The following is a 143,987-nucleotide window of genomic DNA, read 5'->3' as shown; positions in this document are numbered from 1 at the left end:
TATTCATTTAAGTTGTTTCATCTCTTGTTTTGCACTAGGAGGATGCCGTGTCTGGTCTTCGGGGGTTGCGTGGCCCTAAGGTAGGTCACTGTGGGAGATTCTGTTTAAAGTTTTCAATTTTGCGCTTGTGAAGTTTATCTGTAAAAGAACGTCCCCAGAGTTCATATCAGTCATATTTCCCTATGCTGTGCTTTGTCTTTTAGTCCACATTTTTTATGGTGTGATAAGAAATGTGAATAATTAAAGGAACGTTTGGGGTTGAACTCTTCAACTGCATCATGTCAATTACCACAGAAAATCATTTTGACTTATTCCCAAAGTTTAAAACAAAGCTAAATTTGTATAATACAGTTTTCAAACTGAGTCAAAGTTGTCTGTGATAATAGAGCTTAACTTGAATTAAGCCCTGAACATTTGTTTAAGCCCGTTACACGCTGTCATAAATGATTTGCTTATGCAGAAAGCTTATTTTACTGCTGTGTAAGCATCTGTTTGCAAGGGTTAGATTTTAAATATATTGCTACGTACTGACAGAAGATGTTCATGATGTTGCTATGGCAACATATATTTTAAACCACAATACTTATTCAGCCAAGCCGTATTGTATAAACTGTGTTTTGTGAATTTAGTTTGGCTGAATTAACTTTTTTGCTCTCTACCAGGGTGAGCGAGGGGTTCCTGGAGTACCTGGAGATGCTGGAGAGAAAGGAGAACCTGGTATTGGAATCACTGGACCCCCCGTAAGTACCTGTTCAAGAATTTTAACTTCACAAACACTTAGATTGTCTTCCAGTTCACACAAAACAGAACATTCTGTCATTTACTCACTGTCATATTGTTCCAAACGTTCTTTCGTGGAACTCAAAAGATGAAATTTCAGTCTGTTCCACAAACAAAAATATGGTACAGCTTCAAAAGAGCGTACAAGTCAAATGAACAACTGTTATGGTACTTTGTGTCAGAATCGGAGCTTGACAATAGCTTCATTCTGTTCCACTGAGTCACACAGGTTTACAGTGACAATGACTTTTCACACAGAAATACACAGTCTGCATTATAATTTCGTCGTCCCACATACTTCCCTCAGACACAAAGTTCACACTATATTAAAGCATTCTGTGTAGCTTTAGATTTTACCATTTAGTGTTTTTTGCATTTCAGACTGAAAACAATCAAATGTGTGGAAGCCTGTTTCCACCACAGAATTAAAAAAATCTTCTTTTTTTTTCTCGCATTTTGGACTTTTATTCCAGCAGTTTTGAGTTTGCATTTCAGTTTTTCTTAGACTTTTTTCTAAGAACTGTGAGTTTATTGTGAGATATAAACTAGTCTTTAGTCTTTTTCTTCCTTAGAACTGGACTTTTATAACTCACAATTGTGAGTTTATATCTTAAAATTCTGCCTTTTTCTCACAGTTGTAAGAAAAAAAGTTGCAGTTCTGAGAAATAAAGTCAGAATTGCTATATGTAAACTCTCAATTCTCACAATTATTTTTCTGGCTTATATCTTATATCACACAATTGGCAAGTTAATATCTCACAGTTCTATAAACTTGCAAAATAAACTTTTTTTATGTAATAGTAGAAACGGGCTTCCATAAAAATGCCTGCAGTTATTAATTGAAATTTATTTATTTATTTGTTTATTTATTTATTTTCGCTAGGGTCTGATGGGATCTAAAGGGGAACCAGGAATTCAGGTAAAGAATACATTAACATCCAAAAATCAACAATTGCATATAGACCAAGCATGTAAATAAGATATCATTGTGCACATTGATATTTCATATTTTTCCAGATGTTAAACAACTTAACACATAGATTGAATCTAGATTGTTTCGAAAATGTTGAAGCAAGTGAATTCACATGATGGTGTTATTTTCACAGGGTCCTCGTGGACCTCAAGGAGCAGTTGGAACGCCAGGAATTATGGTGAGAAATGCTTTTCAGTCCAAATTTGTCAAATGGTGAAAAATCAAGATATATACACTAATATATGTGTGAAATAGTTTATATATAGAATTCTGAAATACCTTTAAACACATTTTATTCATATATGTGTTTGTCTTAATCTGAAAGGGACCTCCAGGCCCACAAGGCAGACAAGGACCCCCTGGGCCCCCTGGAGAACCGGTTTGTAACTTTTTTTTCAGCATGGTGATATTTATGGATCCGCATTTCCGCCACTGAATAAAGAATAAAAAAAAAAAGGTAATTGCGACTGAATCTCACAATTCAGATTTTTTTTTTCTCGCAATTGCGTGATATAAACAATTTCGAGTTATAAAGGCAGAATTGCAGGATATAAATTTGCAATTACGAGGGAGAACCTCAGAATAATGATATTTATACTCGCAATTCTGAGGGGGAAAAAAAGATACATATTGTGAGATATAAACTTGCATTTGTGAGTTATAATGTCCAAGACTGATATTTTCTCTGTTATTATGATATTAATAACTCACAATTACATGTTAGAAAGTCAGAAATGTGAGATACACTCGCAATTTGGAGAAAAAGTTCAGAATTGCAAGTTTATATCACGCAGTTCTGAATTTGTTCCTCAGAATTGAGTTTAAATCTTGTATTTCTGAGTATTTTTTTTCTGCAATTGCAAGTTTATATAATGCAATTCTGAGAAAAAGAAAAATTGCAAGTTTATATCTCACAATTCTAATGGCAAGGTAAGTCACAATTACCTTTTTTATTCAGTGGCGGAAATGTGCTTCCATAGATATTGCATTTTTCTGAACATTCTTAGAAACATAAAGTTAATATCCAGTAACACACAATGTGTGCAGCTCTTTTATTTTTTTCTGCTAATGAAAATAGTAGGATTACGATATTGAAGAAGCACTCCATGGGGAATGAAATAAATGTTTGTGTTTGTATTGCGTCTCATTTTCTAATGTTGTATCTAATGCTGCTCTAAATGGTTCTTTTTCAGACAGCACTACCTATTGTTGGAGACATGGGGACATTACTAAAGGTACAGTACTGTTTCATCCAGCTCTCTGTCCTCCTGTGCACTTCTTTCTGCTGCAGTCTAGTGGATGCTAACCTTAATAGTACGAATTATAATGAACAGTAAAAAAATAAATAAAAGATGCTGAATTTACAGCTCGGTCTCAAAAAGTTTTCTTTGAGATGCATATCAGCAAGACTTTTGCAGACTTTGAAACCTGACATCTCAAACCGAAGGTGTTTAAAAAATCTATTTAAAACTCAGTTCCCTTCAGACAGATTGTGTGTGGATCTTAAGACAGATCTTACCCCATGTAACCTAGAGGAAGCATTTTTTCCTCTATTAAATCGGAAGATTTCAAAAGCATTGCTTTAACTATTATACACAATATTTTTGCAACAAAACACAAATGACAGAATATAGCCAGAGGGTATATAAAGCCCAATTTTATCAGAAATTGCTGTGAAGAACTTTTGAAGGCTGTTATAAATTATTTCATTGTCTGCTCTATTGCACTTAGAAAAAGAAACATTTTTTTTACTTTCAAGTACGTTCTATTCTGTCTTCCTCCTCCACTGCTCTTTATGTTTCTGTTTGGAAATCATACTTTCATCTCTATGTGAGTGAAGAAACTTCTGACAAGATAAATGCCCATTTGCTCAAATACTGATGCAGTGAGGTTCTTAGGACTGAACTGTCAACCACAACAACACACTCTGCTACTTACAGTAGCTTATGTACTGTACTTGGTGTGACTTCATACACACAAAAAATGCATCACTTAAATATCAAAAAACAAGCAAGTTCATAACTGATATAAATATATAAATCAGTATGTGTGTGTATATATATATATATATATATATATACATATATTTATTCATACCCCTGGCAAATTCTGTCACTTTTATTCAACCAGCAATTTTTTTGACCGGAAATGACACAGGCTTCTCCCAAAAGATAATAAGACATTGCACAAGAGACATCATTGTGGAAAAAAAATATTACTCATCTTTTATTTACATTTGAACAAAAAAGTGGCATGTCCAAAATTATTCATATCCTTCCCAATAATCAATAGAAAAGCCTTTATTGGCTATTACAGCAATCAAACACTTCCTATAATTGCTGACCAGCTTTTTGCATGTCTCCACTGGTATTTTTGCCTATTCATCTTTAGAGATGAGCTCCAACTCTTTTAGGTTAAAGGGTCTCCTTGCCATCACCCTGATCTGTAGCTCCCTGCACAGATTCTCAATTAGATTTAAGTCAGTTTTTTCACCTGTTGAGTTGATTAAAACAGCTGTTCCCAATGAATCATGGTAATTAGGATGCTTTAGAACAGCTTGGACTATTTGGAATTGTACAGAACTTTGAATTTCCTCATAGACTGTGACTGTTTGCAAAGGGTTTGAATAATTTTGGGCATGCCATTTTTGTTCAAATGTAAATAAAAGCTGAGAAATATTTTTTTCCACAATGATGCCTCGTGTACATTGTCTTATTATCTTTTGGGAGAAGCCTGTGTCATTTCCGGTCAAAAAAAAACTTGCTGGTTGAATAAAAGTAACTAAGTCAGAATTTGCCAGGGGTATGAATAATTTCAGGCTTGACTATATATATATATATGTCAGTACAGCTTGTCGAACAAAGCTATTCTGTGACTTGTATGATTTGAGAAAAAGCCATATGGACTGCTTTTACAATGTAATTTATTTGATTTTACATTTTTAATTTTGCAGTATAAATTACTATTCATGGTTCATGGAACAGAGCAGCTCTGATGTTCTAACATCTAACAAAATTGTAATTGTCGGGTGAAATATTCTTTGAAATAAATTAATGTTATTTAATGAAGCTCACAGTTTTATGTCGAAATCTAAAAATCTCAGGTCAGCTGTTGTGCCTGTTAAAACTCTTTTTGAATTTGTGTACAAATTTCCTCTTTTCTCCGCAAATGTTAAACCTCCCCTGCTTTATCGGTCACATGCAATTTGCTAATTGTCAGTCTTACACAAAGACCGCAAATATAAATGTGGTTCCTTTGCCCTGCACTTATTGAGCAGGTCGGACTAATGCACTTGCAAATTGCTACCTTCAGAGACATGCCGGTGCTGGGTACGAAAGATGCATCCAATGTGAAATGTCAACGCAATCCTTGCGACCCATTACGGTAAACCATTGATTACGCTTCATGGGTATACAGTTTCACTCTTAAAGAGAAGAAGGAAAAAAGGTTGCTTACTTAGCCCCCGAGTTTCAAAACCTCTTTTGAGAGCACCTTCGCTTCTGCTTTTCCTGTTTCTCTCGGTATCAGTGAGCAAATGTATTGAGGTGAATGCATCAGGCTGGCAAGGTTAAAATCTGGGAAAAAAAGGCTTTGGGAAAAAAAAATGTACTTCCCTAATGCATGCCTTTTATCAAGTTTTCTGCCTGTGAGTTGTTTGTATCCCTGGGTTTGACCTTTAGCATTTTTAGCAGTGTGCAAAGCTAGATTGCCACGCCATATGTGTCTCTGCAAGCTGGTAAAAGCATATATCCAGATGGGCAAACATGAATCTTACACAGGTGCAATAAAGGTCAGTTAGAAGCAGATAAACCTTTGTAGAGCTCATGAACGCAAATAAGGACGCTGGAGTTTGTTTGGTGTTTTTCTACAGTAAGACTGAGGTAAACAGTAAAATAGAATTTATTCCTTCAATGCAAAGCTGAATTTTTAGTATCATTACTCAAGTCTTCATTGTCACATGATCCTTTTGAAATCATTCTAATATGCTGATTTATTATTAATGTTAAAAGTTTTTTCAGGATTCTTTGATTAATAAAATGTTAAAAAATAAACAGTAATTATTTAAAATGGAAATCTTTTGTAACAGTATACAATAGCGTTCAAAGTTGGGGTCAGTAAATTTTTTTCTTCTTTCTTTGTTTGAAAGATATTAATACTTTTATTTAAGTTAAGTTGATAAAAAGTGATAGTAAAAACTTTGGTGTTAGAAATATTGTTAGAAAAGATTTCTATTTCGAATAAATGCTGTTTTTTTTTATTTATTTTTTTTTATTCAGGATCCAAAAAATATCAAGCACCACAACTGTTTCCAACACTGATAATAAATTGGCATATTAGCATGATTTCTAAAGGATCATGTGACACTGAAGACTAGAGTTATGGCTGATGAAAATTCAGCTTTGCATCACAGAAATAAATGTTTTAATGTATATTAAAATAGAAAACTTATTTTAAATTGCAATAATATTACATAATATGCATAATATTACTTTTCTCTGTATTTTTTTTATTAAATCAATGCAACTTTTTTGATGAGCATAAGAGACTTAACACTAAAAATCTTACTAATCTCAATCAGCAGTGTAATCATAGAAATATCACTTCTCAAAATGACAAAATGTCATTCATGTCAAGGTATAAGTTGAATCATCTATGAATTTTTAAACCTTTTCGAATTAAAATCTAAAGATTAAAGGGGAAAATGTTAACATGCACAATACCATTTAAAGGTCCCATATCGTCAAAATCAAAATTTCCTGGCTTTTTTCATGATAACTAAGGTCTAGGGGCTATCTAACTACCATATGAGTTTCAAAACAGTCAATCCACAGTAAACTGCACACAGCCTGCTTAAAGTAGCTGTTCATTTTCACGAGCAGCTGTGACTTCCGTAACAATGTGACGTCCGATCGACTCAAGTCACCGCCTTCAGTCACAAACCAACGTCCCACCCTCCTTTTGTCAAACCCCCAGACAACAACGCATCCATTCCATTGAGCAACAACAACAGGAAAACAAGTGGAGAAAACCCTGTTCAGTCGATAGATGTCAAGCTACGATCATTACACAGGCTTCAGAACAACGTTAATATAAGAGACCAGCGGCACGTCAACTTCAGCCTCTTTCACACAGCGATTCCGGTAAATACACGGATAATGTGTCCCACGATTTGTTCCGGAATTGTTTAATTTGGTTCATTCACAGTTGTTTTCCGGGATCTGTGCGTGCTTTACACACAAACCATAAAGACGTGACGTTTGGATGTGAGATGTAATGCGACGCGTACGTTTCACTAAACTGAAACTAACCTGAACAAACTGTGCTTCAGCGCTGATAGTGAGGAGCTGACTCTGCCTGATGATCGCTGCTTCATTCCACTTTGCATGTAACGTTATTTTTCGTTGTGAAGAGTCGCTTGATAACGTGCATCATTACTACAACACTGCCTTTAGGTTCTGGCTTTGGTTCGTAATTTTCCAGAATCAGCGCGCATTGTGAAAGGGGCTTTACTAAAGCAACAGTTATGTAGCCTACTGCATTCGGTGTTTGTAAAAGAAAAAACATTAATGATCATTCTAAAATATCCTGTTGAGTATCAGCTCTCTCTATTGCTCTGAGCTCGCTTACGCTTACAGCATACATGACCGTAGTTACCTGTGATTGGCCTGGTTGTGCGTCACTCAGAAAACAACAGGCCAATCAGAAGAGAGGCTCATGAATATTAATTAGATGGGCCAAAATCGACCTGTTTTTGACAGAGCTCCTAAAAAAGGAGCTGTAAAAATATATTGAGATGGATTTTGGCACTTATACCGCAAATATATATTCTTAAGGACATCAACAAATAAAATAAACCTCCAGAAATGTGTACGATATGGGACCTTTAAGATCTTTATTAAAAATGGAAATAATATGCAACAAATTAAAGGACTTTTATATTCAGCGAAGTAGTTTTTATGTATTTTATATTATTATTTCCTGCATTCTGAGGCTTTAGTCCACAAAAAATATTTCTGTGTTACCATTTTGCCTAATTGTAATAATTTTTTAGATCAGTAATTTACTATGCTTTATACATTGGCAAATCACTCACTATGTAACGGAGTGACAGCGGACGGATCCATACGCAAAGCTTTATTTATAGGGTAAGACACAAGAGTAAACCAGGGACAGAAGAGGGTCGATCAATGACGAACCTAATCCAGTGGGACATGGCGAATGGGTAATCCAGACAGACAGTAGTAGATCCTACGAGGGGCAAACAGAGTCTGAAATGGCAAGACGAAGGGTAATCCAAAACAGGCAAGAGATCCAGGGCAGGCAGAAAAACAGACAGGACAAGATAAACCAGGCAGGGAATCAAGACAGACTAGAACAAGACTAACTGGACTCAGTGCAATAGATGATGGGAAATGTAGTCCAGGGTGACATGCAACAATTTGTGTAGTGTGAGAGTCAATATAATGACAATGCAACATTTGGTGGCAAGCGGACGGAAAGCCATGGACCAGATTTGTGACACACTATGATATGCATTTAAAATAAAACTAATTTTACATTACCTAATTTTTTTGTTTGATATGCTTTGGTTGTTTCCGCACGCAAGAAAATGTATTTTTTCTCATTTGCATCATTTAATCACAGGTAGCTGTATATGATAGGTCCTTTTTGAATATGTGGACCTAAAAAAAAGGCTTAATTTTCAGATGTGTTGCACCTTGAGCCTATCTGAACAGAAGGAGAAAGAGATTAAAAGAGAGAAAGTTGGTTATCTGCACCTTACATTGTGTATGTGTGTGATTTTGGCAGAACGCCTGCAGTGTGTGTCAGACAAGAGTACCAGGATTGCCAGGGCAGAAAGGAGAAAAAGGTTCCCTTGGAGCTCCAGGTATCCCAGGAATGGATGGAGAAAAGGTAAAAATGACTGCAAACACATTTAATCTCCTCCCTAATTAATATTCTGTTCATCCACCTGAGATTCTCTAGCACTGATTGCTGTCATCTTTTCTGGCTGATGCAATGAATGATTTGATTACGAATAGCACTGTTGTAGGCACAAATACACAAGACGTTTCTGCAGTCCAGTTATTTGATATGCCTTGCTACATGACAGTTTTTAAGATTAGCTATACAAGAGCTTCAACAAATATTAAAAATGTATGCATGGCGCTGTATTGAATAAAAACAAAATCTCCAAATGAATCAGCATTTGCAAACAATGATGCTTGACATTTTCTCTGGACTAATTTTACTTTTTTGGGCCGCAATTACAAGAACTTGTTTTGAATGTTTTACTTTGCAATACTATATGACCTTGTCTTCTTGTTCTTTAATTAATTTTGCTTTGTTTATTTAACGTGATAACATTCATACCAAAAATGAAAATAACCCCATTATTTACTTACCCTCAAGCCATCCTACGTGTGTATAATTGTCTTCTTTCAGACGGATACAATCTGAGTTATAATAAAAAATGTACAGCTCCTCCCAGCTTTATAATTGCAGTGAATGGGTGCTGAGATTTTGAAGTGCAAAAAAGTGCATCCATCCATAATAAAAAGTACTCCACATGACTTCACATGGTTAATAAAGGCTTTCTGAAGTGAATCGATGCATTTGTGTAAGAAAAATATCCATATTTAAAACTTTACAAACCATAATCTGTAGCTTCCGCTAACAGTTTGCATCTTAACTCAGACGGTTTTCTTTACAAACCAGAGTTTTGTACTTCTAATTTGTGACTGGTGTTTTGTTTTGTATGACAGTACAAAGAAAGTTTTACATATGGATATTTTTCTTACACAAACACATCGATGCACTTTAGAAGGCCTTTATTAACCACCCGGAGCTGTGTGGAGCACTTTTTATGATGGATGGATTCAGTTTATTGGACTTCAAAATCTCAACACCCATTCACTTTCATTAAAAAGCTTGCAAGAGCCAGGACATTTTTTTATATATATATATATATATATATATATATATATATATAACTCTTAATGGATTTCTCTGAAAGAAGAAAGCTATACACTTACGATGACTTGAGGATGAGTAAATCATGAGGTAATTAAAATGTTTGGCTATCTCTTTAACTGTGGCCTAAGTGTTCAAATACTTTCCTGGGCCACTGTATATTCTTGTGTCTGTCCTGTTGATTTGGCTCCTTATGTTCTATGTTGGCTTTGACAGGGGGATCAGGGTCTTCGGGGCCCAGCTGGTAATCCTGGAAAAGAGGGTCCGAAGGTAAGCTGCCCTAAATCAGAGATTAGAGAAAAGAATCGTGTGATTGGCAGACACATAAGCCCCAGATATATCCACAGTCTTCCCTTTAGCTATAATGCCTGGAAGTACATTTCCTCTGTTACAACAAGGCAAATATATTACAAATGGTGCAACAATTACAGGGAAAATGGTTTGCATACTGTACAGTGGGAGATTCAGTGACAGGCAAGAATTGAGGCCAGAGATACGCATTAATAATGTATGAGAGCATTCTTAGAGAGAAACTGAATCAAGAGAGTGTACTTTCTGTCTCAACGATTGTTCATCTGTCTCGTCGTAATATAGGGAGTGAAGGGCGAGAGAGGCTTTCCTGGTCCAATGGGAGACAAGGGTGATGAGGTGAGTTATCAGAATTACACGGTGCAATGCGACAAAACTAAACTGATCCTGTTACTGGAGTTGCCTGATGCGTCATAGTCGAGTTCTATTCTGCTGCTCTAGACACTTTATTTTCTAGACTGTGTGTCTGAAGTGGTTTCATTTGTTTGAGCAGATTGCTGTTTGCATAGGTATTTAAATAAACGTCTGGTGTTTATATAATCAGTTTATGCCCAAAATTTTGCATTTGAAACCATGCTAACATTGTGTAGAAATATATTTGCTTCTCTAAGACCGTTGGACCAATGGATTTTCATTTAAAATAAAGTTTTTCATTTTGTTGTTGTTGAAATTGATTGCTCACAGTTTGTCGGTCTTTATCATACAATTCAATCAGTGATTACTATAATATGTATTTGTTTATTTATTTATTGTGCTCACTGTGATCTGATGTTTTCTTTTCCCAGGGGTCCCCAGGTGTGCCAGGATTGCCTGGATCCACAGGCCGTATGGGTCCACAGGTGAGAATCTTCCAACAAAAATAAATGCTATCGTGATTTTGGAACTATATGACGGCATTGTTATTCTTTTTCCCCCCATCCAGGGACTTATTGGTAGACCAGGACCTGTTGGGCCCCTAGGACCAAAGGGAGAACGGGTAAGCATAATCAAGTGATCATTTCCGCAAGATTTTAAAATAGTTAAAACACCATATAATTGGAGTGCTTTGAAATAGTGAATAATTTTGCGAAGCATATGCAGTGTATCATCTTTAATTCCAAATCAAAAATCCAAAAGTAAATCAAAAGATTCACAAACCCACTCCGAAGTTCCAATCTGAATCAAAACATATACAAACCCACTCCACTGCTTTAGTGAAAACACTCCATTAATATGACGAGCTGCACCTCCAAATGCATGTTGGATGAAATGTGATATTGTAGTCACTGGATATTGGTAGGGACATGTTCCTAGTATCCCTACTAAATTCTACATCCTTGGCTTTATATAATTTTTAATCTTTAAAGTGGTTAATTTTGTATTCCACTTAAAGTAAATAAGATTTAGATTATTTAAGGTTAAAGTTTTTTTCGATTATTTATTTTAAAAAAAGAACAATATAAAATTAATGTTTATCATTTTCCAAGTTATGTTTAAATATACAGTTAAATAGAATTTCAGAGTGGGATAAAAACAAAATGTAAGGCATATAATTCTTTGACCCATCTGCATCTGTATGAGTCACACACACTGCCTGATAAATGGCTGGAGCAATGCTCTCACAAACGGTTAGCGGGAGATAGTGAATATGCCGCTCGATGTGTTCGACGAGCTGGTGGTGTGCCCTGCAGTGTGCAGATATGCACTAGAAAGGCAATAGAGGCATTTTTCATCGGTTTTCATCAGCTGGTTGGCTCCACTGAGAGCCAACCCAATAGAGCCAAGGGGCACAGAGTCTTTCCTCAAAACTTCCGAAAGCTCTATCTGAAACCTGTTATTATTCACACCATTTGCTAACACTGCAGTGTGGCGTTGGCCCTGACTCTCAATGCAATCACATACTTTGTTTGGAGAGGCAGTTTGTGTTATGCATGTAAAGAAATGAAATGTCTTTTTGTTCCAGGGCAGCGAAGGACCGCAAGGCAGCCCCGGACCTCCTGGACCTCCTGTAAGTTCTGAATTAAAGTGTGCATTTTCTATGCCACTAGGAATGGCAAACATAATTGGTTTCCATAACTCTTCCAGCTGTCTGTCATTGATCACCAAATAGATAGCTCTGCCCCAACCTAGCATCACATGGTTGGACTTTTGAAAACACTAAATAATGTTGCAACAGTATGGTTTAATCGTAGTTATCTCTGCATATGATGAAATAGGGGAAAATATATTAGGGCTGGGTTCAAGATATAGTTTTTTTTTTTTTTTCAATTTTAATCAATTACATTTTTACGAAATGATACTGATTCTTAAATCGATTGATCAACGAAGTTGAGCACTCGTTCTGGGCGTCAAGTGCAGAACCTGACTTCGAAAAACAGATGCATGAGGTTGCAGAAGTAGAAGGTCAGCTTGTCAGTGCTCAGACCATACGCCGCACACTGCAACAAGTCGGTTTGCATAGGCGTTGTCCCAGAAGAAAGCGTCATCTGAAGCTAGCTCAGAAGAAAGCCTGCAAACAGTTTGCTGAAGACAACCTGTCCAAGAGCATGAATTACTGGAACCATGTCCTGTGGTCTGATTAGATTGAAGCATGGTGGGGTAGCATCATGGTCTGGTACTGGGGAGCTGCAGTTCATTGAGGGATACATGGATTCCATTATATATTGTGCATTCTGAAGCAGAGCATGATGCCTTCCAAGAAACTAGGTTGAATGGCAGTTTTCCAACATAATAACGATCCCAAACACACCACCAAGATGACAACTGCCTTGCTGAGGAGGCTGAAGGGGATGGGGTGGCCAAGTATGTCTCCAGACCTGAAACCTATTAAGCACCTGTGGGGCATCCTCAAGCATAAGATGGAGAAGCACCATGTGTCTAATGTCCAGCAGCTCCGTAAGGAGAGGAAGAGGATCCCAGCAACAACCTGTGCAGCTCTGGTCAATTCCATGCCCAGAATGATTAAGGCAGTGCCAGATAACAATGGTGCTAACACAATATATTGACACTTTGGACAAGTTCACTTACAGTGTATTCACTTTAGTTGCCAGCTATTTTGACAGTAATGGCTGTATGTTGAGTAATTTTCAGGGGACAATAAATCAGTACTGCTATACACGCTGCACATTGACTACTCCAAAATGTCCGAGTTTCATTTCTATAGTATTGTCCCTTGAGAAGATATACTAAAATGGTTGCTGAAATGTGAGGGGTGTACTCACTTTTGTGACATACTGTATATATAGACACACACACATTGTATGTGTTCCCAACAAATTTTATACAATTAACCCTATAAACCAACTTGATCAAAACTGAAAAACCTGTTGCACCCAAACTTCTTCATGCCTTGTCTGATTAATAGTTCATATTTTTTTTGTAAGTAAATTGCTTTTTAGTATAATTCTAAAAATGTCCCCCTTCAGATGGTAGCATACATGAAATCTTTAGTATTTTTATAATCTAAGCATAGGTTGTTTTGACTTTATCCAATAAGCAACCGAACAACAAGCTAAAAACCTTGTAAACTTGTTCTTTTCAGGGTGCCCCATATGCAGAGGGCAATGGGATGAGCAGTCTCTATAAGCTTCAGGTAAAACGTTCACCTGATACCAAAATGCAAAAATTTAAATATGAAGTTGTATTGGTTATAGTGTTCATATATCAAACTGTAATAATTCTTTGTATTATTTCCAGAATGGAGCAGCTAATACTGGTCAACCTGGACCACCAGGACCCCAGGTATGTGTCTTTTTTTTATTACCTCTCACATAAAATAAATATTTCTTTGAACATAATTTTTTAATGAAGTTTAAATGTCAATACACAAAGAAGCTACATGGATCTAGGAATCTGTATTCGGAATGGCTGCTGATTTCAAGAGTTTTACACAGCATGAATTGAAGGACAGATCACGGTCACACAGACTTGAATCTGAAACTCAGACAATGACAGTAGCCCAAAGGGAGAAAGGCAAAACAAACCCGTCACACATAGTCAACAAAGTAGCTGCTTGTAAAGAAGAGGTAATTGAAATGCAGTGCTTTAACAGGGAAAAAAAAAGAAAGGAATACATATAAAAGAGCCTTTCTGCTTTAGCGGAATCATCCGATTAGCTTATCAACGCAGCGACACGCACACTTATCTAGTCTCTATGTAATGTGTCCTTCCTCTCCATGAAGAACAAGAGTGTATTTCCTCCTGGGCCATCTTTACCAGACCGCCCAAAACTCTGAAAAATGCTAAACCCTTATCAGCAGGTCTGAAAGAGGACACTCTCCAATCTCCCTCCTCACTGCGATAGACTCAAGAAGCTGCTTACAAGTCCCTCAGGGTGCTTTGTTTCGGTTTATCCTCAGCTGAACCCGTTCTAAGTGGAAAGTGACACCTCCTGTTGACGTGCCGCTCAACAGCTGGAGGAGACCACACTTAGACAAAGCACACTTAAACTTTGATTGAACTTGATTTGAACAATGAAGTGGCTTGTGATTGGGAAAACGTGTGATGTGACAAGGTTGTGTCTGCATGCAGAGATGTAGAGTCATGATAGATTAGCTCACTGGTGTGCTAAAGGGTACAATTAGCTTTTAAATGTAATATTCAATCTTGTTTGATTGGGGGGAATAAGGTAAATTGAAGGCACTCTTGGCTGTCATCTCAAAAAGTGGCTCAAATTGCCTCAATTCACTTTAGTGTTTTTATTTTATGTCTAATGCAGCTCTGTTTAGGCTGTGTTGCAGAACCTAGCATGCTTTATCACTATCTACGGTCTACAAAAGCAGCATTCTAAGCATTATTGAACTTCACAAGTGAATGATTTTGAAACTCTACATACAGTAGGCATAAACAGTCATTCACACATGATGCCTTAAAGTGATAGTTCACCCAAAAATAAAAATTCTGTCATTAATTACTCACCCTTGTGTCTTTCCAAACCTGTGAGACCTTCGTTCATCTTCGGAACACAAATTAAGATATTTTTGATGAAATCAGAGAGCTTTGAACATCCATAGACAGCAAGGGTCCTACCATGTTCAAGGTCCAGTAAGGTACCAAGAACATAGACAAAATAATGAGTGTGCTGAAAATCACACAATGTTTTTATAGTACAATGACGATGGGATTTTTGGTTTCTCCATTCATAACCCCTTTAAAAATCATATTTAATTTGCTGAATTTGAATTGAGGTACTGTATTTAAATAAATGAGGTAGCAAATGCAAATTCAGAATTCAAGTTGCAATTTGATTTAATTTGTTAATGTGCATCCTCTTTTTCAACAAATAATTTTTGAATGCATAACCAAACTGAAATAGTTACAGTTAATGAAGCCTTTGCATTACATGCATAACTGTAGTCTAATTTTCAGTGGAATTACAAATGAATATAAACAAAATTCAGTTTTTAAGTACAGCTTTTAGTAATGCATTATATAGTTTATTATGAACAATTAATACATGAAATACAATAATAAAAGTTATTTTTCACACCTTTTCTACTTAAAGCTACACCTAAAAACACATATACACTACCAGTCAAAAGTTTTTGAACAGTAAAAATTTTGAAGAAGTCTCTTCTGCTCACAAACCCTGCATTTATACAGCAAAAACAGTCAAATGTTGACCTTTTTTATTATTTAAAATAACTGTTTTCTATATGAATATATTTTACATTGTAATTTATTCCTGATTTCAAAGCTGAATTTTTAGCATCATTACTCCAGTCACATGATCCTTCAGAAATCATTCTAATATTCTGATATGCTGCTTAAAAACATTTATTACTATTATTATATTGGAAACAGTTAAATAGAATTTGTTTTTCTGTTTCTTTGATGAATAGAAAGTTCAGAAAAACAGCATTTATCTGAAATAGAAATCTTTTGTAACATTATACAATATGTCTTTATCATCAATTTAAAGCATCCTTGCTAAATAAAAGTATTATTTTTTATAATTTATTTCCCCAAAAAATTGCTTTTGAATGGTATAGTGTATAATGTTACAAAACCTTTTTATTTCAGATTAATGCTGATCTTTGGATCTTTCTATTCATCAAAGAATCCTGAAAAAATATACTCATCTGTTTTAAATATTGATGATAATAATAATAAATGTTTCTTCAAATCAGCGTATTAGAATGATTTCTGAAGCATCATGTGACACTGAAGACTGGAGTAATGATGCTGAAAATTTAGCTTTGATCACAGGAATAAATTACATTTTAAAATATATTTAAACAGAAAGCAGTTATTTTAAAGAGTAAAAGTCACAATATTGCTGATTTTGCTGTATTTTGGATAAAATAAATGCAGGCTTGGTGAGCAGAATAGACAAAACATGAAAAATCTTACTGTTCAAAAACTTTTTTTGACTGGTAGTGTATGCTGTATATTAAATAAATATATTAAAATATATTATATTAATAGTTTTCCGAACTGTGTTGGAAGAATTCAAATGATGTCAAATACTTATCTAATAAGACTGCACACATCCAACAGGCCAAAAAGCTCAGTGCAGGTGCTCCACCACAAAAAGTTGCAAAAAGAAGATCAAAGTTGGCACATCACAGCTCCAAAAGTAGAAAAATATTCATTTATGTTCTTACCACAGGTGACATTTTGAGCCTAAAAGTCTTATGAAAAGCTTTTAGACTCGAAATGTCACCTGTGGTGAGAACATAAATATTTTTCTACTTTTGGAGCCGTGGTGTGCCAACTTTGATATTCCTTTTTGCAGATATTCATCTATAGTGGACATTTTGTGGTGCTCTGTGGCAAAATTATTATCTATGAGTTGGCTGAATAACTTGTTTACTGAACTGAGTTAATATTTGTAATCAGTTGAGGGTTTTTTGGGGGGCCGAAATTATTAGAACAATATTTTCACTAGCTAAAAAATAGTTTTAAGTCAGTTATTTCTATCTTTTGCTGTAGTGTGTCAGTAGGAAATATCAGTTTAGATTTCCAAACATTTATTTTGCCATTAATTGTAATACTCAAGTGAGGTTTTTGTTTGCACAAGGAGTCTGACAACAGTCAGTGCTCCTCGCAGAGGTCTGATCTCATTATCATCCAGTCTGTCTGGAATGACATGAAGTCTGAACCGAGACAGACTAAATCCAGAAGAACTGTGGCAACGTCTCCAAGATGCTTCAAGAGACCTACCTGCACCAAGGGCAAAAGCTTTAAACGCAAAGGATGGTCACACCAAATTTTGATTTAATTTAGCTAATAGAAGTTAATTGATCGAAAAATCTATTTATGACATTATTTTTGACAGCATCCTCATTTTGCAGTATTTTTACACAAGTACTTTTTAACAGTACTGTAGCTTTGCAGGGAGGTTTCTTAAAGCATCTTGGAGACGTTGCCACAGTTCTTCTGGATTTAGTCTCTATTTCTTCATGTCATTCCAGACAGACTGATGATTAGATCAGATCTCTGTGTGGGGCACTGGCTTTTGTCAGACTCCTTGTGCAAACTAAAATCTCACTGGATGTTTAGAAATGTAAACTGATATTTCCTACTGACACACTACAACTGGTAAAAATGCTAGTGTTCAGCCACAACATTGCTTTTTTGTGTGACTTCAATTGTTCTTTGAATTACAACCCAGTAAATTCTAACCAAATTAAACTCCTTGCAGTACATTGCCAGTTCAATTTCAACTTCTTAAATTTTACATTGTGCTCTACCCAGTTAGATTGACAGCCCACTAGGCTTTAGAACAGAATTCTGTCAGCATAATTCCCTCATGGCTCTTTTGTGTGACACTCACTTGATTGTGTTGCTGTTTGACAGCAAGTCTAAGCAGATGTCATCCAGCTAATTACACAGATCGGATTAATTGATAGCACACATAGCGGTAAGGTCAAATAAGGTCAGTTTCACAGGCTAATTCTGTGCTTTTCTTTTCCAGGGGCCCAAAGGAGATGAAGGCAGGATGGTGAGTGTTTGGTCGCTGTGATTTGTATTGAACGGTCCTCTGCCCTTCTATGCCTCTGGATTGAGAGAAACAGGTCTGGCCAGCACTTGCTTTCTGGCTAGTCTCCATTAATCACAGCTCCTGGCTCAGAAGTAGCCAGAGAGCAGCCGAGCACGACAGTTTAGTCACACAGCATTCTCAACAACAAAAGGAGTGATCAGGAACGGCGCCTAAATCAAATTGTCGCCGCATATTTCTCTGCCTGTGGGAGATGTTGTGAACGCGGCACATGCACAAAAGCACATGGACGACGGCGACAGATCCCTACAATAGCAACAATGCAGCTCCAGCAGCCAAAAAGCTGGCACTTCCCGTTCTCACGGGTGCAATTTTGATATATTTTATTGTTTCTTTTTTTGCGGAACGATTTTTCAGCGGCATGCTAATTTGACATTTGAATAAATGGTCCCAGCAGTCTCCGGCACCGCGCTAGAATTGTCCCCATCTGTCTCCAGTCGATTCTCTTTCTGGTCCCATGTAGGTCTGCGCTCTGTTATACATGGCAATCTACACGTGCGACAATTACTGCCGCAATCCGTCTCGGTGGCGAGGCCCGTTAACGCGGCGCCCGCTGCTGTCCGTCAATAGCGACTGAGCCGTGAGACGAACGTAATGTACGATGCTTGTACGCAGATTTTTCAGTGCTCCGCGGACGGGTTCGGCGCGGGGAAGCGGCCAATCACTTGGGGTGAATTACGAGCTGCTCTGTTTGCGGCGAAGTACGTGTGATTTATTAACACGGCAGGCTAAATGAAAATGGAAGGAGGAAAGTAAATGCTTTGTCAGGATGGTAATGCGACAGAATTAGAGTTAACTCGACGCACTTGTCAGGATGAAGATAAATATGTGGGTTTTAATTGAAATAATCAGTGACATGCTGGAAAAATGGCATTTGGTGTTTGTTGGGCTGCTAAAATACATTACACAACCAGCTGCTCCATCAGTCGCTTTGACCGGGAAATACATTCCTTCATCACTGAAGGAAAGGGATCGTCACAGCTTTCGAAAGATATATTATTTTTTTGTGCTCCAAACCGTTGCTGTGATGTAACTTCAACTTTCTTCAACTCTGGGCACTTTCATGGCCCAGGGGTTGATTTTTATTATATATATGTTTAATTCTTTTTTATATATATGAAGGTAACATTAAATTTGACTTGGAAAGTTTTTACTATGCTTTCATCATTTAGTTTTGCTACTTTTCAAATATCGTTATGTATAGATTTGATTGTTTTAATTTTGTCCCAGAGCAGGAATATCCAATATTCAGAAAATCGAGCTAATCCATCATAAAAAAAATAAATGTTACATTTTGAAACTGTTATAATATAAATGAAGAGTAAAAATAAACCATTCCAATATATGTGTGAAAATCCTGGATCATGCAACACAGTGTAATGGCTGCTGAAAATTCAGCTTTTTTGTCAAATAAAATGACGTAAAATGTTAAAATTTGTTGCAATAGAAAATAGTTATTTTTAATTGTAATATTTCACAATATTACTGTTTTATTTAATGTATTTTTATTTTTATTTTCTGTTTTAAATCAAATAAATGCAATCCTGTTGAGCATAAGAGACTTCCATACATTAAAAAAACATTTGTTCCAAACAGTGTGTACATACTTACATAATTAAAATGCATATATATTATCTAAAAATATTAAAAGCATGTTATTATATAATAGTAATTCTTAATTAATTAATTAAAAAAATGTAATATATAATTTAATATTAATATATATCTCTTGTAACAATATCAACTACCATTTAAAGGTTTGTGGTCAGAGAATAATGAGAATAAGAGAATTCTTCAAAAAACATCTTTTGAATTTTTAAATGGCAGTTCAAATATATTATATATATCAAATAGCAAATATATAATATATAATTTGTGCATTTTTAGAAAACAAAAAAATCTGGCTATTAAAATAGCTTTAATAAAACAAAAAAATATGTCAATTTGATTTGAATTGTAATGCTTTTAAATGTAAATGCCACTGGTAAACATTTTAATTACTTTTGTAAAAGTTCACAGGGCTAAAACTGTTTGTTAATTTTGAAACAAATTTGACAGTTTGAAAGTGAAGACTTTGTTTGCTCAAAATTGCTCAAAACACGACTTACAGTAGTGACTTCTAATCCAAAATTCTTCAATTTGCGTTAGAGGGGGAAAAAAAAGGTTATTAGTTTTCCTGAAAAATGAGTGAAGTTTCTGTTTTTACTTAGTCACATCCTAACTCTTAACACACAGACTTTCACGCATGACGGTGTCCGTGCTGAGCTGGAATGCGTTTCTTTTATTCCAGGGTGAGCCGGGGCTGATGGGATTACCAGGTCTAGAGGGGCTGCCAGGTGCTAAGGTAAGCGCGTTTGAATGAATCGTGTCACTGGACGCTCTCTCACCCTGTCTGAGTGTCCCAGATTACACACAGCTTTCAACAGCTCACCCAGCCGTTCCACTCTGTACCTTCACGATTTGACATGACATTGCAGTTTTGGTGTGTTTTTGACAGACAGAGAGATCCACAGACATCCATAATTGATTCAAGCATTGTTAGTATTCTAATTTCACCACAGCGCTTACTCAAAGCACTCGAGAATTCAAGAGAAAGACCATGAATACGAGAATACTAGTGAGGGTAGAAATAATAGGCTTCATTAAATCGAGCCCACAGAATGGTCCAGACCCCCCCCTCGACCGTTTCCTCCTGCACGTATCAGAGCGCTGGTGCATGGAGACTCTCTTTCGTCTGTCTGCCAGAGCAGCTTCCTCCTTTGAGCGGCATCAAACTCGCCCACTCTTCCCAGAAAGAACTTGTCAAGATGTAGTCGCAGCATTTTGCGCGCTCGCCGACTCCACAACAGCCAAGAGGCTGCCTGATCTCAAGCTGTTTATTTGCATGCTGTGCCCCAAAACTTAAAAGCAGCTCATTAATTCCTAAAGCCAGCAGAGCGCATATGGAGGAAAGAAAGCAGCTCACACGTACACACACACACACACAGAGATACTCAGAGAATGATTTTGGAGGACTTGTCAAGCACAGTTGGTTTTGAGAACAGAAAGAAAAGCAATCATTGTGTTTTTCTGACATGTTCTCAGGCGGTTTTGCAGTAGATTTACATTTACATGTGTATGTTTGTGTGTTTTAAGGGTGATCCTGGTTTAGCTGGTCCACCTGGTGTTTCTGGTCCTACTGTAAGTTATTCTGTTGTTATTTTCCTGCTTTCAAATTACTGTACTACACAGAGAACTATTTATTATTTAGGAAATAAGCTACAACAAAAGGTAAATTGCACAAAGCACAGCAAACGCCCTCCAACCCCTACAGGCTTCACTATAGTCACAATATTATTGACAACAGTTTTCATGAAAACACTGTTTTATTACATCAATTTATGAAGTGCCGTCATTCTGCTAGAATATGGATTTTCAGTTGGGAGTGCGTCAATAGTGGTTCTATCTCAAACAAGTTTTGTGAGTGAAAATAGGCCTTAAGATAAGCCGAATAAATTATTAAAATAACTTTAGATGTAGCTAAAGATGGTAAATGTTTTATTGTAAAATTAATATGCAACACATTGGCCAATGTTGAATATTGCTTATGCTCTGTTTCCATATTTTTGTCTTCTTTTGTCTTCTATTATCTTCTTTTTAGTTGTGTTGGATAAGCATATTTAATGCAGCAGTTCATATGGGACTTTTTTATGTTGAAGCTGTGATGTTTTAGTGATTTGTCACAAGATAAAGGTTTCATATCACATATTAATTTTTAGATAAGAGCAGTAGATGTTTTAGCCATGTTCCCAGCCTACAAGTGCTTTAGAAGGACACCAGGTTTGAGGTCTAACTCTTTCCCCTCCTCGTTCTTGTAACTCATAGGGAAAGCCAGGTCCGCGTGGTGAGCCAGGGATCCCAGGAGAGCCGGTGAGATTTGCTTTGTTGCTTGTTAGCAGCTGTCAATCATATGGCAGGTTTTGGCAACAGGATGATGCGAGACTGATGATGTCCCATTTTCCCTCATTGTCTTTCCACACAGGGAGAACGAGGGCCTGTGGGAGAGACTGGCTTCCCTGGACCTGAAGGGCCTCCTGGATCCCCTGTAAGCAATAGTAACATATGACATCTGTAATTTGTGTAGTGTTGCACTAATGAACCAATTTATTTTAAAAAAAATTTTAAATGTTAAGATCTTGGCCCCGGGGGTCCCTGGATCTACGCACCTCTATGCACCTGGCTGTGATCTACACCCTCTATAATAACACTTAGTTCTCATTAGTTTCTGTCCTCTGTTCTCAACTCTGTGATCTTATAACAGATTGATCCATTGTTTGATCCATCCTTGAATTGCAGACTAGATTTAATTAACTGATTAGTCTGCTGATTGATTCACAGTTTGTACTCACTGTGGATTCAGAGTTCTGACAAACATTCAGTTGGTTTTTCTTTTTTCCTTCATTCTTGATTTTTGCTCACTGGCCTGTAGTTTGATTCAGATACTGTGCTGTTTCTAATTAGAAATCCCAGAATGCTATAAATCACTGTAAACAAGCATTGGATATATACTACACATACAGGTATACAGGTTTAGATTGGCTGAATTGCTATGATTGACCCTAATGTAGTGTGATTTAGCAGCATACAGCAGAGCTCTGTGTCAGATTGTTCTCTACAAACCACAGCGACTGTTTTGGGCTGTAATATCTCACTTCATAGCACAGAGTAATCTCCTCGTATTCTTCTCTGTACTGTGGTGTTAAACCCGGCTGATTTGTGCTGTGGTAATGAGTGCAGTCACTGGGGTAAACGTTTGATTGGCTGTCTCAGTGAAGGAGTACAGTAGCTGTTCGGCTCTCATATAATTGCTTCGTTATTCGCACAGCAGTAATGCCTTCAGCACCTCCGCTGAATACACTGAATTCCCCAGAGGAATTCCTGTTTCTACCAGGTGATATTTTGTGATTTATTCCTAGTTTAGATAGCTTGAGTCCTAATTGTTCACACTTAACCTTAGTTGAACGTTGTGCACTAAACTAACTACAAGTATGAACTATACTACGTCAAAGTTGACATAGTATTTGCAACACGTTTTACTTTTGTAATGTGTTGTATAGTAGCACCAAGAAGTGTGTGGATATTTTAGACACACTTAAACATGCATGGATAGATGGATGAATGATAGATGATTGAAATATGATGGGTTAGGGTTAGAGAATGATGCATCAATGGATGAATAATGGATAGATAGAAGATGGTTGGATGATGGATAGAAAGAAGGATGGACGATAGATGATAGATGGATAGGTAGACAATGGATGGATGCATAGATGGATGATATAGAAAAGGATGGATAGTTGATAGATGGATAGAAAGAATGATGGATAGATAGATGATGGTTGGATGATTGATGGATTGAGAGAATGATGAACGATGAATGGATAATTGATAGATGGATAAAGAGAACGATGGATGGAAGAATAAATGATAGAGGGATAGAGAGAATGATGGATAGATAGATGATTGTTGGATGATAGACTGATAGAGAGAATGATGGATGGATGGATGGATGGATAAATGGTAGATGGATAAAGAGAACGATGGATTGAATGATAAATGATAGATGGATAGAGAGAATGATGGATGGGTGGGTGATAGATGGATTGATAGATAATAGTTGAATGGTAGATAGAGAGAATGATGGATGGATAATTGATAGATGGATAAAAAGAACGATATATGGAAGGATAAATGATAGATGGAGAACGATGTTTAGATAGATGGATAGATGGTTGGATGATAGATTATTGATATGATAGATGAATAGAGAGAATTATGGATGGATGGATGAATAGATGGATAGTAGATAGATAGGTGGATAGATGATGGTTGGGTAATAAATGGACAGAGAATAATGGATGGATGATAGATGATAGATGATTTTTGGATTATGGATAGAGAGAATGATGGATGGATGGATGATAGATGATGGATGGATTGATAAATAATGGTTGGATGATAGATGATAGAGGGAATTATGGATGTATTGATGAAGATGCATATATAGATGATGGTTGGATGATATATGGATAGAGAATAATGGATGGATGGATGGATGGATGATAGATTGATAGATGATAGTTGGATGATAGAGGGAATGATGGATGGATGGATGCATAGAAAGATGATGGTTGGATGATAGATGGATGGATGGATGGATGGATGGATGGATGATAGATTGATAGATGATAGTTGGATGATAGAGGGAATGATGGATGGATGGATGCATAGAAAGATGATGGTTGGATGATAGATGGATGGATGGATGGATGGATGGATGATAGACAGATTGATAGATGACAGTTAGATAATAGATGGATAGAGGGAATGATGGATGAATGCATAGAGAGATAATGGCTGGATGATGGATGGCTAGAGAGAATGATGGGTGGATGGATGGATGGATGGATAGATGATGTTGGATGATAGATGACAGATTGATAGATGGATGGATTGATGCTTAGATACTGGTTGGATAGATGGATAAAGAGAATGATGGATGGATGGTTGGATGATAGATTATTGATAGATAGATAGATAGATAGATAGATAGATAGATAGATAGATAGATAGATAGATAGATAGATAGATAGATAGATAGATAGATAGATAGATAGATAGATGATGGATGTATTGATATAAAGATGGATTGAAAGATGATGGACGGATAGAATGTACGATTGATGGATCATTAACTTTATTTCTCATAATTTTCTGTTTCTCAATTTGTCATTTGTATTGTTTCACACATTTGCAACTTTATATCTTACAATTAAACGTGTATTTTCAGAATCTTCTTATATTTTCTCTCAGCTTCAGCTTTTTCACTCAGTATTCTGAGGTGAAAACTTGCTTCTATTTTTTACTTCTGTCAAACTTCTAAAAAATATTCTGAAAGCATTTTTCTAATAGCATCTCAAAACATTTGTGCTCATTGTGGCTCATCTATTTATCCATTTAAATTATGACCAATGCAGAGTTGCTATGATTGTAAAGATTGATGGTAATGTTTTATCTCCTCCACAGGGACGGCCAGGAAAAGATGGAATTCCAGGCTATACGGTATGTGTGCGAACAGTATATGCATGAGAGAGCTTTGGCTTCAGCTGTACTGTGTGTCTAAGATGATAACGTTAGTAGAAAATTAATGCTTTTACTTTAATACATGTAGCATCTAATAACTTGGGCTCTAATATTTTGCCAGTGAGTGGTGGATAGCGGTTAGACTCGGATCCATGCTGGTCCACATTTATCTCTGTCTCACTCGATTTCTTTCTTTCCCAAGCAAATAAAAACCCAACACTAGTCATTAGTCTTGTAAAGTTTTCAATAATAAGACCACTTACTCACTGCTAATGCTCTCCATTGTGGATAAAATCCTGCCCATGAGCCATTAAATCATGAATAATGCATGCGATCACTAATTAAATGTCCCTTACAAACAGGGTTTGTAATTTCGAAAGCCTTGTCACGTCAAAAAAAAAAATCAGTTCTCTGATGCCTTGTCACAACACAACGCATATCTACGGTGGAACTGTGTGACAAATCACACTTCTGCACTTTACAGCAGCGAGCAGACACATCAGAGAGCCACCAACACACAACTCGCATATATACGCCTCCGTCACAGACAGACAAACACTGTAAATGCAGGAAGCATCTGCAGATCTTAATGAGGTGTTAGGGAAAGAGCAGAGGATGAGTCAGAAGTCAGTTCGCTTGCCGGCCATCTTGCTAACGCCACTTCAGCTATTTTGAATAGTAATGCAACAAGTTTTTGAGGTTGAAGCTGATTAGCTTGTTCCGGTTTGCCTCTGTCAGTAGTTTTTAAGCATTAAGAACAGTGTTTTTTTTAGTAGTATTTATATGCGGTAATCTAGTGATGTCGGAACTCCAGCCGTTTCATCATTTGTATTAGTCCGCTTGCAGTATTTCTCACAGCGAGTGTCATGATGGTTGCCCAAATCCACTATAATTTAATAAATTATTGTTTTTGTGTCACGGAATGTAGTTTTAAGAGTTTAAGAGATGTACTTGGTTATATGCAAGCCTGTTTGCGCCACTGAATAAAAAAATATCTTTTTATCTCACAATTTTTCTCAGAGTTGCATGATACAACCTTTTTTGTCAGAAATGTGAGATATAAACCTAATTCTGAGAAATAAAGTCAGAATTGTGAGATATAAACTCACAATTCTGTGAACATAGTCTTTATATCTTGCAATTGCTAGTTTATATCTCACTATTCTGAGAATAAATTGCGAGGAGTAAAAGAGTAAGAATTGCGAGTTTTTATTGCAATTCTGAGAAATAAAGTCGCAAGATCTTGATAGATCTAAACTTGCAATTTCTAGATATGAACTCACAATTGCAAGAAAAAGTGTCAGAATTATGAGATGTAAACTTGCAATTCTGTGAACATAGTCTTTTTTTCTCCTCAGAACTGGACTTTATAACTCGCAATTGCTAGTTTTTTTATCTCACAATTCTGAGGAAAAAAGTCAATTGCGAATAAAAGAGTCAGAATTGCGAGTTTATATGACGCAATTGCGCGAAAAAGTCAGAATTGCGAGTTTATATCACATTCTGAATTTATGACGCAATTGCGAGAAAAAAAGTCAGAATTGCGAGATGTAAACTCACAATTGCAAGTAAAAGAGTCAGAATTGTGAGTTTATATCTCACAATTCTGACTTCAATTGTTAATAAAGATGTCTATATGAAAATTTGATTCAATGTTTTCGGAGATGTGAACTCCATATATATGTATTTTATTTTATTTCAGATTTGTTTCAATTGCGAGTTTATATCTCACAATTCTGATATTATTTCTCACAATTGTGAAATTATATCCCGCAATTCTGACTATAACTCGAGTTTATATGACACAGTTCAAGAAAAACTGAAGAAATACAAGAAAAAAAAGTCAGAATTGTGAGATAAAAAGTCACAATTGCAAGTTAAGTCAGAATTATGAGATATAAACTCGCAATTCTGTGAACATAGTCTTTTTTTTCTCCTCCGAACTGGACTTTATAACTCGTAATTGTGAGTTTATATCTCAAAAAAAGTCTGAATTTATGACGCAATTGCGAGAAAAAAAGTCAGAATTGCGAGATGTAAACTCACAATTGCAAGTAAAAGAGTCAGAATTGTGAGTTTTTATCTCACAATTCTGACTTTTTTTCTCAAAATTAGTTCATATAAATTCACAATTGCGAGTTATAGTCAGAATTGCGATATAAAAAGTCCCAATTGCAAGTTAACTCAGAATTGTGAGATATAAACTCGCAATTCTGCGAACATAGTCTTTTTTCTCTTCTGAACTGGACTTTATAACTTGCAATTGAGAGTTTATATCTCGCAATTCTGACTTTTTTTCTCAAAATTAGTTCATATAAATTCACAATTGCGAGTTATAGTCAGAATTGCGATATAAAAAGTCCCAATTGCAAATTAACTCAGAATTGTGAGATATAAACTCGCAATTCTGCGAACATAGTCTTTTTTCTCTTCTGAACTGGACTTTATAACTTGCAATTGAGAGTTTATATCTCGCAATTCTGACTTTTTTTCTCAAAATTAGTTCATATAAATTCACAATTGCGAGTTATAGTCAGAATTGCGATATAAAAAGTCCCAATTGCAAGTTAACTCAGAATTGTGAGATATAAACTCGCAATTCTGTGAACAGTCTTTTTTCTCTTCTGAACTGGAGTTTATAACTTGCAATTGAGAGTTTATATCTCGCAATTCTGACTTTATTTGTCGCAATTGTGAGATTATATCCCACTCTGACTTTTATATCTTGCAATTCTGACTTTATTTGTCGCAATTGTAAGTTTATATGCTGCAATTCTAAGAAAAAAAAGTCAGAATTGCGAGATGTAAACTCAAAATTGTGAGAGAAAAAGTCACAATTACCTTTTATATATTTTATTCAGTAGCGGAAAGGGGCTTCCATATGTTTAGACTTCAAATAATGTGGTTTGTTAATAAAGATGTCTATATGAAAATTTGATTCAATGTTTTCGGAGATGTGAACTCCATATATATCTATTTTATTATTATATTTTATTTTATTTCAGATTTGTTTCAGTTCGGAGTTATTATATTTAACTACAATGAAAACCATTTAAAGCAAAAATTGCTTTACTAAATGAAACTGAAATAAAATATATTTATTAAAAATTTGTAAATTTTTGGACTTGAAATATTACAACAACTCAAACTAAATAAACTAAACTTAATTTTAAAAAAATCAATAAAAGCTATATAGACATATAAGAAATGACTAAAACTTCAAAATTGAAGTGAAAGCACATATAAAAAAATCTAATTCAAAATATTAACAAACTGTAATCATATAGAAATTATAATAAAATAACATTGTTTCAATTAATTATTTTTATTAGTTTGCATTTTATTTGTTAGCAGAACTTCACAGCCTTGAGCCAAGATGGCGGATTTTAAAGTGTGATTTTTCAACAAGCGGTTCACCTTTTTCCCCCCTTGTACTGTCTCTGGATGAGTCAAGGTTCAAATGGGAGCAGATCATCTGGAGGAAGTTCACTGGCCTTATTTTCGTTTTCATTCACGTCACCATCTTCTCAAATGGCACGACTGCGTGTTTGCGGGGTGTTGGACCACTCATTGAGATTTCCTCTATTTTCTTTTCCCCCTCCCTGCTTCGTTCGTGGATGGCCGTCTGTCTCTTTCGGTGGTGCAACAGTGCCATCTAGCAGGAAGGAAGTTTCTCGCTCCTCTCCATTTCCATCTCTTTTATGGCAGGGGCTGAGGGAAACACAATTCAGTGGGCACGGTGATGGCTTTAAGCTCTCCTCATCAGGAGCCTGGGAATAGAGAGGAGGAGAGAGAGTGTTAGACATTGATGGGGGTGTGGATGAAAGCAGATGGTTGAGGATGCTTTCACAAAGTGCCGCCCGCTTTAGAAACGCAGGCTAGATTGCATTTCTTTTTTTTTTGCTCGGCTGCTGTAATCCAGCAGGAGAATTTGATACAGAGATGTTCCCTGAGGAGCCGGTGGGAGCCGTGATGCGAGAGAGGAGCAGAGATAGATGGGAAAGCGAGGGGAGGGAGAAATGCAAGAGTGGTTTTGGAGTACAATGAGAGGTGTTTTCTCTACAGAGAGGAGATGGAGAGAGAGGTTTAAGAGAAAGAGAGATCCAGAGGTTCACGGCTTTGATGAGTTTGGGGAGAAAATGGTCATTTGTAAATTCCTCCGAGCTTTTTTGCTCCGCTCTCGACTGAATAACTGGAAAAGTTGGGCCATTAAAGCAGCCAAATAATTTCATTCCTCTAATGTGACTTGGGACAAAAAAATGAAAAATAGTGCAGTTTAGCCGTCTATATGTATGAGGGTTTACTTCAGGGACCAAAAAAAAAAATGTGCCTAGACGTTTGCTAGATCTGACAAAATCACCCTTTGGAGGCATCCAGGGGCCTTTGTAGAATAATTCTTTAAAATTATAAAATTTTATATATATATATATATATATATATATATACATATACACACACACACACACACTGCCATTCAAAAGTTTGGGATCAGTAATATCTTTTTGTTTTTTAAAGAAGTCTTTTTGATACTTTCTGCTCAGTTTTCTGCTCATCAAGGCTGTGTTTATTCGATTAAAAATTCAGGAAAAACAGCAATATTATGAAATATTATTGCAATTTAAAATAGTGATTTTCTATTTTAATATACTTTTAAAATATAATTTATTTCTGTGATGCAAAGCTGAGTTTTCAGCATCATTACTACTCGAGTCTTCAGTGTCACGTGATCCTTCAGAAAATATTCTAATATGCTGATTTATTATCAAAGTTATTATCAATGTTGGGTGATACTTTTTTCGAAAATGTTAAAAAGAACAGCATTTATTTAAATGGAAATGTTTTCTAACAGTACACACTACCATACATTTTTTTCTTTCTATTTTAGTTGGAAATAAATGAATACTTTTTCATTCAGCAAGGGTGTGTTAAGTTGATAAAAAGTGATAGTAATAGTTTATGTTAGAAAAGATTTCTATTTTGAATAAATGCTGTTCTTTGTAACTTTTTATTCAGCACAGAATCCTGAAAAAAAAGCATCACAGATTCCAAATAAATATCAAGCAGCACAACTTTTTCCAACATTGATAATAATAATATTAATAATAATAATAAATTACCATATTAGAATGATTTCTGAAGGATCGTGTGACTTGAGTAATGGCTAATGAAAATTCATATTCATCCAAATATATATATATATATATATATAATTTATTTATTTATTATCTCATAATAATACTTTTTCTGTATTTTTGATCAATTAAATGGAACTTTGATGAGCATAAGAGACGTCTTAAATAAACATTAAAAATGTACTGATCCCAAACTTTTGACGGCAGTGTATATGTATATAGTTTTTTTTTTTTTTTTTTTTTTTTTTCATTTCTTGGATTTCTTTTTTATGTATTTTTACAGGGAGCCACAGGCAGAACTGGAGACAGAGGTACTAAAGGAGAACGGGTAAGATTTTCATATTTTGTTTGATGGATTACATACAGCATAAAAGGGTCAGAATCCAGATTATAGCCAGATCATATGTGTTCTAAAATGAACATGTTTTCAGTTTCTAAATGTTGTTGATGCTTTTAAACTTTTTGTTCACCAAATCAACATCAGCATGTAAAAAGTCATTTTGTCATGTGACAAGAACTATAAAAAATGTAAATCTCGAAAAAGAATGCATATCGTTAAACATATCAGTGATCAAAAATAAACAACTGTAAAATGCATTGCTTTACTAATGACTGCAAATCTCTAATCTCCACATATTACTTTTGATGATTTGCATTGTGCATTGAATACAACCAGATGCTATTAGCAATTAAAGTTGAGGGAGCTCATATTAGCCGCCTTGTGTTGTTTACATTCTGTTGTTTATATTCTGGCTTTGCCTTTGCAGGGAGATCCAGGGATTCCAGGAGAGAGAGGAGTACAGGGAGAAAGAGGCAAATCTGGAGAAAGAGGGGCCAGTGGTCCTCAGGGGCCGGCTGGACAGAAAGGAGAACCGGGCGCACCTGGATCTTCAACAACACCAGGGACTGTCAATCTGTTGGTGTGTATACAATCCTACAGTTACAAGCCATAGAGAGAGAATGTTGTATCGGTTGTGTGCATTTTCCATTTTCCAAATGAAATAATATTCATATAATCGTAATATTTTTTTTAAATAAACCACTGAAACTTTCAACAAATTGTGTTTTGTAATGTATTAAATTATTAATATTAAATTGCCAGTAATATTTTTTGTTTTGTTTTTTTGAAGTCTTTTATTTTCACCCTGGCTGTATTTAATTGATAAAAAAAATACAGTAGATTTTGAGAGAGTATATTTGAGGTTGTTTCCTTCAGGTCTGCTAATACTGAGACCAACATGCATAAACATTCAAAAGTTTGGGCTCAGTAAGTTTTTTTTTTTTTTTTTTTTTTTTTTTTTGTATTTTGCTTATTAAAAGTCAGTTGTTGTTGTTGTTGTTTTTTTTTTTTCAAAAATAACAAATTTAATCCATTTTAAGAACTGAAATATTTTGTTAATAATATAATATAAATATCTGTACTAATTCAGTTATATTAACAATAATTTCATGCATTATACAAATCATGATATTATGTGTATCATATGTTTTTAAGTACATTTATTTAATCATCTTTATTCAAACACTTAATTAAATGTGTACACAATTTGTTGAATGTTTAAATGGTTTAGTTTAAAAAATAATTCAAATTTTTCAGACTATTATTTTATATATTCATATGTCAGGCTTTACAGGGTTACACCAACAGAGATTTACAGCAATAAAGCAACTGGCAATCATTGGTTTGCAATGCCAGTTGACGGTTGAAGCAATTTGAAGCAACATCGGTGGTACATGAGCATAAATTTGTTGGTGTCAAGAAAAAGGATTCAGTGTCAAACAGTACGTCCCATTTGAGATTTTCAGGAGCACAGCCAGTGGCACAGCCAATCAAATAAAGCGTATAGGGCCTTCAGCAGCATGGACACCCACTACAATCAACTGTACAGCCACTCGATAACCTCCAGCAATAAAATCACTGTCAGTGTGAGCCCTTTCCAGATTACAGTGACTGCGTACTCCTCTGGAGGTGGAGCACATCTTTGACCTCAGTAAAGATCCAGTGGCTGGCTTTTTCCCAATCTGCACCAGCCTCCTGGCCCCCATCCCGAATCCATAACCGCAGGTCACCCCGCACTATTCAGAGGGCAACCGTCATTGATTGCTTTGTTGTGCATAACACACGCGTGAACTCTCCAGAATAAATAATTAGTAGCTCTGCATAACAATAATTACCCACACGTGTTCACAAAGCCATCAGCCTCTGAAAAGCGCAGGCTGCAGCAATGAGCCGCCCGCTGTGATGCCTATATCCAACGCTCTCACTCCCAATCCAACAAACTCACAGCCATGTCACTCAGGAGGAGACCATTAGGAGTGTATTGTGTGTGTCGCAGGGGTGGAAGGATCTAGTAGTGTCAGGCGCTCTACGAAACTCCACCTCTAAACCACACACAGACAAAACAACAAACATTAAAGGGATAGTTCACCCAAAAATGAAAATTTTGTCTTGTTCCAAACCTATAAGACCTTCATTCATCTTCTAGACACAAATGAAGATATTTTTGATGAAATCCAAGCTTTCTGACCCTGCATAGACAGCAACATAACTATCACGTTCAAAACCTAGAAAGGTAGTAAGGATATTGTTAAAATAGTAGTGACATCAGTGGTTCAACCTTTACTTTAGAAAGCTACAAGAATACTTTTTGTGTGCAAAAAAGATAAAAATAATAACTTTATTTAACATTTTCTTCTCTTCCGTGTCAGTCTCTCATGCATGTTCACAAGAGTAGCATGACACATGTGTGTGCATTCCTCTGCTTGTGAACAAGGCACAGCGCATCCCGTTTCTTGAATAAAGTTGTGTTCTTTGTGCACAAAATGTGTTCTTGCAGCTTCATAAAATTATGGTTGAACCACTGATTTCACATGGACTATTTTAACAATTTCCTTACTACCTTTCTGGGCCTTGAATATGTCAGTTGCGTTACTGTTTATGCAGGGTAATCAAAATGATCTTAATCTGTGTTCTGAAGATGAACGAAGGTCTTACGGGTTTGAAATGACATGAGGGTGAACCCAAAAAATGAAAATTTTTTACATTATTTTCTCATCTTCAAGTTGTTCCAAACCTGAAACAATGAGTTCTTTCTTCTGTTGAACACAAAAGTCACCAAATCTGTATTTTTTTCTATACTATGGAAGTCAATGGCTACCATCAACTGTTTGGGTGAGCCATTCCTGAATGTCAGGTTTTTAATGGGATTGAGAGAGTTTAAATGGATAGTTTACCCAATAAAGCTAATTTAGGCTCAAAACTCAAAACTGTATGGCTTTTAAACTTTCACTTTTTTGTGGAACACGGTAGGTGAATTTGTGAAGAATAATCCTTTTTCCTCTTTCATATAATGAAAGTAAATAAGAACTAGGGATATCAAGCTTCAAAAAGGACACAAAAGCACATTAAAAATGCATAAAAAGGAGTGAATGGATTTTTATCATTGTAGGGTGGTGGTGTTCACACACTGCTAAGACACATTAATATGCAAACCCATGTAAAAGTGAATTTTGCATCCGACATTCCCTTTAATGTTTAAGTTTTACAATATTTTTGAACAAATATATGCAGCCTTGGTGAGCATAAAAGCATTCTTTAAAAAAAATGTTGATCGTACCAACGCCAAACTTTTGAAAGGCAGCTTTGTGTGAGGAACAGACCAAATTTTGAGTTGTGATCATTAATTTTGTGAACTGGATACACTGAATCATTGAAAAGATCTGACTCAAAAGTGCGTTTTCTTTCACAAATCAAACATCATGATGAGTAGTCCAGATATGTTCTCTTCAGTGAATAACAACTTTGTTTACAGACAGAAAATGCTGTTAGACTTACCAAGACCATCTTAAAGCAACTATTAGGACTTTTTGTTCCAAGTATATGCATTTGGTCAATCGCTTTTGCTTTTTCCGTACATTTTGCACCGTCTTGCTACTTAGCAACCTTGTAAAGTCGCCCTTCCGTGAAACTGTCTGCAAAGCTTTTCATGTGGATGTCAAAATGGCTTGTGACGCTTGTGTTATTAGGTATGTTGAAGCCTTGACACGAGTCATGTTAAAGGGCTTTTAGACTGATCGCTTAGTTTTCACACCTTGAATATGCATTTGAATTTCACAAGCGTTCAGGTAAGGATGCTGCGCTTGCAGCCCGAGGCACAGAGTGTCGCAGGGGCCTCTGAGCGTTTGACAGAATGGCCTTGAACTGTGAAAGGTATGTTTTTGATTGGAAGGAAGCAGTTTGTTTTCCTACGAGATGTTCTTCAAAATTCAGGCCTCCTCCTGTGCAAAGAAGTGATCATGAACGGCGAGGCACTTTGAGAAGAGATGGTGATTACGCCATTATGTGTCATCCATCCCTTTATCTCGGAGAACTCCAACATTTCTCAGCATGAATAAAACATGAATCGCTGCCATTTTGTAGCTGCACTTTTTAATCTGCAAATCATGTTGTGCTGATGTTTGTTTTCCCTCTCTGCCTTCTTTTTTTCCCCTTTCATTTTCTTCTTGCAGGGCGATACAGCTGCCTTGGAGGAAATTAAAACATTCATCCGAAATGAAGTATTGCGTGTATTTGAAGGTACATCATCTGCCGCCGCTGAGGTGTTTTGTTGTGGTCTCCACTGGTAGATGAGATTTTTTTTTAAGCTATCAGTTTTTTGTGTGTGTGTGACAGGAACTTTGCAAGACATTTAAAAGACAGTCATGAATTTTATGATTGCAAATAAGCTCTTTACCAAAGGACTTTAAACATGAGAATAGTTACAATAAAGTGTATTGATTTTTAATGTTATAATGTTCTCTACAACAAACAAAACTTAGACTTTTTACAATTTTTAATATTATTTTCATTACTTTTTCATTTATTTTATTATTTTTTAATTATTATTTTTAGTTTCATTTTATAAACTCAAGGATAAGTTTAAATTGTTACATTTTTTTATTTTATTAGAATTTTAACAAACTAAGGGACAACATTTTTAATTTTGTTAACTGACAAGCTATGTTCTAATGACAAGGGGCCCCAAAAATGAGAACATTTATTTTATTTTATTTTTTGTTTTATTTTATATTTTTTTAACAAACTGAGGGACAATTATTTTTTTAACAAACTAAGGGACAAATTATTTTATTTTATTTAACAAACTACGGGACAAATTAACTTTTTGTTAACTGACAGCTCTGTTCTATGACAAAGGACCTCAAATATTTTGTTTTACTTTAACAAACTAAGGGACAAATTATTTTATTTTATATATATTTTTTTTATTTTAATTTTGTATTTTATCAAACTAAGGGACAAATTATTTAATTGTATTTAATTTTAACAAACTAAGGGACAAATTGACATTTTGTTAACTAACAGCTCTTTATAATAATATATGCAATAGTAATGTAATTCACTTTTTTAATTCTGCTTTTTTTCCAGAGCGGTTTTCAGACAGTTATGCTTCGCTACAGAAGACACCAGCATCTATATTAGCCGCGCAGGGTCGACAAGGCCCTCCAGGGCCACCCGGTAATGATGGCTCCCCAGGACCCCCCGGAGAGCAAGGACCTCCAGGTCCCCAAGGTAGGAGCCAAAACCCAAAAGACTAAAAATGTTACGGACCTCTTTACGCTGCTCCTACGATGGCCTTGCCTCACACAAAAACCCAGATGCACAAGACTGTGATTTATTTATATGACTCCTCTGTTTCCCCAGTATTAAGCTAAGTTTTTTTGCTTGCTTCTCAAGGATTCCAATTTTTTTTTTTGATCTCTTGGTGGAGAATAATGTGTTTATATATATATATATGTGTGTGTGTGTGTATGTGTGTGTGTGTTTAGTTGCATCAGTTGCTCCTCAGATTGTTGAGTTTTACTGAACTGAGTAGGTTGAGTTCATTTTGCTCTTTTACCCGAGTCAAGCTTTGAACCTCAAGTTCAAAGTAATCTAGTGCAGAAAACTAGAAAATGAACCAGATGCGCCCCACTAAAGGAATGCAAAAATGGCTGCTGATTGTGATATTGGGTGTAAGGGCTTCACAGGAATCTTGCTAGCTACGTCAGACAAGAAAGAAAGCAGATAGCTGCATGACAAAGTGGCATATGGTGCCGAGAGCCTGGCGGGACATATGAAGACGGATGAAGAACCGACCCAGAATAGGAGAATGTAATATCGCCCTGGACAGACTTGTGAGAGCAAGAAAGATAAAGAGAAGAAGTGAGCAGATGGAAAAAAGCCACGCAATATCTCACTTTGTTGGATTAAGCCCAGCAAAAAAAACGAAGGGGAGTGGAAAAATAAGCAATTCTGAACATTCATCAAAGACTGGCAACTAACGTACTGCTCATCTTGAGGTTCTCATCAATAATGACTTTGCAGTTCGGTTCTGCTGCTTCTGTCTGAGTTCTTAAGCACCCTTAACCATTAAGATATGATGTTTTTCAAGATATAACACAGTGTTGTGTACATTTGAGCTGTAATAATTGACAAAACACATACTTTGAGTGTGTATACATTTATGTTATGTTGTGAAGATTGTATTATTGACATCCAGATTGTGTCGATGCATTTTCAACAGCAAGTGAAGCTCTGAAAAGCCACTTTGCCGTGTGTTTAGCTGTGGATTGTGCTTTGAAGATTGCTAGAGAGGAACATTTCTCCACAGGCACAAATCTAATGCGAGGTATCAGGAGGAAATTAAAAGAAGGAATTTTAAACTCCTGCTAAATCAGAAATTCTGCAGTTTTTTTTTCTAATTTGTCGTATGTTGATGTTGATGGCAAAGTTTGCTGGTAATATTTCCTCATTACTTTTCGCCATCCTCCGCTGGAGTCTGTCCTCCTTTGGAATCCTCAATTTAACCACTTTTTTTCACGTGATATGCTAAAATGAATCTTTCATGAAGAAAAATATCTCTGCAATCTCGATCGCTTTAAACGTCCGAGTCACATTAATTCCACTCGGGGTCAGTTTTCTTGCGAGTTGAACTAAATGAGAATCGGCAACGCCAATACGTCTTTATATCCTCTCTTGTGACCCGAAAGAGAAGGCTTCCAAATGCTGGTGTTTCTTTTAAACGCTTTTGCTTTTTTATGTAGTTTTTGTGTCATTGAGCATTATTTGTTAAAGGGATAGTTCACCCCACAATTTAAATTCTGTCATTAATTACTCACCCACATGTCGTTCCAAACTCATAAGACCTTCGTTCATCTGTGGAACACAAATTAAGACAAATTATTTTTTATGAAATCCAAGAGCGTTCAGACCCTGCATAGACAGCAACGAAACTACCATGCTCAAGGCCCAGAAATATAGTACGGACATTGTTAAAATAGTCCCCGTGACATCGCTGGTTCAACCACAATGCTATAAAGCAAGAATACTTTTTGATAAATAATGAGTTATTCAAGTATTCAAATATGAGTTAGTCTAGTTAGTCTAATTTGTTTGGCTTCCTAAAACACCAGTGTGAAACTAAATTAGATTCCACAAATCAAAAGAGAGTTGAGTGCCCTTTAATATTCAGTCAATTTGCTGAATTTTCTGACTTAAGTTTTCTTAGTTAAGAACATGAGTTTAAGCTCTTACTTTGAACTCTCAAAGTACATTAGATAGAATAATTCACCTTTAAAATGTAAAAAAAATTCCCAATTCTTAATTTGTCTTTTTATATCACGATAAATGTCATATCAGTGACTTTATATCACAATATTATCGTATCAAGAGATTTTGATATAGTCGCGTGCCTAGTCAGTACCACAACACTCTCGGATTTCATCAAAAATATCTTAATTTGTGTTCTGAAGATGAAAAAAAAAAATGTATACAGGTTTGGATTGACATAAGGGTGAGTAATTAATGACAGAATTGTAATTTTTGGGTGAACCCTTTTATTTTTATTTTAAATGTGTTCAAATAATGACTTATTCTGTCAAGTTTGATGTTTCTTAAAATGTGCACATGAACCACATACAGTATAGATATGTGGTTCATGCAATTTGAGAGTCATATAACATCATAACATCTAAAACTACTTATGCAACTGTTTACGAAGCTCAAGTGTAATCAGCCATGCTTTTGTATAACATTTTTTTGGGGATAACATTCTGTAACTTTTTTTATTTAAAGCTCCTAGGGTGATGTAATCCTCTAACTTGGTTTCTTTAAAATGTATTTAATTTATGTTTTAAGTTGTATTTTCCTGCATGCCAAGAACATACCCAATTATACTACTTATGCTAAGTGTGCAGTTATTATATGAATGTCAAGTAATGTGTTTTATGTAAGGAGAAATGTACCAGGCTTTTTGATAATCTCAATTCAGCATTTTTAAAGATTTTTGTTTTTTATTCACTGCTGGTTTGTATGAGCAAATCTGCAAATCTTATGGAAATACGAAGCCATTTTAAGAACAATTAAATGTAAATATATTTCTATGTAATATTTCATGTTTGCATTCTCGTTTTTCTTTCTCCACAAGGTTTAGTCTTTTAGTCTGAGTATGAAAAATGATTTTAAATGTAAGGTCTTAGAAAGATGACAGTTTCTAGATGTTCCTGCAGGCTGCGTTTCGCAAGTATTGTATTGCAGCTCCCCCTGCCGCTTTTTTTCCCTGTCATAACTGTGCAGTATGAACTCCCCCCTCAAGCAGGGGGTGATAATGCAGTGATTGTGAGCGGCCACAGGAAGCCATGATGTGATGCCGCAGGTAGAGTGCTGTCTGTCCATGGAATGCCATTGCATTGGATGAATGCATCTGAAGGTGTCCGGATGCACTTTAGTTAGTTAGTCAGTTAGTGTGTTTGCTTGTGTAAGTTGCACATGTACAAAATGGTACTGGTGACACTGACGATTACTGCATTATTTGGCATCTCTTGGGTATTTCTTTTTTTTTTTTTTTTTTTATTAACAGTGTTTCTCTTTCAGGCTAGATTCGCTCTGCCTCAGAGGAAACGCATCACTAATGCATGTGTATTTTGACCGGAGGCAGTTTTCTGCATGCCATTATAGAGATGATCTTAAGATTGGTTTCTTACTGAGTGTGTGAAAACAAGACTAAAAGACCAGCATCAGCTAATGTGTTTTTGTTTGTTCGTTTGCCTGCCGCTGTGTGTGACATGCCATCCAGCACTGTCAGCATTTGTGGTGCTTCTTAAATACTTTGAAAGCGTGTTTCTGATAGATGTCATTACTCCTGAAGGGCTTAAGAAACTCTCTGAGTTCTGACGGATCTGAGACTAGTTGTGTAATACGGCAGATTTGGACAGGACTTTATGTACTGTTTACATCCAAAAAGCCATGGAATTACAAAGTCTGAATTTATCTCAATCTCGAAATGAATCGTTTGGAAATTAGGTCTGAGCTAACCTGTTAAGAAATAGAATGTCAATGATTATCTATTTACCAAAATACTATATAATGAAATAATTACAATGACCATCTTACTCTCCCTTCTCAGAACCAGTGCCATTTGCATAGATTTATAAAGAATGGTGTATTTTCTGTATATCTGACATTGGGTTTTTGTGTGTTTTACCCCTGTAGGGTATCGAGGGCAGAAAGGGGAACGGGGTCAAATGGGGTTGGGACTACCAGGAGCTCCAGGCCCCACTGGTCCACCAGGTACAAAACTCAATTTTAAATATTTTGGATTAACTTTTTAAAGTTTGTTGACTCTATCTGTGACATGTGACACAACTTGCAATTGTGGAATATAAACTGGCAAAAGAGTTTATATCTCGCCATTTTGACTTCCGGCAATTCTGACTTTTTTTCTTAGAATGTGAGACATAAACTCACAATTGCAAGTTTTAAAGTCAGAATAGCTGGATATAAACTCTGATATAAACTATATCAATTCGCAACTCGCAATTCTGAGTTTATATCTCGCAATTCTGACTTTTTTCTTGCAATTCTGACTTTTTTCTTAGAATTGTGAGATATAAACTCACATTTGCAAGTTTTAAAGTCAGAATAGTGGGATATAAACTTGGATATAAACACGATCAATTCACAACGTGCAATTCTGACTTTGTTCTAGCAAAGATGCGAGATGCAAATGTGAGTTTGTATCTTGCAATTCTGACTTTTTTTCCTCACATATGCAAGTTTATATCTCGAAATTCTGACTTTTTTCTTGCAATTCTGACTTTTTTCTTAGAATTGTGAGAGATAAACTCACATTTGCAAGTTTTAAAGTCAGAATAGTGGGATATAAACCTAGAGATAAACACGATCAATTCGCAACGCGAAATTCTGACTTTGTTCTGGCAAATACGAGTTTGTATCTTGCAATTCTGACTTTTTTTCTTAGAATTGCGAGATATAAACTCACACTTGCAAGTTTTAAAGTCAGAATAGTGGGATATAAACTTGGATATAAACACGATCAATTCACAACGTGCAATTCTGACTTTGTTCTAGCAAAGATGCGAGATGCAAATGTGAGTTTGTATCTTGCAATTCTGACTTTTTTTCCTCACATATGCAAGTTTATATCTCGAAATTCTGACTTTTTTCTTGCAAGTCTGACTTTTTTCTTAGAATTGTGAGAGATAAACTCACATTTGCAAGTTTTAAAGTCAGAATAGCGGGATATAAACCTAGAGATAAACACGATCAATTCGCAACGCGCAATTCTGACTTTGTTCTGGCAAATGCGAGTTTGTATCTTGCAATTCTGACTTTTTTTTCTTAGAATGTGAGATATAAACTCACAATTGCAAGTTTTAAAGTCAGAATAGCTGGATATAAACTCTGATATAAACGATATCAATTCGCAACTCGCAATTCTGAGTTTATATCTCGCAATTCTGACTTTTTTCTTGCAATTCTGACTTTTTTCTTAGAATTGTGAGATATAAACTCACATTTGCAAGTTTTAAAGTCAGAATAGTGGGATATAAACTTGGATATAAACACGATCAATTCACAACGTGCAATTCTGACTTTGTTCTAGCAAAGATGCGAGATGCAAATGTGAGTTTGTATCTTGCAATTCAGACTTTTTTTCCTCACATATGCAAGTTTATATCTCGAAATTCTGACTTTTTTCTTGCAATTCTGACTTTTTTCTTAGAATTGTGAGAGATAAACTCACATTTGCAAGTTTTAAAGTCAGAATAGCGGGATATAAACCTAGAGATAAACACGATCAATTCGCAACGCGCAATTCTGACTTTGTTCTGGCAAATGCGAGTTTGTATCTTGCAATTCTGACTTTTTTTCTTAGAATTGTGAGATATAAACTCACATTTGCAAGTTTTAAAGTCAGAATAGTGGGATATAAACTTGGATATAAACACGATCAATTCACAACGTGCAATTCTGACTTTGTTCTAGCAAAGATGCGAGATGCAAATGTGAGTTTGTATCTTGCAATTCTGACTTTTTTTCCTCACATATGCAAGTTTATATCTCGAAATTCTGACTTTTTTTCTTGCAATTCTGACTTTTTTCTTAGAATTGTGAGAGATAAACTCACATTTGCAAGTTTTAAAGTCAGAATAGCGGGATATAAACCTAGAGATAAACACGATCAATTCGCAACGCGAAATTCTGACTTTGTTCTGGCAAATACGAGTTTGTATCTTGCAATTCTGACTTTTTTTCTTAGAATTGCGAGATATAAACTCACACTTGCAAGTTTTAAAGTCAGAATAGTGGGATATAAACTTGGATATAAACACGATCAATTCACAACGTGCAATTCTGACTTTGTTCCGACAAAGATGCGAGATGCGAGATGCAAATGTGAGTTTGTATCTTGCAATTCTGACTTTTTTTCTCAGAATTGTGAGATATAAACTCACAATTGCAAGTTTTAAAGTCAGAATAGACAGGATATAAACTCGGATATAAACAAAAACAATTTACAACTCGCAATTCTGACTTTTCTTGCAAATGCAAGTTTGTTTCTTGCAATTCTGACTTTTTTTCTCAGAATTGTGAGATTATAAACTCAAATGCAAGTTTTAAAGTCAGAATAGCAGGAGATAAACTAATATAAACCAGATCAATTCACAACTTCCAATTCTTTTTTTCTTGCAAATGCGAGTGTTATAAATTCAGAATTGCCATTCTCAGAGAAAAAAAAAGTAAATTGCAAGATATAAAATCTGGCTTTATTTCTCAGAATTGCGCATTTATTTCACAGAGTTGAGTTTACATCACACAATACTGACTTAATAACTTGCAACTGCAAGTTTTTTATCACACAATTCTGAGTTAAAAATGTTTTTGTATTTTTTGTGCAGTGGCAGAAACTGGCTTCCATATTAAAAAGATAACATAAAATGACAGTAAAAACATTAACATTGTTTCAAAAGATTACAATTTTGAATAAATGTTGTTCTTCTCAACTTTCTATTCATCAAAGAATCATGAAAAAATGACTCCAAGTCCTTGCTATAAACTTTTCAGAGTGTATTTCTCTGTAGGTTTCCATAGTTTGTTTTTACAGAATGAGGAATAAATTGGATTATTTTCTGAGGTAATTTGACAGCATGCCTCAGATGCTTCCAATGGACCTTATGATGTATTTAACCCAGATTATTCCTTTAATACATGAGCCGTGACACCACGTAATGAGTAGAGATAATTAAAAAAACAAAGGATCTTGTTTTTGGTTATTGCTTTTGAGAGTGAGAGGTACATTATCTATCCATTATATAACATCATGTGTTTTTTTAATTTACAAAGATGAACAGGCTAGATCAAACTCACGCAGAACATAAGAAAAGGTCTGCTTTGTGTTTTTGCAGGGGTCCAGAAAGGCCCTCTGTGCTTGTAAATACATTTTGTGATGGCTGTTCATTACACTTTTCACACTCATGAAATCTGCAACACGCAGATAGCAGCAATTATTTAAATTGGCACTTTAATGTTTTACTTTTTAAAAGCACAGGCAGATAATGGCTCCAAACGAAATGAATGACCACAGCATTCTTTAATGAACGGCTCTTTTATAGAGGTACAAAATGCTCGCTGATTGTTCTTCAAATGAAAAATACAAAAAGAGACTTTAACTGGGGGTTCTTTATAATTGCACGGCACACTGTTATCGTGGTATGCTGTGATTTCCCTCTTTCTCTCATCCTCTGCAGTTAAAGGGTAACAAGCCCATAAAAAGAAGTTTTATTGTGTTTATATACTGCACTATTTGGTCGTGATCACTCTACGGTGAAAGTGCCTTTAAATATTATTTACAAAGGCTAACATTATTATGATTATTATTACTGCTTATACATACTATAGAAATCACTAGAACACCAGCAAGTCACAGGCATGTTCTGTTTCATTCTGCTATTTACTATTTATTCTTGATTCATCTACAGGTTCACCCGGAATAGGAATCCAGGGCCCCCAAGGTCTCCCAGGGCCCCAAGGTCCAGAGGGAAGATGTAACCCCAGCGACTGCTTCCATCCTTACGCCAGACGGGACGGGTAGAATCAAACTCATTCTCGTCAAAGCTAATTAGATCCTGGAAACCAGTGAACCAGCTCATCTACACAAGCATTAAGTCCTATTAAAACAAACGTAGGATCCCTGCTGGAGAAGACATGCGCAAACTTCATCCCCACAGAGCAGCCTTTACTGGTGATGCCATTTCATAATTTCTCTTTTTCATTTCCCATTTTTGTGACCAATGCATTTACTCATTTCCCATGTTTTGTGGGTATGACGTGAGAATTCAAATTTCATCATTACACTAATCACACCGGACAGGTTTATCTGAGGAGGAACGGTCATGGCGAATGCAGGTGAAATGAGAATAACTTACATTTGCTTGTTTTCTTCATGCTGTTGTGAAGTTTTAATTCAAATGTGACGGCGCTATGCAATCTAAAATAGAACATGGATATGTTAGCTTTAAGTTAATGTAAATAACAGACGTTTTAACTCTTTTTCAAACATTTAATTTTGAAGAATACTGACAGAAGTGTACTTTCCAGCCCTGCAGGAGGAACGTTGCTCGTGAAGGGAGTTATTGTCATGTTTATCACCTCAGATGCACTGGTGTGTGTGTGTGTGTTTGTTTTTGTGACATATCAGGACACAAATTTGTGTAATAACATGGGTATGACATAGGTATTACAAGGAGAGGGTGACTTATGAGGACATTGCCCATGTCCCCACTTTTCAAAAGGCTTATAAATCATACAGAATACGTTTTTTTTTTTGAGAATGTAAAGATATGCACAGTCTCCTGTGAGGGCTAGGTTTAGGTGTAGGGAAGGTGTAGGGTGATAGCAAATATCGTTTGTACAGTATAAAAACCATTATGTCTGTGGAATGTCCCCACAATTCACAAAAACAAACGTGTGTGTGTGTGTGTGTGTGTAGAATAAAAACATCTGAAACCACTAGTAAAAATATTATAATCAGTTTTAATATTTCAATTTAATAATTCATGCTAATTGAATTGTTTTGTAGTATTTATTTATTATTTATTTAATAATTATAAATAAATATGTTCAAAAATATGTTTAATTACAAAATGTGTAATCGGCATAATTCAATTTAAAGAAACCTGTTCATTTAGTCTTTTTTTGTATTTCAAAAGCGTAAAACTTGGTTAATGTCAATGTTATAGATTTTAAATCCCAGATTTTCAAAGTGGTATCAGACTTTTATCTTAAAGGTATATGTAGGGTAGCTTTCTGACCCTACATAGACAGCAATGCAATTTCCATGTTCAAGGCCCAGAAAGGTAGTAAGAACATTGATAAAATAAAAAAAATGCTGGGTTGTTTTAACCCAACATTGGGTCAAATATGGACTAACCCAACTATTGGGTTAAATTTTTCAATAAAATTTTTAACCCAACAGTTGGGTTAGTCCATATTTGACCCAACGTTGGGTTAAAACAACCCATTTTTTAGAGTGCAGTGGTTTAACCTTAATTTTATGAAGCTTTATAAAACGGTTAGTTCCATTCCTCAATTCTGATTGGTCAGCAGCTGTGTCGTATTCATGATACGGCACTGCTATGACCGCTTCACTCAAAGGTTTTGTGTATCATTGAACCTCCTTAGCAACCACCCTTAGCAACGTAAACACAGCTGCAGCAGTCAGGGACTACTTTTTACAGCGGAAGGCAGTTAATGATTTTACTTTATGAAAACGTACAACGTAATATATATAAATTAATATTTATTTTTGATTTTAATATTTTTATTGTGTGGTAACCGTTTTATAAAAGCAATAAGGTACTTGAGGCCGTGCTGTATCATGAATAAATCACGGCTGAAGGGCGTTGTTAGGCACGACGCGAAGCGGACCTTATTGCTTAATTATGTGTTGTGTTCCTCTTGGGAAAGTGCGTCATAGATTAACATATAAGAGAAGAAATTGTAGTTGAGTTGCTGTCTATGCAGGGTCAGAAAACACTTGAATTTCATCAAAATATCTTAATTTGATGATGAATTAAGGTCTTGCTTGTTTGGAACAATATGATGGTGAGTAATTGATCCTTTGCAAAAGCCCGCCCTTCCTTGGTGCTTAGTACAGCGCGGAACTAAAATGCGCCAACAGACAGAGCAGGTTACTTCTGCTTTCAAATGTTGTCATTTTTTAAGAAATTCAAACAATACTGATTTGTGTTTTTGTGACTTTTTTTTAAAGTTTAAGTCCACCGAAGTTAATCTATTCTTCTGTCTGATTTGTTTTTTGGACATAATGGCAGATTCCACGTTATGATTGGTCAGATCGCCTGAATTTTTCATTTTTGGGTGAACTATCTCTTTAAGTTTTGACCAAACACAGCAAAGAATGGTCAAATAAATTATTGTAGTGATCTTGCTGTGTTTAGCCAGTGCTGGTGAGGTGAAAACTGCTCATGACATTAATAAGCTTTAATTGTTTACAGGGAAATAAGCGCTGTTCCTTTTTTCTGACTGTTTAAACACCTTCATATTGGTGTTGTATGTATATTTTGTTGTGTACCTGTTTTTTTTTTTTCCAAAGAAAAGATGTGGAGTGCTTTTTATTTGCATTTAAATATATTTATCTTTGCATTTGAATATATTTATCTCTAATTTCTTTTTGCTTCGTATGGAAAGCGTCCTTCCATGTTACTTGAATATTTTTTTATAAGACATCATCTTTGTCAATATCATATTCACAGTTTAAGGCAAGCCAGTTAACGTCAAACTTTGTGTATTTTACTTTTCATGGGCAGCAATGTGTCTTAAGACCATGTTTCTGTGTCATTTAGTTTAGTTTATTTATTTGTGTACATTTTTCAGTCTGGATTAGGATTTTATTTATTTTTTTGGAGATCTGTAATATCTTGATCCAGCATCAGTTAGGTGAGATTTACTGATGGCGCATGCGAGTCATTGAATCTTTTGACTTCATCCATCTGCCTCTGTTTGGGAAGATAAAGGTTGCTGGATGTGGGCGGACGACAGTTTTCTGATGTCCTGCTTGTAATGTGTTTGTGCTGCTTTCTCTTTTTCATCTCAGTCTTCCCAGTGTCCTCCATTATCTTTCTTGCTTTCTCTCCTTCCTTCCTTCCTTCCAACAAGTGTTTCTGCAGTTTTTATGAGGGAAAAATTAAGAGCTAAATAGTATCTAATATAAACATTTTCTTTCCCAACTGTTTTTGAAACTCGTGTGTTTTTAACATTAACTTGTGTGCATTAGACAGTTTAAGTGCAATAAGACATGAAAGAGAACATAGTTTAGTACTCACATGCCATGTGACAGACACTTTCTTTACGTTTTCTTTAAAGGCTGTATCAGCGATTTCTAGCCTAAAACATAAGTGTCAATTTCAGCTTACCTTTCTTCAGGATCCGCTCGCTGACTGCCCCATAAATTGTCTGTGAAAAAAACGCGTCTCTCTGGTCAGCCTAGGGTCCGAGATATGCCAAAAAAACAATCGGTACTACCAACCTTTCCACACAAAAACAAACAGTGTTCCAACCAATCAGCGTCAGGGATTTGGTGTTGTGGACGTTCGCTCCGCCTCCCTCACATCCCTGCACCAGTAGGAAAGTCCACAACACCAAACCCCTGACGCTGATTGGTTGGAACACTGTTTGGTTATCTGTGGTGTGTTGATAGCGCCGATTGTTTTTTTTGGCATATCTCGGACCCTAGGCTGACCAGAGAGACGCGGTTTTTTCACAGACAATTTATGGGGCAGGCAGCGAGCGGATCGTGATGAAAGGTAAGCTGAAATCGACACTTTATGTTTTAGGCTAGAAATCGCTGATACAACCTTTAAGTTTAAACTAAAATGGTATCATGATTTTATCATGATAAACATACTAATCAAAACCAAACAGATGTTTTTTAGCAGAGTATCTGATGAATGAGCGGTAAAGGCACAGCCCTATTCTGAAAAAGGGGGCGGGGATTAGCTGCTCATTTGCATTTAAAGAGTCATGCACAAAAATACCGTGTTTCTGCTTCTACTCAAAATAGGCGTTTTCAAAATATGTGACCCTGGACCACAAAACCAGTCATAAGGTTAAATTTTACAAAACTGAGATGTATACATCATATGAAAGCTCAATAAATAAGCTTTCTATTGATATATGGTTTGTTAGGATAGGACAATATTTGGCCGAGATACATCTATTTGAATATCTGGAAATTGAGGGGGGAAAAAAATCAAAATACTGAGAAAAAAACCTTTAAAGTTGTCCAAATTAAGTTCTTAACAATGCATATTACTAATCAAAAATTACATTTTGATATATTTATAGTAGGAATTTTACGAAAAATCTCCATGGAACATGATCTTTGCTTAATTTCCTAATGATTTTTGGCATAAAAGAAAAATCAATAATTTTGACCCATACAATGTATTTTTGGCTATTGCTACAAATATACCCCAGCGACTTAAGACTGGTTTTGTGGTCCAGGGTCACATATTATAATAAATTATTCGTATTTTGAGCTGAAACTTAACAGACACATTCTGGGGACACCTGAGACATATTATAAATTGTAAAAATGGGCATAATCGGTCTCCTTTAATACTTTTAGCTTTTATTTAAGACATTTTAGGATTTAATTGGTAAATGGTGGAATTAAGACTCTTTAAGACCTGCAGAAACTCTGTCTTTCTTTCTCTCTATACTTTGTCTATTGCGTCTACGGTTAAGTGTGACAAAGCAAAGCCTTTATAGGCTTTTGCTGTTTTACTTTTATCAATGTTATGCTTTTATTTTTTTATTTTTATATATAATGTACCAGATTACCTCTGCTTTGAGTTCAAATATCGATGGTTCAGGTCGTAAGACTCTTTTGTGAGAGATCTGTGAACTGCTTGTCTATCACAAACTAGAGAGAATCCTTCCAAGTAAGCATCTCAGAGTTGGCACAGCTTTGTCTTCTTTATATTAATAGAGTTAACTTGCTTTGTCCTTTTATTTATCATTTATACGTTGTTTTTCAGTCAAACACTAATGTTTAATTTACAGAAATGGGCTATTAATGACATGTAGCATGGATACAATATTCTTCTCAAGGGCTAAAACTGTGGACTTACTTGAAGGACAGTCTTAAGATAACACACCACATCTACCTGATATGCATTGCATCATCACCTGATGGAATATCTGGAAGATGATTCTGTTTCACTATGGTTCTGTTCTCACTAGAATGAATGTGTCAGGTACCACACGTCATTTGTCAGTTCCTATGCCTTTTTGTGCTTGTGTAAATGCATTTGGGTTGCATATTTATATAATTGTACATTTGTTTTAATAAATGTTTAATTTAACATTCATTGTGAAACAGTAGTGTCTTGCGTGTCTCTCAATATGCAACTGTATTTAATGGCGCACTAAATTCATTGTGAAATGTGGTCAATCAATATATACTTTATGAGAGACAATATGTGGCCCTGGACCACAAAACCAGTCATAATTGCCAATTTTTGAAACTGGGATTTATATGTCATCGGAAAGCTGAATAAATAAGCTTTCCATTGATGTATGGTTTATTATAGGACCATATTTGGCCGAGATACAACTATTTGAAAATCTGAAATCTGAGGGTGCAAAACAATCTAAATACTGAGAAAATCACCTTTGAAGTTGTTGAAACGAAGTTCTTAGCAATGCATATTACTAATTCAAAATTAAGTTCTGATATATTTACGGTAGGAAATGTACCAAATCTCTTCATTGAACATGATCTTTACTTAATATGCTAATGATTTTTGACAAAAGAAAAAAAAAAAAAAAATTTTGGGCTACTGGTTTTGTGGTCCAGAGTCAAACATGTGTAGAGTTCTGTTTAAATGGTTGGGAAAAAAGTTGAGAACTGTTGCAATTGCAGACTGTTGTTACATATTAAACTATGAATGTACTAACATGTTTTGTCCATTACCATTAATTTAGAGTTAGATACCTGATTTGAGAAATGTTTGTACATTTTTGTGGTGTGATGTATATTTGTTAATATTCATTTAACTGTATTGGGTGCTTCTCATACTTGTGACTACACCGAATTGCAATACCTTTAATATTTACTGTGGATTATGTGCTGTAGAAATATTTGCTATTTTGTTAATCATTTTAGGCGTTAGTTTGTGTTTTCAGGATGCTTAGGTTTAGTCTCTCAGCATTCCACTTATATTGTTGTTGTTTAGATTGAGTGCATGAGATATGAATATGTACAGTGGCCTCAGAACAAATCTGGACTCTTAAAGGAACAGAAAAAAAAGTTTTTTCACCCAAAAAAAGTACTCTTCTTCAGGCCATCCAAGCTGTAAATGTTATTCATCATCAGTACAGATTTGGAGAAATTTAGCATTACATCATTTGCACACCAATGGATCCTTTGCAGTGAATGGGTGCCGTCAGAATGAGAGTCCAAACATCTGATAAAAACATCACAATAATCCACAAGTATTCCACACAACTCCAGTCCATCAATTAACATGTTTGTAGGAAACAAATCCATTATTAAGACTTTTTTTTTTAAACTTCAAACTGTTGCTTTAATGTAAAATACAAGTCCTCTATATATATAATATAGCTCTTTCCAGTGAAAAAGCATTCTTGTCTAAATCAGGAGAGAAATATGCACAGATCAAGCTCAGTTTACAGGCAAGAACGGTCTAAAATGGTTCTAAACAAATGTGGATAGACTTTTAGGAGGAAGCGTTATTATGGATTACGAACTTGTATTTTGGCAGAAGCAACAGTTTAAACTTAAAATGTCTTAATGGTGTATTTGTCTCTTACAAACACACAGCTTTTTATTTCACAAGATGTTAACTGATGGACTGGAGTTGTGTGAATTACTTGTGGATTATTGTGATGTTTTTATCAGCTGTTTAGACTCTCATTTTGACGGCACCCATTCACTGCAGAGGATCCATTGGTGAGCAAGTGATGTAATGTTAAACTTCTCCAAAATTGTTTGGATGACGAAACAACCTTGGGTTTTTTGGGTGAACTATTCCTTTCAAATCTGTTTGTTTTGTTAAATGCATTTGTTTTCTAATGCAATGGCATGTGTCTAAAGTGTCCAAATGCTTTTTGAGGCCACTTTATATGTTAATGCAATTTCTCTTTTCAATTAACATTTAAATGATTGAATTATTAAACATGCTTTCACGTCATGCTTCACCACTATCTAGTCAGTACTTTTAAGTTTTAATTGAACTGAATAACATTTTATGTAATCCTCACTTGATTTTGTTACTGATTGATTGCTGAGTTGGGTTTGCCTGCATCTCTAAATTATCATCTACACTGAAAGAGCAATCGAAAAATGTGTTTGTGCCAACATTTTTGCACCGAGTGATAAGTGCAGTCTGGCTATTTAACGAGGAAGTGTTACTTGAAAGGGGAAGAAGAAAAATGTTTGAGACCTACATTTATTTTGAATTCATATAAAAACATCCAATTTATTTAAATGTGTTCCCTTGGATCTCTGTACAAACTTCATCGTCATCGAACACCTATGTAAAATAAATAGAAATACCATGAAACGACACATCTGCATTTCTCTTGTGTGTATGCGTCACAAAAGGGTCATGCATCAACAATCCTGGAACAATAAATCACACCAATGTTCTTTAGCAAGGGGGGTTGACTTTCTTACAAAACCACATTTACATAGATGTACAGAATACATCGCAGCATATCTATCTATCTATATATATATATTCTCTCTCCTTTTTTGTTTCTGACAGCAGGTCTCTGGCAGCCGTTTCAGTTATGAACTTCCAGCACCATCAATATTTCTGGCAGGTTTATCTTTGGCACACAGAAATTAAAAAGGCCTCCGGTCTGAAGGCCACATTGATGTTTGTTCACTTCCTAGAGCAGATTTAGTATGAGCTGGAGAAAAAAACAATTCTAAAGTCTACAGGAAATGGCTTTAGATGGACAATAAGTTCTGTGAAAGTTCATTTGAACTTAAGTTGGACAAAAAAAAAAATAGCGTATTTGTTTCAGAACGAGAAATGTTGCCATTTTCTGTACACAGGAAGTTTTTAAAAATGTTTTAGGCATTACAGCTGTAAAACTATCTGCAAAGTCGATAACGTTTTGTGCTCTTCGCAGAGCTGTAACAGAGTCTCTCTGAATGTCCCGAACAGTGAGGTTTTTAGTTTCCACCCGGTCCCTTCATGCTAGAGTCTTTGAGGGACTGGTGGGCGGCACCTGCGCTCAGATTACAGGCTGAAGGATCGCAGTAACCAGGTGGTCCGGCTGACCCAGGAGGTCCAGGAACGCCCGGCTGACCCGGGGAACCAGGTGGACCCCGTTCTCCATCACGCCCATCTTGACCGTATCCTGGTTCTCCAGGTTCACCTGCAAGACAGAAACAGGTCAGTCATCTTCAAAACTCACTATATTCCTCATTAAAATCTCTCATTTAGATTGCAAAAGGCCAAAGCTGAAGGTCAATGTCATTTGCATTTCATCACAGACAAAAATGTGATATTTGAATGTCATGGAAGTCAAATAACCAATTTCCATGGTATTTTTACATTATCCAGTGCCTTGCAAAAGTATTCATACCCCTTAAGTTTATTTCACATTTTATGTTGCTGCCTTATGTTAAACTGTGTTAAATAGCTTTTTTCCAAAGCAAAAACAGAATTGTCACAACTTCTTCATTAATGTATTAAAAATTAAAAAAACTAAAATAAGTACATTGCATAAGTGTTATTGTTATAACTCAGTACTTAGCTGAAGTCTTTTTGGGTACGATGCAACAAGATTTGCACATCAACATTTGGCAATTATCTGCCATTCTTCTCCTCACCTCTTCACCTCTCAAGCTCTATCAGCTCGGATGGGGTCTGGCAGACATTTTCAGGATTCTCCAGAAATGTTTGATTGGGTTCAAGCCCAGGCTGTGGCTGGACCACTCAAGGACATTCACAGAATTGTCTATAAGCCACTCTTGCTGTGCGCTCAGGTTCATTGTCCTGTTGGAAGGTGAACCTTCTGCTCAGTCTGAGGTTCTGAATGCTCTGGACTGGGTTTTCATTAAGGCTGTCTCAATATGTTGGTGCACTGAGCTTTTCTTCTACTCTGATGAGTCTCTCAGTCCCTGCCACTTAAAAACACCCCATAGCATGAGGCTACAACAGCACTTTACTTTTGGGATGCTACTGTGCAGGTGATGAGCAGTGCCTGGTTTGCTTCAAACATGATGTTTGGAATTGAGGTTTATCAAACCAGAGAAACTTGTTTCTTACAGTCTAAGGGTCCTTTAGGTGCTTTTTTGCAAATTTCATGTGTCTTCACTGAGGAGAGGATTGAGTCTTGCCACACTACCATAAAGCCCAGATCGGTGAAATGTTGCAGTAATGTTTGTCCTTCTGTAAGCTTCTTCCATCTGCATATATGATCATAGAGTTCAACTAGAGTGACCATCAGGTTCTTGGTCACCACTCTAACCAAGGCCCTTCTCCACCAATTGCTTAGTTTGGTCCTGGTTTCAAACAGAGTCCTGGTTGATTCAAACTTTTACCATTAAGGGTAACAGATACTGCATGCTTCTGTGAACCTTCAATGCAGCAGAATTTTTCCTGAACTCTTCTCCAGATGTGTGCTTGATGCAATCCTGTCTCTGAGCTTGTTCACCTCAGGGCTTGGTTTTTGCTCTGTCGGACCTTTTAATAAGATGTGTGTGCCTTTCCAAATCATACCCATTCAATTGAATTTTCCAAAGGTAACTTCACTCGAAGTGTAGTAACATCTACAAGCAATATGAATGCTCCTGAGCTAAATTTCAACTGTCCCTGATAGAAGTATGAATACTTATGCAATTTTTAATAAATTTGCAAAGATATTAAAAACCTGTTTTTTGCTTTGCCATTATAGTGTATGAAGTGTAGGTTGATGTTGAAAAAAAAAAACTAATTTAAAGCAGTTTAACCTAAGGCAGCAACATAACTAAATGAGGAAAAAATGAAGGGGTATGAATACTTCCGTAAGGCACTGTATATGGACTACTTTTGGTATTTTTGTATTTTTCAGTGTCTGTCCATGTTTATATCTTGTCTTTTAAAGGTCCACTGAAGTGCTTTGAAACGCACAGCGTTATTCAATGTGTTGAAGTAATTTCAACTAAAACAAAGACGGAGCGGGACATTTTAAGCCCCTCCCCCTTTTTAAATAGCCAATAGCATTTTGTTTACATCACAGCTGTTGAGCTTGGTAAAGCTGCATTTGACAACCACCACAATCTCATCTATATCTCCTATATAGAATTCAAAAGGGTCCGATACATTTTGTGGTCTGTGCAGATTCATGCATATGATCCGCTCTATGCTACCGTGTCTTTGGACCAGAGCAGACTGTGGGTGGTTCGCACGACACAGCGCAGAGGTTAGAGACTGTAAGTTTTGAATGCTTATATCTTGTAAATGAATTTTGTCATTGATTTGGAGCACACTAGTTTATAGATAACCTTAAGGCTAACATATTCGTACTAAAAACCAAAAAGCTTCAATTTTGATTTCACAGGACTTTAAGGAGAAAACACCTACATTCTGCTAAACATCTTGTGTTATAGCGATAAAAACAAAGTCATACAGGTTTGAAACAACATGGAATTTGGGTGATTACTTTTTAGCATACCTTTTTTAAAATGTCTTACTGAATTAAATGGAAGCTTGTTTTCGCCATAGAAATAAAAGCTTGAAAATATAAAGCTAAAAAATGATATGCCACCAGCACATGGCACTGCAGCAGATCTGTCTGTTACAGTTAGAGTACTAGGTAATGACTGCAAGAAATCCTATTTAAACAGACAGCTTCATTCGACTGACAGTAAGCGCCAGAGACACATATACAAAGACAACAGAAGGCTTCATATACCTCCAATTCATCAGACATCTGACAGCTTCATTTAACACCAATTTAACTCTGCTTTCAAAAGTCTCTTACCAGGATGGAGCTAAATATATCTCCAGCATCATTTTAGAAATAAATTGAGTTGTTTCAGACTGAATTGCTTTGCAGATGATATTCATTAACACCCCTTCCATTTATGCATTAATACTAAGATTTTCTTTGACGAGAGGAAGTGGATATGAGACTGAGTCAGAACTCACCTGGTAGTCCAGGGGGTCCCGGCATGCCTTTAGGTCCCCGAGCTGTAGGTCCCCTGTCCCCTCTGTCTCCCATCTCACCTGTAACACACACACACAAAGTTCAATACTACAAATACTGACATGACCGCACTTTTACACACAACTTCTTCACATAGTCGAGGTCAAAAGTTTACTTACACCTTTTTGTGTATTTGAACCCTTTCCAACAATGTCTATGATTTTGAGACACTAAGGGACTCATATGCAAGTATTACAGGTTCTAACGCTCACTGATGCTCCAGAAGGAAAAACGATGCATTAAGAGCCAGGGGTGTAAACTTCTGAACAGAATGAATATTTGTAATTTTTTTTTTTTTTTTGCCTAAATATCATATTTTTTTCATTTAGTACTGCCCTTCAGAAGCTACAGAAGATACTTACATGTTTCCTAGAAGACAAAATAAGTAAAATTTACTCTGAATCTTCAAATTAAAAAAATGTAGAAGTTTTGTTCAAAGGTTTACACCAAAAGTTTAGCTCTTAATGCATCGCGTTTCCTTCTGAAGCATCAGTGAGCATTTGAACCTTCTGTAATACTTGCATATGAGTACTTTAGTTGTTCTCAGTGTGAATCATACAGTCATTGTTGGTTCAAATACACAAAAATGTTGAAAAACCAAAGAATTTGTGGGACCTGAAGGATTTAAAAACACAGGTAACATGAATCGAGTGTATGTAACCTTTTGAACAGGGTCATTTTTATAAATTCAACTATTTTCTCTTGTGAACTATATGTAAACGTATTTTGTGTGAAATATCTTATTCAGGTCAGTACTAAATAAAAAAATATTGTTTAGCATTTTGTATAGATTCTGCAAGGTGTATGTAAACTTTTGACATCAACTGTATTGTAGGTAACTACAGCTAAAACAAACAAATCAAAAAAATAAAATAGAATAAATGTTAACCGAAATAATTAAAAAAAAATAACTAATAAAAATGACAGCTAATTGGCCACAAAAACTTGAAAAAATGACTAAAATGAAATGTAAAAAAAAAGAACGATACAATTATTAAAACTTTTACTGAAATTAAAATGAAAAATGGAAAATCTCTATATCTTATCCTGCTCTAGTTGTTGTTTCAGGACCAACAAGGATACTGTAAAGCAGCTTGAGCTCACAATCCCTTAATGACTCACCTTTCGGCCCCTTGATACCCAAAAGTCCCGGAGGCCCTTTGAGTCCCGGGAGACCTCTTGCACCAGCATGCCCAGGAAAGCCGCTGTCACCTGGGGTTCCGGGAGGGCCAGGAGGACCAGGTCTGCCTGGCAGCCCGACCGCACCAGACTCTGGTCTCCTCAGACTGGCAGCCAACTGGGCCAGCTGCTCTGAAATGTCAAAGACCAAATGTGCTAATGAGTGTGAACGCTCCCCTGCTATTAGAACAGCTCGTTTTTATTTCATTTATCCATTGATTTTGCAGTTGCACTCACTGATTAGAGTTGTCTAACACTGCATGGCAGGTGGACTGCTTTGTGTTTAGTCTATTGTGTTTCTGTGTTAATGTTAGGGCGCCTCCTTGAGGACGATCTATCTTCCTGCTCTGTCTTCACAGTACACTACACTTAAAAAGTTAGAGTGAAACAGAAGTAGGTGTCAAAGCTTTGTATTTTGATGTACATTTGAGAGTATTGTAATTTGAGAGAGGACTTATGGGTTCTATACACTGGTTGCTAATTGGATTTTAAGATGTGGGCATTGCATTCAAAAATGAGACAGATGAACGTGAGGTTACAGGGGCAGGGTTTAAGTGGATTCAATGATTGGAGAAGTCCTGCATACATCACCGAGAGAAGTCTGTTGTTTGACTGGAAGATCCAGTTATGATATTTCAATCAAACATTACAAGGTCAATTCATGCATGAATGAATTGTTTAAAGTAAGATCTATAACATGCTTGTAGAAGATAGACAGGGTGAATGTGGAAGCCTGTTTTGGCCACTGAATATAACATTTTAAAAAAAGGTTATTGCAACTTATCTCACGTGATGATATAAATGCAATTCTGAGAAATAAATTTGCAACTGCATGATATAAAGTCGCAACTGCAAGTAATAAAGTCAGAATTCCAAAATATAAACTCGCAAGTCTAAGAAATGAAGTCAGACAATTCCTTTTTCTCCTCAGAACTGGTCTTTATAACTCGCAATTGCGAGTTTCTATCCTGCAATTCTGACTTTTTTCTCAGAATCGTGAGATATAAAGTTGCAGTTGCGATGTATAAAGTCCAGTTCTGAGGAGAAAAAGACTGATATGTTCAGAGTTGCGAGTTTTTATCTCACAATACTGACTTAACTCACAATTGTGAGTTTATATCACACAATTCTGACTTAATTTCTCAGAACTGCGAGGTTATATCTCAGAGTTCTGACTTCATAACTCACAATTGCGAATTTATATTACCAGCAGTCAATAGCAATTTCATATTTTGTTCAATTATAGTGCCACCTAGAGGCACAAATGTTATAGACATTTTTACATATGAGAAGAGAAAAAATGACCAATAGCTGACTTTGTTTGCATTTTATTGCCACTTACTATCAAAATGTTGGCAATTGGGCAATAGCATGTAGCCGACACACTATGTTTCTGAATTTTCGACAGTGGTTTCGTGTCGATCGAAGTAACAGTTTCTAAGATATTGGCAAATGTTTTTTAAGCGCTAAAATGCAACGTTGCACAAACCGTAAGGCAAAACCTGGCATGTTTGGTATCGCTGGACTCTTCAAGGATTCAGGAGTCTACAAAGGCGACTACCGAGAAAATAAGCCAACCACACCCAATTTTATAAGCATGTGAATATTTAATTTTACCTCTAGGTAAAATTAAAGTTTTGCTGGCTCGAATCTTCTCAGGCTCCTTCAGGTCATCATGCTGATGACCCATACTTAGTTTTGTATTGTTGTCAATGCATTCATAAAATATAGCATTTTACAACAAATTTTAAAATGGCTGGTAGAAAATTGGTTTTGTGATTGATGGCCAAACCAATGAGAGGTTAAAAGCAAAAATAGCACATTTTCCCATCTCCTGACCACTAGGTGGCACTGCGCCGAAACACTGCAGGTAGCCCCAGGTCATGCTTATTATAACACACACCAAGTTTGGTCTCAATATTCCAAACCTTTGCAGAGACAGCCTCACATCCATTTTTGAGTGTTTTTTGTAGAATTCGTTTGCGTGTTATTCAAGAACGGTTGGATGAATCAACTTTAATTCCATAACTTTTTGCCAGCATGGTCTGAAGATGATCTGAGCCAATTTTGGTGAAAATCAGAGAAACCATCTAGGGTGAGTTCGAAAAAGTAGGTTTTACGAACAATTAAAAATAGTGAAAAAACTAAACCTTACGGTTTTTAAATTGTGGTGTTCATTTGACTTTCCTTCTGTGCCTTATGATTCTAAAGTTATTAGCATAAACATGAGTAAAATTTTGGCCTAAAGCATGCAGTTGTTTCTTAATTCAGGCTAAAATGTGTACCTTCTGTATGCGTAAATTAGGGCTGTCAAACGATTAATCACGATTAATCGCATCCAAAATAAAAGTTTATGTTTACATACTAAATGTGTGTTTACTTATTATGTATATATAAATATACACACATACATGTATAGATTAAAAAAAATATATGTCTGAATAGTTATACTTGTATTTAATTTAAATTATATATAAAATTATAAATATTTTAGATTTAAATCTAAAATATTTTTCTTTAATAAACATGTATGAGTGTGTATTTATATATATACATAATATATACACACAGTACATACACATATAGTATGTAATCATACTAAACTTTTATTTTGGATGCGATTAATCGTGATTAATCGTTTGACAGCCCTAGTGTAAATGTAATTGTGTCAGACCAGGTGCAATACTAAAGAACCCACATCTCTGACTTTTTACGGCACAAACTGCAAGTTGCTTTATGTTTCGGAAGTAAAATAGGACCCTAGACTAATTGTATTTTATTATACCTCTAATATTTTTATGTGAGTAAGCAGATAATTTGGCAGCTTTCGATATTCACTAAAAGCTGTTTTGCAGAACGCTGTTAAAGCCCACTCCTTTCATTTGTCCTCATTCATCCTTTGAATGGTGTTCTTGTACGTTTTCAATTTGCAATGGGAAATTGAGCATAAAAGAAGAGCATTGCTGCCGTTTTTACAACTTCCTTTTCCATTGTGTAAAGGGATAAAAGGGCCGAGCGATTTATTCATGATGTAAAGAATCCAATCCCAGGCCCTGAGCCATTGAGCAAGAGCTAAGGTACAGTGAATTTCAACTTTCAGTCAGAAAACGTCCTGAAAATGTATGCAGCACGATGCTTGACTGAGCTTTTTCAGGGAGGGTAAAGCAGAGGCTGAAAGAGGAAACTCATCACCATGAGGCAAAAGTGCAGATCAGCTGAAACGAAAATGAATTTTTCAGTGAAATGTGAATGAAAAAGTCATGAGGGAATCAGCGTCGTGCGCTCAGGAGGACTTCAAGAGAGGCAGAACTGATGGCGTACTGTAGTAAACTGTCTCTGCTCATCAGAGTAGAATCAAAAAGAATCTTTTAAACAAAACACTAATTTTTCTTTCTATTCATCTCACTCTTTTCCTGCCTGGAAAAGTTCTGATGCCCCAGTGGCAAAAGTGCAGCTCTGTATGCTTAAAAGAGACATTGTTTGTTTCCGAAAAGATCAAATCTCTGCTTCCAGACTTACCCTGCATAACGCGCATACACACTTGTCTGATTTGTTGATCGCTTGGTTCTTTACCCTGTAAACACAAGAGGAGTTGTTTGGAAGAAAATCACACAAATTCTGATCATTTCATATCATTTCAGACTACTAATTAACTCTACCTCAGAAAATAACAAAGAAAAACATTGGAAATGGATCCAAGTGCTCTTAAATGCTGCTCTTAGTACTGTTTTCCACATACTTTGGCAACTGAATTTTCATTTTCTAAAACTTTTCCTGTCACTCATGATTACTTGAAAAAATAATAACAAGCATTTTTAGCCAAGTTTTGACTTGAGCATAATAGAACAAAATTATTGTCACTGTAGATACCCACAGGACTGGAAAATATAGTTTTAAATGATTTTTCATGATATTTCAATGACTGTAAGAACCCTGTACCTATTCAAATATTTTTTAATTTTTACATGTAAATGCTGATAGCTACCAAAAAATAAAAACACATTAACAGACTGATATAAGCTAACAAAATGGCAATAGAGTCATGTTCAACCACTAGCATTAGAGCAAATTTGGGTTAAATACTGTATGTTTTCTAAATAAAGTATCTTCTGCTCACCAAGGCTGCATTTATGTAATCAAAAATACAGAAAAACAGTAATATTGTGAAAAATTATAACCGTTTTAAGTAAATGTAAAAAAAAAAACAGGTATGCTGCTTAATATAAACAATGGTGGGGAAAAAAAAATATTGTGTTGTATTATCAATGTCTTTACTGTCACTTTTGATCAATTTAAAGGAGAAGTTCACTTCCAGAGAAAAAAAAAATCACAAATAATTTACTCACCCCATTGTCATCCGAGATGTCGTAAAATAAATTGTTTTTTTGAGGAAAACATTTCAGGATTTGTCTCCATATAGTGGACTTCTATGGTGCCCCGAGTTTGAACTTACAAAATGCAGTTTAAATGCAGCTTCAAGGGGCTCTAAATGATCCCAGCCGAGGAAGAAGTGTCTTATCTAGCAAAATGATCTGTTATTTTCTAAAAAAAAAATTAAAAAAAAATGACAATTTATATTCTTTTTAACATCAAATGCTAGTCTTGTCTAGCTCTGCGTGAACTCTATGTATTCCAGTTCAAGACAGTTAGGGTAGGTCGAAAAACTCCCATCTCATTTTTTCCTCCAACTTCAAAATCGTTCTACATCGCTCCAGAAGTACCGACCCTGTGTCTACAAAGAGAACGTGCAAAGAAGATCAAACGCCCTTTACAAAAAAAGGTAAAACAGCAATGTAGGATGATTTTGAAGTTGGAGAAGAAAATGAGATGGGAGTTTTTTGACCTACCCTAAATGTCATAAACCGAAATACACAGAGAGTTTGAGGTTAAAAAGTATAATAATTGTACTTTTTTTTTTAAATAACTGATCGTTTTGCTAGATAAGACCTTTCTTCCTCGGCTGGGATCGTTTAGAGTCCGTTGAAGCTGCATTTAAACTGCATTTTGGAAGTTCAAACTCGCAGGCACCATACAAGTCCACTATATGGAGAGAAATCCTGAAATCTTTCCTGAAAAAACATAATTTCTTAACGATTGAAAAAAGAAAGACATCTTGGATGACAAGGGGGTGAGTAAATTAACTGTAAATTTTTGTTCTGGAAGTGAACTACTTTAATGCATTGTTACTGAATAAAGTACTCATTATCATGAGTAAAATCATGATAATGTGCAACAAAAAAATGAAAAAAGGTCCGATAGTAAGCAGATGGCACATTGATAATACATATTTACATGTGAAGAGAAATTTGGGTAACAGGCAAAACTCTTTTTTTTATACCCTTAAACAGAATTGGCTTATGAAATGTAATTGTTAATCACTCTGTCTTTGAAAGGCTAATAACATACCGCTGGCCCCTGGGTGCCACGAGATCCTGGAGATCCTCTGTTCCCCTGCATGCCACGTGGTCCAGGACTACCAGGAGGCCCCTCAATGCCAGGCTGCCCACGGGCACCCTCTGGCCCTCTATTACCCGGATCTCCCAGGTTACCAACCTGAATTCACACCAGAGATGTAAGTATACATAAATAGATCTAATACTAGTATCTTTATATAGTAAATCATTACAATACACTGTCATCTCTATGGGTTAGAGTGCGCTAAGATACAGCCAAAGAATACTTTTCATGGATATCAGAAATCAGAGCCAACCACAAAATAGGCCGTAGTCCAAAAGTCATAAACATTCAAGAAAGAATACAGATCAAAAACTCACTTCGCCTTTAGCTCCAGGTTGGCCAGGGTCACCCTAAGTACAGAAACAGCACAGGAATTAAAGTGTACTGCAATATCCCAAAACTGTGTATGTTAGCAGACTGTATTCATATTTTCAGCTCAGTATTTCAGAGCTACTCACAACTTCTCCCTTGTCTCCTGATGTTCCTTCATCACCTTGAGCTCCCTAAAATAAAACACATCACTCAGTGGGGGAGATCATTTCATGGATGTCTATGTGTAAGTAGAATGGATAGTTATGGTTATAAAATGTAATTGAATGAACTGCATTCATAACCTACAGGAACTATAAAACTTTTATTTTTGATTATTGCTGTCTATCATCATATAAACAAACTATATAATTCTAGATGCATTACATCATTTGTTGCTGGGTATTGTAGTGATTTCATTGCATTTTTTAAAGTGCCCTTTAACCATAATAAAATCCATTTATCACAGGACATATTGTTGTTTATCACTTTATTAGGGTCTTTGAATAAATAATATTTATTAATTAAACACATTTAAATACATATATGTGACCCAGGACCACAAAACCAGTCATAAGGGTAATTTTTTTAAATTGAGATTTATACATCATCTAAACACTGAATTAATTAAATTTCCACTGATGAATGGTTTGTAAGGATATTTGGCCTGAGATGCAACTATGAAAATCTGCAATCTGAGGGTGCAAAAAATCTAAATATTGAGAAAATCGCCTTTAATGTTGTCCAAATGAAGTTCTTAGCAATACATATTACTAATCAAAAATTAAGTTTTGATATTTATGGTTGGAAATCTACAAAATATCTTCATGGAACATGATCTTTACTTAATATCCTAATGATTTTTGGCACAAAAGAAAAATCTATTATTCTGACGGTGACCCATACAATGTATTTTTGGCTATTGCTACAAATATACTGGTTTTGTGGTCAGTGATCACACATGGCTTTTTTTACATTAGTTTTAAAGGTATCACATATTTAGTGTAGTTTTTGCATTGTAATATCTGCTGATAATGTGAATCACGCTCTTACCTGTTCTCCCTTTGGTCCAGGTTCACCTGCTTCACCCTGTGTAATATCACATTCAGAAATTAATTCCCATGAATATTTAACTGAAAGCATGTGTCTAAAGAGTTCATTATGACAACAGTTATTCAATAATGTACGCTCTTTCTATAAATCCTACATCTGTCTAAGGTGCTTCCCTTTTTCAAATGCATTAAGGAAATCATCGAGTCTAAAATGGGCCAATTTGATTTTCAAAAGCCTCATTGTACTTTCAAAGCTTTTCAAACTTTAAAACACCAATGGGAGCACATAATAATTGCAGTGCCTTGAAGGCTAGAAAAGTAGAAGCATCACTGTCTAATTGAGCAAGAACAGTGAGTATAAAGAGATGAGCTGTTTTTAAAGAGCTGCAGATGACTTTTTGTAATAGTTACAGGGATGTTAATGTAGCGGTACACTTTGCTGTTCCTTACTAAATATAGAATTAAAGGTTCAAGCTCCTATCAGATTTCCAGACTTCAACAGAATTTACAAGTGAGGTTGCACAGGTTTTATAATTTCACAAGGTAACAGCATTGAGTTACACAATTTAAAGAAATCATTCTGAGATTGTGTAATAGTCAGGGACATCCTCACCCTATCTCCTTTTATTCCTGGCAGGCCCGGTGGTCCGGGAAGTCCAGGCAAGCCCAAGTCACCTTTAGGACCCTGAAAAGACAAGCAATGTAAGATGACATGCAGTCAGAGTCTGGGATTTACTGTAAAATTCTAGTTGATGTCTTTTTTATGTCTCACTGCTGGATTTGGCATTAAATGTTGCATGCACCAAAAAATTTAATTAAATTAAATTAAATAATAAAATTTAAAAAATAAAATCTCTTTCTCAGTATTTTTGTTGTCTAAATATTTTTGTTATCAAATATTAATGTCGTGGCATTAAATGCGGCATGCACCAAAAATAAATAAATAAATATTAATAATAATAATAATATTAATTAAATTCACATTTTCTAATTAATAATAAAAAAAAAAATTTCCTCAGAATTTTGGCTGTCTAAACAGTTTGTTATCAAATATCAAGTTGTGGCATTAAATGCTGCATGCACCAAAATAAAGAAATAAATAAATCCAATAATTAAAAAAAAAAAATTTAAATGTATAAAATTAAAAATAAATAAATAAATAAATAAAATATCTTTCTCAGTATTTTTGTTGTCTAAACATTTTTATCAAATATCAAGTCGTGGCATTAAAAGCTGCTTTCACCAAAAAACATTAAAATAAAATAAATAATAATAATAATAATAATAATAATAATAATAATAATTTTTAAATTTGAAAAATAAAATATCTTCCTCAGAATTATGGTTGTCTAAACATTTTTGTTATCAAATGTCAAGTTGTGGCATTAAATGCTGCATGCACCAAATTAAATAAATCAGTAAATAAATACAATAATTTAAAAAATTAAAAATACATTAAATAAAATAAAATACTAAACAATTTAACAATTAAAAAATATATATATCTTTCTCAGTATTTTTGTTGTCTAAACATTTTTATCAAATATCAAGTTGTGGCATTAAATGTTGCATGAACCAAAAATAAAGTAAAGTAAAATAAAATTAAATTAAATTAATAAATAAGTAAATACATACATACATACATACATACATGCATAAAATAAATAATGCTTTTCTCTGTATTTTTGTTGTCTAATGATTTTTGTTATCAAATATCTGAATATCCTTAGATTAAGATCCATGAAAATTGAACATATGAAGTCTTGGAGAAACATCACTTATTTGCACTTCTTTTCAGAAAATACAGTAAAAGATTTATCATATTCCAGTGGTTGGTAGCAGAACTATTAAAACTAACCTGTTGGAAGCTCTATTTTCAAACTCTAACATGGTCTTAAAAGTCTTAAATTTGCCTTTACAAAATCTGCTAAAACCCTGTATTTTTAAGTAAAAAAAAACTGAATGTTGCAATTTATTCATAATATTTACATAATATATTCATGTTTTAACATCTGAATGTTTGTGTGTGTAGATAAGTGTGTGCTCATGGGAATGGCAGAGGAACAGAGGGTTGTTTGAGAGACACTGCTGTGAGACATTCTTTTGACTGTTTACTCTTTACTGTGAAAACAGTGAGGTGAGATCCCATTCAAGAGAGAGACCGCTGGCTCCAGTCTCTTCCACGGGCCACAGCATGATGTTTCTCTTTTTACCAGCATCGTCTGCATTTCAATACTCTGAATATTTGCCTTAGTTTGACCCTCAAATTAGCATAATATAAAGTCACGAATTCTCCTAAAAGACTATTAGTGAAAATGTTTTTGAATTCACTGCGCACCAAACCGTCTAAATAAGTAAACGCAACTGAGCTCGGCGGATGTCAAAATGACTTGCTTTCTCTTTGAACACTAGGATAATAGAATCATTTAAATGTAGTGCTGCTTGCGACTTGTTTTGAACTTTTGCTGCCAGCTTATAGAAAAGAAAAACTGCAAATGAGATCTCTTTAATGTCAGTAGTTTCTCTAACATAGCACAAAATCATTTTCTTATTCAGTATGTTTCTTATTTTTCAGTAACTAAATATGTAAACATCTTTGAAACAAAATGAGTTGACTTGATGAGAAAACTGTGAGATTAGTTTTTTCACTGTAGTCAAAATGAACTTGATTTAAGGATGTTATGATATTTATTCTGGAAAGACATAAACAGTACTGAAATAAATAAATCATTTTTGCTCTGTAGACAAAATGGAGAGCAAATTTTATGATTGAAATTCAGTATGAAATCTGAAGTCTCCTGTTTGAATATTTATGCACATAAAATCTGAGATTTCAATTTGAGCTCAAACATTTCTCATTAAACTCTTCCAGGAGCAAATAATCTGAACTATACTATCCACATTAATTATATGGCCAGCCACTATTCTTTTTCTTTTTTTAGGAGATCATATGAAACAGGGTTCATACTTGGACATGTTACACTGAGCCATGAAAGCAACATTAGGACACTCATCTCTCCACAGGCAAGAGCTTTTACTTACAGTAATTTGCATGATGAAAGTAAAGTATGGCAGATGCCTGCTTTGATACCACAACCATGTTATCTTACAGATTATGCACTTACTCTGGCTCCTGCTTTTCCCATCGGTCCAGGTGGCCCCTGCTCTCCTCGGTCTCCCTAAACACAAGGAAACTATCATCATCTGCAAAATATTCCTTGGTGAGTAAATACAGACACATCCAGCCTGTCCATTAGCCATTAGTCATACTGCATTGGGTACTCACAGGCTGTCCAATAGGCCCAAAGGGTCCGACTTCTCCTTGTTCTCCACGCTCACCCTGAACAGAGATATTTGCTGTCAGATACTCTGTTCCTGCACAATAATGACAGAGCTATTGGGTGGTTTACTTACCGGTTTACCTGCAGATCCCATAGTACCAATGAGGCCTGGTTGTCCTGAATTACCCTGTAATTGGAGGAAGCATATCATACAGTGTTCATAATAATATAAAATATAAATGATTTATAAATAGTAAATAATAAGCCAGTGTTTCTGTTTTGGGCCACTGACATAAACAGAGCAATGCTGAAAGAGCCATAGAGTGACACGTTTCAGAAAAATAAAAACAACAACAACTAGGAATGCATATTACATTGCTATTATCAGTTATTGGCTGACAATATTGGATAAGCTGATATTAAATATTTTGTTGTGCACGCTCATTTACGAGTTTTTACATATGCAACATGTTGTCTTAAAACCTGTAATTATGTTCATATGTAAATCTTAACAAAAAAACTTTATTTTTAATTATAATTGTTAAATGTAATCCTTAGCAAATTTCAAAATGAATCTGAATATACTATATAGGTCTATTATAACTTGGTGATACCAAAATTCACTTGTAGTACTTGGATGGAAATTTTAGTTTTTAGTGTTTCGTTGTTAATTTTATGTAGACAAAATAGTATATATTTTAATATCTGCTTTTTTTCTGTTATCAGCCATAACTTAAAAATAATTATCTGAGCTAAAACCAACTTACAATTTTTTTTTTTTTTTTTTGGAATTTCAAACTCAGATGGGAGAAAATATTTAAAATATATAGCTGCAAGCAGCGATTACCAGGGTTCAAGTGCTTCAAGGCATTTAAGCACATATGAAAAAAGACATTATGTAGCCAGCCTTTTTTGGGGGGGAAATCCAGGTAATTTACCATAGAAATATGATGTTTTGTAACATTTAGGACTATTATAATGCCAGATGTGGTCCGATTTTCTTAAAACTTTGCATGCTCGTTTAGAATCACCTGTCACATGTGCTCACCAGGTTTCGTGAAGTTTTGAGTTTTCCTTTAGGCTTTATAGGATTTTAGGTAACTTTGGACAGGCCCCTTTTTTAAACGACCCTTCACAAATGGTAAATTCCAACATTTATTTGATAATTGTTGACCTAGAGAGTCCAGAGAATTCGTCACCTTAGAATTATAAGGTTCTATCTGCGTTCTGAGCACTTTCGAGATATTGAGCTTCAAAGTTTTTGCATTCCATAGACTTCTGTAGATAGAACCATTTTTGTTTCTAAAAAAAGCCCCAAATGTACATAGCTTACAAAAGAAACATCAAACAATGTAAATAAGTTGTCACGGAATAAGAATATGTGAATAACTCAATTTTGACAAAAATATAATTCCTTATAATTCCAAGGTGGTTTTTCCAGATTGAGTGAAAAATCTAGGACTAGTTCACAAAAGTAGGTTTTTCACATCTTCTAAAATATTTAACAAACAATTTGATTTACAGCAGTAATTCTAGAAGCAAAGATGTCCATAATGAGTAGTTCTGTCATAGGACATGAATATCATGTGTATGTGCGAAAAAAACGTGCAATGCAATATCATTTACGCCCTTTAAAAATGATTTATTGCCCACCAGTGGTCGATTTCTTTAAATTTTTTCACAGACCATTGGGGCCATGAGTCAAACAGGCCCACCGAGTTCCATTCCGATCACCCTCTGTTAACCATGTCTAATAGGTGCTCAAATTTCATCAGCCAATGGTAGCCATGTTTTTTAAAGATACGCAATTGTCCTTATAGACACTTGTGGCACTTTGGACCAAGACACAGCGATTTTCATGTTGATAGGACAAATAGTTGCGTAGGTATAGTAATTGTTCTGTTTTTTCCCTCTTATAGTGCCACCAAGTGGCCAAGTTTCACGATTTTTGTCCTGTGACCTCAGATTGAGCTCTTACATAAGTGTTCTGAGTTTGGTGAAGATATCTCATTCTGTTCAAGAGTTATAAGCATTTTACTAAAAGTAGCCCTGCCCCTTTTGAACGTTTGAACGTTGTTGTTTTTTTGATAATTATTGATATTCGCTCTTGAGAGAATCCTTCTGCACTGGTTTGGTCCAGATCGGATGAAAAACCTAGGACTAGTTTGCAAAAGTAGTTTTCAAAATACCCTAAAATTTAGCTCACAATCAAATCTGAGGCATGTTTTTTGTTTAGCGTGAGCCAAGGATTCCAACGACATAAGACATTTGAGCCTACAATTGACGGTTATGAGCAGTTTTGTACTTTTGATCGCTGTAGCATTCCCATCAGGCCTTGGTGATGTTGTGTGAAAGTACTCCAAGTTTCAAGTCTCTACGACTTACAGTTTGGTCTACACAAGCAGTTTTATGTGGAGAACGCTGATCCGTGACCATTCGAACAATTACAATAAGGTTTCAGCGCTACGTGCTTGAATCCCTAATAAAAAAATTGCTGCTTCAGCTTTAACAGCCAGTGGTTCTGGGAAACATGGAAAATTATTTTTGCTTCAATGTCCTTATAAAAGCTTTTGTCAGTTCAGGATGTTAAAAAAATTTGATGACTTCGCACAGAACACAGATAAATTCAGCAACATCTCTTACCTTCTCTCCAGCTCCACCTTTTGGTCCTGGGATTCCTGGTAAACCCTGCAGACATTAAATGAAAGTCACTAAATATCAAAGTGCAGTTGCTTTAACGCTACATCTCCTGAAGGAAGTAAAATGCCTTCTCTTTGTTCTGTAAGATCAAAGTCAAATCCAAGGGGTGGATTTGAACAGTCTCAAAATTAATGAATTAGTCATGAAGAGCTGACATCGTGCTGGATAAAGTCAGAGGTATTTTATAATCTTGCCCTGCCTTGAAATGGAGCGGACACAACATGCACAAATTTGAAATCGAAATAAATTATTGACTTTTTTATGCTCTGTTATAGTAAGCTTTCTGCCTAATAGCTTTAAAGGAGACAAGTTGAACATGAGATTGTAACAAAAATGTCAGAATTCAACTATGTATGTCTGACAAGGATAAAAGAATACTGACTCATTGTGCTGCATGTTGTAGAAAGAAGGTAAAAGTTAGGATATACTACTATTTAAAGGTTTGAGGTCTTTACATTTTAAATTTTTTTAAGAAGTCACCCTCACCAAGGTTGCATTTATTATTTGATCAAAATACAGTAAAGAACAGTAATATCACAAATTTAATTTAACTTTAAAATAGCCATTTTCTATTTGGATGGAAAATAGATGGAAAAGCTGAATTTTCAGCAGGCATTACTTCTATTCTAAAGTGTTTGGAAGCCCGTTCGAGAGTCAGAATATCATATCAGTATTTTTTCCCCTCAAAGTTGGATTTTATAACTCAAAATTGCAAGTTTTTATCTTGCAATTCTGACTTTATAACTCACAATTGCAAGTTTATATCTCACAATTCAAACCTTTTTTTAATTCAGTGGCAGAAATGTGGCTTCCATATGAGTGTCACCTTATCCTTCAGAAACCATTCTAATATGCTGATTTGGTGCAAACTAAAATCTTTATTAGTATCAATGTTGCTACTTAATATTTTTAAGGAAAAAAAACAGCAATTATTATGGATATGGAATATAAGGAATATATAATATTTTTGTAAATATGTAAACATCTGTACTGTCATGACTGATCAGTTTAATGTGTTATTGCTGAATAGCAGTATTAATCTTACTGACCCCAAACTTTTCAACATTACCTTACAGTATTTTAACTTATTCTCTGGCAAAAATTCATTATGACGGTTCAGATGTTGAATGCATTTCTTTTTTTTATTCTACATTAAGACTTACAGGGAGTCCTTGAAGGCCAACTTCACCAGGGCTTCCAGGTTTTCCAGCGGCACCCTGTAAAAGGTGAAAAAAAATCCATTATTACCACTATCACATTTTTACATAGCCATGTTTGAATGACTTAAGCCAGATTTTGCTGTACCTTGGCACCTGGCATGCCAGGGATTCCCTCACGTCCATCAACACCTGGCAAACCCTGGAGAAAGACAAAGATTGGTGCTGTTTGGATGGATAAAAGTAAGTCTTTCAGTAAATCATTTTATCTGCTCTAACAAAAAAGTACCATACTGCTATATTTTTCATGTATTTACCATCTATCATCATGATACCAGCAACATTTTCATTAAATTTACTTAAAGTTTATTTATATGGTAAACCACATACACCATCTCCCTTTGGCCCTGGAAGACCAGTATTGCCTCTTGGCCCTTGAGGTCCCTGCAGAAAGAGATAAAGTCATTAAAAACAGATTTATTCAACTCATTATGTACTGTATTACCCTTAACTTGACAGGATATAGCCAAATAGGTCATGTACCTGGACCAACATTGTTTGGATGTTTGAATATTGTTCCAAGACTAACAAGGATGTTTATCCTGGATCATGTCCTACTTGGCTAAATCCCATTTAGGATCCAAAGCTTATCATGGGCAACTTCTCACAGGCTGATTTAATGAACAAAAACCTCTTAAACTTCTACTGTGTGCATTTTTTGTTGTTATAATGTTGGTTGTACACATACCACTTCGCCTTTTGGGCCAGCTTCTCCAACTACTCCTCTTTGGCCTCGATCCCCCTAGATAAAAAGAAGCACACACCTCAGATATCTGCTAATATTGATTTGCTTATTTAGACCCATCAGCTTCAAGTCTTGCCCACTGCTAAAACAGACTGATTTCAAAGCCTTCAACTTTGAATAAAAAGCAAAACTTTCCTGTTTCATGATTGTTTACAGCATTAGATTAGATTGGCTTCATTTGAAGAAGATGGTGGACGTTAAAGAACTTACCGTCGCCCCTGCAACACCCTGAGGACCTGGGTCTCCATCAACACCTCGAGGCCCCTGTAAAAAAAAACAAAAAAAACACATATTATTTATTTTCATCATGTAGATTTTTTTAATTATTTAGTTTCGTATTACATTTACAATATAGAATTTCTCCTCCATGAAAATAGATTAAATATTGATTTCTCATTTTGTATGCAGAGATATTTGTCCAATCAAATGCTCTCTATAATAAGAATGCTCATCCCATTGATACTACATGGTTTTACTGCATTGTGACGTTTACTAAAGACAAGTAGCTATTTATAAAAGAACAGGCAAAATATGATATTCCATAACTTTATATTTCAATCAACCTCTATCAAAATCTTACCGTTTCTCCTTTGGAGCCAATCATACCAGTGGCACCTCGAACTCCCTGTGGTCCCTAAGAGCATATAATTGAAAGAAGGCTTTAAGACCAAATCAAAACATAGGCACTAGATTAATTTATCAATTTAGTGTAATAGCTGAAATAAACAGGAAAGCCACATACATTTGGGCCTTGAGCTCCGACCTCTCCGGGTTCCCCCTGATCTCCCTCCTCTCCCTAAAAGAAGAGAGAAAAAAAACTTTTTAGACGCTGAAATCTTACCAAAAAAACAGTAATTTTATAGACAGATAAAACTGCTCAAAACACATCTTGCTTTTACTGTTATACTGAAAAATGAACTGCAAGTTTTGATTGAGGTAAATGATGTGTAAACATGCTGATTCTGAGCCAAGCATCTAACACTAACATATTCTTACAACACTCAAATCCCTCATTATTCTTCATGCACCAGTGGAGTGTAATTCTTATACAGAACTTTAATAGACAGCATTTAAATACATCCTGCACCGTAATTCCGCCCAAGCGTCGGTCCTTAATTATAAATGAAGCTCAGTAATATTCTCGAAAATGTCACAGTTGGAGAAAAAATGTCTGGAACGCAATGTTTTCTAATTACAACAGAGCTACTGCTTAATTCATATTCAAACTCACTCTGCAGAACTTCATGACACATGCTGACCTCAAACCCACACATTCACACGCACATGTACACAAAGCCCAGATGCTTCTGGTTCCTACTTTGTCAGTGTAGACTTATCAGACATTTTGTAAATGAAGATCTTACCTTGTGTCCTTGTTTACCAGGCTCTCCAACTTCTCCTTTTGCCCCTTTATGACCCTGACAGTGGACAAAAGGACAGTTTATAAAACATGGGCATTTATTTTTTCTAAAAAACATACTATTTTTATACATTTATTTATTTATTATTTATATTTTTCATTTTTAAAAGATTTATAATAATTCCTATCTGTAGAAATACCCACCTTCATTCCTGGCAAGCCAGGATGACCAGGTGCACCAGCTGAGCATGCATTAGGGCACTTAACATCAGAAAAAAAAAAAAATTGTGTTACAGAAGAACTCTTAACAAAACACATTGTTTATCACAAGATATTTCAATGTGGATATAGAAAACAATATGCTTTTTATATGGTTTGTAACAAAAGCCTTGAAGGAGCACCTATAGTAGTAAAATGTCCTCTTACCAGTTCCATTGATCCACCCAACATCCCTGCAGCACCCTGTAAAAATGACGGATTCTCTTTAGAACAGTTTTCACCCATTTTGAAGGAAATTGAGGGCAATTAGTTGATTAAGGAAGCAATTGTGCCACCCTGTTGTTTCATAATTATAACTGCTGCTCTACATGATGTTCCTAATTAGTCTGTGTATACTGACGTCTTAACTGTATAATCTAAACTGAAAATGTATAGTTTTTACCTTACATTGTCCACCTTATAATCTTATACCATATTTTCGAATTTATTAAATATTTAAACTATGATCTAACTTTTTAAAATGACTTGTTGGTGTAACATAATGAAGTCAGGATAATTCATGATAAGTCAATATTGGCGTGATGCATTTACAGTTTTGAGTTTAATGATGATTGTTGTAGTGTAATTCTCAAAATATCACAGCGATACTTACACGGGGGCCTGTTGGTCCACGGGGTCCCTGTGGCCCTCTCACACCCATGGCTCCCTGTTATACAGAAAGAAACATGCCATTTTTAATTGTATAAATACTTTAAGCATTTAGATTTGCTTACTTTCTGAATAGAAATACTACAGTAATAGGTCACTATAAATGAAATGCCCAAATAAAATGAAACAAAGTTTAAAGTTTTAAGGTTATTTTTTCTTCTTTATGAAACTTAAATATCTCATGGCCTTGCTTGGCATGAGAGGAAGTGTACTGAACTACTGAAGCAGCTCCATGCCCTCACAATGAACTCTGAGATTGATTTTTCATGGACAGAGTGAGATTGAAACTGTAATACTGTACATCATTAATACATAGTTATTTTTAATGAAAAGAAAAAAAAACATTTAGAAATTTTTCTGTAAACAGTTTGTTTATTTATATAATTAATTATTTATTTTAAGCCCCGCCTAAAAAATGCAATAGATCTGTTTGAGTAAATCTGGTCAAGAGCACATTTGATTTATATTTCACATATAAATCAGTAGAAAGAAAGCAAAAGAAAGACTAATTTGGCTGTTAGTTTACTTTAAAACATATGACAAGGAAAATCCCAAAGAGTAATCAGTGTATTCGAAATAGTTGTTTTTTCAAGCAATACTTAAAAAAAACGAGTCACTCACAGGGGGTCCCACTTTTCCCTGCTCACCCGGAAGTCCTCCTGGTCCTGGTGATCCCTGTGCAAACAAGTATCAAATTTAAACCTTTGTTTCCACCACCCAAAAAAGCCCCCCTCCACCCAGTTCCTTTTTTAGTTATCATATGAAAACAAAAGCCACTTACAATTGGTCCATCAGGTCCAACACCCTAAAAAGACAGAAGATGTTTATTTATTTATATATACTGTTTTCCAATTTTTTTAAATATATTATGCAAAAACAATTACATTTAATACATTTATTTTGACTAACTGTTTTCATTAGCTGCTGTCAGTATTTAGGCAAAGATGCAGTGCATTGGGTACAGATCAGCTTTAAGCCTATTTACCAACAATTAATCTGCTAAATTGTGTTTTTAATGAATGCATGGGCTTCAGAGACATTGAAAGATGACAAGATTAGTCTTACCGCTTCTCCTCTGGGTCCAGGTTTGCCAGGTTCTCCCTGTTTCAATTACACAAAGTCACTCTCTTAACAAATGAATTATACATTTTAATTTGAAATATAAAAGTGTGTCCCAATTTACATAGTCTCCATGCTGTTTTATAGTAGAAATAGTATAATTAGTGTGTCAACTAAGAAAAAGTGCTTTGAAACTTTGAATGCCAGAAAAATGGTTAACACTTCATGCACTCAACTTTCACAACTTTAATTGCATATGAAGCGGGAAGAGCTATCAGACTCTGGTGTTGAATGACAAAATAACCTCACATTCATACTTGTTTGAGTACAAACTGCATAGAATAAGTGTATATTGTGTAATCTGGATACTACTTTATATACAAATACCGTTCTGAACGTCACAAAAATCACATTTCTACTTGTTATGAAAATCACATAAAGCTAGAGAATCTTCACAGGCTGAGTAAAGTGCTGCATTTGAACATTGTTGAGTTTAATGGAAACTGATGAATCTGACTTGCACGCACAGATCAGTGAGCACACAGACAGGATTAGGAACTATCGGTCATGTGAAAATACTTATAATTCCTTCTGCAAGGCCAGTCAGTACACTAAAGTCAGTACACTAATTTGAGCTCTGGTCCCTACTGAAGCAGAAAACTGAGAAGCTCATTAGTCGCTCACCTTTTGTCCTGGGGGGCCATCGAGGCCTGGTTCTCCTATGGGGCCAGTCAATCCCTAAAGAACAGAGGGGAATTGTTACATTATTACCTCTTACAATAGCAAACCATGACAAACTTTAACTTTGTTAGTCATTTTGTAAGCTGAAATTTCAAACATTATCTACTCAATTAGCCACGGAATTTGATGCCAAAATAAAAACACCTATCACTCAACACCTTATTAGACCACCTTCCGTCTCAAACCAGGGTGGATATTTTCCTGACCCCTACTTCCATTTTCACAGGGAATCCAGTTTAATTAAGTCCAGGCTTCGGGTGTCCGTGCTTCAACAAAAACCCTGTTGTCTGTTGGACAGACCTTTTTCCTGTCGTCTTTGCTTGAGAAATTCCCTGCATTTTTGACCCGTCTAAAAGAGCCGCCCACCATTGACTGAACTCTGCGAAACTGAGGTTTGTTTTCTCATATAAGACTATGTCAATTTTAACATGTTATGGAGAGTATCCAAAAATTTAATGTGTTTCCTTACATCCGCTCCAGGTAATCCAGGAAGTCCAGCAGAACCAGGTTTTCCAGGATCTCCATCAGCACCCTTCAGGTACAAATAGCAGTGTGTAAGATGCAACAAAATCTTAAATATAACAAATTATTTAATGTATGTTACAAGAACGCTGATATTTACAGCCGAACCCTCTTCACCGGGGTCACCTCTCTCGCCCTGCAAAAAAAAAAAAAAAACATACTTTTAATTCTACAATGCATAATGTTTTGGTCACTTGTTTTAACTTAAGTTCACATTTTTAAAAATTACTCACAGCAATGCCATCTATCCCAGCCACACCGGGAGGACCAGGAGGGCCGGCTCCAGCCCTCTGTTCAAAAATAGCAAGTAAACAATGTTGTCATATTCCTACAATGAGTTCATATGTATATGTTTTTAGATACATTAATACAAAGTTTAGGCAATATGCAATATTTTACAAATCATTTTTAAGTTTAAGAAAACAGTTCAAACACCTGCCATGCAACAGGTGTGCATTTGTGTCTTACAACATATGGACCGTACAGATGCAAAAATGCAGTGCAGCCTATAATATCCTGCAGCATTTGGTATTCTATTTGAAGAATGCGAATAGTTTCTTTCTCTTACACATGCTGAAAATACAAGCTCTCACCTGAAACTCTGCCTCGGATATCTAAAAGGAAAAGAACAAAGAAGGGTTGCATTTACCTGTGCTGTGCAGATGATGGTTATCTCCAACAAAATCAGTAAAAAGGGCCCGCGCACACCTGCAGCGCGAGCCATGATTTCCCCGAAGACACAAAAGCCACTGTTTTTTGGGATCAGTTGGGTTGACGGACCCCCAGACCAAGAAACCCAACTAAATCCCCTTTCAACTATCTGAACTCAAGGGAGACCATAACCACAGAGTGCTCATGTATATGCATGAGGTGGTTTGTTCTGGGTCTGCGATTGGAGGATGGATTCACAGTGAGAGGAGGAGTCTGGTACACATTCGAATAGACGGCGGGAAATTTTACCAGACGGTGACATTTGACCTCTGTTAACAAGTACTAATTGGTCTTTGGGGGACAGAGAGGGTATGCTGGAAAATTGTAGAGCTGTAGCATTACATTCCATTTTTTTAACGTTGGGTTTTTAGTTCCTTTAGATTAAAATTAAAATGTTAGACATGTCTCACCTCTCTCCTTGCAGGAAGGTCACCGCATGTGTCTCTCTGTGGGATGTTTAAGTCACAGTGGATCAGCATTGACTGCAGCTCGAACTGAAACAACAGACAAACAACCATCAAAAAGCATCATGGTAATGTGAGCCTGTGGGGTGTACTGAATTGTTTATCATTGGTTTATGATGTTCAAAAATGTGTAATGTTCAAAAAGAGATTGATTAGTTTTTTGTTTAAAAACAAGCTTTTTATGTCGCACTCTCTGTTGTAAATTATTTTTGCAGAACAATGAATTTAAATTAGTTTTCTTGTTGATGGTAGTGGTAGATTGAGCTCATAATATGTGCATATATCATTCGGTGACACTTAATTTAAAAGTTACACAAAAGTTACTGAGAACATTACTTTGAGGAAGAGACAAATCTTATGTTTGCTAAGACTTTTTACAATCGTTCAAAAGCTTGGGGGTCAGAAAGTTTTGTTTTGTTTTGTTTTTAATTCAGCAAGGAGGCATTAAACTGATCAAAAGTGTTCTGTTTCAAAACTAAATGCTGTCCTCTTGAACTTTTTGTTTATTCTGAAAAAATGTATCACAGTTTCCACAAATATGTGACCCTGAATGACAAAACCAGTCATAAATTGAGATTTATAAAGTATCTGAAAGCTGAATAAATAAGCTTTTGTTAGGATAGGACAATATTTGGCAAATACAACTATTTGAAAATCTGGATCTGAGGGTGGAAAAAAAAATTGAGAAAATTGCCTATAAAGTTGTTTTAGCAATGCATATTACTAACCAAAAATTAAGTTTTGATATATTTACGGTAGGAAATTTACAAAATATCTTCATGGAACATGATCTTTACTTAATATCCTAACATGAATACAATGATTTTTGGCATAAAAGAAAAATTGATCATTTTCACCTAGACAGTGTATTTTTAGTTATTGCTACAAATATATCCATGCTACTTAAGACTGGTTTTGTGGTCCAGGGTCACATATATATTAAGCAGCACAGCTGTTTTTAACATTAATAATAATAAGAAATGTACATTTAAATGATTTCTGAAGGATCATGTGTCACTGAAGACTGGAGTAATGGCTGCTGAAAATTCAGCTTTACCATCACAGGAATAAATTACATATTAAAATAGATTTAGTTTAAATTGTGATAATATTTCACAAAAATACTGCTTTTACTGTATTTTAGATCAAATAAATGCAGCCTTGGTCTTTCATATTTCAAAAACACAGAAAAATCTTACCGGCCTCAACCTTTTGAACGGTAGTGTACATAGACAAAAAAAAGTCATAAAATGTTATAAAAAATATTAATGTTTATTTTAAAAAGAAAAGTGTGGCCATATGCTTTAATGCACCAGGTACCCAAAAACTTTTTTTTTTAACACAAATTCAGACTGAACAGCTACATAAATAATTCAAAATGTATATTTATACAAAAAATGATCTTAAAATCCTTGCTTTTTTGACATACAGGTTCTGATTATGCTTAAAGAAAAAGAAGTGCAGATGTTTGGTTTGTGTCTAAACCAAGATTGCAACATTTTTTTGCTGGAATTATTGTTGTGAGAAAAAAATCTGACTTTTTATGCAGGTCAGCTGTCCGACTAGAACCTCGCTGCTAGAATTCCCACTTATCTGCTAAAATGTATTCGTCAAAATCCAAATCCATTTAAAGAGACCAGTCTGCTGCTGAGCCTTTTAACAGCTTTCAAACTTTCTTCTCAAGAAGAAAATGTTTTAGACATAGAGAAGTACAAATGTATTCATTTTAAGGGCCTTAGATGAACATTTAAATATCATGGTACTAAAACAGTAATAGAAGACTGGAAACACACAAATAGACTTGTATATGTGACCTTGGACCAGGCACGGGTATACTTGTAGCAATAGCCAAAAATACATTGTATGGGTTAAAATTATTAACTTTACTTTTATGCCAAAAATCATTAGGATATTAAGTAAAGATCATGTTCCATGAAGATATTATGTAAATTTCCATCAAGTCATCAAACTTAATTTTTGATTAGTAATATGCATTTCTAAGAACTTCATTTGGACAACCTTAAAGGCGATTTTCTCAGTATTTAGATTCTTTTCCCCCCTCAGATTCGAGATTGTCATATCCCAACAAACCATACATCAATGGAAAGCTTATTTATTTAGCTTTCAGATGATGTATAAATCTCAATTTAAAAAAAAAAGTTGAACCTTGACTGGTTTTGTGGACCAGGGTCACAAAAAAAGGGGTTCTTACCGGCACAGCTATTGCTGAATTGTCCTTCAGTTTTCCAATATGCGTGAATCCATCTAGGTTTACTTGTCCTCTGGGTGCCAGCTGCTGTGAATCTGTTGCTGTACAGTCTGTTATCAGGCCCACAGAACCTTTTTTGACAAGCAATAAAATCTTGTGCCACTGAGAATTGAAGAGAAGTATTTGGTAAGGGAATAAAGCCATCAACAGTCTGTTCTCTTGGGTTCTGTAGGAGAACTCCACAGACAGGGCCTCCCCGTTGAGTCTGACTGCAAGCTGTTCGTTTCCATTTAGATCTTGCATTTGCCACAAATTCCAACTCTTATTCGGTGTATTTCCACTCATTCGATAGGTTGCAGAAAATGCAAATTCCTCAGGCAGCCCCATGGGAAACGCAGATCTGATTAAAGAATATCAAGACTCAGTTAGACCTGATTATAAATCATATCTGAAATTATCTGAGGTGAACATACCATGCTGAACATTATTAGCATAGTTACTTTGTACAAAAAACACTGTAGAGGTTCCAATGGTATCAGTGGGCAATACCATAGTATTCTGAAACATACCATGCCACTGAATGATTATTGTATTCATGTACAATTATGTATCACTCTTCAAAAAATACTATTTGAAAAATACTGCTGCATGTTCCATGGAATGGTGTTATATTTTTATATTTTTGTTTTGTTATCAAAGCATTTAAAAAGTATTAATAACAACAATTATGTAAATAATTTAGTTTTCTAATTCAGCACCATGGACAGAGGGAGTTCCATCAATGACCAGTAGATGTCGCCACATGTCAACAGTACAACTCATTCTCAAGCGTTGCCCTGGTTACTGGGTTATAGATTTTCTGATAAGGGGGAGAAAGCAAACACTGAGGTTGTATCACTGGGGAAAGCATTAAACCAGTGCCTCTCAATCAGGGGCCCGAGGCCCACTAGGGTGCCTCAGCACTCTTCCAAATGAGCCGCAAGATGGCTTAAAAATATATAAAGACAACACCAGGTTTAAAATAAGATAACGCAACTGATCAAAATATCAAAATATGAAGTGGAATTAGATTTCTTAAATTCATCTGTTGCCTCAACAACAGACATTTTAAACACCAGGGATCTTATGGTCTCGGACAACCTGGATATATTTATGAGGGAATTTTAAAAGTTTGGTTTGTAGACCTGGAAAAATAATGGAAATAAATGACATTTAAATTGTTTTATAATAATAAAAAAAAAAAATTTATACATGTATATAAATTTAGTTAATCTCTACAATATTTTATTGGGTAGAAATTGCAATTCGAGAGTAAATAATAATAATAATGTAATCACAGACTAGAAAAGTCATGTAGACCATGCATGACATATATATTTTTGGTATTATGGAATTAAATTCTTTAAATTATTTTTTTTATTTTTTTATATAATTATTTTAATGGATTGTCACTCCAGTTGGAGCCAAACGGGTTTTGAATCACTGTCATATTAAGACCCTGGCTGTGCTGTAATTTTCTATTTACTATTCCATTTCTATCACAACAGTTCTATTTTTCAAATTTGATTAGCTAGGCAGGTATTCAAAGAGGTGCTGATATACTGTCCAACAGGCATTACATTTTTTGTTTTTCTCTCTGTTTCTTTCTCTGTCTCTGTGTGTTTTGTGTTTCAGTAGGTGGCACTAAACTATTAAAGGGACAGACCCAAAAATGAAAATTCTGTCATTAATTACTTACATCATGTCATTCCAAACCGTAAGACCTTTGTTCATCTTCGGAACACAAAATAAAATATTTTTAATGAAGTTTGAGAGCTTTCTGATCCATAGACAGCAATGCAACTGACACATTCAAGGCCCAAAAAGGTAGTAAGCACATCGTTAAAATAGTCCTATGTGACATCAGTGGTTCAACCGTAATTTTAGATACAAGATTACAAAGATATGAGATGCTAACTATTTTAACGATGATCTTACTATGTTTCTGGGTCTGGGAACATTTCAGTTACATTGCTGTCTATGGAGGGTCAGAAAGCTCTCGGATTTCATCAAAAATATCTTAATTTGTGTTCCAAAGATGAACAAATGTCTTACGGGTTTAAAACAACATACAGGTGAGTAAATAATGACAGAATTTTCATTTTTGGGTGAATTATCCCTTTAATTCAGAACCATATATTAGCATAGTCGGTAGTAGTAAGCTAGTTCTCTTTTCGAAATTTAGCAGCTCACTTATTCATGTATTGTCTTGAGCGGGTAATTGAATCATTTGGTCAACTAATTTGCTCAACAACACTGATTAATTCAGGAAAGCAACTGTGTTGTACAGAGACACACAAATTGTTTGACTTTGTTTGGTCTATTTCCGAAAATTGCCAATATTTTATTTATATATATATATATGAACTTCTATTGTAAAAAGCTACATCACATTTGCAATCCGAAGCTGTTCCAAGTCCATAAACTAATCAAACGTTTTACAAAATTTACTTGACTTTTCTTATAAAAAGACTCCAAATATAGCTCCATCCAAATAGAATATGTCATGCAAATGTTACTGTTTCCACACAAAAGCAGTATATTTAGAGCACTAAAGCATCTCCAACTGGTCACCATTCAGGTGGAACAGTTTGTATTTTCACTTTTGGGATATCTTACTGTTGTTGAGCATAAGTTGTAGTCTCCCCCAGTTGGAGGGTCTCTGTTAGTGGTGTTTACCTGGTGTTTATCCTGAAGTTGAACTCAGGGCCTATCTTAAATGCAATATGCTGAGAAGTCGTTCCAGGCACCTTCTTCACCGTCCCTCTCCTGGCCAACTCAGCAATGTTGAACTGAGTCATTATGTAAAATCCTATGGGATAGACAGACTTAAGTTAAAGAACACATTTAGTTCACATGTATGTTCTGTTTATCATTTGTTTACCTGGAAATAAGCCATCCCCATCTTTAGTCTGAGGACACAGAGTTTGGTCCGTCTGCAGGTGACTCATACTGGAAAACGGCATGACTTTGAAGAAATTGCATTTTTGTTAAATAGCAAATGAAACCTTTTTTGTAACTTTTATTGCTTCGCTCAGTCTTTCCTTTTGTTTCCTTACTCCTCCTCCCTGTGTTTGTGTGTTTGATGAACACACATTGCTTGTGGGAGATCTGTGTTGACTGTGTGAGCAACACAATCACACTGTGTTTGAAAAGCTGCACCACTTTGTCTTCTTTGAATTCACAAATTTTTATTGCTTTTTTAAGTTTACAGTAGTTAAAATCTTAATGCTCTGAAAACTTATTTTATACCAAACCAGAACCACTTATAGTTCTAAATCATTGAAATTAAAGGTACTTACCGTGTGTATGAAGACCAGTGGAGAAGCATTGTTTGATCACATTACACAACAGGTAGAGACAAACTTCCCTAGAAATAAAAGTATATGAATTATTTGTGATTGAGCAATACATGTATATATATATTTAGTATGCATCAAATGTGTAAATATAATGTAAATACACATATTTGTGCATTTAGGTATCTAATTATAACTAAAGTTATTTGAATTAACCTCTTTAAATATTCAGTGCATACTAAAAATTTGATGAAAATGTGAACAGAAATGAAGAAGCTGGTTCATGCATTACCTCCAGATCATTTTTCCAGATTTCCACAGATGTTGGTCTCACACAGGAGGCATCTGATCTGAGGAGCCCACTCAGATCTCACCAAACCAACTAACTGAGCATGATCTGCTGCTGTCCAGTGAGGTGAGGAACAGCTGACGACCCCAAACATGATGCTGCTGCTCATTAGTCCTGGAGGAGGGAACTGGTCCTTTAGTTCCTTTAATGATAAACAAAGTTAAAGTGTGACATCTTGGACTGATGAACATCTAATGGTTGAGATCAGATTACCTTTTTAAATTTTGAATTTGAAAATCCAATTTTTTATTTCCTTTATTTATTACCTAAATACAAGCTAATAATTTAGCTTTTTGCCAAGCGTGGGTCAAAAAGTGTCTGGAAAAACACTTTCCTATAATTTACAATCAATTCCTTTAAAACACAACAGTTCACTTGACTCCAATGTGAAAACAATGTCACAGATGTCTCAGATGAGGATGGAAAATCTTCATGTTGGTCTAGTTTTACAAATCTGCTGCAGAGGTACACAAATGTACAGTCAAACCAAATATTATTCAGACACCAGATATAATTGATCAATTTTTATACTGTATATTTTTTACTAGTGGGTGCAAGACACTTACATTTATGTAAGTGAGGATAGCAAAACAAAGTAAACTGTGACATATTATACCCAGTAAAAATTGATTAAAAAAATTTGAGACCAAAAATTATTCAGACACCTGACCATGTCATGCTTAAGTGTTTTTTCTTTAATTGCTAATGCAACTTTTTTTACACCACAGACTAAACAAAATGAAGCATAGCTTGATAATTGGTCAACCATTGTCTGAATTGTTGGTTGATTGTAATCCATTACATACCTTTCTATCAAAGTTATCTGACATTATCAAGATGAATTTGTTCTGACACAGTTTAACTCTTGAGTTCTTGTCATATTTTATTACCATTTTCTAAACTATAGTGAATAAACTGTAAAGATGTGAGAAATGTTGAAGGTGCCTGAATAAATTTTGGTTTGACTGTATAAGACACCGCACCTGATTGGCTGTTTGTGTTATTTATCCTATCTATGTTTTGTCTTCATTTGGTAAGAAACACTACATTGCAATGAATACTGTAAATACCCATGAAATAATACATAATTGATGACTTGGAAAAATAGGAGAACTCTGCAATAATTTATGACCACAAAAATTAAATATTCATTTTGCACTGGGATCCCTATTTTGCTCTGGCACCAAAAGAACATCTTTTACAGATTGCATAACTGAATGCAAGTTCGCTTACAAGTTTTGCTGGTAATTGCCACCATAACTTATAAAGTAGGATCACAATTCAATATGATTTTCTCTGTTTCAGCATTTCAACATAAACCTGACAGTGTAGAATATGCTAATAAAATGTCCTTACTGCATTAAGCGCAGAGAAAGACAGAGGAAAAGAGAATCATATGGCAGCACATATGGTGTACCCACAGGCTCCTTCGAGAACTTATGACTTTTCTTTTTTGGGCAGTTTTTATGCTTTGTAGAAATGTTTGCTTCCTTCTTACACAGGATAGTAGGTCATTAAAATCATCTGCTAAACGTCTAGGGGTGAATTCAGGTTGATTTGGACATTTTTCCCAAGTCATTTCAATTACAAAAAGTGTCCCAATCAACCTGAATTTACCTAAATGTACATGTCAGTACTGCTAATTTATGTTATCCTATGTTTAGTCATCTGTTAATTTGACCTTTATGTTGTGAGAAGAAGGATTAGCTGTGTTAGCACAATGGTAAGTCAAAACCAGATAAACCAGTTGGTAATAAGTCATTTGAATAGGCTACCACTGCAGAAGAACTGCTGAACTTTTATCCCCAAGTCTTAAAGTAATGCAATAAAGATTACTGTTGTTTTGAAATTCTTTGGTGTGTACTTATCTACTTTCTAATGTGACTTAACAGTAGATTTATGCACTTGAAATGAAGATAACAACTGTGATGGGACCAGTCATCTAGGTCATTATTACCCTGCTGAAAAAACAATAGAAACCATGACAGACTTTTAATGGAAGAATACAAGTATTGTATACTGGTTTTAATGGTAACTGTAATGGTGTCTCTTTGGTCTGTACTGGTAATTGATCGCCTTCTATTTTTGCTTTGTTAAAAACACTAAATCCTAATGGATTATGTCCCAGAACATGCTACAGGAAACATTTTTTAATGGTTACAAGTTTATGGTTTGTAATGGTATTTGTAGTGGAAATCATTTGAATTTCTGGGATGTTTTGTTCCAGCAGGGTAATCTGGTCAGCTGAAACACCTGACCACACTGGAAGACCAGCAATTCATTTTTATATCTAAAATTAATGTGGTTCTTACTAGGATTATGAGTTTTGCTGTTTTGTTTTGTAAACAGTGTAGCATAATAGATTAAAATATAATATTTCTCTTTATTGGACATATCTGTCTTTTCCAACACCTTCAGAAAACTAAAATGTCTAAGTGAATAATTATAATAAGGAAGGAAGTGAATAACGTTTTCAATAAATAATAAGGGTAGGAATCATATTCTAACGCCTTTGATAGGAACCGGTGTTGTACCGGCTTGTGAGCGCCTCCCTTAAACTCACTCTCGCAACACACAAAACACAAGTTTGGACAATATTTACGATCTACGACTCTCACCGCACACCGTTTGGAGATGTGATTCATTGTTTCCATCTAGTGTGACCGGTCTGTACTTTCAAGTCTGCTGTGAAGACGGAGCCTCGGCGAATTTTCAACGGCATGCAGAGGAATTAAGCAGCCGGGTGATCGGAGCGTCGAGGCTGGATCGCTCTGAAATCCAACCCGCGGATTGAGGCCTACATTCCCGAAGCGGATACATGTATGTGGTTTTTAATTATATAGCAGTCAGATATTTGGTAAGCTATAACTGTTTGTTGCGCTTCAGGTTGTAGGTTTGATAACGCATCCGTTAACCTAAGCAAATAGTGTGATGTTTGTGAAGGCTGGTCATTTGACAAGCAAAACAGGCTAACGCTAGAGCTAACTGCTTTTTAGGACGGCATGAATTAAAAACAAAAGCTGTCAACAAATCAAGTTTAAATTATTGCTTTTAAATAAATGTTTTAATGTAAATGTTAAAGAAATAAAATAGGTAATAACGTTTTACGTTAATGTGATCAAATGCGTGTTTGAATGTTTAATTTGAGAAACTTTGTTAAATTGTTATTAGTTAGGCTTATATGCGTTTATATGTTTATGTGTCTTTTTATATAGGATTGTATTGATCAGTTGACATGAGGAGAGAAGATACTGAACCGAGTCAGGACGGGTAAGTCTTTTACAGTAATAATATTCTTAAATCACTGATAATAATATGTGTGAAATAATGTTCCATCATCATTCAGTGTAACAAATATATTTACATAAAATCGAAACAACATGCTCTGGACTATACTCGATCTTACTGAATTTTATTATGTCTTGTATGTCAAATGATTCAAAACTTCTTGCTGACACATGGGTAAAACCTAGTTCTTTGAAAGATAAAGGCAAAGATTGGTAATGATTTAAAATTACAGTAAGGGTCTGCACTGTATTCCTTAAATATTTTCTTTTAATGTTATCTAATGATTCTTTGTGAAAATATGTGAAATCAAGATTTTATCAGCTATTGCTACACTGAATAACATTTATTATGTAAATCATGGTAAAATGTATAATAGTCATCATTCTAATGTACGAGAAAAAAAGTAATTAAACTTTCAATGTTTTGATTGCTAGAAAACGACTTTCCGTGTTTGACCCATGCACATAATGCCAGTTTTTATATGTTTCCTAAATCTTAAAACAAACCATTTGGCTTTTGAATAAATCATAGATTAAATTCTCTATGGAGGCAGTGATTACTTCAGATCTTGACTCTATATAAAAGTCTTTGAATCAGACAGAGTGCTTAGAAGAAAGCATAAAACAGTAGGACATTCAAGGATATGAACATATGCCACGCAGTAGGGCAACATTGATATCTAACTTAAATTTTACAGGCACAGCTTAGAGGAAGGATAGTGGCTGCCTTTAGACAACGTGTTTTCTGTTGTACGTATCTGTGCAAGCAGTGCTTAGACAGTGGGACGGGGCTCTTGTGCTCTTATCACTAGCTTAACACATGTTTGGAAGGAAAATCTTGCTGTGTTTGATCTGATTTGACTTTGTGGTTTGCATGTGATAGGCGACTGCAGTTCGCCTCTCATTTAAGGTAGCTAATCTGTATTAATGAAAGCTAAAGCTCCAGATAATGCCACAAAGCACCTGAAATCCTCCAGAGACCCCCGCAGGGCAGTCTAGCCAGTGTTAGCAGAGGTATTTGCCTCGAATCGTCTGAAGTGTGCTGGACTTGTCAGGATCTTGCATCACACCTCAGTACTGTAACTGTGACTTGCAAATAAGGGTGAATCATTCAGAAAGCCTGTGGGGTGTGTGAAAGCATTCTGTGGTAATTTAGAACAAGCACAGGCGGTGATTAAAGATATTGCAATAAAGAGCATTGAGAATACACTGTCTTGTATGCTAATTCATGCATGTTTGCAGGCGCGAATGCCGTTGCTATATTTGTGGGGTTTAAATGTCAAGAGGTAGTCAGACTCATCTCATGAACTTGGGACAGAGTTGCTTAGTGAAGTGGAAGTGCATTTGGAAGTACATGAGGTTTCTTTTGTAACTTTTTTTTTACCCAGTTGTCTTCTTGACGGTCGTCTTATAAGTCACTTTCAGATTCTGTTCTTTTTCTAGTGTGAGATGTGCAAATTTTAGAAATTGTTCAGTTTTGTGTTATGAACTTGTGTTGTGTTATAAAACATTCAAGGTATTACATTCAAAAATAAAATAATTATTTTTTTAAAGAAATTTAAACCTTCAATTTATTTTAAAAAGACAATATTCAGATGAATTCTAGCCTGGGTTTCCCCATCCTGCCTTGCGCAGCGCGATTTTATTCACGCTGCTAGTCAGTCTGGAAACCATGGACCTAATTTTCACCTAAGATAGGGAACCAATCACAGAACGGGGAGGGAGCAGCAAGACGATGACGTATTCTATGCGACTCACCGAAGCAGTTTGTTACTATGGATCCAGCATGGCAGCAGACGCGAAGTTATCTTTCGTGTCTACACCGGACGCGAGCGGCGTGACCCGACGCGACAAATGACATTAGAACCTATTATGCTGTCTACACTGAATGCGGCGCGACGCGGCCCGACAGTAATCTGCTGCCGCGTTCTATTTATGACGTGCTCACACAAAGTTTAAATGATTTGCAACGGTCGCCTTGTCGCGTCCAGTGTAGACAGACTTTAGCTGTTGCGGCGCGGCAACTGTCGCGTCCGGTGTAGACACGGTATAGTGTTCTAAGTAGTTTAGAACACAAGTTTATTTTGAAAAAAGAGCAACTTTTGGCGTTCGCTCTACATACGTCATCCGGTATAATTGAAACGATTGGCTATGAGCTACGCACAGGCGCATTTGATAGACATTCGTATCGCCCAATAAACGGCTCTGGGCATTCGTAAACCACGCCTCAAATACGAGAAAATGAACATGTGGTTCCCAGACCACGAATCATGACGAAGTCATAACGTGGTCTGGCGATAGCCAGGCTAGATGAATTCAGTTTTTTTTTCTCTTTTCTCCACTTTTTACTGATCAAAATATAAGTAGCACAACTTTTTTCAACATTGATAATAATAACAAAATGTTTACCATATTAAAATGATTTCTTATTGTTGAAAATTCAGCTTTGCCATTACAGGAATATATTACATTTGAAATATATTACAAAAAAAATGCTGTTCATTTAAATTGTAAAAATATTTGCTGTTTTTACTGTATTTCTAATCAAATAAATGCAGCTATAAGAGAATTTTAAAAACATAAAGTCTTGCTGACCTCAAATTTCCAAACAGTTTTGTATATTTTGATATGTTTCTCACACAAAGCCAGAAAAGTTAGTATGTTATTCTGTTGGCAAGCGTAGCATCACATAATGTGGGATGCACACGTATGTGCGTATTTACCTGAACATTTACGCATATGCGTTTTTGGATAAACACTACCAGTCAAAAGAATTTTTTTTTTAAAGAATTCTCTTCTGCTCACCAAACCTGCATTTATTTGATTCAAAACCCAGCAAAAACCGTTATATTGTGAAATATTTTTACTTTTTAAAATAACGGCTTTCTATTTTAATATATTTTAAAATGTAATTTATTCCTGTGATCAAAGCTAAATTTTCAGCATCATTACTTCAGTCTTCAGTGTCACATGATTTTTCAGAAATCATTCTAATATGCTGATTTGCGGTTCAATAAACAATTACTATTATTATTATAAATATAAAAGTACATAAACAGTTGAGTAAAAAAAAATTTTAAGATAATTTGATGAATATAAAAATCCAAAGATCAACATTTATCTGAAATAAAAAGCTTTTCTAACATTATAAACTATAGTATACCATTCAAAAGCTTGGAGTCTTTTTTTTTTTTTAGGGGAAAGAAATTCTAGAAATTATTATTTTTATATAGTAAGGATGCTTTAAATTTATCAGAAGTGATAGACGTTTATAATCTTACATAAGATTACAATTTCAGATAAACGTTCTTCTGAACGTTCTATTCATCAAAGAAACCTGAAAAATTATACTCAGCTGTTTTCAACATAATAATAACTTTTTTGAGCAGCAAATCAGAATGTTACAATGATTTCTGAAGGATCATGTGACTGGAGTAATGATGCTAAAAATTCAGCTTTGAAATCACAAGAATAAATTATGTTTTAAAATATGTTAAAACAGAAAACAGTTATTTTAAATAGTAAAAATATTTCACATTTGTATTGGATCAATTGGATCAAATAAATGCAGGCTTGGTGAGCAGATGAGACTTCTTTAAAAAAAACATTTACTGTTCAAAAACATTTGACTGGTAGTGTATTTCAGTGTAGAAATGTGTTCCCACATTGTCTTCTTTCCAGACAAAACTGTTTAATCCGTTTATCTGTTTTTCCGCAGTTTTGCTGCCGATCGTTTGAGACAGGCCCTCCTCCAGCCCTGAATCCAGCATGACGGAGGTCCAGGCCACAGTGGAGTTCTCTGTGGAGCTCCACAAGTTCTATAATGTGGATCTCTTCCAAAGAGGGTAAGAGCATGTTCTAATACCCTTCTGTTCGGCTAAAGATCTTATCCTAGAGAAAGTGTCGTGCCAGGTCGGGTTGCACACACACAAAAATATTTCCAAGGTTGATCTTGGTTGGAAGCCATTACTGAAACAACAAAGGAATAGGAACGATCTGCAATAGCAGGCTCCTGCTCCTCAACAAGATGAATCTTTTTTTTGTAGAATGAGCAAACATTGTCTAGTTTATGTAGTCAAATGGTGGTGAGTGGTGGCGTGTTTGTAGTAAGATGATGTTACATTTAAAAGGAAGTTAATAGTGAATGATATGCATACAAGGGTATGAATGTGTTTCACATCCCTTTGTAAGTCAAATTTGATTTGGATAGCTTAGAGCTGGTCTTTGAGTCTTAAAAATAAAGCTGTTTTGTTGACTGTGGAATGCAATACAGAGCACAAGGCTAAAATTTACCACAGAAACTTGCAGCCTGCAGCTCTCGTCTCCGTTTAGGCACTCCATCTGAGATCATCGTCACTGATATTAATAACATGCAGTGCTCTCTTACAGTGCTGTACAGTCTCGCTGTCATTCCTGCTGTTGCTTGCCGGCACGAGTCTCAGCTTCTCCATCTATATGTGCATCAGCTTTTCCTAGAATTTATAATTTAGGATCCTTCTCACAACTATTCCTGTTAAGGCACATCACATGTGTCTACTTGTAAAGTTGTATTTAAAGGAACACTCTACTTTTTTTGGAAATAGGCTCATTCTCCAATTCCCCCCGAGTTAATAAGTTGATTTTTACCGTTTTGAAATCCATTCAGCCGTTCTTCTGTTCTGGCGATATCACTTTTAGCATAGCTTAGCATAGATCATTGAATCCTATTAGACCAATAGCATCGCATTCAAAAATGACCAACGAGTTTCCATATTTGTCGTATTTAAAACTTGACTCTTCTGTAGTTATATCGTGTACTAAGACCGGCGGAAATGCAAAGCTGCGAGTTTCTAGGCTGATAAGATTAGGAACTACACTTCCATTCCGGCGTAATAGTCAAGGAAGTTTGCGGCCGTAATATGGCCGAAACAGGCGGAGTATTATCAGAAATGAGTTCCCAGCTAGTTTAGCATTTGCACATGTGCTGCGTGGTATTACTGCTCCTTCTTCAGCCATATTTCGGCAGCAAACTTCCTTGACTATTACGCCGGAATGGGAGTGTAGTTCCTAATCTTATCAGCCTAAAAAATTGAAGCTTTGCATTTCCACCGGTCTTAGTACACGATATAACTGCAGAAGAGTCAAGTTTTAAATAGGACAAATATCGAAACTCGTTGGTCATTTTTGAACGTGATTCTACTGGTCTAATAGGATTCAATGATCTATGCTAAGCTATGCTAAAAGTGATATCGCCAGAACAGGAGAACGGCTGAATGGATTTCAAAACGGTAAAACTCAACTTATTAACTCGGGGGGGGGCAGTTGGAGAATGAGCCTATTTCCAAAAAAAGTGGAGTATTCCTTTAATGTTGCACAGTTTTATTGTCCATGAGTTAGCTTGCAGAAAGTGACACCTTAAAATACCTCGCTGTTTTCAAGTTTTTTTTAGTCAGCGTCTAAAATGAACCCTAACCTGTTTGTCAAACAAGAGTAAAACAACAAAGTTACTGCAATATGTACAGTATGGTGCAGTATGAAAGTGCTGTTGCTTGAAGGTGGGAGTTTCCCATGCAGATTTCACTTGTGTTCAAGGTGGTAACTTGAATTTGTCATTGACCAACAAAAGCTGTTTGGGTTGAAAGTGACTTCTGTGTTACATGCATTGCTACACTTTTGACAGTGGACTTTTTTTACCTGCATAATTTCACCCAAATGACGCTATTGTGTTTTGAGAATGATATGATAACCATTGAGTCTTAAATAGTAGAATATTAGTTTTACCAAAATAAGAGGGATCTTACGGAATGCATATTATTATTAATTTAGCACTGACTTGAATAAGATATTTCACATAAAAGACAAATAATAAAATGGCCCCATTTTACATACACTTGTTTCTTAAAACTGTGTTGTTACCTGAATGATCCACAGCTGTTTTTTTTTTTAGTGATAGTTGTTCATGAGTCCCTTGTCCTGAACAGTTTAAGTGCCCACTGTTCTTCAGAAAAATCTTTCAGGTCTCAAATTCTTTGGTTTTTCAGCATTTTTGTGTATTTGAACCCTTTATGATTTATGATTTGAGATCCATATTTTCACACTGAGGACAACCAAGGGTTTGAATGCTCACTGAAGGAATGCTTCAGAAGGAAACACAATGCATTAGGAGCCAAAGGGTAAGAACTTTCTGAATTTGAAAATCAGGGTAAATTTAACTTGTTTTGTCTTCTGGGAAACATGCAATTATCTTCTGTAGCTTCTGAAGGGCATTACTAAATGAAAAAAAATATATATGATATTTAGGCAAAATAAGAAAAATGTTCACATCTTCATTCTGTTCAAAAGTTTACACCCCTAGCTCTTAATGCATCGTGTTTGTTTTTGAAGCATCAGGGAGCATTTGAACCTTCTGTAATAGTTGCATATGTGTCTCTCAGTGTGAAAAGATGGATCTCAAAATCATACAGTCATTGTTGGAAAGGGTTCAAATACACACACACAAAAAAACTGAAAAACAAAATAATTTGTGGGACCTGAAGGATTTTTCTGAAGAACAGAGGGCAGTTTAACTGTTCAGGACAAACAAGGGACTCATGAACAACTATTACTAATCAAAAAACAAAACACAGCTGTGGATCATTCAGATAACAACACAGTATTAAGAATTAAGGGGATGTACACTTTTGAACAGTATCATTTTTATAAATTCAGCTATTATTTTATCTTGTGGACTATATGTAAACATCTTTAATGTGAAATATCTTAGGTCAATACTAAATAAAAAATAACTTGCATTTTGGTAAACAATTGACATTTTGCAAATTCTACAAGGTTTATGTAAACTTTTGACTTCAACTCATAGATATTGACAAGCTGAATGCATTTCCATATTTAATGTGAGGATGCCATTTCTATTTGCAGACAATCTTAGAATACAATTGAGGTTAAATGCAGATTGCACCACTTTCAGTATGTGCCAAAAACCTGAAATGACCCAGCATGCAGTACAGGTATTTTCTGAACACTCCATACCTAGTTGTAAACTAAGCATAGAGACGTGGGCATTTCAACACACAAGAGCCTAATGGCCCATTCCTGTAATGCGATCTCTAGAGGCCATTGTTCACTATGAAAAGCTACAGTTTTATTCAGCACAGGTAAGAGTTAAGTTACAAGTGCTGCCCACATTTTAAAACCCGTCACTAGATATAACTAGGGGTGGGCGGTATGGGTATGATACAGGTCGTTACTAGCATTTAAAGTTATTTTTGCCGGATATCCGAAGCAAAAATGTGCTATTTGTGGTCAAATGTGTTGTTTAAAAGGAAAGTCTATCCAAAAGTGAAAATTCTGGCATTTGCTTATCCTCATGTCATTCTTAATTTCTTCTGCAGAGCATAAAAGAAGATATTTTGAAGAATGTTGGTAATCAAACAGTCTCAGTTCCCATTACTTCCATTATGTGGTTAGAAAAATAAAATGGAAGTCAATGGGAACCAAAAGTATTTGGTTACCAACTTCAAAATCTCATCATCTTATGTTTTGCAGAAGATCATACAGGTGAGGAAATGATGACAGGATTGTAAATTTTAAGTTAGTCATAAGTTTATGCAGCGTCACGCTTGCCATGTCACAATGTAAGTGTCTAAAGAGTCTGTTTTCAAAGCAAAGGAAGAAACTCTTATCGTCAGTGCTCAGTAGGGTTGTTTGGTGTCAACACAGCAGTTTGCAACCTCAGGTTAACATTCCACATCTGCTGACATTGTCGCCGCGGGTCTAACTAAAACACTGAGCCATTGGGTTTGCTCAGCTGTGCAACAGGAAGCATAACGCAACCGCCATTCTCCTCTTCTGCTCCTGCAGGGGGACTGGTTGTTTGTTCCTGTTCCCAGATCTGTGTTCCGGCCAGCCGGTTGTGTTCTTACCTATCCACTCGCTCGCACATAAGTGCCTCTGTGTGCTTTTGATGTCATGATATTCTTGTCAGAGGGATAATTGCAGCTCTATTTTGGTTGCATGAACTTCCTCTTGCATTGTAAATGCATGAGCACAGGATATAAACACGAGCTGTGTGGATACAGCCATGCATTGGACCTCTCAGATGAGATCAGTGTGTCTGGTTTATTCAGCCAAGCTCTGTTGAGTAGAAATGAGGAACTGGGAGAGTGTGGGTTGTATTTGACTGTCACACTGGCTTCTTCCTTTCTAAGAACCACGGTTAGAAGAAAAGCTGACCAGTTTCTTTCTTCCTTTTTTTTTTAATGCAGTGTATTGTATTAATATATTCTGACAGTGTTTTCTGCTTCGCTGAATCTGTGGCAGCAAAAGAAATAATGCTTTAGCTGAGTTGTAGTCTGAATTTATTTTTATGAGAGGGGGAAAAGAACAAGCACTGCGAAATGGCTGATTCAGTGAAAAAAATTAAATGGACAACTCCTCTTTAAATGTTTAGATCTGTTATGAATCATTTTGAATCGCCCAAAGTTACTCACAGATAAGTCACAAATAAACTCACTGGTCTAAATGACTCACTGAATCACTAAATGAATCAGTCTGAGTGGGTACTATTAAAGGGATAATTTACCCAAAAATGAAGTTACCTAATGATTTACTCACCCTCAAGTCATCCTAGGTGTATATGATTTTTTTCTTTGAGACAAATACAGTCTGTGTTAATTAAAAATGTTAAAAATGTCCAAGGCTGTTGAGATTTTGAAGCCCAAATAAGTGCATTCATCAATCATAAAAAGTGCTCCACACAGCTCTGCCAGGTTAATAAAGGCCTTCTGAAGTGAATTGATTGTGTAAGAAAATTATTCCTATATAAAGCTTTATAAACCATAATCTCTAGCATCTGCTTAGTGTTGTACACAAGTTCACAAGAGAGTAGCGTTGCGGTATATGACGTAGGTGTAGTATAGGCTCTGGTGAGGATATGCTAGTCTCACGAGAACCAAGTTTTACTTACAGCAAAGGAAAACCAGTCTCCTCTTGGCCTATATCGAAATCCTTCAACATTTTTCTTTACAAATCCTCGTTTTGTACTTTTAATTCGTGACCAGTGTTTTGCTCTTTCCTCTGTGCTTCTGCCTTCATCACTTCTCTTTGATGTTACATATTATTGACTTCACATATTATTGTTAATGTCAAACGGTTGTGAAGCTATATTTCTGAGGAAACTGTGATACATTTAGTAGGGCTGGGTAAAAAATATCGATTCTCCGATTTTAATCGATCTTCAGTTTAACGCAACGATATCGATTTGGGAAATCCCCGAATCGATTCTTAATGCGCGTGCTTCACGTAAGAGGATATGAATATTCACCTCTCGTCGCGAAGGTGTCACCATCTTTCGAATTGCTCCACTGTAGTTAAGAACTGTTAGTTTTATGGACAGTTTTGTATACGCAGACAAGGGCTTTATGATGGGCCTGTTTTGAACGTTTTGAATTTAGAAAAATGTTTTATTTCTTAAACAGTCTTTTTATTTTTTACAGTAATGTGCATTTTGCAGTTTGTTTACATGGTGTACAATGGATGCACATATTTATGACTTCTTGTTACAGTGTTCATTTAAAATAAAAGTTGTTTAAAATAAACAGCGGTGTGACTGACGGCTGAAGGTCTGGAATTCATGGCAGCTTTAATTGGCCAAGGCCCGCCCATAAGGCCATTTGACCGACATGTCAAACAACCAATCACAGTTCGTTTCGTTCAGCGTCACGTTTCGGGGTGTAGAAATGCCCCCACAACAACAGACTGGTGTGCAACAAGTCAGTCATTGAAATAACCAGCATTGAAAGTTAACGAAGAAGAGGGAGAACGAGCAGTAAGTCAGTAATTTGTTCGCGAACGTCGCAAATGTGTATAACAACAACAGCGTCTGCATAAGCACCTTTTAGCAAAACGCGAGTAAATCAGTCTGACCTTTGTTTCCCGGCGGACCGAAAATGAACGCGACACTCGCGTGTTCCAGATATCCGATCAAATTCAACTAATCAGATCACGACTTCGACATTCCTGAAGTGTTTCCAGTTAAGTGTACCATATGCATCAGACGTTTAGCCAGCGTTCCGTGGGCGTGACGTCTGAGGCTGAGACTATGTGCACCCTATTATTAATGTAGATGTGTATTTCAGTAATAAACTTAAGTAGGAGAGTTTCAGTTACCAGCATTTATATCAAAATATGGATCCCATGTCTGCAAAACTAACATTTTAAATGAAATATTGATATTTAATCGATCGAATTGAATCGAAACTAATCGAAATCAAATCTAATTGAAACCATGAAAATAAGAATCGAATCGCCGAATTGGTCACAATACCCGGCCCTAATAGAAAGTACAAAAGAACAGCATTTATTTGAAATATAGATCTTCTGTAACATTATACATTCAGACTCATTCCTAATTCTACCAAGAAGTTCACTTCCAGAACAAAAATTTACAGATAAATTACTCACCCCCTACTCATGTCTTTCTTTCTTCAGCCATAAAGAAATTGTTTTTTGAAGAAAATTTTCAGAATTTCACTCCATATAGCTGACTTCTATGGTGCCTGCGAGTTTGAACTTCTAAATTGCAGTTAAAATGCAGTTTCAAAAGGCTCTAAACCAGGGGTGCCCAACCCTGTTCCTGGAGATCTACTATCCTACAAAGTTCAGCTCCAACCCTAATCAAACACACCTGAACCAGCTAATTAATCTCTTAGGTAGCACTTGATAATTACAGACAGCTGTGTTGAAGCAGGGCTAGAACTAAAGTATGCATGTAGGTAGATCTCCAGGAACAGGGTTGGGCACCCCTGCTTAAAACAATACCAGCCGAGGAAGAAGGGTCTTATGAAGCAAAACGATCAGTCGTTTTGTTTTTTGTTTTTTAATTTAAAAAAAACAAACATTTGATATACTTTTTAACCTCAAACACTCATTTTGTCTAGCTCTATGTAAACTCTGTGTATTTCCGGTTCAAGACAGGGTATGTTGAAAAACTCCCATCTCATTTTCTCCTCCAACTTCAAAATCGTCCTACATCACTGTTTTAACTTTTTTGTAAAGGGCATTTGATCTTCTTTGCACGTTCACTTTGTAAACACTGGGTCTGTACTTTTGCAGGATATGGATGATTTTGAAGTTGGAGGAGAACATTAGATGAGAGTTTTTCGACATACCCTAACTGTCTTGAACCGGAATACACAGAGTTCACGCAGAGCTAGACAAGACGAGCATTTGATGTTAAAAAGTATATAAATTGTCAATTTTTTTTAGAAAATAACCAATTGTTTCGCTAGATAAGACCCTTCTTCCTCGGCTGGGATCATTTAGAGCCATTTGAAGCTGCATTTAAACTACTTTTTGGAAGAGAAAAATCCAGTGTTTTGCTCAAAAAAACATAATTTCTTTACTACTAAAGAAAGAAAGGAGATGAGTAAATGATCTGTAAACTTAAACTTCTCCTTTAAAGCTAAGTAACCTCTGTTTAACAAGCTTGCATCAGGCTTTTCTTACACTCGGTAAGAAGAAAAATATTCAAGGCATCAAGCAGGGCCATTTAGATAACAGTCCATAATAAAATCTCGTATTGGGTTTTATGGGTTTGTGTAATAGTGAAAACGCAGGCATACATTTTTACAGCTGCACAAAAGTATGCTTTTCTTGAATTCGTATGCTTATCAACCCTGTTGTTTCCTTGCATGTGATGACAGGTTCTATCAGATCCGAGCCAGTATGAAAGTGCCGCCACGGATCCCGCAGAGGGTGGAAGCCAGTCTGCTGCATCCCATAGGTAAAAACACTCATACATCTCAAAAGAACTTGTGTCATGTCACGATGCCACAGAAATATAAATCGAGGGACCAAAAAAATCAGTTTTGCAATGTCAGTCTTGATTTTATATGTATTAGTCTTGTATCATTTCATTATTGTATTAGTCTTGGATCACTGTTTAGTTTGATTTATTTTTACTGATGCCTCATTCCATTTTGACATTAATGTGAATTTCTAAAGACAAATAAAACGTTTCAGGTAAATTATCAGTTTTATCTCTCCAGAGATTTCTTCAGGTTGTATATTTCAAAGGAATGCAGCTTATCTTCAGTTATTAGGGTTAAATATCTAACCTTCCCTTTCTGACAATTTTTACAGCTGTAGCCTTCGGCTCTCTTAATATTACATCAACATTCACCTCAGGGTTTACAGTGATTGACACAGTGGGTTGAAAGAATCATTGCCTGCGATTTAACAGGCTCTGTGTCTGTCGGAGTGTGTAATGTCTTACACCCTGTGGTGAAATGTGATGAGAAGCGTCATTATCAGTCCGGCGATTCCTCAGATTCACTCCTCATAGAAGTATCAGAGCAGTCTTGTAGCTTTGTGTTTGAAAAGCATGTGTACTGTAGGTTGACATTTATAACCGTGAGTTGCAAGATGCACAAACACTAATTAAGTTTGACGTTGACTCCATTGATGTCAAACTTATGTGGTGCACTTTGTCACGCCATATTTGCATGTACACAAATAATGCGGAAAGATTTTTTAAAGAGCAGATTGATTTAAGAAAATAATTGAAAAGAACTAACATCAACATTTATTTATGTTAAAACAATGGCCTGTTTGATATGTTTATTATAGTTATTATTTATTATTAGCCCTGCTAACGTGTGTTTTCTCACAGGCTCGGATCTAGCTTTCCCAGCATCAGTTCAAGATGATGTTGTCTGCAGCAAAACCTTTCAGATCCTTTATAAAAACGAGGAGATTGTAGTCAACGACGTCCTCGTATTCAAAGTGATGATGCTGCTAGATGCAAAGAAGGTAAGCGAATCTCGTGACTCAAAGTAGGGCTGGGCGATTAATCGAAAAGTAATCGTAATCGACATTCAGAACCTATAATCGATCAAATTTTTCCAGGTAGATTATTTTGATTACTTTCCCTTTAAAAACACTACCGCGTGTGGAGTCACAGGACGCCGCTCCGTTACGTTACGTTATTCTGCCACCATGTCGATGGAGAGCTTAAACAGTATTTATACAGTAAAAAGTATTTACAAATTTTATTTAGAAGAGATAGCGCTTCTTTTCTACTTTTAATATGAAAAACATTGAAAATTATTCATTTTGTTTCCAAAAGTGCAAGTTATTTATTTTTCACTAATTTAAGAAAAATGTGACTTTTTGTTTTAAGCAATGTGTGCTTTAATTTCAGTTGTTCAACATTGATGTTCAATAAATAATCATAGATAGTTGATAGTGTGTGTGTTTCCTTCAATTATTTTAAAATCAAGTAACGCACCCTTCATTCAAAAAATCTCACACTCGTAATGTGCGCATATTTACTGTACAAAACTTGTCAGTGAACTATGAGGGCAAAAAAAGAAATATTATATAAATATTATATAAATATAATTTTATTAATAAATAAAATAATCATTCATTAATCGTAATCGAGTTAAAATGTTCAATTAATCGAGATTTTGATTTTAGGCCAAATTGCCCAGCCCTAACTCAAAGTGCACACTAAGGGTTCAGTGATAAAATCTGCCTCTGTATGCGTCACTAGTGATGGTGGTGATAGTATTTTTTCCCCTGCAGGTGGAAGAGTCCTTAAATGAAATGGACTTTCAGCTGTCTTTGGACCTGTACTTCACCGATGGCGACTACTCGTATGTAGAAAAACAACTGAATGTTGTTGTTGTTTTTAAAAATCTGTAGATTTTTTTTTACTATACACCTTTTTTCCTCAATGCGGAAGTAAGCCTATGGGTGAGACTTCGGTTCATTATCTGCTATAGGGAAATAATGAGAAGAATAACAATATTGCAGTAAATGGTAAAACTGTTTGCACTACAAACTACTGTGTTCATAATTAAGATAATACATTAAAATAACATGGTAAGACACCAATTTGCAATAAAGCAGTAAAACAAGTACAGCTAAAAATAGCTGGAGGTGGCTGAGACCGTAAGCCACACCCATAAAATGTAAAAACATTTTTTTACATAGATTTTACTTTTGTTCATATTTGGAGTTAGGGATTTGAACAAATACTAAATATTACCTAAAGCAGTTAACATAAACAGTTATTAAATAACAGTGTTTGTTTTTGTCTGTGTTCAGGCCCGAGGACCCGAGTTCTCTCCAGAGCATCAGCAGTCGAACACTGCGTTTGCACTTTAGCCTCCACAGAGGCATCCACCAGCACGTCAACGTCATGTTTGACTACTTCCACCTGTCTGTCATCTCTGCCACAATCCATGCATCACTGGTGGCCCTGCATCAACCTCTAATCAGGTCAGCAGTACACTGAGAGCTGGATCTACAGATCATAGTAGTCATTTTAAATATGTCACAGTAGGATGTGAGTTATAAAGACTACAGTGCTTCCCAAACTTCCAACATTTAAACTGTAATGCATTTGTCAAAACATCATTGATTTCTTTAAAGGTACCATAGAATAGAAAAACCGTATTACCTTGGCATAGTTAAATAATAACACCGTGTCTACACCGGACGCGCGGCGCGATGCGGCAAAATACAATAGAACCTATTATACTGTCTACAGTGGATGCGGCGCAGCGCGACACGGCAAATCCCCGACAGTAATCTGCTGCTGCATTCTATTAATGACGTGCTCACACAAAGTTTAAATGATTTGCAACGGTCGCTTTGTCGCGTCCAGTGTAGACAGACTTTAGCTGTCGCGTCCGGTGTAGACACGGTGTACTAGTTCTGTACGTGGACATGACATACGGTGAGTCTCAAACACCATTGTTTCCTCCTTCTTATATAAATCTGGTGTTTGCAAAAGACCACTGAAAAATAGGCTAATCCTAACATAACAGAGACTATGACTTAATAGTCTCGGGATCATTAATAGTTACGCCCCCAACATTTGCATAGCCCAATCATCAGAAGTTCTGCAGGTAGGCTATTGTGAAAAAACAAAGCTAGGACAACAGTGAAAATGGCAGATCACGGAAATAAATGTTATGTTCCAGGTTGCACAAGGGACAATTAAAAGGTCTCCACAATCTGCTTTTGAAGAAATCTATATTTCGTGCAACAGTGTACATTCTGTCAGATACAATTTTGCCGCCTCCGTCTCAATATACTGTACAACGCGGCATACATTCACATCAAATGATAACTCAGCGGCAGAGTTCCACTCACGCAGGGGAGTATTTTCCACTCGTAACACACTTTTCAAAATCCCGTTTGTGTCCTCCCACTTTCAAATGGTTTTGTTAAAGTAATCTCTTGTAATGTACAATGCACGCTCAGCGCTGCTGAGAGTTTTGCACGGTCTTAAAACGAAACCAAAAGTCAAACGCGCACGCACATTCAAAAGCAATTTTAATACCCCACGTTTATAAAGAGACTCCCCAATGTGCGCAAATTAGGCTACATAACATATCTAGGCTATTATTATTATGTGGGCTTTAATAAGTTGTATCTGAAAAAATCGGTCGTTTGCACCTTGAATATTGAAAGATTAGCCTATCTTGATCGTGCCTGCATATATTGTCTACACGAAGAAAGAAGTGTTGTTTATTTTTTGTTGTTTATACTGTAGATTGTTAAAAATGAAGTGGTTGCCTCTAATTTAAATGGCTGTACCTAAAATAGAGAAAACAAACATCTTGTTCATGTACTCACATTTTCATTCATTCTTGTCTATTGCTTAAGGCGTAAAATAAATATATAAAAAAGGCTTCCAGATTCAGTACATTTGCTTGTAAAACATCTGCAATCAGAATCGACCATGAAGAATCAAGATCGGCGCATTACTAAAAAGAAATTAGGTGCTCCTAAAATTTTTTTGGTGCTCCTAACTTTTTGAAGTTGGGAGCACCAGTGCTACCAAGTAAAAAAGTTAATTTCGAGCCCTGTATATAAATTGCGGGCATCGGGGAGCTGTTATTAATATGTGGGGCATTGAATTTGCACTTGCGTTTTACTTTCACTTTCGCTGTTTGCGATCACACGGAGTGGCAGTAGGCCTACTTACCACATATTTTACAAGATTAGATGTTTGTCGGTGATGCTCAGGATCTGCAAATCATTCGCCATGGTCCTATCAGTCATCTGTCCTTACTCTGTTTATTTAGTCAGTGAAAATATTATGTATTCTAATGTAAAATATCATTATGTACTCTAATGTAACAGAATATTGATAGCAAGTGGCTAATCATGTCCTCCATAGAACGCGTTCTCCGTGCCTTTCCGAATACGGATTCACTATTTGGGCACATTACTACTTCCCATAATAACAAAAGATTAATAATTAATATATTTTTCCAGACACTTGCAAGCGCTGAAAATGGGACAGGGTGTATTTGTTTTCCCTCCTCCATTGCTGTTGCTGTTTTGTTCCGACAATATCATGCTAGGCTATTATTATTGTTATATTAACTAGAAAATCGATTTTTGAAATTTGTGGATTGATGCAAATTGCTAGAAGACTGAATTGCGATTCATATGTGAATCTATATTTTTTTCCCCCATCCCCGGTGAAATTGAGATTTTTTTTTTTTTTTTTTTTTTTTTTTTTTTTTTTTACCCACTGCTTTACAGTGATGAAAAATATGTTCAAAATGTGCAACTTATCAAAACAGAATTGTGTGTACTGTATTTGACTGTCAGTGTTTGTCCCAAGGGGCAACCTCCCGCTCTCTCTATTGAAACCAACACGGATGTGTCTTAAAATGCAATTCATCGATTGGCCGCTAGAGACTGGCTGCAAAAGAGAGTCAGTCCCATTGACTCCCCATGTTAAAATGCCCAACTTTACAGCAGAAAAAAGTATGTTTACAGCCTGGTTCAAAAAATGGTTTTGGTCTATATAGCTAGTTTTGCCCTTCATGTCAACTGTGAGGGGGGTGAATTTTTTTATAACTCATCCGTTTAAGTTATATTAAGCCTTAAAGTTCAGCATAATTAAGGGCGTGGCCACTTGAGTGACAGGGGGATTGCCGCTGCTGTCACCACTGTTGCGCTAGGCGGGCGTGGTTTCAGCAACCAGCTCCACCCACGTCCCGCCTTTTTGCCCATTTTTGATTATCCGGGAGTGACGCGATTCCAAGATGGCGACGGCCGAATCCCGCCCGCAACAGGCTTCAAAATAGCGCTTCAGAATCCTACGGGTGACGTCACGGATACTACGTCCATATTTTTTACAGTCTGGTTTGTCCCCTCAGTTTCCCACGGCCAGTCAAAAGCACCTGGCTGAATCGTAACGCTCCGGCACAGAGCAAAGACTCTCTCATCCCAACGCTGGAGTCTGTGGTGTTCGGCACCACCTACGTCAAGCAGCTGTCGCCAGATGTAAGAATACAAGCGCACACACACACACACACACACAAAAACATCTAATGTGCAATGAAGATAAAATGTCACTTCAGATACTTCACTCACTAGGTATTCATTTCACAAGTTTCACTGACATCAAATGCTTTTTTTTTTTTTAGTACAGTGTATTTTTCATTTTAGTCCAATTAGTCTAAAACACTTTGCTGACATTACATTTGCAAAGCAAAGTACAGAGGCAGTGATTTTCTCATATCAGCGAGAGCTGTAAGTCTGTCTATAAATAGACATCATTATGTAAAAGGTTTGAGCTGTTATTGTAAATGAGAAGAGGTGATTTTTACATTACAGCAATTCTTCTCGAGACCACAGTCACATTAAGATGTCATATAGGTGTTTGAAGGACCATAGTGAGATCTAGAGTTTACTTTTATACCTTCATTGAATAGAAGCCTTTTCTCAAATGCAAGATTGTATCACTAAGGGGAATTAGGTACTATCACAGTGCAAAAACTCTTAATGCTTCTGCTGTTCACACAATGTTCAGTGATGCATCAAGTCCTCTTTCATGATTTGCAGGGCAAAACCTTCCTGGTATCGGATCAGTGCCTACAGCACGCCTTCAGCCTGCACCAGAACATGTGTGCCAGCTTGCTGCGGGCATATCAGGGCCTGTTTTGCTATTTAACCTCCCTGACCAAGAATCTTCCCGCATCTCAACGCATAGAGCTAGGTATGTAGGCTATCAGAGCTGAATGAATAGTTTCCAACCTGAGTTGGAAAACTGAAATGACTATTTTAAAAATTTATTACACTGCATTTCAATCTTTGACCCTGTATAAAGCATTTTTGTAGCTGATTGTAATGATGTTTTGCTATAGACGTTTTTCCTGAACACGGAAGTAAGTCCGACTCTTAACTGAAAGAATGCTTTGCATTTCCGGTCTGCATTGTTTCTAGTCAAATTAGGGTATATTCCGAGCTAATAAACTAATGTTAAACCTATTAAAATGTTTTTAAAAAGCACATGGCTCCATAGCGCCATCACTTGGCAATGTCGCAATGACGTCATTTGTCAGTGCCTCACTTTAATGAGTGTGTAGATGACACGAAGCAGCGGACATTAGCTACATTAAAAACAGATGGACGCTATTTGAATGGGTTCCTATGGAAACCGGAACAGAAAAGCATTCAATCTGACGTTAGAATTCGTAATGGCGGCACTCATCGTTTACTCAGGAAAAAGGTCTATAATTTGCTTTAAAAGGTGTCATTTTAACCAAACTTTGATTACTAAAGCCAGTTTAACGACTGTGTATGTCTGTGTTGTAGGGGTGAGCAATATTCACTACTTATGCACTTTTACTTAGAAAGAATTTGATACATTGATCAAGTGACAAAAAATCTGTTTTAAATAAATATTATAAATCTTTCTATTTATCAAGTAAATCGAAGAATGTATCATGGGTTCCAGAAAAATATTAAGCAGTACAAATGTTTTCAACATTGATTTAAAAAAATTTTTTCTTGAGCACTAAATCAACATATTAAAATGATTTTTGAAGGATCATGTGAAACTGAAGTAATTAAAATATTAATATATTACATTTTTACAATATTACAATTTTTGCTTTATTTTGACCAAATAAATGCATCCTTGGTGAGCTTAAGAGACATCTAATCTCGGAACCCTTGGAACTACCTTTAGAGATGCTGGTTAAAAAGTTTTTATTAATTTTAATCATTACTCAATAATATTACATAAAATATATTACATTTAACCAAATTTTACATTAATGTTTATTTTATATATTTTTTTATTATTTAAAATACGCATTTTTGCTTATTGCCTTCCCCTATTGTCTGTATATATCTGTTTTTTGTTGTATATGCATTGGATCATTTGCCTCACATATTAATATATGTTTTAATCTCATCCAAACCAGTGAGATAACTGAATATTCACTCAGACTAATACACCCATTCACTTGAATAACTATTTAGAAACGTACGAAGAGCTGCTGTACTGGACATTTACCTATTAATGTTTACTTACCTGCATATTGTATGCCTCTGCCCTTTTTATGTATGTATGTATCAGCATGTGGATGCTTTAATCTTCAGTTTTTGCATGTTTAGGCCTCAAAACTAGTCTATAATATGACTTTCCCTCCAGAGCTTTCACTGTAAACCCTCACTCACTCAGTTAAAGCTAAACTACTCACCCCTTGCTGCTTCTGACAGTAACTGAACTTGCATGTATTAAAGGATTCATTTTAAGCTTAAACAGCAAAAGGGGAGAGTGAGAGTTTTAAACGTGCCTATATGTGCAATCCCACCACTAGCCAAGCCCAGCATGCAGGTCCTATATGAACGAGTTCTCAGAAGACCTTACCCTCGAGGCCAAAGGCACGTCTACATAGGTATGTCCCTCCAAAACCGACCCTCAAAATCGCTCCACATGCCTCTTGCCTTTCATTCGTGTCTTTTTTTTAGCTTTCTTTCTTTCTTCCGTTCCCCCTATCTTGGACGTTTGTCAATGGCAAATGTTCTTCAGTGAGGGAGCTTTTAGCTTAACTTAGTCTTCCTTTCCTTTAGTACTGTCTCAGATCTCAGGCTGACTTGGGATCAGTCTTTTTGCTTCAACATTGCTGGTATTCTCTGTTCTCTGACTCCTACTTCCTGTGCTGTTGATCCTCTAGATCCCTTTCATGTGCTGTCAATCACAGGCTCTTCAGACAGACCCTTCTCTCTCATTCACTCCATACTGCTAATGTAGGGCCAACATTTTTACTATGCTCTCTTTTCTATTTCTTTTTTTAGAGGAACTTGATGTGGAGGCCCGACTTAATGAGCTTTGTGAACAAGTTAAGGTATGTGAAGGGAATTTAATACTATTTAATAATAATAAAATACAGAGCAGGATGTGTTCCAAACAAGTCAAGACTTTTATAGACTTTAAATAACTTTTTATAACTTAGTCTTGTTCTGTTAACTAACATCTGTAAAACAGTATTTGGTTAGTTTTATAGTTTCAGAAGTTTGGAATGTGAATCATTAAATTAGAGATTTATAACTTAGTTAAGTATTAGTTAATAATATTATATTTAAAAGATTTTTTTGAAGATTAAAAAAGATATATATATTCATACCCCTGGCAAATTTTGACTTAAAGTTACTTTTATTCAACCAGCACGGTTCTTTTTGAACGGAAATGGCACAGGCTTCTCTCAAAAGATAAGACGACGATGTACAAGAGGCATCATTGTGGAAAAAAATATTTCTCAGCTTTTATTTACATTTGAACAAAAAGTGGCATGTCCAAAATTGTTCATACCCTTTGCAAATTGTCACAGTCTTTGGGAAAATCCAAAGTTCTGTACCATTCCAAATAGTCCAAGCTGTTTTAAAGCATCCTAATTACCCTGATTCATTGGGAATAATTTTGGACATGCCACTTTTTGTTCAAATGTAAATAAAAATGAGTAATAATTTTTTCCACAATGATGCCTCTTGTACATCGTCTTATTATCTACTGGGAGACGTCTGTGTCATTTCTAATAAAAAAAAAACTTGCTCGTTGAATAAAAGTAACTTTAAGTCAGAATTTGCCAGGGGTATGAATAATTTTGGGCTTGACTGTAAGTTTTACCAAGTATTTAATTCATTGAATTATACAAACATAGGCATTGCAACTTGGTATTTTATATTTTTGGTTGAATTTCCAGCAAAAGTAAATACATTGTGATATACACCATTATTGTAATTTATACCATGGTCTCTCTAAATACTCGATTCTGATTGGCTGGCAGGTATGCATTAAAACCATTTAATGCACAGATAGTCGAAGTCAGTTTAAACACTGTTCTATATTTTATTTATTTATTTTATTTTTCTATTTAGTTGACAGAGACATTGTACATTAATAAAATATTTCTGTAAATGTACCAGAATTAGCCGCCAATGGCTATTTTTCATCCATTGTCCCTGGACAAGATGTTACAAGTTATCCTAAAGGAAAAATGTAATTAAAAATACGTACTAGAAAATTTGATTATTTAAATTTGATTTGTCTATTTAAAACAACAGGATCAATAAAAAAAAAAACATGTACAGTAATAGGATAACTAGCAGATATGCAATTCTAATGTTGACAAATCTGAGTACTAATCAGCCAATTCTTCAATTAAACCCTAAATAATGCATATGTGTCTAGATCTCTTATATTTGTTAGAATAGTATTCCATTTTCGTACAGCTTTGACTGAAAAAGCAGACTGACTAAAATTACTTCGTCTAAACGGTATAATACAGTCTCCACTTAATGTGCCTCTTGTAGGGCAAGTTAATGCACTACTTAATGCACACAAACACATCACACAGCCCCTTGACTTTTATTTATAAAATAGCCTAGATACTAGATCACTACATTATACTGTTCAGCAAAGATTTGGTAAAATCCCTGTTTTTAAAGTAACTAAACACAGCTTTATTGTTTGTAGAGTGATGCGCAGACGCAGGTAAAGCACACACAATCTCTCTTTTCCTTTCTCTCTCTTGATCGGTCGATCATTCGATAATTAATTCAAATAAATGGTATAATTCATTTAAATAAATGAGTTTTTACCACTCTATTTCATTTCTGTGTCTGATTTGAAGTGGGCAGAATGCTAGAACTAACAAGCTGTAACTGAATTTTTTTTTTTAATTTTTACCCTTCTGATCAAATATTGTGCTGCAAACATCATTGACAGCTTTGCTGGCAAATAAACATAGTTTATTTCTAGCTGTGCATTCATTGATTTTAATGCAGTCCACGCTTCGCTTCGGGTGGTTCTTGGCCTCCATGATGTGCATTTAAATCGTTTAATGCACAGCTTGCATAAAATTACTCATGCCATAAGGTCAAAACCTCTCACTGCTGTGGTTGTTGCTTGGCCTGGTGTCTCTTGAAGGTGTACTCCACTCTTTCATATATATATATATATATATATACATTGTGTGTGTGTGTGTGTGTGTGTGTGTGTGTGTGTGTGTGTGATCTTGCAGCAGAGGGCAGAGAGCCCAGATGAGTTGGCTGAACTGGTGAACATGAATTTGGCGCAGCTATGCTCTCTGCTTATGGCATTATGGGGAAATTTCCTGGAAGTGGTGTCCCTGAATGAGCGTGTCTCTGCGCTGTTGGCCCAGGAGCACCACACACTACGGGTGAGCTCTGAGATTTCTGCCATATGCAAATTGTACTAGCATACTTTCATTTTGTTACGTTGTATTTTTGAATTCCATTCTGACACATTTTGTAATGCAAAGAAGCATGAAATTGATGTTGTGTAGTTAGACGTGTTTGTGCATACTATATTTCTGGCTTTACTTATGCTGTATTTACAATTTTTAGGTGCAAAGGTTTGCAGAAGCTTTCTTTTGTCTCGAACACCCAAGACAGAGTGCACTGGCCTACCAGGAACTGCAGTACGTCTTAAAATATCCTTACTGCAATGTAGTTATTTAGCACAAAGAGTAAATGTGAAATCTCTTGATAATTTAAATGAACTACTTTTTTTTTTTTAATCAGTGCTCACAGTCACCAACAGATGACCACAGCTATTAAAAACTCCTCCTACTTCTTGTCCTTGCCACCTCTTCCTGTTGAATGTGCTGATCTTGATGGGGATGTGAACTCCCTACCGATCATCTTTGAGGACAGATATTTGGAATCGGTTACTGAAGGTATGTGTAGAATAATGTGACTAGAAGTTTCTAGTAAATCTGAAGACCCTAAAGGGATAGTTCACCCAAAAATTAAAATTCTGTCATTAATTACTCAACCTCAAGTTGTTCCAAATGTGGAAGACCTTCGTTCATCTTCGGAACACAAATTAGGATATTTTGATGAAATCTGAGAGCTCTTTGACCATCCATAGACAGCAAGGATCCTTCCACATTCAAGGCACAGAAACGCAGTAAGGACATAGTTAAAACCCCAAAATAACTGTTTTATTCAACAGTTCTTCTCCTCTGCATCACCCTAGCGCCATTTTGGAGAGTATCACAACGCATGTTGTATGTCAACAGCACCACGCGCATGCGTTGTTTACATGCAGATCAAATTGCACATGTTTCATGATACAATTTAATGGGGGCGCAGAGAAGAAGTTGGAAGGACCGTCCGTTCTCTCAGATTTCATCAACAATATCTTAATTTGTGTTCTGAAGATGAACGAAGGTCTTACGGGTTAAGAACGACATGAGGGTGAGTAAATAATGACAGAATTTTCATATTTGGGTAAACTAACCCTTTAATTAGCTTGTTTAGTTTTGTTTTATTAGGGTTAAAGCCTAACTCTGCAGGACTTTGGCCCCTTCAGGAGCAGAACTGGACACACCTGAACTAAATGTATTGACTATTTAGAAAAGGGACAAGACCTTTGAAATGTCACATCCATTTTGTGCTAGTTTATGTTGTCTTTATGATAAACTAGGTGTGGCATTCACCATTATTTCTATAATCTCAGTTAGGGGTGTGCAATATATATCATCTACGATAATAACAGAATTGTTGTTTAACGATATGCGATTTGACATTATCGAGTATATTGCAGAAACCAAACAAAAACACACCCGGAGAGTGCACACATACACTGAGATATAGGTTAGACTGCTGTGCGAGCACATTTATTGTTAACGCTCTCACTGTGTGATTTATTCTATTAAAATACATTTGGAATTTCTCCAAAAATCAAGAAATTTCCCTGTATGACTTTAATATGTCTTTTGTATTCATATCATCTGATAAAGTTAATATCACTTGAAGAGATATGTTTTTTCCAAATATCAGAATAAATCCAAATGTGATATTGATTTGATGAACAGTTCAATAAACAATAAGTTAATATTAAGTGCTGTATTTCGACAATGAAAAAGCCACAGTAGAACTGTTTTGCGTTTCTGAGAAACACACAAAAGGGTTTCTTACTGAATCAATTAGCTGTTTGAACGAATCAGATGAATGAATGACTCAGTGACTCACTTATGAAGTGATTTGCTGCTAAATACTGTTTTTTTTAGGATTATATTGAAAGTATATTTTACCCTTTTTTTGCCCAGATCATTTCAAATATCAGTATTCAATGTTTTTTTTCTTTTAACATCAAAACATTATATGTGCATTTTGTACCTGCAGGTTAACTGCATTCGTACCCTGCATTAAACAGTCTGTGTAAAGTTGTAGTGACGCTTCAGATGCAGATTCTGTGCCACCTATGCATTGCAAACAGAAATTTTGATATTGATTTCATTTGATTGGTAACAGCTCTGTAGTGTCTTACTATTTAATTTTTTTTATTATTAAATTTAAGAATTTGACCCAAAAGATACATGCATGCATGCATGTAGTTAGATTTGAAAAAAAAAAATGTTAAAATGCTCAAAAAGGTCAAAACCAATTTACACTTAAAAGGTAATTTCTGTTACTCATTCAAACTAACCACTGCACAGAATATGAAGAATATCAAAAGCTTTGGAGGTCAGCTGTTCACAGCAGCTCTTAACCTGCCATGGTACCAGTACAATAATACGCTCAGCGAAATATTGTCTAATTATCATTATCCACAAAATTCCAGAAAATATTGAGATATAATTTTTTTGCCATGATTTGCACACCCTTTATCTCAGTTTGCAGTTTACTTACAATATTTTTTTGTACACTGAAGATCGTGATGGTCCATGGCTTGGTCTCCACAATACCAGGAGCAGCTCTGTATCCACTAAAGCAGACAGGTCCAACTCAAAAGACTGCATTGCTAGTGGATTGGGAGGACTCGGCCCTTTCCCAGATAAGCAGCAAGCTGCCCTCACCACGTCTTGGCCTGAACAGAATGAGCCTCCCCTCAAATCCAAAGCCAAATCTATCAAGCTGAAGAAGAATGCCAAGACAGAAAATTCAAAGAAGCTGATCAGGCAGAGCTCAAAAGACTCAGTGGTCCTCACAGGCTACAAGAACTTGAAGGTTCCTCATGGTGAACCGACCACCAAGTCCAAAGAAGTAGACACACAGTGCAATCCGAAAGGCGAGCTAGATGATGTAGACAAATACATCCTCCAGAATGAAACAGCAACCACGCAATGTGCTCAGAATACTAAAGACTGCGCCACAAGCGACATCAACATCGGTATCCAGAGCGACAGATTTTCCAATCTTTTGAGTTTGCAAATGCAGGCTAGGCCCCAGGCAGGTACTGGAGCAGAAGCCGCACAAAGCACAGCTGCCAGAATTGATTTGACACATCCACCTGCTGGGCTTAGACATATTGATGTCAAACCGAGCGACAAGGACCCCTACAAGGGCGATAAGGTCACCATTCTCTTACCGCACCACTCGGATGCGACCGCCAAGAGGGATGTTCCAGAGATCACACAGACCGATTTCTCTGAGTTCAAGAGTCGAGCTGGGGATGGCGCCACGTTTGTAGGAGCTTGTGGAGCCGCATTGAGAAGCGATTGTGTTCCTCAAGCTTCCTCCAGGCTGTCAGACTCAGGAATCGAGAGTGAGCCCAGCTCTGCGACGCAATTAGCCCCGGTTTCTCCATCTCCTTTTGCTTCTAGTAGCCTGGAGGCACCTACAGAGCCAGTTTTACAAAGCTCCCACCAGAGACCATCTCCGCTTAGCCCTGCCTCCAGAGGAGCCACTGCACTGGAAGGTCTCAATTTAGAGAGCACCAGCGGCATTAGTGGAGTCCAGTCTTCCCTTACCTCCATTAATTCACTCCCCTCAGACGATGAGGTCGAGACAGAGGTCACTAGTAGAAAATCTAGCGTTCTGGTGCAGGAACAGAGCCTCATATTTTCAGGAGAATCTCACAGCCTCCCGTTATCGACCTCCAGAGTTTTGGCTCAACAAAAAGCCTGCATCAGTCATGGAGATGGGCTGCTGTCTCACAATGAGGACTCTGCAATCCAGTCTCGCTGTGAAACTAATGCTCCTAACAAACCAATGGGATCTAATGAGACTGATCTTCCAGGTGGTGCAGCTTCAGGGCCAGAAGCTTGTAATGAGCCTCAAGCAGCTGCCCAGTCCAGTACATCGGTCACAAGCAGCACAGACATGGTGAAGAAAGGCTTTGTGGAGAACTATTTTGGCTCCCGTTCTAGTACTGACATATCTGAGATCAGCCCATTGGAGACTGCAGCTGTAACGCTGGGGATTCAGACTTGCCCCAATGCTAATGATGAAGAGGATGAGGAGGAAGAGCAAGAGCATGAGATGATTGAGAACGGTTACTACGAGGAGACTGATGGGTTGGTTTATGTTAATGGACTCCCAGGGGAGGAAGGAAGTAGTGAGGATGGGGGAGCAGAGGGAAGGACACATTTTTATGATCACCTGGGTTTGGAACAGCTCCAGGAAACTTGCATCCCAGCAGCTAGCTTGCAGACACGGCCTCCTGGACCAGCATCAACCAGCAACGACCTGTGCTGGTACAAGAGCGCCCCCACTGCTCAGATGACAGCGTAAGAATTTGTTTCCCTCACCCTTTATTTTTGCAGTTTGACATGCACCAAAAACAGAAAGAAAACAAATATCTTGAATACCGTTTCTCATCAAGTATAAGTTTGGATTCTGTTACTACATTAACACATTTTAAGAAGTACATTAAAAGCAAGAAGTTCATGTTGCTTATGCATTATACGTAGAATCGTTCAATTGTAGATGCATGATCTAATACCTGACCATAGGTTCCTCTATTGTGTCACTGTTTGATTGTGTGTTTGAATTTTTAGGTTTGCCCAAGCAAAAGAGGAGTTGAAGCAACTAAAGTTGCCAGGCTTCCTGTACAGCGAGGTGGCAGATCTGGCATCCACTGTGCCATATTTCAGCTTAGATGAGGATGAAAACTGTGATGAGGGAATACACCTAGTAGTGTGTGTACATGGCCTGGATGGTAAGCACTCACACTCTAAATGTCGTTAAATCCTATATACACTACCTGTCAAAAGTTTTTGAACAGTAAGATTTTTAATGTTTTCTCTTCTGCTCACCAAACCAGTATTTATTTGATCCAAAATACAGCAAAAGCAGTACTATTTTTACTACTAAAATAACTGCTTTCTGTTTATACATATTTTAAAATGTAATTTATTCAAATTTTCAGCATCATTACTCCAGTCACATGATCCTTCAGAAATCATTCTAAAATGCTGATTTGCTGTTCAAGAATTTTTTTTTTATTGTTTTGAATATCATTATTTAAAACAGTTGAGTACATTTTTTTTTTTTTTAGGATTCTTTGATGAATAGAATGATCCAAAGATTTTGTAACAATATACACTATATCATTTAAAAGCTTTGAGTCAGTATATTTAGTAATTATTTTTTTGGGGGGGAAGAAATTATATAAATATAGTACTTTTATTTAGTAAGGATGCTTTAAATTGATCAAAAGTGATGATAAAGACATTAATAATGTTACAAAAGATTTCTAATTCAGATAAATGCTGTTATTCTGAACTTTCTATTCAGCAAAGAAACCTGAACAAATTCCACTCAGCTGTTTTCGATATAATAATAATAAATGTTTTTTGAGCAGCAAATCACAATATTAGAATTATTTCTGTAGGATCATGTGAGGCTAAAAATTCAGCTTTGAAATCACAGAAATAAATTACATTGTAAAATATATTAAAGTAGAAAACAGTTAATTTAAAATAGTAAAAATATTTCAACATTTTACAGTTTTTGCTGTACTTTGGATCAAATAAATGCAGGCTTGGTGAGCAGAAGAGACTTCTTTAAAACTATAAAAAAATCTTACAGTCCAAAACTGGTAGTCTTTGTTTTTATTAATATGTTTTATAAATAATAATGATGATAATAATAAAAACCCTTTCTTCTAGGTAACAGTGCAGATCTGCGTCTTGTAAAAACTTATCTGGAGCTTGGTTTGCCTGGAGCTCGTATAGATTTCCTAATGTCAGAACGCAATCAGGTAAACTGTTGAACAGTCTCATGGACAAGCACTGGGGTTGGGCAGTTTCTAAAGAAAAAAAAAAACAGTACTTTTTTAATTGTATTAAAAAAAATGACTGGATATGTTTGTAATAAATAAAGAAATAAAAAATGTAATACGTGGTGAAATATTAACCGTATTTCTTTTCTTTTGTTATTATTCAAGAACGACACATTTGCCGATTTTGAATCCATGACTGACAGACTTTTGGATGAAATAGTGCAGTACATACAAATTTACAACCTCACGGTTTCCAAGATAAGGTGAGAGCTTTTTTAATCATATCTTTTAATGGCCTAGTTTGGTATAATATTTCTTGTATTATAAAGTAGCCATATTGATTGATTTTGAGGGCATTTGACACAGTTTTGTCTATTTATCTTACATATTCTATTAAATAAATAAAATATTAGTGTGGTGTCAACACTAGACTAAAAAAAAAGAACCAACACACATGAATTTACCACAGGGACACATTTTAAATATTTTTGACTCTTTTTGCCCTGAGCCTTGGTAAATTTTTGACCCTAGCTCTATCCCTAAAGAATTCCTCAGCTCTTTCCCTTTTCTCTTCCAAGACTGAGATCTGAACCAGTGTGCATCATGGGTATATTCATTCTGGCCTTATAGGGGGCGCACTTGAGCACCATTTTGCACCATAAATTGACAATTAATGTGAGAAGTTTATAATGAATTTTACACGTGCAAACTGAGATCAATCCAGATGTGCCAGTTTGCACTGGGCCTCTAACTAAATTTTAATTTAACCTTGTTGATAGATCTGACTTCAAAAATATGATCTTGTCAAAGCTAAAATGGATCTAGCCTTAGGATGACGCAATCACCATGTTGTCTTTCTCAGTTTTGTGGGTCATTCTCTGGGAAATCTGATCGTGCGCTCGGTGCTGACGAGGCCCAGATTTAAGTGTTATCTCAGCAGACTGCACACGTTTCTATCTCTGTCTGGACCTCATCTCGGCACGCTGTACAACAGCTCAGCCCTCGTCAATACCGGTAACCCATCCTCATGGACTCAGCAGTTTTCTGAAGACTGTAATTTATAAGCCATTTATTTTATAAGCTGTTTTTAGGAACCACTGTCTCGTTTTTCTCTGTCAGGGTTGTGGTTTATGCAGAAATGGAAGAAATCTGGCTCTCTTCTGCAGCTGACCTGTCGTGACCACTCTGACCCACGCCAGACCTTCCTGTATAAGCTAAGCAAGAAAGCAGGTAGGTGTGACATTGTTCTGGTTCCACCAAGTTAATGTTAGTTTGGGTTTCTCCATGTACAAACTCTCAAACTCTGTTTCAGGTCTTCAGTTTTTTAAGAATGTGGTCCTGGTGGGGTCACTTCAGGACAGATATGTCCCCTATCACTCTGCTCGAATCGAGATGTGCAAAACAGCCTTAAAGGACAAACAGACTGGTGAGAATTAAAGGAAGAATTCACCCCCAATTTTTTTCCATCATCTTTTTTTCTTTGTGTCATTCCAAACCCATATGACTTATACTACCATTCAAAAGTTTTCAAAGAGAAGTTCACTTCCAGAACAAAAATGTACAGATAATGTCATACAAGATGTTCATGTCTTTCTTTCCTCAGTCGTAAAGAAAATGTTTTTTGAGGAAAACATTTCAGGATTTCTCTCCATATAGTGGACTTCTATAGTGCCCGTGGGTTTGAATTTCCAAAATGCAGTTTAAATGAGCTTTAAAGGGCTTTATACAATCCCAGCCAAGGAAGAAGGGTCTTATCTTACGAAACAACCAGTTATTTTTCTGAAATAATTGACAATTTATATACTTTTTAACCTCAAATATTTGTCTTGTCTAGCTCTGCGTGTACTCTGTGTACTCAGTTTAAGACAGTTAGGATATGTCGAAGAACTCCCATCTCATTTTCTCCTCCAACATCAAAATCATCCTACATCGCAGCAGAAGTACCGACTAAGTGTTTACACAGTGAACGTGCAAAGATCAAACACCCTTTACAAAAAGTGGTATAACAGCGATGTAGGACGATTTTGAAGTTGGAGGAGAAAGTGAGATGGGAGTTTTTTGACCTACACTGTCTTGAACCAGAATACACAGAATATGGATATCAAGTAAAGATATTTTGTAAATTTCCTACCATAAATATATAACTTAATTTTTGATTAGTAATGTGCATTGCTAAGAACTTCATTTGGACAACTTTAGAGGTTTTTTTGCGCCCCTGGATTCCAGATTTTCTCGGCCAAATATAGTCCTATCCTCACAATACCATACATCAATGGAAATCTTATTTATTCAGCTTTCAGCTGATGTATAAATCTCCATTTTGAAAAATTGACACTTATGACTGGTTTTGTGGTCCAGGGTCACATATTCAAATGTATGTCATGACTATTACAAAACCACACAAAAATGCCACATATTACGGAGATTTTTGAGAAAAGTGGCAAGATCTGTTATTTTAGGCCACAAAAATCAGAAAAAATTGCTGTGAAATTCTGGTGGGATTGTCTATACTCTTATTATATGAACCTGTTTGACATAATATTTACTTTTTTAACTAGTTTTTGAGAAAATCAGTCAATTGTCAATTTTTTAGAAAATAACTAATCGTTTCACTAGATAAAATGCTTCTTCCTTGGCTGGGATCATTTAGAGCCCTTTGAAGCTGCATTTTAAATGCATTTTGGAAGTTTAAACTCGTGGGCAATATAGAAGTTCATTATATGTGGAGAAATCCTGAAATGTTTTCCTCAAAAAGCATAAGAATGAAGATCTTTGGGACAATGTCCCAAGCTTTCAGGATCTCTTTACTGCTCCTAACAACAAATTTCCCTCCTTTTGCTTATGTGATCAGGTCCAGTGTATGCCGAGATGATTGAGAACCTTTTGCTCCCTGTGCTTCAGAACAAAGACTGTAACCTGGTGCGTTACGATGTCATCCATGCGCTGCCCAACACGGCAAACTCTCTGATTGGTCGGGCAGCCCACATCGCCGTCCTGGACTCTGAGATTTTCCTGGAAAAGTTCTTCCTGGTGGCAGGGCTCAAGTTTTTTCAGTAGCCTTGCTAGAACGGAAGCGAATACCTCACTGCAAACGGACGTTTTTCTGGTTGTTGTTTTTCCCCCTCACGGTTTTAGGTATGCTTATGGAGGTAAAGCGAAATATATCAGTGTTATTTTTGTTGTTGATTTTCTTTCTATTTAGCCTGTTGTGAATGTGGAATTTATCGTTTTTATTTTTCTACTGCCTTTTTTTTAAAGTAATTATAATGCTCTATTCATTATTAAGAAAATCAAACCTCCTTGTGGTATTTTTTTTCTCAGTGTTATTTATGTACGATGTTAATTTTTACCATTTTCATTTAACAATTCATTCTATTAAACTATCTTATGCTGAACTGGAAATGTAGCTGCTAAAAAAGAATGAACTATTTATTCGGGGGTGGAAATCCAGGTCGTCTTCATGGTAAAAGCATGTTCACTTGAACATTTTGGTATCTAGGGTTGGCTTGCATCGGAACTGCATAAAACATTTTCTATTAAGAAATTGCCATTTGACTACACATTTTTTTACAATTTCTTTTTTTTTTTTATTATTATTATTATTATTATAACGTCAAAGGCTTCCTGAACCTAGACGAACGTGATTGTAGCTGAAACGAAGCAGCCTTGGACCGCGTGTTGGTTTTATATGATGTCTCTGGTGCCCATTGCATTCTCATGCACAATTTCGACCCAGCCTGGTGTTGGGTGGAGAAAACACACGCTTAGCATGTTAGTATTTTCTTTTCTATTACAGGGGATACAGGTAACTAATTAACAACGGGCCAGGTGTGTGGGCTAAACGGTTAGTCAGTTTAAAACAGCACAAATACTAGTAATCAGATCACATAGTTGTTGGAAAGTATTTATGTTCGGTTTCCTATGGAGGAGTCCATTGATGCTTGTGTGCAAAAATACTTTAAATAAAACATTGGAATTATCCTGTTTTTGTTAAAATGGTTTTGTAAAATGGACTACACATTTCATTAAATGTATTCGCAATAAATATTTTTGTCCTCTTTTTTTTGTTTAATCCACATTATTTTTCAACGTGTAAGTAAGCCTATGGACGAGACTTCCGGTAAATAACTAGAAGAATAACAACGTGAACTAAATGGTAAAACTGTTTGCACGACAAACCAGTGTGTGTTCATAATTAAGATAATACATGAAAATAATATGCTAAGATACACCAATGCGCTATATCAAGCTGCAAAACAAGCCGTTTTGTACAGCAAAAAACAGCTAGATCCGGATGAGACCTCAAACCAAACTCAAAAAATTGACAAATGGACGCGCCCACTCTTACGGCAAAAATAAGGTTGATACGCACTTTGTTTTATTGTGTTTATTTTATATTAAAGGAATAGTTTCAAAACTGTGGAAGCCAAGTTCAGTAATGGTAGGTGTTTATAGACTCATTTATCAGACAATTATTTCTCCCATTTTTATCTTGTATGTGATTTTATGTATTTCAAGTGATGACTTGTTCGTTATATAAAAACATTGTGTAAGGGACATTAATGCCTTAAGTTAATGTGAACATTTATACAATTCAATATAATATATGTGACATGATATGATATATTTGTAGCAAAAGCCAAAATACATTGTATGGGTCAAAATGCCATTATGCCAAAAATCACTAGGATATTGAGTAAAGATCGTGGCCATTAAAATATTGTTTAAAATTTCCTACCTTAAATATATCACAAATTAATTTTTTTATTAGTACCATGCATTTCTAAGAACTTCGTTTGGACAACTATAAAGACGATTTTCTCAACAACAACAAAAAAAAAAAAAATAATAATAATAATATATATATATATATATTATTTTTTTTTTATTTTTTTTTATTTTTTAATCAGATTCCAGATTTTTCATATCTCGGCCAAATATTGTTCTATCCTAACAAACCATACATCAATAGAAAGTTTATTAATCCAGTTTAATTCAGCTTTCGAATTCAATTCGAATCGAAATTGACCCTTATGACTAGTTTTACAATGAACTGACCTTCGATTAAAATAGTTGCATGTTGTGTCATTGACACAATTTCGTCTCTAGATGGCACTGTTTACTGGCTCGATCTCAGAGTGAAAGACATCTAAACTGTTAAACTTTTAATGCATTTTATATTGTACTTATTTTAGTATCGTTATCTAGTTATTTTAGTATCACTGAGGTAGTGTTTTAGCTTTTCTTAATTTAAATTAATTATTAATTTAAACATTTTTTTTTATTTTGCTATTTGTTTAAGTTAATTATAAGAACTCTGGTATTTTTTTATTTTGTATTTAAAAAGATTTTCATTACTAATCATAGAATCATAGAAAACATCATAGAGAGTTCAAATCTTATTTTTTTTGGTCTATGACTAATACATTTTTTTTTTTTCATTTTACATAGAATAACCCTGTATAACGGAATTGTTTTCCACCCACTATTTAGCTCCCAGTGTTTTTGCTGCATGTAGCCTCTTGAAACCAGCTGATCTTTGGAATGTGGGCTCACCATGGAAACCTTAAAGACCTAAATGAAAGCAGCCTGCTGAGCAGCACCACCCCCAGTTCTCCGGTCTCCCTCTCCGAGTGCCGGTGATGCGGGATGATGTCATGCGGTCCGGGCAGAGAAGAAGCCAGAGATCGAAGGTCATGTGAATATGATCACAGTAGGGGTCACCAGTTGAAAACGGCGCACAGCTATTTTCCTGGGGATTCTTAAGAGGCTGAAATTGGCAAGACAGCGGACATCTTTTTAGCACAATGGCAGCAGGGAATAATCCCTAACGACCTGCATGACCCTTAATAGACCATTAATCACCCTACACAAGCAAACACAAACATCCCGGCTCATTTTCAACTCCTGTTTTCTTGCTAAAATATCAATCATAGTCGTTTAAATGTTTTAAGTGTCAAATCACTGGTTGAGTTGACAATAATTGCTTGATCTGATATTTCCGCAGTATGATCGGACATTTGGGTGGTCAATTGTGGAAAGGCGGTGGTCTCCGCTGCCCTGAATTAGTGTAATCTCAGACAGGTTAATGCTGATCTTGATTAGTAATCTGATTGTTATGGATTTAATCTGACCAAGGGAGCTCCAGAGATTTTATTGGTATTGCCTAAAGAAGAGGAAACCCTGCAGAAGTGAAGAAAAAAGAAGATAAAGTAAATGTGAGGATGATCTCTAATTTCTGCACAGTTTTGCACATATGTGACCCCAGACATTTTTTGAAACTGAGATCTATACATCATCTGAAAGCTGAATAAATAAGCTTTCCATTGATGTATGGTTTGTATTTGGCCGGGATACAACTATTAAAAAATCTGGAATCTGAGGGTGCAAAAACAATCTAAATATTGAGAAAATCGCCTGTAAAGTTGTCCACACAAAGTTCATAGCAATGCATATTACTAATCGAAAATTAAGTTTTGATGTATTTGTGGTAGCAAATGTACAAAATATCCTCATGGAACATGATCTATACTTGATATCTTATTGATTTTTGGCATAAAAGAGAAACTGATCATTTTGACCCATACAATGTATTTTTGGCTATTACTACAAATACTACAAGGGTCACATAATGTCATAACATAGTTACTACAGATGTTGTTACTGTTTCAAAATCATAAACTAATATGGAGTTTTTTCCACAAAAAAAAAAAAAAAAAAAAAAATATATATATATATATATATATATATATATATATATATATATATATAAGAGGTTTCATGGTCTTTTTTTAATGGCGTCATGGTCTTTTCAGGATACTTTGCGACTTGTAATGCTATTTCAGTCATAAAAAATAATGTTATTATTTCAGAACAACTAACAACAACTATAGCAAGAACGTTCCATTATCTTATCTTTGATATTATTAATTTACTCTTTATGACTGTGGAAAAAAAAAAAGGATCCTTGCCAGGTTTTTCTTCTAATTATAGCAATAAAATCTTATTATAGTCATATAGCCTAAATAATTATTTTTATGACTATAATAAGAGGGTTGCAAAACCTTTGCTCTATTTATTTCTTTCTTTATATAAGAATTATGAAAAGGTTTATATATTCGTTAAAATATGATATAACAAGTTCCCACAGTTTTACTGCATAAAAACAACAATAGTTTGATGATCAACTACGTTTTTACTTGAAAGCAGTTGTTTTTATGGTGAATTTTTGTAGTGTAGCAACATGTGTTTTGGATGAGTAGTAAACAAACTTTACTACTTACACTTGTTTTATACAAAACGTTAATGCATTCTTTCATCAGAGCAACTAAATGCAATGCATACAGTTTCAGTCGCATTCACACACTAGACACAGACTGTTGTTGTTGTATATCAATTTAAAGCAGGGTCATACATATTCATGAATTTGGCGGAGGGGGATTTTGTCTAAAAAGGGTAATCATCGCGGACAACCAGAGTTTTACAGTTTCTCCTCAGTATTTCAGTTTTATTTTACTTTTATGTTTGTCAATAACAAACTCCATGTATTTAAATTAGCAGAAATGTGTTAGTTGTCAGAGCGGTGTAATGAATTCTCCCCCTCGCAGTGGTAATTTGGTTCAGTCCGATCTACAGCTCCGATTCTCTCATCAGTCAGTCAGTCAGTGAGGCCGCGTCTGTGTTTATTTGAGTTTCACTGTAACAGCATCAAACTTCAAATCAAGCATAACGTTACACTCGGGATTTTAATAAGAGGTAGGTGTTTTATTTTTACCTGATAAGAGCATTTATTTGTATTTGAAAGTGTAATGCACTAGTAATAACACTGTTGCGTTAGTATGTTTTGGAGATATAGCTGAGCAGGTGTAACGTTACAAAATTATTTTAACTACAATTTTGTGACTTAAATCTTAAAAAAAACAACAACACGTTGGTTCCTTCATAAATGTAATTAGTTTGTTTTTGTTGTTGCTGTTTTCCTCCTGCAATATTTTATCACATTTTCCATAACTAATACGAATTTTATGCACTTATTTTCTCTTTATAGACCTAAGTTGACCTAATTTATTTTCAAATATTGAAATAATAATACAATTTTTAAGCATTTTTACAATTTGTTCTAAACTCATTTGTTGTCAAAATATTCCTTCATTAAGCTTAATTTCCTAATCATTTTTGCACATATTGAGCATTTTTTCTTTTGGATTTTCATTATTCATTAACAGAATGGAGAATTGAGATTTATCTAGTTTAAATCTGCAAATTAGGCTGGTCTGTATGTTTTCATGAGTGATAACATGAGTTGAAAATGGCTGTCTACAGTTACTTTCCCACACATGAAGTTGCTTTGATTGTTGTTTCTTCATATACATAGTGAGATTATGATTTATGAGGACTCACAAACAGTGAGGTGGTTTTAATGCAGACTAGATGGATGTGAAAAAATATAGTCTTTGATTGTATTAAACATGTAGTTGAATCGGACCTTTTGGCTGTGTGAACGGCACAGAAAGGAAAGCAGTTGGAATATAATTGCGGATATAACAGACTCACCCTCTGACAGGTCTAAACACGAATTGCACATTCAACGGGCAGAGAGGTATGATGGTTCATGACAAGATGATGAGTGTTTTTTCACAGCCACAGGTGGGTGGAAAACCGGCTTTTGTCTTGTTCTCAGATCTTACTAGTTGGTAAAGCCTTGTGATTGGCGTTGCGCAATAACTCAGGTTGCCTTCCTGTAGGAACCTCATTTCGCTTGAAGTCCCTGTTTTATGCTTGGATGCACCATCATGGGTCTCAGTTTTTTCTTAGCAAACAAGCTCATCATGTGTCTGTTACCCTGAGGCTTATCTGAATCTGTTTTCGCTGGAATTGTCCTGTAATTGACACACACACACACACACACACACACACACACACACACACACACACACAGTGCTGTTTGCATGTCTTCAGAGGTGTTGGGATTGTGACAGAGAAAGGAAAACTCCTTAAGCACATAACCAGAGTCTGTTGGTGTGGTTGTGCTGAAGATATGTTGTTGCTTTAAAGTGTTGTGTGATCCTCCTTTATCTGTCCTTACAGAGTAAGTGGCATTTCCAGTCTGAAGAATGCATGCTAGAAGATTGATTTACAATTCTGAGAGAGGCGTGTGTGCCTGAAAGATTGATGTGTTTTAGGGTGACAATTTTCGAGCAGATAACATTCAGCTAAACAACTAAACATTCAACTTATATAAACAAGATTAATCAAATCCAAAAAATAATAATATATATGTCAAAATGATCATCAGTTATTTACTCAGATGTTCCAAAGATGGTTGAGTTTGTTGATATGATACTTGCATCTACAATGAACAATAACTGAAGCTTTCAAGCTTGAATGCAAGATGCAAAACGATTATAAATGAAGTCTATGACTTGTAAATGACTTGTTTGCTTTACCTTTAGTCTTAGAATATCTTTGTGTGATGGCAAACGGTAAATCTTTACAATTCATTATGTTAGTTCATGGAAGAAGTAGATATCATACTTTTGAGTCGGATATTTTCAATGAATCTTTGAATTTGTATCATCTGCAAACCCAGTCTGAATGATTCATTGACAAATGAATGACTGATTTAAATCTTGAATTCAGCTCATTGATTTAATCATATGTGACCCTGGACCACAAAACCAGTCGTAAGTAGCACAGGTATATTTGTAGCAATAGCCAACAATACATTGTATGTGTCAAAATGACCGATTTTTCGTTTATGCCGAAAATCATTTGGATATTAAGTAAAGATCTTGTTCCATGAAGATATTTTGTAAACTTCCTACTGTAAATATATCAAAACTTAATTTTTGATTGGTAATATGCATTGCTAAGAACTTGATTTGGACAACTTTAAAGGCCATTTTCTTAGTATTTTGATTTTTTGCACCCTCAGATTACAGATTTGCAAATAGTTGTATCTCGGCCAAATATTGTCCTATCCTAACAAACCATACATCAAAGCTTATTTCTACAAATTTCAGATGATATATAAATCTCAATTTCAAAAAATGTACTCTTATGTCTGGTTTTGTGGTACTGGGTCACATATGATTACTTCAGTTGATATGATACTTGATATGCATCCTTTTTTCAAAGATTAAATTGCTTCTGTGTTACAATTTTAGCATTATTTCTTCTTAACTTTAGTTAGTATTTTGAATTAATGTTTAAATTTATATTTTTATATTTTTATTTTATTTTAGTAATTAGTCGTTTTACTATTATTATTACTTTAATAATACTATTTTGTTATACTATTCCCAGCCAGTCATTTTATCGTTTCCAACTTAAATTTTAATTTAGTTCAAGTTTCTCATCTAATAGAATTATTTCAATTAACAAAAATGTTTAAATATTTTTAGTTAATGATAATAACCCTTGTTTGGAGTCAAAATGAGGGTAAATAAATGATGGCAGAAGTTTCATTTTTGGTTGAACTGTTCCTTTAAGAGGTCTTGCCCCCTCAGATCTAGACTGGTCTAGAGCAGAGGTCTCAAGACAGGTCAGATTTAATCAGATTATTTGATTTAAAGATAAACCCCCATAAACCCACCCAGCAGTTGTACCATCTGAGGCTCTGTCGGGAGATGTGGTTGCTGGCACACCATCTCTCTGACCTCTCACACTTCGTCCTGGGACTGTTTGTGAAGGTGTTCAAGGTTTAGTTTACTCAAAAATGAAAATTAGTCCATTATTTACTTACCCTCCAGGCATCCTAGGTGTATATGACTTCCTTCTTTCAGAAGAATCCAGTCGGAGTTATATTAGAATTGTTCTGGCTCTCCCAAGCTTTATAATGGCAACGGGTGAGAATTTCTCTTCAACAGGTCAAAACAAGTCTAATAAAGTGCATCCATCCATAATAAAAAGTGCCTCACACAGCTCCAGGGGGTGAATAAAGGCCTTCTGTAGCCAATCGATGCAGTTTTAAATATCCATATTTAAAGTGTAATAATCACTTTAATGTAGATAAAGGTTGTACACATAAGCCATCCCGGCCGAATGCAAAAGCGCAGTGGAGAGAGTTAAACAAAGCACCGGTCACAAATTAGAAGTACAAAATGAGGATTTGTAAAGAAAAATGTTGGAGGATTTCGATGTAGGCCAAGAGGACACTGGTTTTCCTTTTCTAAAGTAAGGAAACATGGCTTCCTTTGCTACTGTAAACAAACTGGGGCGGCTTCCGTGTACAAGCTAGACAAAAGTGATCATTACCCTTTGAATACAGATATTTTACAGCTGTGTGAGGCACTTTTTACTATGGATGGATGCACTTTATTGGACATGTTTTGGACTGTTGAAAAGAAACACCCACTCATTGCCATTCTAAAGCTTGGGAGAGCCAGAACAATTTTTATGTAACTCCAATTAGATTTGTCTGAAAGACGGAAGTCATATACACCTAGGATACCTTGAGGGTGAGTCAATAATAGGCTAATTAAAATTTTTGGGTGAACTAACTCTTTCAGGTTGATCAAACTGTGGGTTTTGAGTTGGTTTGAAGTACCATCAAATTTGTCTCTAATTGTTTGAGTTTTTTGATTTCTCTCTAAATAAAATTACAAGCAGTTTGACAATATCTAGTGCCAATTTAATCCTGATGTATACATGATATTAACAAATACAATTGATTTATAGCAAATGGGATGTAAATATATCAGGGCTCGACAATAGGAATGGACAAAAACAAATGTTAAGTTTCAAGGCCAGTATTGTTGTTCTTATAACTGTTGATCATGTGCTTGGGTTTTATGGCATTCATACAATTGGTTTGTTTTGTTTAAAGTATAGGACATTGTTTTCTACTGATTTCTATTTTATGATTTTAAAAGGCCACCATGGTCGATTAGGCTTTGTTAAAAAAGTGAGAAGAGTTATAGTAATAGTCTGAGAAGCATCAAGCAAATTAATAATCTTTTGCACCAAAATCCAACAAAAGTGTGTATGAAGGGATAGACAATGCTTATGTTGGGTCATTTCAAAACGACCAGACATTGGCCTGGAAGATATATTAGTCTATACAGTTCTTGTCTGTTGTGCTTTGCTTCATTACACCTTTTGAAATTACATCATTAGAGGTGTGTAGTTTGTTCAACATTTCTTTTTGGTCTTGTTCCTAGTAAGTCAAAAGTGATAACTGTCATTCTTCTGTGGAACACAAAAGACAGAGCCACAACCTTCATTGTCAATGTTTGGAAAACAAATGCAATAAAACAAAAATGTGACTGTCATTAACACCTAACATCTTCTGTAGTCTTCTGTGTCCATAAAAGAAACTAAGCCAAACAGGTTTAGAGCAACATTCGTGAAAAAAGACAGAATCTTAATTTTTGGGTATCTTTAACATCATAGCTGTACTTTAATGATTTTTTATTGTCAGGGAGACTAAAATGTCTTTTTTTTTTCGTATGCCATGCATAAAACGAGACAAAATCAATGGATCAAAGTAAAGAAATCAAGACTAGCAGCTAGATTCCCCTCAGGCTGTAGCGGTTAACACTAGTTTATGTCTTGATTCACAGGTGTGGACTGTACTGTGGCTATGAATCACCTGAAGGTAAAACACACCCCTGTGAATGTAGTGTGAGAGAAAAACGGCATAAAAACAGCCAATAGCTAATGAAAATGGAGACATTTATGTAGAATGCATTTAGAATTTGAAGCTAAAATATTCAAAATATGAAGTGTCATTTTTGAAAATGTGCACACTTTCAAGCTATCCAAGATGCAGATAAGTTTGTTATCAGAATGTCAGAACAGATTCTTTTGTAATCACTTGCTCACCAATGGATCCTCTGTACTGTAGTGAATGGGTGCCATCAGAATGAGAGTTCAAACTGTTGAACTAATAATCCACAAGTAAACCATATGACTTCAGTCCATCATTTAACTTCTTGTAGAGCGAAAAGCATGTTTGTAAGAAGCAAATGTATCATTAGGACGTATTTTAGTTTTTTTGTTTGTTATTGCTGGTACACCATTTTAAGTGCGACTTAAGTGTTCAAATGCATTTTGTGGTCACTGTACTGGATTGCAGAATGGGTGCACATTGACAAATGTTTTATATGGTTTTGTATCAGCAGCACAATGCTGAGGTATTTGAGTTTAGTGAAAATGTACAGCAAAAATATGTGAGGAATGCAGCTACGGCCTGTGATGTTTTCACAGGTGTGCTTATCTACATTGTAGGAAAAGTGAAGGTCCACAAACATCATGATAAGATCGCCCAATATTCACCACAGGATCTGCGAGACTCATTGTTTACAGGTTTAGCATTAATTGATCATTACATAATTGTGTTTACATAATCTGACTCAACTGGGCAGATTGTGGAATGTAATGAGCTTTCATTGCACGATTGAACTGAGGGACAAGTTTGCATGAAATATGAGACTGGGGGTAAAACCTTATATTCCACCACAGACGTCATTAACTTTTCTGGACAGTCTAGACATTTTAATTACCCCAGTGTTTCCTTTTGCCCTTTTTTGTGTCTTGAAAAATGAGAAAAGAGCATAAGCAGATATTTCATCATAGAACCAATCATTCTTCAATTATTAGATTGTTAGTTTCATTTGTTATAATTGCTTGCTAGGGCAACCAACATTATTACAATGACTCATGCTTAGGTAATTTCATAAACTGTCCTATATTTTGTGCTTTTGACATAAATTCTATCTCAAATCATGTGGTTTGTTGAGAAGAAGTGTGCTATTACTTTTAAATATTTGATTTCCAGTTAATTAAAGGGTTGAAAATTGAAAAATCTGAAAATTCTGTCATTAATTACAAACCTGTAAGACCTTTGTTCACCTTCAGAACACAAATTAATTTTTTTTTGATGAAATCCGAGAGCTTTCTAACCCTGCCTAGACAGCAACGCAACTAGCCCAGAAAGGTAGTAAGGACATCGTTAAATAGTCCATGTGACATCAGTGGTTCAACCATAATATTATAAAGCTTTGAGAATATTTTTTTGTTTGCAAAGTAAACAAAAATAGTAACTTTATTCAACAAATTCTTCTCTCCTGTGTCAGTTTTAGACTAATGATTTCTTTTCTACCTTTCTGGGCCTTGAATGTGGTAGTTGCATTGCTGTCTATACAGGGTCGGAAAGCACTTGCATTTCATCAAAAATATCTTAATTTGTCTTCTAAAGATGAACAAAGATCTTATGGGTTTGGAATGACATGAGGGTGAGTAATTAATGACTGAATTTTAATTTTTGGGTGAACTATCCCTTTAAAATGTGCATAAAATCTTATAGACTTACATTGACTGAGAGTCTGGTTTGTTTGTGTTCATTTACAGATATTCAAAATGAAGAAGCCAATACCTATGAGCAAAGCATCTTGAAGAGAACTAGGCCATTGTGAGTGCGCGATTATACATGTGTGTACGCATGTGTGCACGTGGATGAGCTTTCATAGGTCATGTCTGTACCTACCAAACAAGAGAGGACAGTTTGTGTCCTCCTTCCCACCAAGGAGACACTGGACATCACAGTGGGGGTAAATATGCAGCTCTTGTAATTTTTCAGATTTTGATTTGAAGCATGCTTAAAGTTTCCATGTTAATCTGTCAATTAAGTCTGTACTTTATTTTGTAATATACAGTATAGAAAATGTGCATATGTGTGTTTATTGAGTTGAATGCATGCATTTAGAATCAGAATGCATTTTAAAATCATTGTCAAATTTGTTTTTTGTTTCCTACAAGCTGAAAGCAACGGGTCAAGATGTGTTTCATCGTGTTTGTGAGCTTCTCGGGGTTAAAGAGCTGCACTACTTTGGATTGACTTTAGTCAAAAGTAAGTATTGATTCTTCTCAATTAGAGTGCACTAAGGGTGTGTTTACACTTGTCATGTTTGGTTCGATTGGTGTGATTGCTCTATTAGTGCTGTTCATTTGAGTAAGTGTGAACTCTGGCATTCGAAACCTGGTGCGTACCAAACTAAGAGACCGAGACCACTAAAAAGATTGGTCTTGATCTGATTCCAAACAAGCTCTGGTGCGGTTTGATTGAAATATGAAGACAATGTGGACCAAATACTTCTAGACAAACCAAAAACAGGAAGCAATGACCAGATGTTACACTATGCGACATGATTTTAAAAAGGGAACAAGTGGTGTATCCAAAACAAAATGAGCAGAGTGCAAATGTGGAGCAATGAGGACGTAAAGTGCCTTTTATTAGCTCTTTGTGAGTTTGCAGGTGGTGAAAATAAAATCATATACATGCAACAAGGAGAATGCTTAGTCCAGCAGACGGCATTAGGTGTATTTGACTTAATCAGGTTGTGAAAAATGCCAGTGTAAACACTAAGCGGACCAGTACCATGTGTGTTCACATATGTAGTTCAGTTCATTTGGTCCTTCATTTGGCTTAGCGTTCACACTGGCATTTTTGACAGTGAACCTAAAGATACCAAACCTAAAGGCATAGTGATACATTCAAAACCTGATTGGTCATGTTAAATGACGTTTTTTTCATGGCGGAACTCAACGAACATTCCAAACAAAAGGAAAGGTGCGTTTAACTTTAAGCACCATTCAGTGATCGGTCTGCAGTGCCGTTTTAGGTCGAATACGCCTAATGCCGTCTACTGGGCTAAGCACGCTCATTGTTGCATGTCTATGGTTTTATTTTCACCAACTGCAAACTTACAAAGAGCTCATAAAAGGCACTTTACCTCCTCGTTGCGCCACGTTTGCCCTTTGCTCATTTTGTTTTGGATACACCGCTTTTTCTCTTCTGAAATCATATCGCATCTTGTGATTGCTTCCTTTTTTTGGTTTGTTTAGAAGTATTTGGTCAGTGTTGCATGCATATTTCATTTGAACTGCACCAGAGTTTGTTTAAAAGAAGAAGACCAAGACCCATCTTTTTAGTGGCCTCGGTCTGCTTGTTTGGTGCGCACCAGGGTTCGGATGGCAGCGTTCACACTTACTCAAATGAACCGCGCTAACAGAGCATTTGCACCAGAGTTCATTTTAATTGAACCAAACATGACAAGTGTGAACCTTTTTGGTCCGAACCAAGTGAACCAAACGAGCCAAACTACAAGTGTGAACACACCCTAAAAGGGTGTTTTTGCAGTGATGTCATAGCAGAGCTATTTTTGATTTTAATGAACAGTTATTAAAAGAACCATTGTTTTCTCAGGCCCTGTTTAAACAAATGCGTTTTCATTTTAAAATGGCATTTTAAAATAAAAACGGTCCTCGTCTACACTGGTGTTTTCACTGCGTTTCAGAAACAGTCTCCATCTACACTACACAACCAATTATTTGGCCATCGTTTTCAAAAGTCTCTGCCTGCATCCCAATATGCACACTATCCATCTTAAATTCTAAGTGATAGTAGTTATTTTCAATACTATTTAGGGCAGACTGGGTGGATACTGGATAGTATGCACATTGGGACGCAGGGTCTGTTTTGGTCTGTTTACACTAACCCCAGACTAAAGTAAAACGACAGAAGTAACCATAGCCTAAGTTATGTGTTTTAAAACAAAACAGCACTAGTGTAAACTTAGCCTTAGTGTAAATAACATTTTAATAATCTTAATAATAATTTTAAGCAGTGTTGTTTTTGACAACCATGTTAGATTTAGTCTTAGTCTTAGTCTTTTGGACTAAAATGCTTCTTAGTTTTAGTCAAATTTTAGTCACTTCTATATGGGATAGTTTTAGTCCAATTTTAGTCGACGAAAAGTCAAAAAGGTTTTAGTCTAGTTTTAGTCGACGAAAAGTCAAAAAGGTTTTAGTCTAGTTTTAGTCGACGAAAAGTCAAAAAGGTTTTAGTCTAGTTTTAGTCGACGAAAAGTCAAAAAGGTTTTAGTCTAGTTTTAGTCAAAAAAAGGGAAAAAAGTAGTCTTTTAACAAATTAATGTAGGTCAGTAAGTATTTTGCTGTTGGGTAGTGTCACTTATAAGTTCTGAAAATAGCAGATCTATAGTTCAACACAATGTGAGCTTCCGGATCGACTATTTTCACCAATAATTACAATAATGAAGGAATGTTTTAGAACATAAGACAAACAAGGATGGAATGCTAAAACGGCTTGCCATACTAGTACAGCAAAGAGTATTTAATGCTAAAACGGCTTGCCATAGCGTCAGATACTTTAAGTTTTAATCGGCATGCACAATAAGCGGAAATGTCATGCATTTTAAACGTCTGATGGACCACCCACTAACATTTTCGTCTATTCTCGTCTCGTCAACGAAAACTCACACACGTCTCGTCATGTTTTAGTCATCAACGAGCCATTTTTATCTCGTCATCGTCTCGTTATCGTCATGAAAAAAAGTGCCGTCAACGAAATGATTTCGTCATCGTCATCGTTGACGAAAACAACACTGATTTTAAGAGACTTTGTAGATGCAATAGATGCGAAAGAATCTATTTTTGATAGTGTCTGTCTTAAAGGACGTGTGTATTTGTATGTACTGTAAATGGAAATTGTATCCACATTCAAATTGGTTTATTTGTCTTTCATTGAAGACTTTCAAATGCAAATGCTTACAGCTCAAGGCCTTCTGGTTGTTTGCCAATTCAACTGCACCTGAATGACATAAATCTGCAGAGGGGGGTTAAAGACTTGCTTTTACTCTCAGAAAAAAATTGGAATTAAATTCATTTAAAACTAATGTAGCATCTAATATTTGTCTTGCAACACCAATGAGGCTTTCTCTATTAAAATGAGTTTGTTCGCTCTCTTTTTGCTCTCCTTTTCAAACTCTCATTCAAAAGCCTCATTCCAGCAGCTTCTACCCTTCAATACCTTTTTACAATTTTGTGTCACTCTCCTCTTGAACAAGGGGGTCTTTGTTTTTGTGTATTTGAGGGCTGCTGACCCCTGAGGCTTGGAATCGAGCTATATTAACTTTGTTAAGCCTGGAATTCACCATGATTCACCACTTTAGTGTGGAGAGGCAGCAAGAGAGAGCAATAGATATTGGCTGAGTGTTTAGCAGGGTCACAACCTTCTCGCCATGAACCTCAGATAAAGAGAGAGTGAGTCAGAAAGAGTTGGAGTCATTTAGTGAGGGAGGAAGTGCATTGATAAAGGATGGAATGTGAACTTGTAATAACATAACTTAACATAGTGTTTACATATGTTTTTGTATATTGGTATAGATACTGAAACATACAATATCAACATTTTGACAGCATCTACTAAAACTTAAATAATAAAATAAAAATTACTCTGAATTGTTATAATCACACGTCATTTGTTATATACACTGCTCTTCAAAAGTTTGGGATCAATACGATTTTTAATGTTTTTCAGAGAAAACTCTTATGCTCATCAAGGCTGCGATTATTTGATCAAAAATACAGAAAAAAATAATATTATGAAATATTATTGCAATTTAAAATAACATTTTTAAAATGTTAATATACTTTAAAATATAATTTATTTCTGTGATGCAAAGCTGAATTTTCATTAGGCAGTACTCCAGTCTTCAGTGTCACGTGATCCTTCAGAAATCATTCGAATATGCTGAATTATTACTTTTATTATTAATGTTGAAAACAGTTGTGCTGCTTAATATTTTTTTGGAACCTGTGATACTTTTTTCAGAATTCTTTGAGGAATAAAAAGTTAAAAAGAACTGCATTTATAAAAAAAATCTAACTATATAGAAAGAAAGAAACAAACAAATTACTGACCCCAAACTTTAAACAATAGTGTATATTATTAGAATAAATGCTGTCTAATAAATTAAATAAATGCTGTTCTTTTGAATGTTTTATTCATTAAAAAAATATTATAAAAATATTAAATAATAATTAAATAATAATTTTAGGCAGCACAACTGTTTGACATTGATAATAAAACCAGCATATTAGAATAATTTCTGAAGGATCATGTGAAACTGAAGACTGGAGTAATGATGCTAAAAATTCAGCTTTGCATCGCAGGAGTAATTTTTTTTTTTTTTAAACAGAAAAACACTGTTTTAAATTGCAATAATATTTTAGAATATTTGCTTTTTCTGTATTTTTAAAAAATCTTACTGATCCCAAACGGCAGTGTATAAAACAGCTGGAAAAAAAAAATCATTTTATTAATTTTACATAATAATACATTTATTATGAAATAATAAAAATAATTTTAACCTGAATAATATGTTCTTTATGTAAATAAAGTATTTTACATAATGCTAATTAAAATGTATTGTAGTGTTATAATTTGCATTTTAGATGCTGTCAGTGCATTGATATTGTACCTATCCAAACATATGATTATCTATGTGTGCTATTTATACTTTACATATAAAAACTTATGTTGACAAATAAAATAAATCACATGGACCACTTGGATGAAAAGAATGTGCTTGAAACCCTGTTTCTAAACACTCTGGGAAATAACATAGATTTATTAGTCTTAGCTAAATCTCCTTCATTTTTCCATTGTGACATTTATTTAAACCATCTTAATTCCATTCTTGCACAAGCTCCCCTTTAGAAGTGTTGACACGATTTGCTCAAAGTGGTAGAATTCCCTTGCTATCGCAATCGCTCTGGCATGAGACTGCTAGTTTTTACTGGGGTAAGTTTTGTCTGGTTGCATACCGGGGCCTGCGTTCACCAATGGCTCAACGGGTCTTTTCATTCCAGCCGTCTCCCTAATTGAGGTCATTGTTGGGCAGATTTCATGCATGAATTCATGATGCCATTGTTTGCACGCCGAGAGCATTTACGTTTGTTTCCTGTGTGTCCTTTCTGGGCTGTTTTAGACAATGAGCACATCTTTCTGGACTTGGAAGAGAAACTTTCCAAGTACTTCCCCAAGGAATGGAAACAGGACTCAGGGAAGGTGAGCAAAACACGGCCCTCCATTATTATCACTTTACAAAAAGTATCAGATAGATAATCACATAACTATAAATAGTCTTGTGATTCTACTGATTCCATCACAGTAAAACTGTCCCATGTGCTCTGTGGTCATCAGGGCGGTTACAGTATGATAGTAAAGATAAACACTACTAGGCTGGTCGGGATGGGGGAGTGACTTTATAATGAAGGGGTTGCCACAGTAACCTAGTCAAGCCTGTTCTTTCTCTCAACAGGGGTCACAGAGGAGGTCAATCCCTCCCCTGCTCTGTCTGAAGGTCCAGTACTATGTGGAGAATGGAAGACTCATCTGGTAAGATACAGGCCTGAGATTCCTGAACGTTTGAAGGGAGGAACCCTATCCTTGGCCTCTCTCCTTCATTAGTTTTAATCCACAGGGGGTGAGGCCAGTTTGAGTGGGCCTGTGATTTTGGTTTTTATGTGGTCTGTCTTTTAAAGCTGTTTTTATTAGCCATTTTCCTCCCTCATCTGGGTGTGGTGTAACTGAAAACTGCTCATAATGAAACTGAGCCTAAGTTTAGAATTCATTACATGTGGGGAGTCATGGGATAGCCTTTCACTATATTCCTTTTTAAATAAATTGTTAAGTGTTTAATATTTAGTTTTGCATTATTAATCTAGAAAATTATGGCAAAATGTACTTTATTTTGTTGTATTTTTAAAAATGACATTTTTAAATTAGGCTTCATGTGAATTCTTAAAAACATTTTATTTTAAACATTTAATTTTTTGTTTGACATACAGGACCTTTTAAAATTTTAGGGTTTTAAATGAAACTTTTAAATTAAGTCTCATGCTCTCATGCTGCACCCAGTTCAAAAGTTTACATCCCCTTGATTCTTAATTCTGTATTCTTACCTGAATGGTCCACAGCTGCGTTTTTTGTTTATTGATAGTTGTTCATGAGTCCCTTGTTTGTCCTGAACAGTTAAACTGCCCAATGTAGGATTTTGAGATCCATCTTTTCACACTGAGAACAACTGAGGGACCCATATGCAACTATTAGAGAAGGTTCAAATGCTCACTGTTGCTTCATTAGGAAAAAACATGCATTAAGAGCTGGGGGTGAAAACTTTTGAACATAATGGAGATGTGTACATTTCTTATTTTGCCTAAATATCATATTTCTTTTCATTAATACTGCCCTTCAGAGGCTACAGAAGATAGTTGCATGTTTCCCAGGACACAAAATAAGTTAAATTTATCTTGATCTTCAAATTCAAAAAGTTTTCACCCCCGTCTCTAAATGCATGTTTTTTTTCCCTGGAGCATCAGTGAGCGTTTTAACCTTCTGTAATAGTTGCATATGAGTCCCTTAGTTGTCTTCAGCGTGAAAAGTTGGATCTCAAAATCATACAGTCATTGGAAAGGGTTCAAAGACACAAAAATGCTGGAAAACCAAATAATTTGTGGGACCTGAAGGATTTTTCTGAAGAACAGCAGGCAGTTTAACTGTCAAACTGACAAAAAAGGGACTCATGAACAACTATCACTAAAAAAAAAAAACAGCTGTGGATCATTCAGGTAACAACATATTATTAATAATCAAGGAGATATTTTGGATTTGGATTTGGAGTCATTTTTATAAATTCAGCTATTAATTTTTCTATATGTAAACATCTTCAATGTGAAATATCTTACTCATAAAAAAATAACATGCATTTTGTATGGTCCTTCTTATTTTTGTAAAATAATTAACATTTTGCATATTCTAAAAGGGGGATGGAAACTTGTGACCTTAACTGTATCCCTTGCATTTTCAGCATCATTACTCCAGTCTTTAATTAATATCTGATGTCTAGTTTATTTTTCTCATACATCTTTTCTATGTTCTCAGTGAGCGAAAAGCGAGAAAACTCTACTACTATGATCTGCGGGAACGTGTCCTGCGCTCTGAATGCCGTCAGCAGGAGGAAGTGTATTTCCAGCTGGCAGGATACGCCCTACAAGCCGATCACTCTGACCACCACTCAGATGGCCACAGTCAGGGACACACTGTGTATTTCCAACCCAAAGAATACTTCCCACCCTGGGTAAATCTTTATTAGAGTGTATAAAATACAATCACATACATTTTCATCCAAGCAGGCTGTGCTTACTTTGTTTTTATAACAACAAATCATAACAAGATTTGGTTTAAATTGAAACGTCCAGCATTTCTGGAATTTGGACACTGGTATGCTGAGGTTCTTACCAACTAACAAGACTTTCCTGGATAACCAGCTTCACCAGAAAGACCATGCTGATTGACTAGCATTTTATTGAAAAGCACCAAACCAGCAAATTCTTGTTGTGTTTGTACAGCAGGGGTTTGATTAAAGTTTTTGTAAATCTAATAAAGCATGGCGAGAGCCCACACTCATTTCATAATCATGCATGACCCGTGTCTGCTCTCTTATAGATAATTGCTAAGCGTGGCATCGACTACCTGCTGTGTCACGGGCCCAAGGTTCATAAAGAGCTGTGGGGGATGTCCTCGCGTGACGCTATCCTGCTCTTCATCAGAGAATCGTGCCGTCTGGAGGATGTCCCAGTCACCTTTTATCGCCTACAGAAGGTCAGAGGTCACACACGCTTATCAGAATGTCTTGCTGTAGGTCAAGACATTCTCAGCTTGGAATGTAGGGAGGGTTTGAAAATGTTTTCATCGAAGTAAAAGTTAAAGGTACACTCCATTTTCTTTGGAAATAGGCTCATTCTCCAACTCCCCCCGAGTTAATAAGTTGAGTTTTACCGTTTTGAAATCCATTCAGCCGTTCTCCTGTTCTGGCGAGATCACTTTTAGCATAGCTTAGCATAGATCATTGAATCCTATTAGACCAATAGCATCACATTCAAAATTGACCAACGAGTTTCGATATTTGTCCTATTTAAAACTTGACTCTTCTGTAGTTATATCCTGTACTTAGACCGGTGGAAATGCAAAGCTTCAATTTTCTAGGCTGATAAGATTAGGAACTACACTCCCATTCCGGCGTAATAGTCAGGGAAGTTTGCTGCCGTAATATGGCTGAAGCAGGAGCAGTAATACCACGCAGCACATGTGCAAATGCTAAACTAGCTGGGAACTCATTTCTGATAATACTCCGCCTGCTTCGGCCATATTACGGCAGCAAACTTCCTTGACTAGTCGTAGTTCCTAATCTTATCAGCCTAGAAACTCGCAGCTTTGCATTTCCACCGGTCTTAGTACACAATATAACTACAGAAGAGTCAAGTTTTAAATACAACAAATATGGAAACTCGTTGGTCATTTTTGAACGTGATGCTATTGGTCTAATAGGATTCAGTGATCTATGCTAAGCTATGCTAAAAGTGATATCGCCAGAACAGGAGAACGGCTGAATGGATTTCAAAACGGTAAAAATCAACTTATTAACTCGGGGGGAGTTGGAGAATGAGCCTATTTCCAAAAAAGTGGAGTGTTCCTTTAAAGCAGTTTCTGCACTACTAGTGACTGCTAATGGAATTGCAGTCTGCTTGATTGAGTAATGTTACCACAGAAGCTCAACTAATGCTAAAATGATTTCTGAAGGATCATGTGACACTAAAGACTGAAGACTATTTTAAATTGTAATAATATTTAAATATTTCCCTAAGGAAATATTTAAATTTTACAGTGTATTTGATCAAATAATTGCAGACTTGGTGAGCATAAAATACCTCTTTAAAGAATTATTTATAATAATATTTCAATATTTCTTTTTTATGCTGTATTTGATCAAATAATTGCAGCCTGGTGAGCTTAACAGTCCTCTTTAAAGAATCAAACTTTTAGTTCTGTGTGTGCATGTAATATAATACTATATGAATATAAAGATTTTAATCAATGTAATATGTAGTATTTTACACTACCATTCAAACGTTTTTTTATTTTTATTTTTAAAGGTTTTTAATGTTTTTTAAAGAAGTCTCTTCTGCTCACCAAGCCTGCATGTATTTGATCCAAAGTGCAGCAAAAGCATTAAATATTTTTAATATTTTTACTATTTAACATAACTGCTTTCTATTTGAATATATTTTTAAATGTAATTTATTCCTGTGATCAAATCTACATTTTCAGCATCATTACTCCAGTCGTGATCCTTCAAAAATCATGCTGATTTGCTGATTGTGTCTGTTTTTTTTTTTCACAAAATATGGGGAAATAATTTCTAAAAATTCATATATTTTTTTAGCAAGGGAGCTTATTCAAAAGTGATGATAAAGACATTTATAACTTTACAAAAGATTTCTATTTTTAGATAAATGCTGTTCTTCTGAACTTTTTTATTCATTAAAGAAACCTGAAAAAAATCTACTCAGCTGTTTTAACATTATAATAATAATAAAGGTTTTTTTGAGCAGCAAATCAGAATATTAGAATTATTTCTGAAAGATCATGCTAAAAATCTGCTTTGAAATCACATGAATAAATTACATTTTAAAGTATATTCAAATAGAAAACTGTTATTTTAAATAGTGAAAATATTTTAAAATGTTACCGTTTTTGCTGTACTTTGGATCAAATAAATGCAGGTTTGGTGCACAGAAGAAACTTCTTTAGAAACATTAAAAATCTTACCGTTCAAAACTTTTTACTGGTAGTGTAAATAAATAAAATATGTGTGTGTGTATATATATATATATATATATAAAAAGTGTGTTAATAAGCCTCTGTCTCTTTCCTGTAGGACAAGAAAGAAGAGAAAGGTTCAGCGCTCCTTGGACTCACTCTGCGAGGAATGCAAGTGTATCAGGTGTGTGTTTGTGAATGCGTGAGGCACTTTTCTTGCCATGAAAATGGGGAAAACAACTTCTTGTTTATAAATTGCAACAATGCAAAAAACAGGACACATCATCATCGCAACAGTTGTTGTTGCATGCCACCCTCATTGAAAATAATGGACTTATGGTTGCAAAGCACGTGTGAATGGCCTACTTCATTGTGCGTCATTCTGTGATTCAGTGCACTCCTGTGTTTTCTCTTTGAGCCAGTGCCAATCACAATGGTAGAGCTCACCAGATAGGCCTGACTGGAATGCATATATTAGACGGTTCAGTCCATAAACAGGGATTTGGAGTGCATGCCTTTCCCCTGAGTCCTCTGATCTGCCCGTTAAATCGTCTGGGGTTGGATTAAACTAAGGGCCCTGTGTCTAAGAGATCAAAGACCCAGTGTGGTGAGGCCCTGACCCCAACCTTAAACGGGCTCCCCTTCCACTTTGATAAAAGAAAAAAACAGGATTTATATATTACTTCTTTCTCACACTGCCAAATAAGCTTATAGTACAAATGATCTAACAAATGATCTGTGGACTTTGTGAACTTTGTGGCAAGTAGGGTTAAGAGGTCTGATTGTTAGTTAGAACAAGTTCCATTTTCAAAAAACTACTTTAACTAAATGATTTTGGTTGGAATGAACAGTGTTATATTTGAAATAAAATAAATTATAAAATTCTAAAAAAAAAAAATGTTATGTGTACTTACAGTTTTTTTCTTATATAAATAATGTTTACTATCTAATACAAATAAAATAAAAAAGTATAATTAGGACCAATTGTTTCACTTTCTTAAAAGTAATAAAAAAATCAGCAAGGAACTGGAAACATTTAGTGGAACCGAAAACTAAGATATTTATTTCGTAACACTTTCCATTTTTTCTTCTGAGTAGATTGTTTCATATGACAGAGGCCTTTTTATTTTGCAGGAGGTGAACAATGTGCGTGATCTGCTGTATGACTTTCCCTGGTTTCACGTGGGACGCCTCACCTTTCTGGTAACATTTCGTGTTACTGCTTGTCATATTATTAGGTCACACCAGACCTCACTGTTTCTCATTCCAAGTCATTTTGGGTTGATTTATCTGAACTGTTATTTAAATTGTGGTGCTTGAACTCCTGCTCTGACATTAAACAGATAGTTTACGCAAAAAATAAAAAATCTGTCATGAGGCCTGAAGACCTTCATTCATCTTTTGTGATGAAATCCAAAAGCTTTCTGAACCCGAATAGACAGCAACAGTACTACAATGTTCAAGGCTCAGAAAGGTAGTAAGGACATTGTTAAAATAGTCCATGTGACATCAGTGGTTTAACCTTAATTTTATTTTCATAGCTTTATAAAATTAAAGTCACAGATGTCTTAATTTGTGTTGTGAAGATAAACGAAGGTCTTAACAGGTTTGGAACGACATCAGGATGAGTAATTAATGACAGAATTTTCATTTTTTGGGTAAACTAGCCCATTACTTTTAAAATGCAAAGGTTTTATCTTCTGCTCCCTGCACAGGGGAAGAAGTTTGAGATCCAGCCAGATGGTTTGCCCTCAGCGAGGAAGCTGGTGTACTACACAGGTTCGGCTTTTCGTTCCCGACATCTTCTGCTGCATTTAAGTTCCTGTCATCGATTGTACCTCAGTTTGCAACCTTCCCTCAAACACCTGCGGCAGCTGGAGGAGACAGAGGGTATGTGTCCACATAATATTCATCTACAGACCCTTTTCATGCTTTTGTAGTATGATTTTGTTTTTTATTACTTCTCAGTGAAATTAGTTGTATTATAGCCCATTAGTTTGACTTATGAGTGAATCTTCCCAAAACCAGGTCCAGGTTACATTTCAGACCAAAATCAAAAGGAGAAATTTGACCCTGGACCACAAAACTATTTTTAAGTAGCACGGGTATATTTGTAGCAATAGCCAAAAATACACTGTATGGGTCAAAATGATCGACTTTTCTTTTAAAGCAAAAAACATTAGGAAATTAAATAACAAAGATCATGTTCCATAAGGATATTTAGCAAATTTCTTACAGTAAATATATCAAAACTTAATTTTAGATTAGTAATATGCATTTCTAAGAACTTGATTTGAACAACATTAAAGGCAATTTTCTCAATATTTAGATTTTTTTGCACCCTCAGATTGCAGATTTTCAAATAGTTGTATCTCGTAAGTACAAATTTTAGTACATTTTTCCAGCAAATTCACATTGCTGTAATGCATGTATGTAAGCATTTTTTAATGTAAGCAATAAGTACAGTTTTAATAATGTCTTTCTTTTCTTTTACACTTTACAGAAATGTTCAGATTTTTTATTTGATTTGTCATGTAAAATAGTTATAGAAAAAATAGGCTAAATACAGTGGACAGCGTCAATAAAAAAGGAATATAAAAGAATAAACTAAGTATAACCTATTCTTTTATATAATTTTTTCCCTGTTTTTGCTATATTTTAAACAAGCATTTTTTATAAAGCTGCTTTGAAATTTGTATTGTGAAAAGCGAAGATAAATGTAAATTAAAATGAAAAATAAAGTAACCAGATTTCTGAAATGGAAATCTGGGACATTTCCTAGTTGAGTAGTCAACATTTCTTTGAAATTTCAATTGTTGTTACCTATGAATCTAACAATCTGGGATAATAAAACTTTTGTATGTTTTTTTTAATTGTTTGTAATTTGTAAATTTTTTTAAATTGAGATTTATACATCATCTGAAAGCTGAATAAATAGGCTTTCCATTTATGTGTGGTTTGTTAGGATAAGACAATATTAAGTTTGAATCTTATTTGAAAATCTGGAAATTGAAGGTACAAAAAAATATATATATATATATATTGAGAAAATTACCTTTAAAGTTGTTATTTAGTGGTTTTCTATGGTGCCCCCGAGTTTGAACTTCTATAATGCAGCTTCAAAGGGCTCTGAACGATCACAGCTGAGGAAGAAGGGTCTTATCTAGCGAAACGATCGGTTATTTTCTAAAAAAAAAAAAAAATACAATTTATATACTTTTTAACCTCAGATGCTCGTCTTGTCTAGCTCTGCGTCAACTCTGTGTATTCTGGTTCAAGACAGTTAGGGTATGTCAAAAAACATCTAATTTTCTCTTCAAAATCCTCCTACATCACTGCAGAAGTACTGAGCCAGTGCTTACAAAGTGAATGTGCAAAGAAGATCAAATCCCCTTTACAGAAAAAAGGTAAAACAGCAATATAGGACGATTTTGAAGTTGGAGAAGAAAATGAGATTTGAGTTTTTCGACACACCCTAACTGTCATGAACCAAAATACATAGAGTTGACGCAGAGCTAGACAATCGAGCATTTGAGTTTAAAGAGTATATAAATAGTTTTTTTAAGAAAATAACAGATCGTTTTGCTAGATAAGACCCTTCTTCCTCGGCTGGGATCGTTTAGAGGCCTTTGAAGCTGCATTTAAACTGCCTTTTGTTAGTTCAAACTCGGGGGCACCATAGAAGTCCACTATATGGAGGGAAATCCTGAAATGTTTTCATCAAAAAACATAATTTCTTTACGACTGAAGAAAGAAAGACATGAACATCTTGGATGACAAGGGGGTGAGTACATTATCTGTAAATTTTAGTTCTGGAAGTGAACTTCTCCTTTAAGTTTTGATATATTTACAAAATATCTTTATAGAACATGATCTTTACTTAATATCCTAATGATTTTTGGCATAAAAGAAAAATCGATAATTTTGACCCATACAATGTATTTTTGGCTATTGCTACAAATACACCTGTGCTGCTTAAGACTGGTTTTGTGGTCCAGGGCCACTAATAGTTCAAAACAGAATGGTAATTAAATTATGACTTTACAAAAACTTAGTAAATAATAAAATAAGTTAAGATAAAAAAAAAAAATGGTATTGAATATATATTTGTAACATTTTCTAATTGTATTTAATATATTCAGAAAAAGTGGTTTTTGCTTTTTGAACACAAAAACCAGGACTATCCACTGAAAACTTTTTGAGAATCACCATCATTAGTCACAGAATTATTGTACCGTGTCACACAGTTTTTGATCATTTTCTTTCCTCTTTTCGGATCCAGAGAAGAAGAGGTATCGTGAATCGTACATCAGTGATGAGCTCGACCTGGATCAGCCTTGCAGCGAGGGCAGCCCCCGTCTGTCTCGACACTCCACCAGCAGCTCCGGCATTGAGGCGGACACCAGGCAAAACAGCGTCTCCGTAGAGATGGTTTCCATGGAGGAAAAAGAAAAGTCCTTTATATCTGCTGTCAGTCACGGCTCCTCACACACCTCTGGCATCGACACGGGCAGCAAAGCTCGGACTGATGAAGATGAGTGGCAGGAGGAAGGTGAGTGTCAAACAGCTTTAGTCATAATCAGAACTCATTTGCCAACTGTAGTCACATTTCATTTGTCAGGCTTGAATACTTGTGAGGTTGTTTTGCAACAGTCTAAAATGTCACGCTCATCAATTTGACATGGTCTGCTGACAGATAAGCATTGCTGGGATTCCTCACATATATAATGCTGGAAAGACATAGATGAGGCTGTCGAGGTTGTTCTTAGTCTGTTTGTTCAGCCATGTTAACTTGCAAAATGTCATGTTGACACTGACAGTGAAAGACAAAGTCTTTTGTCATGACATTTTCAACAAGGTTAAGCATAGATTAACCCATGATGGGCAGTTGGTGATGAAATCTGAATGTAGATTTGCAAGATGTGGTGAAGGAGCCTGGCGAGGTCTCTGTGGACGACCCTGTGGATATCTTGCAATTGGCTGAGCTCCTGGAGGGCGTGTCCGTCGACTGTCCCACCATCCAATCAGACACTGAATTTGAAGGTGATGACTCATTGTGATTTAGGTTACTTGAAAACAATTGTCCATCTGACACATCCAGTTTGAAATCTGATATACATTATTTGATCTGTTTCTTAATCATACTTTTTTTTTCATTGTTGCATAACATAAAATTGAAGTTACTGTAAGGAAAGCACAGTACTGCAGTGGAGTGATTAGTGCAGGATAATTATATATAAATTATATATAATTATTTAATATAATCTTGATGATTCTTATATTATATATTTTAATTATATTTATAATTATATATATTTAGTAATTGTAATGCAATTATTGTTTATTTGTTATTAATGTTTTTTGAAGGACTTCTAAAACAAGTGCTCACCAAGGCTGAATGTATTTGATCAAAAATACAGTAAAAACAGTAATATTGTGAAAATATTATTACAATTCAAAATAGCTGTT

General features: G+C 35.6%; 5 protein-coding genes across 9 annotated transcripts in view; 3 read left to right on the top strand and 2 right to left on the bottom strand.

Moving 5' to 3' along the window:
• Positions 1-38,642, top strand: part of LOC141325861 (uncharacterized) — a 44,268-nt gene extending 5,626 nt beyond the window's left edge. Inside the window, exons 4-27 of the mRNA XM_073834589.1 lie at positions 39-80; positions 663-740; positions 1,664-1,699; positions 1,887-1,931; positions 2,079-2,132; positions 2,947-2,988; positions 8,564-8,668; positions 9,944-9,997; positions 10,322-10,375; positions 10,822-10,875; positions 10,959-11,012; positions 11,979-12,023; positions 13,557-13,607; positions 13,712-13,756; positions 17,934-17,960; positions 20,308-20,361; positions 21,153-21,197; positions 21,882-21,926; positions 22,039-22,101; positions 25,083-25,118; positions 30,555-30,599; positions 31,039-31,191; positions 34,781-34,847; positions 35,697-38,642. Coding sequence (XP_073690690.1) covers positions 39-80; positions 663-740; positions 1,664-1,699; positions 1,887-1,931; positions 2,079-2,132; positions 2,947-2,988; positions 8,564-8,668; positions 9,944-9,997; positions 10,322-10,375; positions 10,822-10,875; positions 10,959-11,012; positions 11,979-12,023; positions 13,557-13,607; positions 13,712-13,756; positions 17,934-17,960; positions 20,308-20,361; positions 21,153-21,197; positions 21,882-21,926; positions 22,039-22,101; positions 25,083-25,118; positions 30,555-30,599; positions 31,039-31,191; positions 34,781-34,847; positions 35,697-35,866 — 1,464 coding nt within the window. The 3' untranslated portion in view covers positions 35,867-38,642. The remainder of the gene's footprint in view (positions 1-38; positions 81-662; positions 741-1,663; positions 1,700-1,886; positions 1,932-2,078; positions 2,133-2,946; positions 2,989-8,563; positions 8,669-9,943; positions 9,998-10,321; positions 10,376-10,821; positions 10,876-10,958; positions 11,013-11,978; positions 12,024-13,556; positions 13,608-13,711; positions 13,757-17,933; positions 17,961-20,307; positions 20,362-21,152; positions 21,198-21,881; positions 21,927-22,038; positions 22,102-25,082; positions 25,119-30,554; positions 30,600-31,038; positions 31,192-34,780; positions 34,848-35,696) is intronic.
• A 12,446-nt stretch (positions 38,643-51,088) lies between these two features.
• Positions 51,089-76,220, bottom strand: col9a1b (collagen, type IX, alpha 1b). Its single transcript, XM_073833732.1, has 32 exons — positions 76,062-76,220; positions 75,646-75,702; positions 75,513-75,548; positions 75,360-75,422; positions 74,834-74,887; positions 74,156-74,191; positions 73,872-73,895; positions 73,712-73,765; positions 73,035-73,088; positions 72,590-72,625; positions 72,368-72,424; positions 72,168-72,221; positions 71,546-71,599; positions 71,384-71,437; positions 71,014-71,067; positions 70,747-70,800; positions 70,389-70,442; positions 70,147-70,200; positions 70,005-70,058; positions 68,785-68,829; positions 66,275-66,328; positions 66,147-66,200; positions 65,986-66,039; positions 63,474-63,545; positions 62,862-62,897; positions 61,958-62,002; positions 61,817-61,849; positions 61,449-61,595; positions 59,562-59,616; positions 55,986-56,174; positions 54,806-54,883; positions 51,089-52,046 (listed from the first exon to the last, which is right to left on the bottom strand). Exons 1-32 carry the CDS (start codon positions 76,134-76,136, stop codon positions 51,841-51,843), a joined length of 2,046 nt encoding a protein of 681 aa, XP_073689833.1. The 5' UTR covers positions 76,137-76,220; the 3' UTR covers positions 51,089-51,840.
• Positions 76,221-76,228: 8 nt separating this feature from the next.
• Positions 76,229-81,801, bottom strand: LOC141325860 (collagen alpha-1(IX) chain). The gene is made up of 5 exons (XM_073834588.1): positions 81,720-81,801; positions 81,515-81,647; positions 78,800-79,196; positions 76,534-76,617; positions 76,229-76,336 (listed from the first exon to the last, which is right to left on the bottom strand). Exons 1-5 carry the CDS (start codon positions 81,799-81,801, stop codon positions 76,229-76,231), a joined length of 804 nt encoding a protein of 267 aa, XP_073690689.1.
• A 3,211-nt stretch (positions 81,802-85,012) lies between these two features.
• Positions 85,013-118,097, top strand: fam135a (family with sequence similarity 135 member A). Of its 4 annotated transcripts, XM_073833727.1 has the most exons (23): positions 85,013-85,303; positions 85,699-85,753; positions 89,489-89,615; positions 97,452-97,531; positions 98,420-98,559; positions 99,337-99,407; positions 99,862-100,035; positions 102,942-103,068; positions 103,630-103,783; positions 105,396-105,473; positions 105,874-105,923; positions 107,552-107,569; positions 108,099-108,257; positions 108,445-108,518; positions 108,622-108,776; positions 110,759-112,556; positions 112,827-112,987; positions 113,940-114,031; positions 114,218-114,315; positions 114,915-115,066; positions 115,172-115,282; positions 115,365-115,478; positions 116,904-118,097. In XM_073833727.1, the coding sequence occupies exons 3-23, from the start codon at positions 89,539-89,541 to the stop codon at positions 117,107-117,109; spliced, it is 4,089 nt and encodes a 1,362-aa protein (XP_073689828.1). In that variant the 5' UTR covers positions 85,013-85,303; positions 85,699-85,753; positions 89,489-89,538; the 3' UTR covers positions 117,110-118,097. The 4 variants fall into 4 exon arrangements, with proteins under 4 accessions (XP_073689828.1, XP_073689831.1, XP_073689829.1 ...); XM_073833730.1 differs by lacking the exon at positions 105,396-105,473; XM_073833728.1 differs by lacking the exon at positions 107,552-107,569.
• Positions 118,098-121,694: 3,597 nt separating this feature from the next.
• LOC141326171 (FERM domain-containing protein 6) overlaps positions 121,695-143,987 on the top strand; it is a 24,754-nt gene continuing 2,461 nt past the window's right edge. Inside the window, exons 1-12 of one of the 2 annotated variants that reach the window (XM_073834886.1) lie at positions 121,695-121,807; positions 128,405-128,604; positions 128,813-128,903; positions 133,846-133,925; positions 134,179-134,255; positions 135,801-135,996; positions 136,365-136,520; positions 138,637-138,702; positions 139,653-139,721; positions 140,234-140,408; positions 142,801-143,070; positions 143,430-143,561. In XM_073834886.1, the coding sequence (XP_073690987.1) occupies positions 128,527-128,604; positions 128,813-128,903; positions 133,846-133,925; positions 134,179-134,255; positions 135,801-135,996; positions 136,365-136,520; positions 138,637-138,702; positions 139,653-139,721; positions 140,234-140,408; positions 142,801-143,070; positions 143,430-143,561 (1,390 nt within the window). In that variant the 5' untranslated portion in view covers positions 121,695-121,807; positions 128,405-128,526. Of the gene's footprint in view, positions 121,808-126,632; positions 126,651-128,404; positions 128,605-128,812; positions 128,904-133,845; positions 133,926-134,178; positions 134,256-135,800; positions 135,997-136,364; positions 136,521-138,636; positions 138,703-139,652; positions 139,722-140,233; positions 140,409-142,800; positions 143,071-143,429; positions 143,562-143,987 lie in introns of those variants that run through there. The other variant, XM_073834887.1, reaches the window with a different exon arrangement.

The sequence above is a fragment of the Garra rufa genome, chromosome 2 (assembly GCF_049309525.1).
Source record: "Garra rufa chromosome 2, GarRuf1.0, whole genome shotgun sequence".
NCBI classification, from domain to species: domain Eukaryota; kingdom Metazoa; phylum Chordata; class Actinopteri; order Cypriniformes; family Cyprinidae; genus Garra; species Garra rufa.
Note: the sequence above shows the minus strand (reverse complement) of the source record. Positions and strands in the feature narration are given on the sequence as shown.

Excerpts from the sequence above, each read along its gene's own strand:
- fam135a (XM_073833727.1), top strand. The coding sequence starts at position 89,539 with ATGACGGAGGTCCAGGCCACAGTGGAGTTCTCTGTGGAGCTCCACAAG. Across the intron at positions 108,258-108,444 it reads AGGAGCACCACACACTACGG|GTGCAAAGGTTTGCAGAAGC; the intron begins GTGAGCTCTGAG and ends TACAATTTTTAG. Across the intron at positions 112,557-112,826 it reads CCCACTGCTCAGATGACAGC|GTTTGCCCAAGCAAAAGAGG; the intron begins GTAAGAATTTGT and ends TTGAATTTTTAG.
- col9a1b (XM_073833732.1), bottom strand. The coding sequence starts at position 76,136 with ATGGCTCGCGCTGCAGGTGTGCGCGGGCCCTTTTTACTGATTTTGTTG. Across the intron at positions 68,830-70,004 it reads TTGGCCTTCAAGGACTCCCT|GGTTTACCAGGAATCCCAGG; the intron begins GTAAGTCTTAAT and ends TAATGTCTGCAG. Across the intron at positions 63,546-65,985 it reads TGGGAAAAGCAGGAGCCAGA|GGTCCTAAAGGTGACTTGGG; the intron begins GTAAGTGCATAA and ends TTGTCTTTTCAG.
- LOC141325860 (XM_073834588.1), bottom strand. The coding sequence starts at position 81,801 with ATGCCGTTTTCCAGTATGAGTCACCTGCAGACGGACCAAACTCTGTGT. Across the intron at positions 79,197-81,514 it reads AACTTCAGGATAAACACCAG|ATCTGCGTTTCCCATGGGGC; the intron begins GTAAACACCACT and ends TTCTTTAATCAG. Across the intron at positions 76,337-76,533 it reads ACCTTCCTGCAAGGAGAGAG|ACTCCTCCTCTCACTGTGAA; the intron begins GTGAGACATGTC and ends AATGTGTACCAG.